This window comes from Callithrix jacchus, chromosome 2 (genome assembly GCF_049354715.1).
Source record: "Callithrix jacchus isolate 240 chromosome 2, calJac240_pri, whole genome shotgun sequence".
NCBI classification, from domain to species: domain Eukaryota; kingdom Metazoa; phylum Chordata; class Mammalia; order Primates; family Cebidae; genus Callithrix; species Callithrix jacchus.
Genome location: NC_133503.1, coordinates 47025557 through 47140624, shown reverse-complemented (window position 1 = coordinate 47140624; position 115068 = coordinate 47025557). Strand labels below are relative to the sequence as shown.

General features: G+C 36.3%; 2 protein-coding genes and 1 long non-coding RNA gene across 17 annotated transcripts; 1 reads left to right on the top strand and 2 right to left on the bottom strand.

Annotated features, from left to right (window-relative positions):
* Window positions 1-249: 249 nt before the first annotated feature.
* On the bottom strand, window positions 250-77909 carry FBXO38 (F-box protein 38). 15 transcript variants are annotated; one of them, XM_035287985.3, is made up of 22 exons: window positions 77793-77909; window positions 46873-47063; window positions 41461-41594; window positions 38456-38619; window positions 38083-38248; window positions 35789-35926; window positions 34260-34397; window positions 31765-31858; window positions 29935-30065; window positions 26291-26461; window positions 24570-24712; window positions 23444-23657; window positions 19295-19414; window positions 17015-17194; window positions 14984-15721; window positions 9376-9476; window positions 9165-9267; window positions 4586-4752; window positions 3017-3162; window positions 2265-2368; window positions 1570-1683; window positions 250-840 (listed from the first exon to the last, which is right to left on the bottom strand). In XM_035287985.3, the coding sequence occupies exons 2-22, from the start codon at window positions 46998-47000 to the stop codon at window positions 662-664; spliced, it is 3573 nt and encodes a 1190-aa protein (XP_035143876.1). In that variant the 5' UTR covers window positions 47001-47063; window positions 77793-77909; the 3' UTR covers window positions 250-661. The 15 variants fall into 15 exon arrangements, with proteins under 15 accessions (XP_035143876.1, XP_035143885.1, XP_035143899.1 ...); XM_035287994.2 differs by having other exon boundaries at window positions 14984-15718; XM_035288008.3 differs by having other exon boundaries at window positions 15110-15718.
* Window positions 58250-74080, top strand: LOC118150449 (uncharacterized). Its single transcript, XR_013532485.1, has 2 exons — window positions 58250-58480; window positions 71932-74080. It is a non-coding gene; the product is annotated as an uncharacterized LOC118150449 (long non-coding RNA).
* Window positions 77910-103658: 25749 nt separating the features above from the next.
* Window positions 103659-108198, bottom strand: SPINK9 (serine peptidase inhibitor Kazal type 9). Its single transcript, XM_002744344.4, has 4 exons — window positions 108095-108198; window positions 107324-107355; window positions 105190-105317; window positions 103659-103844 (listed from the first exon to the last, which is right to left on the bottom strand). The coding sequence occupies exons 1-4, from the start codon at window positions 108147-108149 to the stop codon at window positions 103799-103801; spliced, it is 261 nt and encodes an 86-aa protein (XP_002744390.1). The 5' UTR covers window positions 108150-108198; the 3' UTR covers window positions 103659-103798.
* Between the last annotated feature and the right edge of the window lie 6870 nt (window positions 108199-115068).

Below are 115068 nucleotides of genomic sequence, written 5' to 3'. Positions count from 1 at the left end.
CATTTAAGATAAAGCATATACACAATTGAATGTGGAAATAAATTACTAGAAATGCTTTGGAAACCTTTCCATTTCCCCCTCAAACTCACTTTTTTTTTAAGCTCATAAGTCTTTTTACTTGATTTTAAGAAACATGGCAACTATAATACTAAGAAAGAACTACAGCTTTGTACAGAAACATATAGCCTTGTCTGACTGTAAGGTTTAGTTGGTGTTTTAATAACAACAAAAAAGCACACAAGACACAAACACTCTTCAACAGCTTTACTCAAACAGTTCGCTCGAGGAGAAAAAGGCACAGATTTAAGGGATGACAATGATCATTAAGAATGTAGTAAATGGGGACTCAGTCAAAAACTGACACTTTACGAATTAAGTCAAGAAAAACAAAAATGAAGTCTTTCAAATTATCTCTCTTCATTAAAGTGAATTTTTAAATTATAAACATATGATATAAAGTTGGTACTTTGGGAAGTGTCTTTGTGTATTTCCTTTATGTACAAATCTTTGTACACAATTTCAAAGTCCCTTATATATTTCCTATATAGCAAACTGAGCCAGAACCTCCCAACTGCATGCCTCAAGTCCCTGTGGAGCACTCTGGCAGCTGGATGGCCCTAGCTGCTTTCTGACAAAATAGATGGAAAGGAGGAGGGACCAATTAAATGTAGTCATCTTCAACTGGCTCTCCATTGACATCACAATAGTGGATAAAAATGGCCACTACTCGCTGAAATACACCTTTCTTCATCTGACGCATCTCTGAAATTTCCTCTCCTATTGTTTCCATACAGATGTCTGCAGACAGCTGTCCTTTCCTTCTAGGAGCATAGATAGTGCCTTAGAAATTAGAAATAAAAGGAGAGATATATATGATAATCAGAAATCCTTTAGAAAATCATCGATAAGCTGGTCCATAGATATTCCCATATACTGTACTATAATGTAACTGATATATGAATAGCTCATGGAATGGGTCACCACCAGTTTACTCTTATGTTTGATGCCTAAGACAGCATACACGCTAAAGGCCCAAGGTAAAAAACACTGCACCAAAGGTAAGTCAGTCACATGTACGTGCACTTCATAAAATCCATTTCCTCATAAAGTATTTTTTTTTTAAAAAAGTTTGGTTAGCATTCAAAGTATGCTACCACTTAGAGAAACTATATTCAAAAATTGCTCCCCAAATTTCTACATCTAAATTCTAAGTTACCACGATAAGCAGCTCATTAACTAGCAGGAGAATAATACAATTGGAACAATTTTGAAACAATATAGTTGAACAGTTATTCAATAAATAATAAGATTACAAATATTTAGGTAATACAAAAATCTTGTAGGAAAAACTATCTAAAGGAATCCTTTCTACCAGTCCTTATATATCCTTAATAAGTCCACTGAACATCTATTGTACAAATAAAGAACTGCTTTGGAGTAAATAAAAAATATTTATATGGGAAACCATTTAACACTGCACTGCTCCTAACTCACAAAAATATATTGAGTATGTAACACAGTAGGATATACTTAAACCAGAAACTAGACGTCAGGACAGGTCATAATTACTTTCTTCATCATCTTCAAAGTCGTATCGAGCGAAGCTGTTGGGCTCTGCTGCTCGTAACGACCTCAGCCAAGGGAAATCAGAAATCATGGAATACGGAGCTCCATCCACAACACCTAAAAGAAGACAACAGTAACATTGTTACTAGCGTGGAAGTGCTGACAGAGCCAAATTCTGTAGTATTTTGTAAGCAAAATGTAAAATATAAAATAAAGAGAGTTAGGTGTCCCCAAATCATTCCCAGCCACCAAACTACAGTAATTTGTAATTTTTGTTTACGTTTTATGTTTCATCACTGCTTCTGATTGTCTGAGAAAGAGTAAAGACTCATAGAGGCAAACCAATATTCATCTGGTTCCTGCTTCTTGCAGATATTGAAATCAACTGTATTTTGAAAAACTGTAAGACTCCCATTCATATCTTCCCTAAGGCATGTCCTGTCATCTAGCTAATAGCTATTTAACTGTTTGTTTTTTTAAAAAGTACAATTTTCTACATTTGGGTTACTGTTGCTGTAAGCCCAAATCAGTTTGACTAATTGATGGATAACTCATTGATTTGTGAATAAGACAGGGCCATGTTATGTTTCCCAGGCTGATCTTGAGCTCCTGGGCTCAAGTCATCCTCCCACCTTGGCATAACAGGGGTGAGCTATCACACAGGCTATTTAACTTTCTAAATGTTTGTAAATACTCACCTTCTAAAGTATAGATTTCTCTCCCCCAGGGGTACTTGGGGTACTTCTTTAAGTCTTCTTCACTTCGAGTGGCTTCAGGGAAGAATTCATATTTAATGAGCTCTCTGGAGGCAACAGGAAAAATTAAGTAAAAATTACAAAACTGGAAATAATATTAGAGTGTCGAGTGGGAAGGAAACATCAAAACTGTTTTGGACACAGATTCTACTGAACATCTCAAACAAAACATTAAATATCTAACAGAAGTAGGATATACTCAAACTAGAGAATCCAAGTGTAGACAGGTTAAAACTACTTTCTTCTATCTTCAAAATCATATAAGGGAAAGAAAGTCACTCTCTAAGCATACATCTTCTACACAAAAGGTGCTTAATGCAACATTCACATAATATATACATAAAAGTCACATTTTCTGAAGATGTAAAATAGCAGTCTTAAGATCTTCTTCATTTTGAGCTCTTTTTCATGCCCCAAGGCTAAACAATGTTGCATGTATATGTACATGTACAATCTGTCCTTGTAGTTTTTATCTGAGTTTTAAAGATCACAAATATATATATATATATATATAGGCCTTTTTAGTTTTAAGTCCTTGTTTCCCTCAGTTTTTCACTTATGTTAACTTCAGGAAAAGCTTGTTAGAAAAGCTTAGATGGAATCATTTAAAAGAAAGAAAAATTGGGATTTGCTTCTGGGAGTCCGTGCTATGAGAAATGGCTGAAAAGGCATTTAGGGACCACAGAATTACTTACTGATTGATGTTTGCTATAGTGTCCATCCAACTGCGAATTCGCACCTTATTTCGGACATTGGGAGGGTTACTGAATTCATGAATAATACAGATGTGATAGGGGTAGGGACCACTAAACAGCTTCTGCTCCAAAGTTAGAGTGTCCACCTGTGGAAGATATCATAAAGAGGTGTCTGAACAAACACCTTAGAAATCTCTCTCCTACAGCTTGAACAATCTTTCTATGGACCTTCTAGTTTGGAATCTCTGGCTGATTTGAAAAATCAAATAGTCACATTCAGACCTGAAAACCGTTTGTCATGCTGGGAATAATTTTGCAAACTCTTCTGTCTGGGGAATTAGACAATTTATATCCCATTGTTATATGTAAGTACCTAGTAAACTGGAGAATCCTGATTGAGGTAAATGATCTCAGTCAATGCAGAATCCACTTCTAGGTATGTCCTTTATAGTGTAAATATTGACTGCATTATAGAACTGTGAATGTGTTGTAACATATACCCTATTCAAATGGGACTGCTGCCTAGTATTTAAGACAGAATGCATTTTCTTGTCTTCCAGGAGCCTTTGATAACATTGCTTTCTTCTCATGGAATGTTCCTCCCCATCTCTAGTCATGAAATCCCACTCTGCCATCTCAGTGGCCTATATGTTTATCTCCTTTTTGGGAAGGCACACTCCTTGAGGGAAGAATCACGTGTTGTGTATTTTTTTGCACCTAGCAAATTGTGAGTTTTGAGATACTTGAGAGTATGTTCAAATGGCTCTTTTGAGACCAGGTTTACATACTGATTACAAGGGGCATTTAAAATTTCCTTTAAACCCTCTTTTGGCATTAAGTACAGATAACACTTTATTTTTTTCTCCTTGAGATACAGTCTCGTTCTGTTACCCAGGCTGGAATGCAGTGGCACAATCTTGGCTCACTGCGACCTACACCTCCTGGGTTCAAGTCATTCTGCTACCTAAGCCTCCCGAGTAGCTGGGATTACAGGTGCATGCCACCATGCCCGGCTAATTTTTGTATTTTTAGTAGAGACAGGGTTTCACCATCCTGGCCAGGCTGGTCTCAAACTCCTGACCTCATGATCCATCCACCTTGGCCTCCCAAAGTGCTAAGATTAAGGCATGAGCCACCCTGTCCGGCTCTATATACTCTTAATAAAATGACAATGACAATAATAGTAATTATCATATGATGGCTTATTAGACATTAGCAACTGTTCCAGAATTTCACAGATATTAAATATCACAATAATCCTGGGTATATCATTATTATTCTAATTTTACAAATGAGGAAACTAAGACATAGAAGTCATACAATATACTACGAATTAGAGAGCCAGAATTTTAATCAGGCAGTCTGAACCAGCGTCTGTCCTCTTAACCACAGGTAGCTTTTAAATAAGTATAAAAACCTGTTGAATAACAACTCCCTGTATCATATATAACTTGTAAAAACTTATAAAATATCATCACTGTAGGTTGGGCAAGTGAGTGAATGCCAAATCAAAAAAAAAAAAAAAAAATCACAGTATGTATGTCATTGGAAAAGAGCAGAGCTCATTACCTGCTGCATTGGGCGTAGGTATATGATGCGGTTTCTCTCGGGTGGCATTCTTAGTATCTGGTCTAGTACCTGATCCATGTTCAGTTTCTTGCACTGTGCATAGTCAAATCGATTTACAATTGGTGCATTTTCTACTTTTAAATGTTTTAGTACCCTGCACCTGGTAGCTAAAAAAATGAAAACAGTGGTAAGCTCTATAAATAGTTTATACAAAATATTAAAACAATATATACTCCACATGGAATCATTTTTGGAGGGTTGGCCTAATTTTTGTTAGCACAAAATACTGCAGTAATAAACATCTTTAACATAGGTCAAACAGTATCATGAAGTACAAATGACATTTAACAAAAGAATATGAAAAAGTGGTTCTGTTCAATTCAAAAGAAGGTAGAAGGTACATTAAAGTGACTTTTTCTAAGGATTTACTATCAAGAAAACCAAGTCCCAGAAAATGACTTGCTCTGACAGGAATTGTTTAGGACATATTTGTTTAAAAAAAAAAATGAGTATTGTACAGTTTTATGGTGAACAGTCAGACCTGGAATAATTCACCTATGTTACTTACATTCACTCTTGGGAATGAGCAGAGTTGGATTTTAATTCCTCTTACAAATATAAAAGTAGAAACTTGAAAAGAAAAAAAGACCCAGAAACGTATTTGGATACTTTGGTCTAAAGCTCTTCAGTCCAATATAGTAGCCACTAGCCACCTATAACTATTTAAAAATTTAAGTTATGATAAAATTAACAATTCAATTCCTCATGCTCTAGCCACAGCTGAAGTGTTCAGTAGTCACGTGTGGCTAGTGGTTACCATCATACTGAACAGTGTAGACACAGAACATTAAAGTTCTATTGAAAATGTTGGTCTAAAACATGATTAGTTTTCCTGTTAAACATATAAAACATGAAGTCAGAGAAAAGTTATTTTGATATAATAAACACATTTAACTGCACTAGTATACCAACTTCAAAAAAATATTTACTTCTCTTTTCTAATCTCAAATTTCAACCTGGTCCAATTTTCACTGCATGTTTCAACCAGGACCAATTTGAGAAAGAGGACCAAATGGAAAAGATAAAACCACAAGCTGATTTGTGTGATCTTTCTGACATTTCGTAGAGACATCTCCTGTAACATCTTTGACCCAAATATCATCATTGTCCGGAGCCATCTAGTGTAACTAACTTGATGTTTAAACAATGAGCAAGACTCCTGCTTCTCACGTTCATTTTCTCCGTCTGTGACGTGATGAAGGGGAACTGGTACTGAGGACAGTAACAGAGGAAAGGAGGAGTGGTCTAGATGACAATAAGGATCCAATGGTTCTTAGGTACAAAATCAGACATGGCTAAGGTCAGTTCTAATCTCATTTAACCATCTCATCTGTCGTTAACTTAGCCACTACCTATGGACTAAGCTAAGATGCTCTCCCATGATAAGCTGAGCTAAACAATTTGCTTTAAAGGGAGAGGGCTGGGCCTGAGGCCATGTGATCCATCATTAGGTTACAGAAGGTACTGGAAAAGTAAAAAACAAACAAACAAATAAAAACCAGTCAGATTCTCGGAGAGTTCAGAATAGAGAAAGGAATGGAATGAGATGCCAGTTGGCGGAATCTGAAGATTGAGTTTTACATTCTCAGAGCTCAAAGGGTGGAGATGCTGACAGAATGAAAGTTCTTTCGGTTCTACTGTAAGGCTACCCCTACTGTTATGATCTCTGAGCTTTTGAAGAGCCTGTGTTTTCTATTGTAGAAGGAAACTCCAATAGGAGATAGTGATTTATTAGATGTTTTAGGACCAAAGACCTCATTGGCTGAGATAGAGAAAAGTACTATTTCTTCAGAGTAAACAGTAGTATGTGGGGTCCCCAAGGTCTGAACTCCTATAGAATTCAGAGGAGAGGTAGTACTTGATCTCAGTTTCATCTCTCCTTTCTTGGATTCTCCTTAGTTTATGACAAAATGTTTGGTAAGTATCTTTTAATAAGATTTCTTTGTTTACCACTAATATGGTAGGAGATGTAAAACGAAACAAAAAAAACTTCTTAATATTTTATGCAATATAGGTTGACTAACCTTTATCTGAAATCGCTGGGACTAGAAGTGTTGTGGATTTCATATTTTTCATCAAATTTTGGAATATTTGCATTATATACTTCTTTTAATAAAAAAATCTGAAATCTGAAATGTTGCTCCAATGAACATTTTCTTTGAACATCATGTTAGTGCTCAAAAAGTTCTCAATTTTAAAGCACTTAGGATTTTCAATTTAGAGAAGCTCAGCCTGTACTAACACAATACAAATTAACATTACTAGGCATTTACTAGAGGTCAGACCCTGTACTGTGTGTGTGGGTGTATGCATATATAATGTATATATACATTACATATACATTATTTCTTCATTTTATTGCAGTTTATTATGCTTTGCAGATACTGCACTGTTTACAAAAGGTCTGTGGCAACCATGAATCGAGCGTGTATTGGTGCCATTTTTTAGTAAATATGTGCTCACTATTGGTAAGCATGTGTTCACTTTAAGTCTTTGTGTTACATTTTAATAACTCTTGCAATATTTCAACTTATTCACTATTATTTTCTCCATTATGGTGGTCTGGGATTAATGATGTCTGATGTTACTATTTTAATTGTGGTGTATCACCAACTGCATCAATACAAGTGAACTTAATAAATGTGTGTGTCCTGACTGCTCCCCCAACAGGCTATTCCTGTCTCTCTCCCTTTCCTCAGGTCTCCCTACCCACAAGATATAATGATATTGAAATTAAGCCAATTAATAACTCTACAATGGTCTCTCAGTGTTCAAGTAAAAGGAAGAGTCACATATCTCACTTCAGATAAAAAGACAGCAATGATTAAGCTGGGTGAGGAAGTCATGATGAAAGCTGAGACAGGCCAAAAGCTAGGTCTCTTGCACCAGTTAGCCAAGTTGTGAACACCAAGGAAGAGTTCTTGAAAGAAATTAAAAGTGCTATTCCAGTGAACACACCAATGATAAGAAAGCAAACCAGCCTTACTGCTGATATGGAGAAAGTCTGAGTGGTCTAGAAAGATCAAACCAGCCATAACAATCCCTTAAGCCAAAGCCTAGCACAGGGCAAGGCTCTCAACAAGGCAAGACTCTCCACCAGCAAAAAGACTACAACTCACTAAAGGTTCAGGTGATTGTCAGCATCTAATAAAGTGTTTTTATTTTATTTTTTATTGTTTTTTGAGATAGAGTCTTGCTCTGCTGCCTAGGCTAGAGTGCTGTGGTGTAATCTTGGCTCACTGCAACCTCTGCCTCCTGTGTTCAAGAGATTCTCCTGCCTCAGCCTCCCAAGTAGCTGGGATTACAGGTATGAGCCACCACACCTGGTAATTTTTATATTTTTAGTAGAGGCAGGGTTTCATGATGTTGGCCATGTTGGTTTCAAACTTCTGGTCTCAGGTGATCCGCCTGCCACAACCTCCCAAAGTGCTGGGATTACAGGCGTTGAGTCACTGCGCCTGGCCAATCAAGTGTTTTTAAATTAAGGCATGTACATTTTTAAAAAAATACAATGCTACTTCACATTTAATAACAGACTATAATGTAAACATAATTTTTATATGTGCTGAAAAATAAAAAAAATCATACAATTCGCTTTATTGTGATATTCCTTTTATCATGGTGGTCGAGAACCAAACCTACAGTGTCTCTGAGGCATGCCTGTGTACAGACACATAGACAAACATATCAATCACTGCATTTAACTTTCACAAATGCTTTATGAGTTAAGCATAATTATGCAGTTTACAGATTGAAAAAAATGAAGACAGAAAATTATATAACTTGCCCAAGGCAAGGAAATAAGTCAGATCTTCATAATTTTGCATGGATATCTAAAATATAATTTTGAATAAGAAAGGAAAAAATAATAGATCAATTACAGGATACACTATGTAACTAAAACTTTAAGAAATCACAAAAACTAATACCCTAATGTTTGAGACAGACACGTTTATAAATAAAGACATAAAAGGTACACTGGGAAGATATATATTTAATATACGAGTATGGATGTTGGGAGCAGATAAGATTAACAATGAGACTCGCATGAGACTAAAAAGCAAAAGGGGCTTGGATTAATAATATGCCATGAAGTCAAGATAAAAATAATCATCTCAATCAAATACAGAGCAGCTAGTTATACACTGGAGGCTCAGTTGGCACTTCCCTCTAAAAACATGTCTAAGTCACAGAGCTAGTAAATGACCAAGCCAGCAATGAACTGAAGTCTATCTAACTCTAAAGTCTATACAGGTTGTTATTTATTCTGCTAGATCAGGCAGCAATTATCTTTTGGAGACAGGCTATTTTAAAAGGTGAACCAAGTTTCTATACATGGATGCTCAGAAATACCACGCAGTAATAATTTGAGAGCTAGAACAAAGATGGAACTAAAGATAACCCAATACAATGTTTCCTTTAAGAAAATAAGACAGTAATGTCATTACAGTATTTATGAGTTCTTAATTCTTTTAGCTCATCAATGATGTTCTTGTATAATATGGGCCCAAATACATACCATGAATGAACATCATCTTGGGACAGTCTTTTAGCACTAGATCTGTGATTCCACAATTGGTCATAGTGACTCCAACAAGATTCTTGGATTTTAATACAAGAACCTACAAGGAGAAAAATTAGAAACTATAAAGGTAGAAACTTTAGTTTCTGTGCATTATTTAGGAACTGGGCTAGACTGTGATAAAGGCAAGTGAGGGTTTTTTCTCTACCTGCACATGGTCATCCTCAATCACAGGATCACTGGTACTGGTGGATTTATCTGCTGTCCGCTTCCGTTTCATGGCATGACGTGGCTTTGTTTTGGCAACTTCTAAAAAAGGCAAAAAAAGAAAATCCAAATTTTAGCCTTGCTTTCTTTTCCTCAAGCACATTCAATCACACCCACACACACACACACACATATATATATATATAAACACCATCAAGGCAATTCCCAAATCTACAATTTGCTTCCTAATGGAATACAGTTAGATTGGTATTTCCAATGGACTGTTTCAAAACAGGATCACCCTCCATTACTTCAAACATATCTACATCAAACATAACAACTCTTCTCATACCTAGGTCATCCTAATAATCTAATAAACATTTCTACTTCTAGTCTCTCTAATTCCCACCCTAAATACTACTGATGAATTGAAAGCCTATCTTTCTTACTAAAAAACTTTTAAATTATTGACTGCAACTTAGTGAATGTTTCAATGCTTGACATTTACAGCTATGCATCAGCTCTGCCCATTCTCCACAGCATACCCTGGTCACATCTCCTACTGCCAGTGTCTCTGAAGTCATCAATCATTCTAGCTCCTTCTACCCAGAAGATCTTTTCTGACCTAACTCTTTAAAATACCACCCATCTGTGAAAGGTCCAACTCAAATACTTAGTTCTAACAAAGCACCCTGAATCCCCAGACATCATATACTGTTCTATAGTTCCCTTTATACTTGTTTTGTCTATTTAAATAAAAGGTCATTAAAGGCAACAACACTCTCTTAATTCATCTTTGTTTCAATGTCAGTCACTAGCAAAGAGATAAAATGGATGTTTATTAATTGAACTGCCACTCAACATATTTACAGGATGAATGAATGCATCACAGGTAAAACAGCATAACAAATATTTCCTGAGCACTTACTGTGTGTCAGGCACTGTTCTAAGGGTTTTACTTGTATTAACTCATTTAACCCTTATAATGGCTCTAAGATGGATTTATTGTTCTCCCTGTTTTATATATTAGGAAAGTGAAGCATGGGAAGGTAAAAGAACTTGCCACAGTGTTAAATGGGAACCAGAAGTCAATCTAGCACCAGTCACTAAGCCAGAAAACCTACAATCTTTCATTTGTCAAACCCTGGTTAACAAGGCCCTAACTTATTTACTAGTATTGTTCTGAAGCAATATACTTCGAAATAAGCAAATATTGTCCTTAATTTAAAAACAAATGCTAAATTCATAGCTAAACTTAAGCACATATATATTCTAAAAAAATAAATTATTGTCCTTGTTTATAATACTTTTTTTTTTTTTTTTGAAACGGAGTTTCGCTCTTGTTACCCAGGCTGGAGTGCAATGGCGCGATCTCGGCTCACCGCAACTTCTGCCTCCTGGGTTCAGGTGATTCTCCTGCCTCAGCCTCCCAAGTAGCTGGGATTACAGGCACGCGCCACCATGCCCAGCTAATTTTTTGTATTTTTAGTAGAGACGGGGTTTCACTATGTTGACCAGGATGGTCTCGATCTCTTGACCTCGTGATCTACCCGCCTCGGCCTCCCAGAGTGCTGGGATTACAGGCGTGAGCCACTGTGCCTGGCCCCTGTTTATGATACTTAATCTTACTGTAGCAGAGCATGCATTGAATGAATTAAATACAACTGACTTTTATGAATTAAACCACTACCATACTGCTTTTTTAGATAGTACTGCTAATTATAAACATTCCACTTGGTAATTCTGTAATCTCAAACATGAAAGATCACAAAGAAAGACAAGGAAATGATAACAAATACTGCAAATTCCCAAAGGCTTGGGCTTAGATGGGAACTTTAGAGATTTAGTCTATGTGATTTTTTTACACACCAAAATCCTTTTTCCACCATTTGAAATCTTTAAGGGAGCCCAAGAGCTCTATCCATCAAACGTCCTCCAACGACCCTGAAACTAAGCAAAATTCTGGGGTTCCAAAAAAAAAAAAAAAAGAAACATGAAGACTACTGACCACACAACACGATGTAGGTCTCCTCCCACAGTATCCTGAAGGAACTTCATGCAAAATCAAATAATCTTTACTAACATGGAACCTTCTAAAGACAGCACATTTCACCTGATAGCCAAAATTCACAATCCTTTTAACAACTTCTAATGAGTCCTAGTTCCCTCTTCCAGTACCACAAAAATGAAAATGAAAAAACAAAAAGCAAGTCTGTTTCCACTACTCCCTGACACTGTTCTAATAAGGATCATCTCTTAGCAATCTCCTTTCATGATCAGATTTTCAAATGTCTCACGTTCCTGAATTGTTCTCTCCCCTCCTCCTTAATTTATCAGAGAATGGGGTTCAAAATAAAGTTTCCTGCTCTCCAGGGTACCCAAACTGGTAGTTTACATTTTCTAAGAAAAGTTATAAAATGAACTTTACACATACATGAGCTTGAACTCAAACATTTCTGATACATAAGGAAAAAAGTTTGTGTGTTTGTTATTCTTTAACGCCTCCCTCCTAGTTTAGAGACAATTAATTTTGTTTAGAAACAATTTTTAGAATTTAAAACATCCACTATTATCAACAATAGCTCATATGATGATTTCTATACTTATTATGTTCATAGTTACTAAGCCCCATACCAAGTGTAAGACATGGTGCTAAAGGATAGAAATATACTAGTGAAAAAGCAGAGACTGCCCCTGTCCTCATGGAGCTCATAGTCTACTGGAAAGGCAGACAGTAAAACAATAAATTACAACAGAGTGTGGTTCACATTAATGCTGAAGAAGCTACAGAAAGAGAGAAAGGCAGATCAATGCAGTCTTGGGGTTATTCTTTGACAATCCAATTACTTATTTCTCTAATATTTACTTTATAAATTGTTATAAAGTGAGGATTAAAAGCAACTTACAGGTATTTATTCCCAAAATGTAAATTCACTAAACAATTATATTAGTTTCTAAAGTGGCTTTAATACTCCACAGGGCCATAAATTAAAAACAAAATAACTCAAATGTTACTTTTTTTGAACTGATTTTTAAAAATTTTTAACAATCAAGTTTCTTCCTTTATTAGTTTGGATTTTTCTCTTTAAAAAACATGCTAGACTACAAATAATTTGAGCTGGGCACAGTGGCTCATGCCCGCAATCCTAGCACTTTGGGAGGCCGAGGCGGGTGAATCACCTAAGGTCAGGAGTTCGAGACCAGCCTGGCCAACACGGCGAAACCCCATCTCTACTAAAAATACAAAACTTAGCCAGGTGTGGTGGCAGGTCCCTGTAGTCCCAGCTATTTGGGAAGCCAAGGCAGGAGAATCACTTGAATCCGGGAGGCGGAGGTTGCAGTGAGCTGAGATCGTACCACTGCACTCCAGCCTGGGTGAAAGAGTGAGACTTTGCCCCCTCCCATAAAATAACAATAATAATAATAATAATAATAAAATAATTTGTAAGCCACCCAAATAACTTCTTGTTCTTTCCAAAAGGGATTTTAATATTAAAATCAGTACTTTAATACTCCCCCCAAAAAAACTACTATTGAAAGTAAATAGACATTTTTATAAATAATATATTAACAAATGATTTACCTACTATAACCATGTTATAGACATTATAAGTCTTTACAAGTTGAAAAAAATTACATGATAAACATAATAAAAAGCACTACATGAATAATATTTTCTTTATTTTAAATTCAGAGAATGATTTAACGTAAGAAAACATTCTAGAAATGAAATAAGTCAGAATAAATAGTAAAAGGATAAGCAGAACACAAGGCAAAAAATAACATCAAAACTCCAATGGTTAAAATGAAGGCTATGTATTAAAAACAAAACAACAAAAAGCGGTAAAATTTTGTGAAGAAGACATAAGATAAATAAAACAAGAAACACAACAGTCCCTAAACAGGAAGACTCAGTGCTGTTAAGATAAATTACATTTCAGTTATCAATTGAATGCAATTCCAAATAAAAACCAAGATTTTTTGTGGAACTTGATAAAAATATTACAAAGCACATATATAAAAATAAATGGTAAATGCATGACTAGTCAAGGAAATTTTGAGAAAGAATAACAAAAGGAGACAGAACACTGGAACAGAATAGAATGCCCAGAGGTCGACCTAATATGTCTAAGAATTTAAAATAGATGATAAAAGAGCATTTCAAAATAATAGCATGAGAATGGACGTCCATAACTAATATTGAAATAAGTTGGTGACCATTTGAAATAAAAAAATAAAATTAGTCCCCACAGATTGAAATAAAATTCCAACTGAACTAAGGAACTAAACTGAAATCAATGAATAAAGGAATAAGAAGATGGGGAAGATGGGCACATTTATCTGAACCAAGTGTAGGAAAGGCCTTTCACAGCATAAAAATGAACTTATAAAGGAAAAGATGCAGATCTGACTTTGCAAATATGAAAAACCACACAACAAAAGGTGACACAGTTGGCAGATACTGTTTAATGTGCACAGATTTTCAGTTAGAGATGGTGAAAAAGTTCAGATGGTTGGTGGTGACAGCTGCATCACAAGGTGAATGTCACTGAACTGTACACTGTACACTGAATGGTAAAGTTATATTTTACCACAAATTAAAAAAAAAGATATTATCAAACATTTACAATTTAAGCTGTGAAAAGTATGTTTGCCATATGGCAGAACCACTATTTGCTAAGCATAAAAAAGTCTTCAAATAAAACTCACATATTTCAGTATGAGTTTATGCTAGGTAACTAGCACATAATTAATTAAGGTCTCAAATGTATCTCATGAAAGCTTCCTTTTGTTATGTTTAGCTCAGTATGATTCAATTAGCTCTAAGTCTACAAAAAGCAACGACTGCCTATGTTCTGAGACTGACTTTAAGATTTTAAAATGGAGGGCTACTTGAAGAAAATTAAAATATATTAGTATTTACTGTCAGGTAGTAATGAGTTAATAAAGGTTGGAAAGAGTACTTACAATAAGGTCGGAAATAGAAACGGATTTATGATTATTAAATGTGCTTACACCCACTCCAACCAATTCGTTGGCTACACATTATAAACATTAATGACATTTAATACATATGTTTTGAGTATTTTCACCAAAATAATTCAGCCAAACTATTTACTTACCTGCTTATCTCCTGGCATACCTTACTTGAAGCAAAACTAGAAAAAATTACTTAAGTACTGCAGAGACAGAGTTAGGGGTATACCCAGGAAAATGTACTGAAATGTGTTCCCCTTGCCCCAGCAACTTCAAGTCCTTGCCTTTTGGCTAAGGTTTAAAACTTTCCTAAGTTAACACTTCTCTAAGTGTAATGGTAGCAGAGTTCATCTACTGGGGCTTAGCTGTCAGTCAGTATTATATTTAGGGTAAATAAACATAGTGATATTTTTCTTTAAAGCTGAACTACTTGAGTTTTCCAGGTTGGAAATTTTATGAATTGTTTTACATTCCCACCCACCAAACCATTCCTGAAAATTAGTTCAAAATCTGCATGAACCACAAAACCCCAAAACAGAATTTAATTTGCCAACCTGGCTTTTTGTAAGAAAACTCATGAAACAAGCTCATGCCTTACCCTGCAGTTGCTAATCCTAGGAGCATTGTCATACCTGACTCAGATACCAGCAGTACATGGGACAGTCTGCTCCTGGCCCTGGTTAGGGGCCTCCGAGGGTAGTCTTCATTAGACTGCACGTCACAACTCTCAGGCTGGGAGCTCCCCCTCCTGTCCTCACCTGTAGCCCCAGAGCCACTCCCATTAGTCCTCTCATCATGTGCTGGGCCTGAAGACCCCCCTTGTGGCAGAGTCCTAAAGGAAAAGGCGGATCTCGTACCATCCGGGCCATTCACAACACAGGCTCGGCTGGTTGAAGGACGTTCCTCATCAGAACACCTGCTAGTTCTCCTTTGGGATTCCTGGGGCCTGTGACAGCAGCATCTGGGGCAGACAGAACTCTCTGCATCTCCCTCCTCCAAGGCCTCAGAGTCCTCTGACCCACCGGGGGAGCAGGCACACTGCCTGGACACATCCACTTCTGTAGGGCTAGGCTCGGAAGAGCCGCCGCTGTTCACCGTCCTTACAAAGTCAGGGCTTTGAGAAGCAGTGCTGTGTGAGCTGGAGTTTCCCACTGTGCTGGCGGTGGTGCTGCTGCAGCTGGGATAAACATCCTTGTTTTTTTTCTTTTCAGGAATATCCCTAGCTGCTTTCATATCGGCTTTGATCTGCTCACTGGTGACCTGACAGCCTTTCTCACAGCTGCTTTCCTCGAGGGGAAACTGCTTCGACTGGCCCATCTGATGGGAGTTGTACCTCTTTCGGAGTGGAGTCTTGCCTTTTCCACTTACTGCTTATAGAAAAAGAAGAACAGCCCGAGGAAAAGAAAAGATTTCAGTACAAATTTTGGACAAAACGCAAGAGTAACTTTGGAAAAGGAAATAATGTATACTAAACACTAATTTTCCTAAAGTATAACTGTGATCACATCACTGTGCTGCTAACAAATTCTCTATGGCTCCCTAGTGTCTTGAAGGCTCTCTGTGATCTGATTCCAAACCATCTTTCCATTTTGTCTCCTATATATACATTCTACATTCCAGCTCCAACTTTTCTCTTAATATCCTTGTTTTACTACCTCTGTAAAGAGAGAGAGACCATGACTTACTCATTTCTATCCCTCACAGCACCTAATACAGTACCTGGGGCACAGTAAAACTCAATGAAGATATAAAGGAATAAATAAGGTTTTGTCTGGCCAACAAAGGATTTAGTTGCTAAATTTAGAAACTGCACTGTCTGGGAAAGTTATGTTAGTCAGCTGTTCATATTACTTTTCCTAAATTTCAGTTTCCATAAAAGCTTCTTTCAACCACAGTATAAAGTTATCTGAATTTCTTAAAGGAATAAAAACTGAATAATCAGTCAATGATTAGCAAATTATTCCAAGTCCAAAGAACTAAACTTTCCAGATAACAGTACTACATAAATGTTTCAGGGTCGGTGTTAAATGTATATTGAACATTCAGATATATTAAGGAGTAAGGGTACCCAAGAAAAAATGACTGGATAATTTTTAAAAAATCCATCCCTTGCTAAAAGTGGTAAGCACATGGTTCTGAGAAACAAAAAGGGAAGGAAAGACAAGGAAGAAGTATGAACTTCAAAGTTAAGAGAAGTACAGTTTCTTGGTGAGGCACTACAGAGCGTTGTCGCCTAAATTTAAAGCAATGCAAGGGATTATAAAAAAACACTTTAGGACTCCTCCAACCAACAAACTAGCCACCAATATTCACTAAGCACAACTGGATAGATTATCAACTGGTGAATGGTTGCTTTTCATTGCTCTGGATGACTCAGTAGTTATCTCTTAGATGAGGCACTGTCTTTTTGTTCACTAATCTCTGACATCCTGATGCTACAACTAAAGCCTCCATTGTACTTAAAACCCTTACTTCTTTTCTTCCCTGAGCCCTCATTGTACAACACAAGAGCACCACCCAGATTTCCCTCTTACTTGGACAAGGGCATTTCTTGCTTCAAATATATGTTAACTGTACCCAAGTTATGATATTAATAAAGGCAAAGTGTGTCTGTTCTGATAGTGACTCTCATTAACAGGTCAGAGAAAGACATAATTTCTCACCTGACGATTCCCTGGACTGTACTGACTCTCCAGTTTTTTCTTCACGTTCAGAGTAACGCCGAGTACCGTTCTTAGGAATCCAGACTTCTTGGAGTTCTAGACTATCTTCTTCATCGTCGCTCTCTGAATCATGAACAGTAATTGGGGTTGGTTTTACTACACGCTGAAGACCACTGGGTCCTAAAAAAAAAAAAAGCACAGGCCTAACAGTTACTTTTTGTCCAGGAAAGGTTCTAATGCAAAGTACTGTTGCCTGGAATCAACAGAGATGCTTTGTGGCTCTATGCAGCCTCCCCTGGCACACATTTTAATTGATAATGCACGTGGATAAGATACTGTGAAAGCACCTTAACTCTAAACCATTATGTCAACATTAAGTACGACTAATATGCCAACCAACTTAATGCATTTCTAAAGGCAAATTAAAATAGAATATCATATAGCATCCCCTTGCAGGACCTTCACTATTTCAAAGAGTAGCATAAAATCATCCTAAAAATAATGTAAACAACAGTGATAATAATTTTAAAACTAAGCTACATATTTCTCTTGGCAAACATATGAGCCAAGGCTAAGTAAATCAAGATAAACTCAGAAATATAAGGGACTGGTAAACAAGTCTCTCTATTCTTTAACTGAGTATAGATCTATCTCATTAGATGTAGCAAATACATTTTGAAGGCTAGATGCATGTTACTTTTGGTTGAGTTTGTATATTTATGTAAAAAATGTTTTATCTGTCTGGCAGTGCAGCCTTTAAGCCTTATAACTCAGTACTGTCTGACAAGTGACTAATACTAGCTCCATCAATACATGTATATAAAAATGTTTTATCTGCTTGGCAGTACAGCTTTTAAGCCTAATCTTATAACCCAATACTCCCCGACAAGTGACTAATATTAGCTCCATCGATAAATGTATGCCCCAAGGAACCTAGCCATTTTCCTGTCACACTGTACAATGCCTGACACAGAGTAGGCACTTAATAAATATTTGTTTTTTTTTTTTTGAGATGGAGTTTCACTTTTGTTACCCAGGCTGGCGTGCAATGGCGTGATCTCGGCTCACCACAACCTCCGCCTCCTGGGTTCAGGCAATTCTCCTGCCTCAGCCTCCTGAGTAGCTGGGATTACAGGCACACGCCACCGTGCCCAGCTAATTTTTTGTATTTTTAGTAGAGACGGGGTTTCACCATGTTGACCAGGATGGTCTCAATCTCTTGACCTTGTGATCCACCCGCCTCGGCCTCCCAAAGTGCTGGGATTACAGGCGTGGATAAATATTTGTTAAATGAGTGCATCTGTAACACACTTAAAACAGGGTAGCGTATTTTCAATTCAAAGACAAGGTAGCATTCTAACAGGTAGGAAATGAGAAAACTTGAGTTTTCTCAATTTCAATTATGTCCTTTGATTACTGGCTGAGTGAACACATCATTTAAACTTTTTTTTTTGAGACGAGTCTCGCTCTGTCACCAATGCTGGAGTGCAATGGCACGATCTCGGCTCACCACAACCTCCTCCTCCTAGGTTCAAGCTATTGTCCTGCCTCAGGCTCCGGTGTAGCTGGGATTATAGCTGTGTGCCACCATGCCTGGCTAATTTTTGTATTTTTAGTAGAGAAGGGGTTTCACCATGTTGGTCAGGCTGGTCTCAAACTCCTGACCTCGTTCTGCCCGCCTCGGCCTCCCAAAGTGCTGGGATTTACAGGCGTGAGCCATGGTGCCCGGCCATTATTTAAACTTTTGAAAGAAAATTAATTTCTCCATCTGTAAAATGAAAGGTTATGCGAGTTAATGTTTAAGGGCCTAAGACTCTGTATCCTGTCGTAAGTCAGCCAATGCCAAACAGAGGCTAGGTTTAGGCCTGTTTAACAAACCAGGTCAACTTCTCAACTGCTCCTCCTCTCTAACTGAATTGAGGGGAGGGCAAAAGCAGAATATTTAATCTGGTCATTCATTTTTCCATCAAAAATTTGAGTACTTTCTTTTTCCACACATACATGGACACACACATGCACATGTGGCTATACAGAAAAAGAAAAAGCAGTTTTTGCCACAGTCAAAAACAATAAAGAACAAACTTTAGTTTTATATATATATATATATATATATGCAACAAAGAGAATACCAACAATGTATTACAGTTCTCAGTAATCAATAGCATAAGACACATCATTAGCTGACAGGTCAGAAAACAATCATTATCAGTGTCTCGTGTATTCCATTAGAGTTAGGCCATAGTTTCAGAATGATGAATGTGGGAAGGATCACATGATTACCTGCTTGTTCCTCATCAACATCCACAGGAATAATTGCCTGGCTGTGAGCTGGAGTATTATTTCCACTCTCGGCCACCACCTCTCCATCTTCTTGCACGATGTCTTCCATCTCATTTAATGCTTAAACAAAAATATATCCAAAGTAAAAACCAAGAGATGTATGAAAAACTACAATGGCAGGCAAAACCCGAGGCAGCCCTAAGGATTGAACAGTCCCACTGATTACTAGGCCTGCCCTGAAAGAAGAGCATATACTGCATATGCTGTGCTTGTTACTACAGACATTAAGAAATATCTAATCACTTTACAGGAGAGAAAATCCCGAGAAAGGATCATTTGGAGGAGAAAGCCTATCAAATTCATACAGTTAACAAAGAAACAAGGCAAAATACGATTAAGCCAAAAAGATACCATTCAGATTAATGTCACTGAATTATATGAGAGAGGTCTGAAATTTCATGGGGACGATGGGAATTTCTTTGGTTTTAAACATGCACAATAGCACACCTCCCCCTGAATAACTGACCAGCCCTGGTCTGCAATATTTATATTTCAGTTATTGACAAAATGAGAAATGACCTTGCCTAGAAACCTTTCATGATAAAAGCCAATCAATTTTCTTCTTTCATTCAATTCTGCAACTAACAATTATGAGTTGCAGTTAGTAATTAATGGGTACATAATCTATGGCAGGCTCTATGCTAAATGTTTATAGAAACATTTCCTTATTTCTTCTCATAGCAATCTTGCGAGGGCATGATTACTAGCCTCATTTTTGCATTTGAGGAAATGAAGGCCTAGAGGTTTTAATAGTTTGCTAGGATTTAAACTGGAGTTTCTAGAGCTTACGACACTACAGAAACTATGAGTAGGTGGGAAATTTATAGTCCTTGCTCTCAAAGAGGATGCACACATTCTGGAAGAGATATTAGACACATAGAATAAGGTCAGAATATACCTGCTAAGAGCTATAACAGTTCAAAATTGCAAAGGGAACATAGACAAGGAGCAACGAATTCTCTTACTGGGTGAAGGAAGGGTTCACTGAAATAAGGCGACATTTCGTATACTACCATTCCAGCAAGAATGCTACATTTTTCAGAAGAACAGTAGTTCAGTGACAACAAAAAACAGGTGTCTTTGTTGTGATAGGGTGTGAAAGAAAAATCAAGGCTGAAAAGGTAGGCTGGGCCCCAGATTGTTAAAAGCTTGGAAAGCCCTGCTAAAAAGCTTAGAATTCTTTGCTGTAGGCAGAGGGAAATCACTAGAAGGTTTTTATGCAGGGAATGGCATGAAAAGAAGTACACTCACATATCAATGTGATATGGTTTTGCAAAGCTGCTGAGCAACTGTTTTTAGGTTGCCAGAATAGCCTGTGCAAACATTTAATATGATACCCAAAAGCTCTTTAAACAATTACTTTCATTGCATTCATTTGAATACTTACTGAGCATCTACTACAATTTGTTAGTACTCCTTGGAGCTGAGAAATAGTGGTGATATTCAAGATCCCTAGTTTCATGGCTTACTCTCGTTGGGGGAGGAAAAATTTAAAAAATAAAAATAAAAACATCAGATAGTAATGCCTTATGTAACAAAAAGTGTGATATGACAATGAATAAACTGGTGGCTGCCTAAGATCAGATGTCAAGGAAAGACATCTCTGAAGTTAATATTTAAGCTAAGAACTAAAAGTCAAGAAGGAGACAGCCATGAAAAGATGGACAGAGGGAATTCTAAGAGGCAGCAGTTAGTGCAATGGTAGCCTCAAGCTGTCATGTTCAAACATGATGTAGTGGTGGAAGTAGTAAAAGATGACAGCAGGCCAGATCATACAATACTTGGTGGTCCACTTTAAGAACCTGGATCTTATTCTAAGCAATAGGAAGCTATATTAAGTAGTTTTGAGTAAGGTATCAATATTGCCTGGTTTGTTGTTAAAAGACTGCCCTGGCTGCTGTAAGAACTAATTTTAGCTGGGCAAGAAAACATAAAGGCCAGTTTGAAAGCTATTAAAACATTTAGGTTAGAAAAAAAAAATAAGGTCTGATATAATGGTAGTACAATGGGAAAGGAGAGACGTAGGCATAGTGGAGAGAGATTTTATTAAAAAAAAAAAATCTAACGTGTGTGTATATGTGTAAATAACAAATACAACTAAACATACTACCACCTGGAAGTAATCTGTGGAATCTAATGTTTTCTACTAATCTTCATTTCTCTACAAATGCTACCTTTGCGTCTGGTTTTCTTAGGCTTCCTCTTGTTGAAGCTGTTTAATCCTTAAATCCTGGCAGTTACGTATTGCTTTATGCAATTATGCTTTATACATTATGTATTTAGTCTTTGCTTCTCAGTCTTTAACAGTAAAGAAACTGTATTTGACAACAGTCCCAGGTAACTGCTGAAGTTGAATCCTTTCACAGTAATTACAGGTTCTTATATCAAAATAGCTTATCCTATATCTTGTGTATTGGGTTTTTATGCCAAATCTCTCATCTTCTGAAACCGTATTTATAAATCAAATTAAGATTTAGTTTCCATTTTCCTCTATTAAATCAAATACAGATACAAATTAAATCAAATATATTCTTGAATATCTGTTTGGTCCTTGCTGCACCAATATGTGATTTCACAATGGGAGGCATTCTCACTCTGTACTCAGAAGTCTATGGCAAAATAAGCTTCCAGTGAATCTGTGTGTCAACTCAAACCACAAATGAGTTCATAGGATTTGGGCAGTTCTATATTGCAACTTCAGTAAGTTTCCCACATATTGTCCCTGTTCTCTGAAGCGTAGATCTTTAGGGTGGTAGTGACCTGTACTATGTACCATAGCATTCAGGACAACAAGGCAAAGGGACAATATGTGACCATCTCCCCATCTCTTTTCCTTACTACCTGCTGGCTCTGCACTTTTGTTTTCGCATTTTTGAGGAAGATTGTTGGGGAAAGATTTTACCTAAGTTTGAAATGCTTGTAAGTATGCCATGGAAATAAAGTATAGAGTTAGATATAACCGCATTTACTTCAGAAAGTATAAAAGTCGGGCTGGAAATAAAGATTTGGATTTAATACCGTATAATTGGTACTAAAACCTTGAGCCTGAATAAAAAAGTGCAGAGAAAGATACGGACAAAAGTGGAATAAGGAGGTGGTATAAGCAAAGGAAAATGAGGTAGGAGAAAAATCAGCAAAATGATTTCAGAGATGCCAAGAGAAGAAAGTATCTCAAGAGTACACAAGTCTAGGCAACAAGGTCAAATGCTGCTGAGATGTCAAATTAGATCAAAGTGGAGAAATGATCTCCAGATTCAGTAAGATAATCACTAGTGACTTTGCCTAGAGGAGAGTTCTATAGCGACCAATTGAGATGAGAAAGTGAACACAATGCTGACAGATGATTCTTTTGTCTATACTCAGAGTGCCCTTAAAGGAAATCAGGCCCTGTACATAGTACATCTCATTGTAAAAGCAGGTACATAATATCAAGGCACCCTATTTCTCATTAATTACTGTGTGCAAGAGTAGGCAAATGTGAAACAACAAAAAGATGGATAGAAAAGATTCATTTTCCAGTTCCTAAGGGTCAACTGGGAAACTGGAAAATTTGGTAACAAAACAATCTCACATCATCTTCACTCATCACCAAAGGGAATGGATGGAGCACCATAACACATGAATTGGCATACAGCTATAGCTGTAAAGACCTAATGATTAAAGGTACGTGAAAGGTGCCAATGTCTAGCAAATAATTGGTATTAATCTTTCAGTTCTTCACATACCCAGAAATGGTCTTCATGTTCATCCTCTCCATTGGTCTAGGACACAATAAAAAATACTCCTTTGTCTAATCCTGAAAGTTAAGTCTCAGACCTCAAGAGTTACCACTCTACACTAATTCGCCAAGCATCTGTAATCCTTCCCATTCTGTAAGTATTCTCATATAGTCTGTGGACAAAAACAGTTTTGAAACAAGCAAGAAGATGGAAAAATTTCACCTACCCCCTCACGTTCCTCATCAACTAGCTTTCCTCAATGTGGAAAGTGACAAGTTAAAACAGAGGAAAAAAGGAACAGGATAAAGCCAGAAATACAATCCAAAGTAAAAATCATTTCTATCTGGAGCTCACAAAAGATCTGGGTTACCGTCAGCTGCAAACTGCTGCTCTCCTGGCTGCAGGTCTTGCCGAAAGTCATTCTCCTCATCTGAGTCATCTGGGTGATGATGATTGTTGTCATGGATGTTGGCATTGTTATTCTGGGCATTATTATCATTGTCGTTGTTGGAGTTCTGGTTACTAACAAGAGCTGATGAAACACCAATTCCTGTGCCTGCACTCAAACCAACTCGAGCACAACCCTAAGGTGAAACCAAAACACATAGGTTTATTAATTTGGGTTAATATATATCATTTCATTTTGAAAATCCCTTCATTTCACCTTTATATTAGAACAAGTATTTATATAGTACTTATTTATGAAATGCTTTCACATACACATAGAGAATCTCATTTAAGGCCAGCAACACTTCAAGATAGATACAGTTACTGGCTTGATTTACAGATGAGGAGGCACCCAAGGAGAAGAGATATGCCCAACAGCACATGGCAAATAGTACTGCCGCAATTTGAAACACAGGATTCTGACCTCAAATCCTGAGCTTTTCCCATTATACTGCACTGCTGCAACAGTGGGAATGTAATCATTAATGACTGACAAGAGAGAACATAATTGGTTGAAGGATTAAGTTTTTATTACCTTAAGAGTATAGAGTTATATGTTAAGCAGTTTTAAAATAACATTTTGTAGAACTGGGCAACCTCACATTTCCCATACAACTTAACAGAAAGAGAGCAGCAAAGTAGAACATTCCCCAAATAAATTCTTATTTATACTTTGGGTTCCTAATCAGATTTAATCTACCTACCAAATTTTATCATCTACCAACGAATTATCCCAGGTAATAATTTCTGTCTTAATTTCCTGCCTCATCCTTACCTTACCTTTTGTTTATATAGTAATGGAGGTGACTTCCACTTACTTTTTTTCTTTCCCTTCACAGAACCCTTAATACTCATTTACAAGAATGAGAGGCTATGCGTTATTGAAACCTTTATGTTTCTCTGAGGCAGCAAAAAGTCCAACTACAACACTGTAAAGGCATTATTATTGGAAAAAAAAAATCACAGGCTGTTTTTATTTTCTTTCCTGAAAATAAAATTTATTTTATTTATTATCAAAATAAATAAAATCTCCCTCAAATGTAACTTACCTTGGGTGGTTCACGAAACATCTGATCCAGTGAAATAAACTCTAGGCTGGGTAACAATTCAATAAACTGGCCAAAAGAGTCCAGCTTCAAAGCATGGCACCGCACTAGGTTGATATCAACCAATCGAGTCCATCTTGAGTGGTCTGTTGAAGAAATGACATGACCAGAGAAAAATCTAAGCAGCACTTTCCCCATTACTGATGAATTTTGATACAGGTAACAAAGACTTTCAAATCCTTTTTAAGTAACTTTTCCTTTTTTTCATGACTTCTAAAACCTGATGACTCTATATTATAATGTTTACATACCTAATTCCATTGTGAGAACTAAATGGCCTTGAATCCAAGTCAGCCCTGATTTAAATGTGATCCACTCAACAACCTACATGGCTTTTCAACAATAGGGCACTGAATTAAAAAATTATGGCATATTTACTTAATAGAACATTATGCAGCTATTTCAAAAGAAGGAAGGAGAGCTTAATATGCTTGCTGATATGGAAAACTCTCCAAATTATACTTAGTACAAAAAACAAGCTAAAGGACAGTGTATACACAGTAAGATCCTTTGGTATAATATAAATCATTTTTAAATGCTACACATATATATGCTGCAATATGCATAATTTGTCCAGAAAAATATACAAAAACTGTTGATGATGGTTACCTTGAGAAGAGGAGAGTTTTCATTTTGTACCTTTCTGTACTGTTTGAAATTTATCAAGTGCATGTATTATTTTTATTTTTTTAAGTGTTAACAGGAATTCTGAGTGATGGGATTATAGGCCATTTTTTGTTTTCTTCTTTATACTCTTCTGTATTTAAGAAAACAAACAAACCAAAAACCCAATAAATGTTATTTTTTTTAAAGTCATCTACACCTGCTACATCCTAAAGTTCATATTTCCCAGTAACTTCTTGGTTCAGCAGGGCCAAGGATAGAATTTAATTGCTGCTGGCACATGAGACATGACTATTTTAATGAGTGATCTTAGCAGAGCTCCCAAAGCCCTAAAACAGGCCTGGACAGTAGCTTTGTGAGGAAATACAGATCCCTGTGAAGTGACTCAACAGCAGAGGGGGCTGTTCTGCAGGTGTCAGTACAACTTTCTCAGACTCTCAATTTATTTAACGGTTTGTAAATTTCGGTATTTAAGAAGGGCCTTTTAAGACAACAGATGATGTTACTCTCTCTGAGAGGAAAATAAACTCCCACCGTAAGAAAAAATATGACGTGCAAAAGTCACCCTTCTATATACAGGAGATTAGAGAGGAGGTCTGAAATAGACTAGGATTTCTAGTCAATAGAAATTTTCATCTCAAGTTAATGTCACCTAATTAAAGTTGAACATACATACCTACTTTGTCCTTTCAGATGATGTGCCAGTGTGAAAGACAGTTCTGAGAAAACAACTATAATATCCTAAGTCCTAGGTAATTTATGCACCTAACCTAAAGAAGTACATATAAAGAACAGGGCTCATGAATTCATAACCTGGAGAGTATACATTTCTAGGCAGAGAACTTCAGAAGTTTAAAGAGGCATTGAATATACTTGCAACTTGGTTATCAAAGGTTACCAGAACTTGTATCAACAATCCAAATCCAAATGAAATACCTACATTTTACATTAGGAATGCAATCATATCACATATAGAAAACAAGGACAGTTGCATTATTTCAATATCAATAAACAGAGCTATATTTCTAAGTCTATAGTACCTGAGAGCCAATTGTATGAGTTGTGTAGATGAGGGCAGTTGTAAATTGCCAGGTATTTGATACAAGAAAAAACTTCATTGACTGCTTTCATCCCTATATCAGTGATGATACCGGGATTTTCTACCACATCAGCCAAACCATACTTCACCAGATCCGCATTAGCCATTCTGCCTAAAAAGAGAATTTAATTTTAAAAAAAGCCAAATTCTTGTTAGGGAGTACTATCAATTTTGAATCTTACCATGCAGTGTGTCTCTACCATCAATGTGTATCATCTGTTTATCATCAGGTTCAGATATAATTTTAGGATATGCATTCTGTATATATGGTAGCACTTCTTACACAAAATAAGAAATTATATTAAAAGTCAAAGGCGGTTAGTAAAAAATTATTGCTAATTGTTTAGAAAAGAAAACAGGCAAAAATTCTTAAAGCATAACTGAAGGACATATCATACTGGTTCATATGATGGTGAAGTTTTAGCTTTATCATTTAAAAGGAAAACAAAATCTTAAAAATGCAACTCCCTCACTGTAATAATGATGTTCTTGGAGGCTAGCGTGGATATGTGTAGAGAAGGGCAAACTCTGAGAATTTTTTAAGATTCACTGTTAGAAGCCATGGCACTGGTTAGTAACATCGATCTATACCCTTAAAGTGGACTTCTAACTCAAACACATGCCACCGGGCTTTAGTGCCTACTCTCTGGTTTGGGGATAAGTAAAGGAGGATCCTTTATCCTAGATCATGCCACTAGGAATCACATCTCATTCCTTGCCTCCTATCATTTCTGCCATCTGTCTGCCCCCGCACACTCGAAGATTTTGTTAGTTCACAGATACATCTTTAGTGACTAGAATAGTGCTGGGGATACAAGAGCTCAAAATATGCCTCTCAGAGTCTGCAATCAACCAATACACAGGACAAAGAAAACACTGCTGCCCTGGGGAAGCTTCCCTGAATATCACTAGGATTTACACCTTTAGCTACATGTTTAAAACAATCCATCTTCTCCAAACTTCCAGCTTTACTTTCCATATAGTCTTTCTCCTATCGTTCCTATTTTTGGTATTTCCTGGCATTTCCTACAGATTTCACTTTAATCCATCTCTTACAATTAAGCTGAGCTATTTTCTTTAGCTCCTGCCAAGGACCTTTTCCCTGCCCTTCGGACTTGAGATGAAACCCGACATTTTCCTTAAGATAGGGTAAACCTTGAACTGACCCTGATTCCTGGGCACTATCTGAATAAATGCCTAACATGACAAATCAATGTCTTGCATTTATTTTTTTGAGATGACCACCATGTTTCTGCTCTTGGGGTTTCCTGCTTGCCACAGTCCTTCAAAATCCTGATGACCCTACTTGAGATTCATTTTTGTTTTTCTTTTCAGCCCACAGGTCAGCTAAAAGTAAAAGCTATCATTTATTGAATACTTCCTAAGTGTCAGAGATTGCTGTAAATATATGTATCACTTTTCCCTTGATTCCTCAGAGCTACCCAAGAGAAAAGCAGGATATCACTTTTCTCCATTTAAAAAGTGAGAAGTAACTTGCTTAGGTCTCATGATTTGTAACAGGCCTCAATTCTCTCTCTCTCCCAAGTTCTAGGACTAAAGACTACTTTATACTGCTTCTGAAATTTTCACTGAGTTATATATCTCTGTCACTATCATATGAAGCTTACAGATCATAAATCCACATGAACAAAGAACTTTCTAAAGATTCATCTTTGGGTCATTGTCAGAAGACAAAGGAAACGTTCCCATTTATTTTGCCAGACCTTTTATGATAAGAAAGTGACTCAGGTTTTACCAGAGGCTAGTCCCCACTTCTTGGAGAGATGCTTCAAATCTAAATTACTGAAAAGAGAAAAACCGAGAGAGTGTGATGCAGTGACCTCGCCACTCTTGACATCGTACATACGAAGTACCAGGGACCTATTCTGAAACAGAGAATCCCAGGCCATCTTTGGAGAGATGGAAGATAGTATGCATATGGGAGAAAGGGTTAAACTGTGACAAATAAGAAGAGAATGACAATATAAACGTCAACTAACAGACTATTAAGTATGAAACAGAACACGAAACAAGTTGTGTTGAAAACTATGAGATAAAGGTAGTCAAAGGGGAGGGCCAGCGGGGGGCGGGGAACTGGGGAGGAATAGCCTGGGGAGAAATGCCAAATGTGGGTGAAGGGGAGAAAGGAAGCAAAACACACTGCCATGTGTGTACCTATGCAACTGTCTTGCATGTTCTGCACATGTACCCCAAAACCTAAAATGCAATAAAAAATTAAAAAAAAAAAAAAAAAAAAAAGGTAGTCAAGAAGGTATTTTTATGGTATTGAAAATGTATACTGAGGAGAAAAAAAATTTGATCTCCAAGATCACTCTTGGAAGCAATTCTTCAAGAGACCTAAATGTGGTCATCCTGAAGATACACAATATGTCAAGTTCTGAGCTTTGGGAAAAAACGAAAAACAAAATTATAGAAAACATACACATTTCAAAGCTAATAATTTTAAGTTACTATACAAACATTGCAGAAACATAGAAAATGTTAGAAACTTCATTCAAAATCAGAAAACCTTGATATCATATATATTAATTTTATATAAACTCACTGTACTAGTTAGCATTTTAAAGCTATTTTGGAGAAAAGCTGACTTTTTCCAAAGCTATACAGATTTAAAGTTATTCTTCTGCAAACTATCTAGAAAAGGATGACTTGACTTTTTAATCACCTATATTGAGTACTGTGAACAACAAAAATTAAACAAAAAACCACACAATATTATTGCAATATATATTAGAAATGAAAAAGGCAAACAATCATGTTTTTTTGAGCTATACCATCCTGATAGGAAGAATTAAGCCTTCTTTGTTTTTCTATAATACAAACTAGATCCAAAGAAAAAATGTCATCTGGTATGATAATGAGAGTTCAAGAAAGACTTGTTGCAAATCAGATGGGAAGAAAATGATCTCTTGCATAAATAAAAACATGTTGGTGATGAACATTTTTTTATATCTTATTGATGCCATATGGAAAAATAGTTTGAATAATGAATTGACATGCATTCAAACCCAAAGAAATGAGTTCTCAATTGCAAATGCATAAGAAAATGCTGTGAACAGGCTTTCCAACAGCAATCATCATTAAATGAATACTGACCATTATGTGCTCACACTATCTGGAAAATCCAGAACCCCCAGCGAGTTTATTATGGAAATGAAGAGCATGGGCAGGGAATGGGACCTCATCTGAGAGGTCCATCAAAAGCTTCAAGAAGTGTGGCAGATCAAATTCAACAATGGAACCAAGGATGACATTCTGTGAAAAAAATGAAGCAGAATGGGAAAGAAACTTGGGCAGTAAAGTGGAGACAATATCAAATGTAGATAAGGTTCTTTTCTTGGTGTACTGTTAGTAACTGTATTTTCCATAATATGCTAAAATCAGAGGCAATATAAAAAAAATCAGACATTTCTAATTTAAAAGTTTATTTTTCAAGATGTGAGAGTACCTAAGATTTTAAGTTGTCTTGTGTTCAAAAAAATATGGTGGAACCCAATTCAGATTTCAGTTTGTCAGGTAAATTACCTACAGTAATTCTAGGAATTAAAATGGGATAAATCTTACTCTGCAGCAAAAATTCATCTACATATCCTAGATGAAGAGTTTCAAACTGAGGGAACTCCAACTCTGCCATCTTTAGGGCAGAAAAGACACCATCTTTGGTTAGGGAAGGCTGGATCCGAACTTCATGTAACCTGTGAATAAAGAGATAGAACGTATCAGAGTAAAACAAAAGCCATCAGAATCAAAGATTCCTCCTAATGTAAGTGTATTAGTCCATTTTCATGCTGCTGACAAAGACATACCTGAGACTGGGAAGAAACAGATGTTTTAATGGACTTACAGTTCCACATGAAAGCTGAGGAGGCCTCACAATCATGGTGGAAAGCAAAAAGGAGCAAGTTACATCTTACATGGATGGCAGCAGGCAAATAAAGAAAGGCTGTACTGGGAAACTCCCATTTTTAAAACCAACAGATCTCGTGAGTCTTACTCACTATGACGAGAACAGCACAAGAAACACCATCCCCATGATTTAGTTATCTCCTACTGGGTCCCTCCAACAACACATGGGAATTATGGGAGCCACAAGATGAGATATGGGTGGGGACAGAGAGCCAAATCATATCAGTAAGACTCTGAAAGAAGTTTGTGACTTTAGTGAAGTGTTACATCACTAAAGTGCTTTTTTGTGCATGACACCAGCCATGGGCTTCTTTATTGAGCACCAGATTTTCAGTACAAGTTGCCACAGAAGGAGGGGTTTAGATTTAACCATGCCCATGTGCAAGGGTGCTGGTCCCTATCCAGCGCACATAATCAGAGAAGTGATACAGCCCTGCCGAGGTATATGTATGTGCAGAAATGGACACACAGGCTTCAGGAGCATCAGTAACTGACCATTGGGATCATGGTCTTCTTGGAAGGAAAAAAATTAAGAATGTTTAAGATGTCACCAACCTCCCTCCCATCTCCACCATTAAATAAAACAAAAACAAAAACAGATATTTTCTTCAAAGGAGTATTTACAAAGTTTAAGTGAGTCTTAGGCAGTACATTGAAGCTATGCATTAAATAACCATTAATTACATGGTAAGAATCTTATATCCTTTCAAGAACTTTCCTAAACCTGAAGAGTTAATGTAAGACTGCATCTGGTGGCTAGTATTTGACATCTTGCTTAGGACAGCTGTTAATGTATTTGCATTTTAACAAAGAGTATAGTTTTACAGTAGGTAACAATATCTACTTAAACTTAGAAATACTATTTTATTTACAATTCTAGTCAATATTCCCTTGATGGAAAAAGTTTTATTTCTGAATAAATTTTTAAAATAGTGAATTTAAAGAAAATACTATAAAATAAAAGTGGAGGTCGAACTTTGTTATGTAAGAAATAGCAAATGTGGCATGAAGTGATATAACCACTTGGATAACAAATACAGAGGTGTTACAAGGTCAGATATTGGAAAAGCTGATTTAAAACACTGATTTCTGAATAGTAAATATTATCACCAACTAACTAAAACAGTTCAGAAAATCATCCAGAGATTGAGATTGTAGTCCTGAGAGGACTACAGATACCAGAGCTTCAATGCTAACTTCATTTGGACTCTCAGCCATTTCCAGAAATTCCCTGCTTTTCTCTGATACAAGACCATGCCACTCTGGAGCTTGCTAGTATGCAGCTCCACTGATCACCAGTTATAACATTAAGACTACCATGATGTTATACTTACCTGTTATTTAAACAACTTCTTTGTATTTTAAAGTTGAGCAAGACTTGATGGAACGTACATACATACATACACACATATTCCCCCAATTTTTTGTTAAACAGGAAAAAATACAATACTTCTAAAGTGAAAGACACAATACAAAGAGGAAACATACCTACGGGCAGCAGTAATGATGAGGTAACCAAGATCGACTTCAAGAGCATTTTTGCAAGCTCCTAGAACAATAGTGTGCAAATTTCTAAAACCACCTAAAGAGGAGGAAGAAAAACAACATGTGTTTCTTTTGACCATTGTGCTTTTAGTGAAGTATTTAGATATTATAGATTATGAAGTATTATCTTAGATGATAATTATTCATTTAAAGTAAATCTAAGCTTTGTTTTTGGATTGAAATTAATATCATAAGATGAATTATAAGTCATCTAAAAAGACATGAAAGCAGAACCTCATTTTGAAAAGACATTCTGATGGCATCTGAAAGCTACTCTAAACAATTTAGACTGTTAAGTAAGGATTTTTAGAAAGTCAGACTGATAAAAGAATTGTAAAAAAAGAAATCCTGCCATTTCCGGCCAAATTCTGAATCTCCAAATATCATAAGAAACAAGACCTGCACCACTTTAACTGATTTTTAAATGTTTCTGAAACTTATATTTACTTAAAAAAAAGAACATAAATTACTAATGTATAGCTCAAAGAAATGATTGATTTGTCTGTTTTAAACTTTTATAAATGAAATCACAAAGTATGTACACTTTTGTGTCTGGCTTCATTTACTTAACATTCTGTTTATGAGATTCATCCATATCGCTGTATAGCTGTAGTCTGTTGATTCTTATTCCTGTACAGTATTCTGTTATATGAATATGCCACAATCTATCCATTCTATTGCTGATAGGCATCTTTCCATTTTGGGATGATTAGGAACAGTGCTTCTATGAACAATTGTAAAAGTGTCTTTCGGTGAACATCTGTAAACATTTCTGTTGGGTTTAAAGCCAGGAATGTAACTGTTGCTATGTGTATCACTAACTTTAGCAGATACTACCAAACAGTATTTCAAAGTGGTTGCATGAATTTATATTCTGACGATCAGTGTATAAAAAGCCCTGTTGCTCCACATCCTAGCCAACATTACTGTTTTTATCTTTTTCATATTAGTCATGAGTAGGCATAGTCATTTTAGTGCTTGAATAAACACTGTAATTTCAATTTACATTTCCTTAACGATTAGTGAACTTTATCATTTTTTCATGTTTATTGGCCTCTTATACGAAAGCTTTTCTATTCAAATCTTTTCCCATTTTCTCTACTGAGTTGCCTGCCTTTTTCTTTTTAATCCCAGGAGTCCTTTACATCTTCCCAATATCCGTATCTGTGCTACAAACAACTTCTCCCATTCTGCAGCCTGGCTTTTCACTGTCTTAATCATGCCTTTTGATGGGCAAAATATATATACATATATACACATATATATGTATATGTATATATATATACACATATATACATATAAATTTTAATTTGGTACAGCTTATCAGCCTTTTCTTTATGGTAAATGTCTTTTGGTGTCCTGTTTAAGATGCCTTTGTGTACTCAAGATCAACAAGACATTCTTCTAAGTTGTTTTAAATTTCATTTTTAAAATTGTTAACATTTAAATCTATGATCCATGTAGAATTAATTTTTTGTGAGGTATGCTGACTCCATGAGTAAAATACCAAAGCAGTGTCACCCTTAAAAACCAATTCGAGAAGAAAACTCTCTGTTTCTTTTTTAGGACTTTTATACAAACTCAGCTTTTAACATCTCTCTCCAGGTCTTCTGTCTAATGAATGGACCGCCCCCGCCCCCCTAGCCTTCTTTTTGTTTTTGACTTTTATCTTGTTAACTATTGCCATCAATCAAAATACTGTTGGTCTTAAAGAGGTTGTTTCATCCCCATAATAAAGTACACTTATACTACACTTGACTGACAAAATGTCTAGAAATGTAGTGTTTACTCATCATTTTATTCCAACAGTATTAACTATTATGTCTATTTGTTAACAATGGTACTTGATGACTTTCCATTTTATTTTAGAGAGCAAAAGTTAGATTTTTGGTTTCCAACTATTAATCATCCATCTTGCTAAACCACTAATTTTTTTTCCTGCAATGAGATGATTAACATAGAGCACATTGTTACTTATTATTTATCTATAGTTAAGTACACACAGAATAAAACTATTTTTCCTTCAAATACCATCATAAATCAATATCCAAGTGATATAATAAAAGTATTTTTTTATACTATTAAGTATTAACTGATAGATTTTAACATTACTAATGCCTAAATTTTTGGGGAAGCCTAGGCTGTACTAGTCATAAAACATCACCAAAGAACACTATCCCTGTTAACATTTCTAAGAAAGATTCCAAATATAAGAGGAAGTATTATTAGCTATGTAAAAGTCAAAACAAGCTAGAAAACATGCCTTATCTCTACTATTTTAAGAAAGTTTAATGTGCACAAAAAGAAAATGAATACTAGTTATGCTCCACTGATGAGCATTTTCTCTTTAAAAGACTTGCAAGAGAAGTTAAATAAAAGCTTAATGATGTTTATTAAGTTGATTTTAAAAATATTTAGTAACTAAGGAAAATGAATACCTGATCTCCAACTGTCTTCAACAACATGTTGGATAAGACCTCCAAGGAAAGGAACTCGAACCATTTCTAAGTGTTCCAAGTTTCGGGCAGAGGCTAAGCCTGTCACTAAAGGGACATATTTCAAAGAATTTGTGGGTCCTGGAAAAAAAAAAAATCTTTGATAGAACAATGTAAAATGCCTTAAAATAAATTTTCAAATCAGTGAAAGACATGTATAACTTATAAACTCTATGTCTTAAAATGACAGCCAAACTGGCTCCCTGCAATCTAGTTCTTATTACTATATACTTACTTGGCATAAAGAACTTTCAGTAACACTGAAGAGAGATGTAGTATTCCGTAAATTCTCTAAAGGCTCAATAGTTTTGAACTCAAACTAACTAAAGGAAAAAAAGTAAAGATAAAAATGTGATCCTTCACTCAAGTAAACAGCGCAATCATTTAATCATCTCTCGCTATGACCAGTGTTGCATTAGATACTATAGAAGATAACAAAAGATATGGTCCTGTCCATCAAAAGACCTGCAGTTGACATGGAGGTAGAACATAAATAATTAGAGAGAAATAAAAAGGCGAACTGCATCAAGTATAAAAATATGATCTGCCGTACTCCATGAGAAAGAAGAAAGAGGACAAACGTAAGTTGGAAAAGGCAGAACCTGAAGAATGCATACAAAAAAAGAGAGAGTGCATATGTCAGGATAAGGAAACAACAATATAGCATAAGAGAAGACACTGAGGTGGAAAGCTGTATGGCCATCCAGGAAACAATGAATAATCATATGTGATGATGAAAGAAAGTGTGTCTTGGAAAGGTATGAGAATAAGGCTAACAAGAGGAATCCTGGTTATTAAGACCTTGAAGCAGAGTAGTTCCCACTTAATGCTCTATTGCAGGGGTGTCCACTCTTTTGACTTCGCTGGCCACACTGGAAGAGGAAGAATTACCTTGGGCCACACATAAAATAAACTAACATTAAAGTCAGCAGATGAGCTGGGTGGGGGCGGGGAAGGTCTGTGGATCAATTTCATAATGTTTTAAGAAAGTTTAAGAATTTGTATTGGGTATCATGTGGGACATGGCCAGCAGACCATGGGTTGGACAAGCTTGCTCTAGGGGAACAGGGACACTAAGGTTTCTGTTTAGAAGAATAAAGTCCTAAGTTATGTTTAAGGTAGATTAAATAAGCCAACTATTTACATGCAGAATGATTTGGACACCAGCAACAAACAAAGAAGTCTGAAATCTAATAAAACAATCCTATGAAAAGTAAAAAGTGCCTATAAGAAACACAGAGATATTCTGAGTTGTTTTTGTTTTGTTTTGTTTTTGCTGAGGTCAAACACAAATCATATTTCTAATGTCTTTAAAACAAAAAATACATTTATCTTCACAAGATGAGTAAGATATAAGACATAAATAGTAACAGCATAATATAATTGTATTTACAAATGTAGCTACTGGAGTTTGCTTCAGAATATTATTAGAACAGTTTATGTTTAATTCCACCATAAGTGTGTACAATTACCTGCACAGTTCCTCATGACGAAAGTTCTTAAGCTGATACAAAGGAAGTCTTTAAATGGCTGTGGTTTAGTGAGTCTTACCCACTTCATATAAAGGTGCCTTAGCATTGGGATACAGGGAATTTCAGGAACATTTACCCCTAAAATACAAATATAAAAAAAAAACAAACAAGAAAAATCACAAAAATATACATCTTGCATGTAAGTTCAAGAGTCTATTTTTCATACTAACAGTTTAACCTTCAAGGATTTTTATCAGAACAAATTACACAAAATCTATCAAGTTTGCCTTACTTAAAACAGGCTTATAAAGAACAGTTTATGTAAACTACAAACTGACTTAATTTTTTTAGAAAAGGCCAGTGGGAAGATAGTGTTTAAAAAGTATTTCTATATTTTAGAAATGTAAGTCTTTCACATAATCTTACAATTCTTCTACATTTTTCCCAGAAGAGGTAAAGTGAAAATGGATTACTGAAAGCAAAACTATAAAGATGGACATGGAACACACAAATTTACTATTTGACTACCAATGTCCACTGCCCCCCAGTAGGATAACTAAATTTCTCAGCTCAAAGTCAGATAGATGGATTTAAATATGCAAATAGACAGATGTCTGGAAGACAGCCAGACATGGAGCTTTAAAACTTGTTTTCTACAAATACATGACTCTTAAGGATTTGTAAATATGTCGTAGAAGCCAGCCAGCATGGCTCTGAGAAAAGCAGAAACCTCACAGTCTTTTATTTTAGAATTTCAAATTGGTAAAGGTTTATGCATGGGATCCATGAGTGGCTTCATACTAGGGCCATGATCAGAAGAAGGGAGGTGTAGTATGAGGTGAAGAAATACAGGAAATATATGACAGAAGATGAAAGCCAAGGAAGGGACACAAATTTATAAAAGAAATCCAAGGATCCAGGATGATGGCATTTAACGAACAGTAGCCAGCAAAATCGTTTAATGCAATTTTTAAATTTGATACTATAGAAGCTCTGCTAGCAAGTATAACTAGAGAATTGGAGTACCTGAATGGTCAGTTCTTTAAAGGCTAAATTCTGCCAAATGTTCTTATTGTAACCTTCAAGGATTAACCCTTAACCTGTTCCTCTGAAAACAGCAGTTAAATTTAGCTTGAATTATGCACACACATTGTATAGCAACAAATGGGAAGTAAAATTAAGGATAAGACAAAAAAGCAGAAATGAGGTACAGATTGAGATGTAAGACGCAGAAGTCACAAAGGTAAGTTTAGCATCTATTTTAATACTGTGAAGATGATCGTACTGATTGCACTGATTAGGAAACCCAAGGTAGCAAGGGTGAGACAGATGGAGAGAAGACAGCATACTATAGACCCAATCCACTTTTTGTCCCAAACTCCCTCTATAAACAAAGGACATAACTGCCCATACTCCTAGTAATGTTCATTTTTATTAATTTAGTACACACCTTTGCATCACCATCATACAGTGTTAAACTGTTAAATGATTCCCATAAATTAATGCATTTTAATAAAATTTACCCTGTACTTGTATTTACAATGAACTGTGACAGGCATTGTAGAAAACATAAAGATATGAAAATAAGTCTTTGACGTTAAAAAGTTTATTTTATAAACTTCAGATACTACAGATTTCTTTTACATCTAAAAATCCAGTGTCAAACTAGACATCACTCCCTGATCTTATAAACGAAAGGTTGCTAAAAATCTTCTTCCATAATTGTGTATCTAAGTCTTATTTAAGACCAACTGTTTATCATTCCTGATGCCCTCCCTTTACCACCTGAGTTTCAGAGATTTCCAGTTCTTTGGACCGTCCCAATACCTAGAATAATGCTTAAAACATATATATTCTCTATGTATATATATCTATGTGTATATGTGTGTGTGTGTATATATGTGTATATATACGCATATATATACACACAGAATAAAGGAGTAAACAAATATTAAAGGCTAGACTGTATTAACAGGGATTCCCCCCAAATTCCTTTCAGCAGTCTAAGCCAAAAGTGACAAATTTGAGAAATATTTACACTTTTTACTTAACTTGAAGTTATTTGTATATAATTTCAAAGAATATTCATATGGAGAATGTACACTTGTGAAGCAGTATTTCCCTCACCCCAATGGGTCTTTAATGGGAAATCTAAATTTTTATACAAGTCTTGCAAACATTTATTTTGAAGTTAACAAAGCCATCACTAAAATTCTCGTGACTCCTTTTCGATAAATATTCATGTTACATGGCATTTCAAGGAGTTACAAGTGCCCCAAAAAATATGTACTCACCAACTAAATGTAAAGTTTGAATTTTGGCTCCTATAGGAATTTTCAGTTTATTTTCAGGAGGAATTGGAAAGGCTCCATTACGATTACGAAATTTCCCTAAAATATGAACATGTGGCATATATGTCCAAATGGATTCTACCAACTCCAAATGAGAAGTTTCCACACCCTAGAAAATAATGACAAAGCAAGCATAAGACAGTTTTTTAATTTAGCATCCAAAGCTTTTATTTCTGTACCACAAGATGCTAACTATACAACGGAACTTAAAAGTTTGTGACAGATGAGATTCACATGTGAGTGAACATTTCTATCATTCTTTGGTCTACTATTTCATCAACAGTTGATGCCAAAATGTCCAACCATGTGTACTCACCACTAAGTTTGGGCATGCCTGCAAAGCTTCTAGGACTCCTGGAATGCTAAAAGCCTCATGGCCCCTTACTCTTCGCCTCTCAAGGTACCGAGGGTGAAGGCCATATAGCTGTTCAACATCTGGCATCTTCTTTAATAGTGTTAGAAAACTGGAATCTGTAAAGCCTGAGAAGTTCAGAAGTATTCAGAGACAGGTTCATCTTTCTGTTCATTAACACTTAATAGGCACTTGTGATTTTTACCAAAAGTTAAAAAAGACTTCCTTTTCAAATTTCAATACGGCTGAATAAATACAACAGAAATGTACTGAAATGTACTTTTTTTTAGTAACAGGGAATGTGTCAGAAACTCCACTTACTCTGAGTTAATAGTTTATTGAAGAGGCTTTTATTATTGACTTTTTGGTTCTTTTGCTTTTAAGGCATAGAAGTCTTCAATAAAGAACACACTTTTAACCCAGATAACTTGGACCTATTTGGTGAATGGAGCAGGACCACCCACCTGATCACCACCACCCTCCTCCTCCTCCTCCCACAAGGGTACTCTCTGGTCTGTTAAACCTTCAGGGCTCTGCAGAATACAAAACTAAAAATATAAATAAGATATGATATGATCCTCATCTTCAGGAAACTCACAGTTCTGACTTAATTCCTGAGATTATTCTATCCATTTTCTAATAATTATGCTAATGATACTCTGTCATATGTTTAACTATTACTCCCCTGACATTTTAGACAATTCATTCTTTTGTAAAAGACAGATGCAAGTTAGCTAAGAGGACCAGAGTGATCCAATCTCAGGGGATGCTGAGTTCATAGGAAGTTATCTATCAAGGAGACTATGGTAAGAATTAACAAGATGGGAAAAGAGAGAGGCAGGTTACTTCCACAGCAGGAGCTACTGGTTATATAGGTGGGGAGACAAGTCTCATATAGATGCTATTTTATCTGTTACAAGGGCTTTTTTTATTTTTAATGAAAGCGGTCAGAGAGCCAACTGTCTGCCTATTCATGACAAATAAAAATATTAACTGTCAAGAATAAAAAGCCCAAATGACTAAGTCTTACATACTAAAGTTTTTGGAAGTTATTTTATTTGTGAGTTATTTCATTTAACATGTAAAGTCCAAACATGTTAACTTCAGTATCACAAAAGTGAAGAGTAAGGAGAAGCAAGAGATTACTTGGTCTCTAATTATAACAGTTCTTATTACTCTCTTGTATAGTAACTTTTAATGACTGAATGATTCAATGTGTTAACCATTTTGTTTTTTTCATTACACAACCAAATCAGAAAGGTTATTACCCCATCTACAAGTGTAAAAAATGAAGTTGAAGGAGTTGAACAGTTTCCAAATGGCAGGGCTGGAATCCAAAACCAACTGTAACTTCAGACATGTTTATCCTCTTTTGTCATGTGTGTTGCCTCCCACAAGAGAAATGGGCAAATTTCTACCTTCTTTACAGAGATGGAGTGAGAATCCAAAGAGATCACATATGTAAAACATAAAGTACTATTATATAAAGACTCTGGGTTAAACTCCAGAGAATAGGCCAGGGTAGCATTAGCGAGCAGGTTAGTGTGATGTTATCTTGCTAGACTGCTTATTTCAACTCTCTTTTACATTCATTGCAATGATGGGAAGTCTTGGGCTCACAGATTACTTACCACAGCCTAAACATCAGCGAGATGCAGACAAATTCTTCTCTCATTGGTAAGGGGTAGGACATTAATGCTAAGACTGTATCACATGGGAGCTCTGCCATCCTGCCTTTATATACTGTATTAATCCCACTTCAGAATTCCTGCTGGCCTAACCTTTGCAAAAGCAAATCTAATATAAGGATTAAGACAATCATTTTCACACTGCCCTAATTTTTTTCTTTCCTAATACAAAGGATCATTCTTGAAAAAAGATGAATCCTTTGCCCTTAGAATGGCTTTTATTAAATATTCGAAAACAACTGGTTTGCCTCCCACAAACCTATTGATAAGTTCTAGCCTCAGGTCTTTGTAATGTTCTTCATGAGAAAGTATATACTGATAACTACTATGATCAACTGATAAGAGTTACCAATTGATTTGATGACTATCTTGAAAGGATGGAGCACCCACCTGCACAATTCCAGTACTTCAGCGGTAATACGTTCTGTTCTACAGAACAGAACAAGACAACTATCTTCTCCAGCCCTTCACTTCTATTAAGGCTTTTTTTGGGGGGGTCCCTTCTCAACCTTATCCCATTTTCAAAGTCTCATAATCTGGACATCATAGAAAATGGATAACTTTAAAAGACCGATTCATAATTGCAAAACAGTAGTAATTAAATTGTACTAATTAATGAATTGGTGTTAACTGAAAGGAAGCCTTAACTGCCTTTTATTTTAACTCTTTCCTTTCAGATATGCCTTGCTTAGCTAAAGTCATTAACTTTCTTTTCAGGTGGTCTCTTAAACTGGGAACAATCTGTTGTGGTTAGTAGGCTAACTCTAAGTTCTTCACCTGTAAGGTCAGTCAGTGCCTTATTAGAGAATCTCCAAGACCTACTATAGGCCTTTTAAAGAAATTAAAGTTCTGTGGCCTGCTTTACAAAAATGGCAACTATTGATTTAACTAAAGTTTAGTTGCAGAGGAAATCTATAATGAAAGATGTTACTATTCACCAGAAAACCTGCATCATGGAGTAAAGGACACACTGTCTAATGTGATACACATATACACAGTTAACCAAATGCTCATGTTCTCCAATCACATGTGTGGAACAGGCCGATATAGTTACTTAAACACAGGAAATGAAAAGAGCAGACTACTAAAACAATACAGCCTCAGGTAAAATGCATTTTATAAACTTAAAACCTAACACAAATAATTTAGACAAAATCTTGCCTCCCTACAAGGTGACTTAAATTGTCTTTCTCAAGCCAACAAGTAACTTTTTATGAAACCATTGTTACTACTTTCCAGAAGGACAGACACTACTGTACCTTACAGACTAAAGTCACTTACCACTTGGCATGTATTCCCACCACCGCCCTGCACAGAGATCCACAACTCTCACAACTCGAAGATAAAGGGTCACTGCTTCCTTAAGCTTCCGGGAAAGACATTCCATACACATGATATCCTGTAGAGGGAGGTACCTTTGTGAGAGAAAGAAACTCTTATTTATCAAGTGTTTAAGTATTTCCTCTATCAATAAGCTATTTTTTTCCTTCTTCCAATATCCTACAACTCAAAAGAAATACGATCTTAAGACAGAGATTTTAAGCTAACATGCATAAGGTCACATAGCTTTTCACTAAAAAGTCAGGAAATACTCCAGTATCCAAATAAAGTACCAAGCTCCCACCACAGGTCATTTGATAAAACCTGCCTTTCTTTTGAGTTTCATGGACAAAGAAAATCTAAAAACCAAAAAAACAAAGAAAATAAGAAGAAAATCTCAGTGCTTTTCAAGATGTGATGAGAAAGGAACCTGAGAAAGATCAGAGAATTACTCAATTTTAACATGGGCAATATGATTTCATATCTTTTACAGAATCTACTTCCTGTTGGGACATTTTGCTCTCTCTCAACCCCACCCTCCTGCATCTGCAAGCTCTACTATCTTCTCCATCAACAAATATGTATACTAGTTATATAGTATACAATTTCTTTTCCCAGATTTTTTTTTTTAACCTTTAAGGTCACACACACTGATAAAAGTATTGCATAAATATTAAGACAGCTCATATGAATTACAACTTCCTGTTTCCAATCTTCTTTATTATCTTTTCCCAAAACTTTTGATTAACCCTGACTTTTGTTCTGTTATATATTCTGAAAGGTCTATTTTTCTCTCTTAAGACCCCTTCACACACACCTAGATTAATTAATTTTTTTTTTTAAAGTTAAAGATACCTTTTACTGAACCTGTATTGCCTCACACTCTACTATATTCATTGTTTCATAACAACCTTAAAAGATAACTAGCTGGTTCCTGTTTGCCACAGAGCCCTCTACCAGTCCTTTATCTCCCCATCTCTGACGTGCTGTGTTCTGTACCCCTCTCTGGCTAATGGTTAACCTTGGTCAATGAGAGGCACCAGCTGGAGGCCTTCAGGTGGTAATGCTGCCTTTCTGCTACTGCTAATCCCCTAGCTGAATTCTCCATCAGCCCTTACTTACGCCCTAAACTCCACCTACATCTCTGTAAATAGTCCCTTCATTAGATTATCTTCAAAGTCCAGGTAAGTATATTTTCTGTTATCTGCTGGCACTTCACTGATGTAGTAATACTATTATTACATTCTCAAAATATATATTCTCCACTTTAAATACACAAAATATTGATAGGCCATTATTAAGACCCTTTTTAGAATAAAGCAATATTCCTGTTCTCTCTCCCTTTTTCTTCCTCTTTCTTCCTCTCCTTCACTCCTTTTTCTCTCTTTCTTTTCTTCTTTCCAAAAAAAAAAAAAAAGTACTATAAAGTTACAGTGATCAGACTAATGTCTTTAGGCTAGTGTGGTACTAGCATAAAGACAGGGAGACCAGTGGAATAGAATAGAGAGCTCAGAAATAAGCCCTCACATATATGTTGAACTGGTTTTCAACAAAAAAAAAAAAAAAAAAAAGAAAAAAGAAAAGAGGCAAACTGGCAGAGTTTAAATGGTATGAGACCTTCCAGGGACATCCAACTGGTAAAAGAAGAAGGCCTCAAGGGAGCATGCGTACAATTCCAGAAAACACACTGCACATGTTCACCTCCCACGTGCTAGTAGGCTGCTGTGCATGCAGACAACCCACCCTAAGGGAACAATCAGGGGAGAAGGGACACAGACCCTGGAAGTATGCCAATGTATTACACCCTAAGTCAAAGGTCAAATGGTACACTTGATCTCCCAAGTCGCCCACTTGACCCTCTTCCAAGTGGACTTTCCTTCCTTTCATTCCCGTTCTAAATTAAAAAAGAAAAGAAAAGAAAAGAAAATAGTATATCCAAAGTAGCCAAATGTAGCATGAATATAATTGATGAATTGGTTAATTAATTAAAAGCTCTCATAGAATTTGCAAGTTCACAATTTCCTTTATGCTTAAAGATCTCTTCTTTGGTAATTAGCATGAAATTTTATGATTTTGGAGCAACTGAGTTGCGTATTAGTTAGCTTGGGCTGCCATAACAAAATACCACATGTATAAACAACAGAAATTTATTTCTTCACAGTTCCAAAGTCTGGAAATCTGGAATCATGGTGCCAGCACGGTCAGGTTTTAGTGAGTGCCTTCTTCCTAGCTTGCAGACAATGCCCTTCTTGCTATCTATTTATGGGGTCGTTCTTCAATATGTGCATTTGGAGAGAGGGTTCTCTCTGTCTCTTCCTCCTTTTCTGAGGCCATTGATATTATAGGATTAAAACCCTACCCTTTGGATTGATCTCATCTAACCTTACTTTCCTCCTAAAAGCCTTGTCTTCAAATAAATTCCCATCAAGAATTAGGGCTTCAACATGTGAATTTTGGGGATACACAATTCAGCCCACAGCATATGTAAAAAAAAAAAATACTATTATTATTCCATTTTACAAGTGCTGCAAAAGGTCACATGGCTGGGTAAGAGGGAGAAAGGGTCAGTTTTGTCTGACACTAACTCTTAACGACACTAATTCTAAATGAAAAGTCCACATATCCCTGTTGAATATTTCTCTGATCCATTTTTTCTACCTCTTGTTCTTCTTCTTAACCCCTTTAAAATGACTTAAATAAAGAAAATCCAATCAACTCTTCTACAAAATAAAGCATTACTGCTAGCCATAACTTACTTTAGCTTCTATAACTTAGATAGAAGTAGAAACATGACAACACATTTTATAAACTAAATAACTTTTGCCACCGTAATTTTTTTTCCTAAATATTGTTACCTAACGCATTTGCCTAGGTTAAAATTGAATTTCCTCTGAATGCAAACAGATCAATAATCACAAAATCAAGATTATTTTACGTCATATTTTCCCTAAGAAGTAGTATATTTTTCTTCATAGTTATACAGTCAAAGGACTAGAGTTCAAAAGACAGATCAAATACACCACTTTAGAAAAGACAGCATAGCAGGGACAGCAAGATTAGGTTTCTTTTAAGTAAGGCCACAGTTTTTCTTGTTTTATAAAGACATGCTAAGTAGTTACTCCACCACCATAATGAGTCCTCAAATCAAAATTTTAGAAGACTAAAAATGAAACAAAATTTAGTGTCTTTAGAATATACATATTATCAAGCTCAAGAACTCAGTTCATGGTTCTTTCTACATTCTGTCAAATGCTCTATGTTTTCTTCATTGTAACTAGCATTATATCTTCCTTCTCTACTTGATTCAACGCCTTCCATTTGAATATTCTGTTTGAACTGCAAAATGTTATCTGACCTATTTTCAATTTAGAATATGGTCCAATGGCCAAGTGCGGTGGCTTACGCATGTAATCCAGCACTATGGGAGGCCAAAATGGGAGGATCGCTTGAGGCCAGAAGTTAAGAACAATCTAGGCAAGAAACCAAGATCCCGCCTCTACCAAAAAAAAAAAAAAAAATTAGCCAAGCATGTTGGTGTGTGCCCCTAAGGCAAGAGGATTCTTAAGCTCAGGAGTTCCAAGCTGCAGTGAGCCATGATCATACCCTGCACTCCAGTCAGAGTGAGACTCTGTTTCAAAAAGTATTATATATGGTCCAGTTTTTTTTCCCACAATATATCCTAGCATTATCCAACTTTATCCCTAGAAGCAATTTTACCTATACTTTCTTATAGAATTTTAAAGACTTTATTATTTAATTCATTGATCCATTTTGAATTTAGCTGTAAGATATGAGATAAAAATGAGCTTTTATTTTTTTTCTCCAAATAATTTGCAGACTGAGACAACACTGCTGAATAGTCCACCCAGCTTTTCCTCACTGATGTGACTACAACCTTGTTATAAACTAGATCTCCACATGTATTTGAATTCAACCTATGTTTGTCTTTTACTCAACTGTCTGGCTATCTTCTCCAAAACATACTTTAGAATGTATCTGAACATCTGGTAGGGCAAGACTTTTTTTCTGAAAATTTTTGGTTATTCTGACAGAATTTTTTTCTGCCAGATGAATGTTAGTATCATTTTGTTCTGTTAAAAAAAATATATCATTTTAATTTGGTCTTCTAACCCCAGACAGAACACAACTAGCAAAAACTACAATGTGTCACAGAATAACAAACTGCAGGAAATAAAGACATACAAATTTATATTAGAAAAAAAAATACAGTGCCTAGGGTCTCCTAAAATAACGGTTATTGCTATTTTAAAACTTCATAATCTGCAAATATTCATTTGTAGAAATTCAAAACACTGCTAAGAACTTCATATATGAAAATATTTTCATAGGTTAAAAAACCTAAAAGTCCAGATGCTTAGAGTAGTTCATTGCAAATATAATTACAGAAAATAGAAAAACTGAAAACAATCTAGATGTTAGACAAGGAAAATGGTATCATGTTATTTATACATTCCATAGAATAGTAAGCAGTTAAAAAAAATTATGAAGACCATGTAGCGATATGAAAAAAGGCAGAATAACCATTAACACCAAGTATTTATGCTTTCAGTGTGCTAAGCGCTTTAATGCGCTATCTCACTGAATCCTAATAATATTGCCTTTATGCCTATTATTAGTCTAGAGCTAGCAAATAATGGATCCAGGATTGAAACTCAGGTCTCTAATTTCAGACCAAGTATGTTAGAATTTGTTTACTTGAATTATATAAATCAGGACAATGATTGAAAGGAAGCAGTGGAAACTAGAATGACAGTTTTCCATTAAAAAAAAAAAAAACAGTTACGCAGTTTGGATAAAAATATAATTTTTTAAAAGTCTTTTTGTGTTGTGTCCATCATAAAACAACTTTAATGTATGCACTGCATTTAGTTACGATGGGTATTATTTCACAACACTTTGTTACAATCACTTACATGTATATTTCTCACTGTGGGCTGTAGTCAGAAAAAGTCAGAAACACTGCCTTATATTGTACAGTGTACTGTTATAATGCAGTAACACAGAGAGCACTGTTATAATGCAGTAACAAAAGTCAACAAATCTACGAGTCAATAAAAATTTCAAGAAGCCTAGAAATGTTAACAATCTAGAGAAATGCTGTCCAACAGAACTATCTGTGACAAAAGAAATATTTTCTATCTATACTCTGTTGTCCTATATAGTAACCACTAGCCACATAGACTAATGAGCACTTGAAATGTAGCCAGTGCAACTAACAAACTATATCTTAAATTTCTATTTAATTGAAATGTAAATGTTGCACGTAGTTGGTAGCTACCATATTAGACAGCACTGCTTCAGGGTTTGCTATTATCCATCCCAGGTAGGTAATTCAACCAAACACACTCTTACCTAAAAATATGGCAAAGTACTTCATGTGAAAGTTGATTCATATAGTCCTTTGTTTCATCTGCTGTCATTTCTTCTGGAATTTCATTATTCATAATACATGTTTTCACACTTTTCTTTCGTGGCCCCATTGCTGTGCAGTCTCCAGTATCAAAGAGAAAATCTTCCCTTCTGTTTACTTGAGTTCAAAGCACCTGTAAAGCAAACAGAGAATGAAGTGAGTAAAAAAACACACCACCTATTAAAACCCAGGTTAAGGAATGTTTATTTTAAAACACAAACAGGCAAAGGTATCACAATGGTACACATCACATTCAAATTAATAAAAATATTTGCTCTGTGCAAGCAGCACACAACATCTTTTTCTGAAGATAAATGGAGAATCAACTTCTGAAGAGAATATAAATATGCATTATTTAGAATGAGCAAAAGTCCAGAAATCATGAGTCCTGTGTTTTAATTTGTACTGTTGCTTCTTAGCTTATTCATTCAACTTCTCCAAGCATCAATTTCTTCATATGTAATGTATAATCATTAAATGAGGAATCAAAACCTTTTCTAGGTCCAGGAGCTTGTGATTCTATGACTTCCCCTAACAGAGCAGAAAGTAGAGATTCTTGGGTTCTAATCTTGGATCTGCCCCCAAATTACTTCTATAATCTTGCATCAATCTTTAAAATTCTTCATTCTCCCACCTATAAAGTCAGGAATCAAGAGTACACCAATGTGTCATAGACTCCTTTGTAAATCTGACAGAAACCAGAGAATTTCTCCTAAAAAATAAACATAAGCTTGTTATACAATTTCAGAGAAAGAATGAAGCATCCTTTCTCCCTCTCGATACTGAGAAGGTATTTCACTTTTGTACCACATGTACTTTTTTTTTTTCCTTTTTGAGACAGAGTCTTGCTCTGTTGCCAGGCTGGAGTGCAGAGGCACGACCTTGGCTCACTGCAACCTCCACTTTCTGTGTTCAATTCAAGTGGTTCTCTTGCCTCTCGCTCCCAAGTAGCTGGGATTACAGGCTTGCGCCACCATGCCCAGCTAATTTTTGTATTTTTAGTAGAGACAGGGTTTCACCATGTTGGCCAGGATGGTCTCAATCTCTTGACCTTGTGATCTACCCACCTTGGCCTCCCAAGGTGTTGGGATTACAGGCGTGAGTCACCAAGCCCAGCTCATTTGGTTTTTAAAATAAGCTTTAGAGAAGGAGGAAGGAATAAAGAGAAAAGAGGAGACAGGAAGGAACAGAAAGGGAAAGCAAGGAGAAAATGGGTTCAGTGAGCACCCAGATGGTTGTTTTATTGATCAGCATGCAGAGTTAACACCTTGATTCTCAAACTGTCTAGGAATATTTTAATAATGGTGGTACAGATATAGGAAAGTTTATAGGAAATATTGGTCTCTTTAATATTAATGGCTTTGTAGATGGAGGTGACACAGGATGAAAAGAGGTGCATTCACATTCATTTAAATATGCCTGGGCACATTTATTTTGAATGCTACCTGTGGATCTAGCACTGTAAACAAAGGGCCCAGAGGCAAGTGGAGACAATCAAATAACCAGACAAATGAGTTCGGAATTACACATGGAGATAACTGCTACAAAGAAACTCAACACAGTTCTAAATCCTCATATAACAAGGGACCGTGGGTCACTAAAGGTTCTCCTAAGAAAAAGACAAGTGAGCTGGTAACTGAAGGCAGAGCAGGAATTAATACCACAAAAAGTAGGAAGAAAAGCATACTTGGAGATACACAAGCATGTGCTAGATTCTGCAAAGGGGCTTGACTCTTTTAAGGAACTGAAATAAAGCCAAAGGTATTGGGTAGAGAGGATGATAAAAAGGGAATAAGATAAGGCTGAACTGCTAGTAGGGGTCTTAATCCTCAATGTGATAGGAAACTACTAAAGGGTCTTAGAAATGAGAGAAGAGCAATATACTTCAAGGGCCCAAGCATTCAGGCATCTCAGTAAGAGAAAGACACCAGGTGGGCAGAGGGTGTTAAAGTATATGCAGTTTCTGAGGTTCCTTTGCTTCAGTAGTAAATAGACACACCACTAGACTAAGCAAATCGTCATTATTTTTTGTATCTCTGTGTGTGTGTGTTCTGGTCTCTTCCCTCACTGAAAGGTTATGTGCTATTTACTTCTTGAGGCTGTCAGCATGCTTGCCTCTCATATCCCAAACACACACACACACACACACAAATTTACTTCTTGAGGCTGTCAGCATGCTCGCCTGTCGTACCCCAAACACACACACACACACACACACACACACACACCCTCATTTGTCGTTTCTAACCGGTATGGCCTGGGAAAACAGAGAAATCAATGTGTGTGGACTGGTATCAACAGATAACTAGCAGTGTGAGCCTAAAAAATTCTGCAAAAAAGTAGGTATATGGGCTACACTACACTGAATTTGTGACATGTATCTTAACTTCTCAGAAGCTTACTCCTATGTTGTCCATCACATTTTGTCTAACAGGCCTCCAGAGAAATAAAGTTCATACTCAGAATTGTCCAAGCTAAAAGAAAAGTTATAAACAAACTTGCCTGTTTCTGATTATATCACTGCCCACCTTTTCTTGTTTACTGCCCTTCCTCATCCAAATGAATCTTTCCGTCTTATGATAGCTCCTGAAACCTCTAAGGTTACATTGAACATGTAGTTAACAAATCCAATAGTCTCTTTGAGTGCTCCCCCATCTGACCCATTTGTATGGGACACTGCTGACCACTCCTTTGAAACCCTCCCACCCTTCGGCTCCCAGAGTGATATCCTCTTGATCCTTATCATTCTTCTAGGACCACTGCTCAGTCTCCTTTGCTAATTCACCCTTGATCCCTCTTCTCCTTGGGCAACTATACCCAATTCCAAGGATTTAGCTACTACAAATACACACACACACAGAAAAACAAAAAAAACAAGAACAATTTCAACTCTACCTCTTACCTCTCCTCAACTCTGAGCTTTATTTCCTCTGCCTATCAGAAATTTTCTCCTCAATAACTTGAACATCCTTCAAAAACACTATGTCCAAAATGAACTCCTTCATATCATGAACCCTCCCCCTCCCCAAAACAAAGATACACAGATATATACAAATAAATACACCCATTTTCCCTAATGTGTTTTACGAAATTCCTGAATTAGAAAACTTGAAATCATCCTAACTATATCCTGACTTCTCATTTTCCACAGATACTTGATTGGCTATTCTTATCAATCTTATCTCAACACTGTTCTTACATCCATTCCCATTAGCTTCCAGGACTCAATTAACACTCATGTGCACTACTGAAATGACTTCCTGCATGATACCCACCACTGCATTCTCAGGGTCGAAGACAAGCTTAGCAGACACTATGCCTGCAGTAAGTAATTTACTGAATAAATGCTTACCATGCTATACTTCACACTGAAGCCACAGTTATCTTTTTAAGATAGTCCTCTGGTTGATAAAGTGAAAAAAGCAAAACATAGACTACATCTAAAGTATGATTCTAATAACAACATAATTTTAAAAATTAAAAAGCTTACACCCTAAAAATTTTTTTTAAAATATGATAAAAAAGACTAATATGCTGTGCCGGCACACAACATTTTATGAAAGATGTACAACAAAATATTAAGTGGTAACCTGGCGAGTAGTAACAGAGGTTTATGAAAGCAGAAAAATCTTTTACTTTTCACTTCATATTATTCTCTATCAATTGAAATTTTCAGAATGTTTTTAAGAAGTACCATATACATGGCCAAACAAAACAATCGGCCTACAAGGAATCCTGGTTCAGAGGATAAAATCTTTTCAATCTAATCTCAAACCACCAGATGTTCCAATCTTATCTTCTTCCAGTCCTTACCACTTGCTCTGAATATACTCAGTCTAGCAGACCACTATCTTCTTAGTTTCCCCAAACAAACATTGGTGCTTCATTCCTAATATGGTATTAACTCTGACTAGAAATGTCCTTCTCTTCCCTACTTTGCCTAGAAAACTGCCTGTAAAAATCTAGCTTAAATATTATTAAGTTCTCCCTACTCACTCCTTCAGTTGAGCTCCCTGTGGGACTTAACATCCACTTCCATAGCACTTTTTGTAGTGATTTATTAGTCATGTTTCTGCTAAAAAATCTTGCCTCTAGGTGATAACAAGTCCTTGCTCACAATATATCCTCAAATATTTTAATGTATGAATATCCATCAGTCTTTTCTTTATTCTATATACATCCAGTAGCTTCAAGGCTGCTGCTAAAAACTATTTCATGCTCCCACGAGGCATTTGCTACCACAGCACTCAATGATCTCAGCAACAAGCTTATAGCCCAGGCAATAATGCAATCAGATTTTACTCCAATTACACACATAACAGCTATTCTGTAATATGAAAATGCCTCAACAGGACTATTAACCAGCAAAGACTCATCTACCCACAAATTACCTAGATGCTGAGGCCAATCCTCCAGTTGTTATATTTTACCATATGTTCAGCTTCAAGAATCTTGACAATTCTTCATGAAGATCATGCTCTTGATTCTTCATTCCTTTAGTAAAAATCCTTTTTTAAAATCCCTTCTTCCTTCTTTCTCTTTAAGTTCACACCACCTAATAACTTAACATCTTCCTCTTCTGATTCCACCTTTGATTGTTCCCTAGGATTCTGCAATGTAGCGCTTTTGTGTGAATTAGATTTAGTAGCCCCACAGCACAAACTACACTTAAATTTTAGTCTAAATACCCTGCACCTTAAATATCATTGAGTTTACAAAACTCCACGTATTGAAAATTGAAAAATATTTACTCACAGAAATTGTTATACAATATTATATTGAGGTTAGATCTCCAAGAAGCTAACAAAAACCTTTTTAACCTACAGTATCCTTTAACACTAACAAAAAGCCTAAATTTTAAATTATTAGGACTAACAAAATTTTGGGTAAAACTATTCATATTTCCTATATCACGGCTGAAGACTTAGGTCTTTTAGTTCCTACTTGGCAGGTAGAGTAGTAAGTGATGGCCTGCCCTAAGCCTATTGTGGGGAAGGGACTTGTGGAGATGAACACTGAGGTAACAGAAAAGAACTCTATTATACACAGGAGGTTAACAGGACTTATAACCAGGAGAAATCTACCAGCCCTCTCAGGTCCAAGTAGACGTCTCTGAAAATGTTCAGGAGACAAAAAGCTTCCTCGATCAAGAAATATTTTATTTTCCCCCACCCTTACTCAGTCTTTATAAAGGACAACAAAGTAGCTTGAGTTAAGTTGGCTTCCTCTTCATTTAAGTAAAATACCTAGTGAGGCTATGCTGAGCATTTCATCTCAGGCATTGACGAATAGGGGCCTGGTTTCCCCATATAAGAAAGAGAACATGAAATTCACAGAAAGTTCCAAGAAGTGGTGATAGTATCTCTTTTTAATGTGTACCCTTTCCCTTATTTGCTTTTCTTTTTAGTTTGGAAGAGAAACCAAAGCAAGTGAGGAGAAATTGCCATGACTAGGCCTTCGTGTTTTATTCTCACTCCTACCTCCAAAATACCACCATTTGCCACTAAACACCCTGCCTTCACTTGAGAAACCCAACAAGGTAGAGAAGGTTCAAAGCAGTAGCAGGTTAAAAAATAAAGAGTAAAGGGGGTGGGGGAAGCCCAGTTACTGGCAGTGAAGATGAGTTGGAGGGGGTCTTGCGGGGAGTCATGGAGCACGAGGGACAGGTGAGTGAGTACAGGCACACCTTGTTTTAATTGTGTTTCACTTTATTGTGCTTCAAAGATAATGTGTCTTTTACAAATTGAAGGTCTGTGGCAACACTGCATCAAGCAAGTGTATTGGTGCCCTTTTCCCAGCCGCATGTGCTCACTTCATGTCTGTGTCACATTTTGGTAATTCTCACAATATTTCAAATCTTTTCATTATTATTATATGTCTTATGGTGATCTATGATCAGTGATTTTTGACGTTACTGCTTTAATTGTTTTGGCGGTACCATGAACCATGCTATATGAGATGGCAAATTTGATTGATAAAGATGGTGTCAGGACTGCTCCATTGGCTAGCTGATCTCTTATGTCTGTCTCTCTCCTTGGGGCTCCCTATTTCCTGAGACACAAAGATATTGAAATTAGGCCAATTAAAAATTCTACAGTGGCCTCTAAGAGTTCAAATGAAAGGAAAAGTGGAGCATCACTCACTTTAAATCAAAAGCAAAAGACGATTAACTTTAGTGAGGAAGTCGTATTGAAAACCAAGACAAGGCCGGGCGCAATGGCTCACACCTGTAATCCCAGGACTTTGGGAGGCCGAGGTGGGTGGATCACGAGGTCAAGAGATCGAGACCATCCTGGTCAACATGGTGAAACCCCGTCTCTACTAAAAATACAAAAAATTAGCCGGGCATGGTGGCACGTGCCTGTAATCCCAGCTACTCAGGAGGCTGAGACAGGAGAATTGCCTGAACCCAGGAGGCGGAGGTTGTGGTGAGCCGAGATCGCGCCATTGCACTCCAGCCTGGGTAACAAGAGTGAAACTCCATCTTAAAAAAAAAAAAAAAACCAAGACAGACCAAAAGCTAGGATTCTGGTGCCAAACAGCTAAGTTGTGAACACAAAGAAAAAGTTACTGATAACATTAAGTGTTATTCCAGTGAATAAACAAATAAGAAAGCAAAACAGCTTATTACTGATATAGAGAAAGTCTGAGTTGTATGGACAGAAGTTCAAACCAGCCACATTCCCTAAGCCAGAGCCTAATCCAGAGCAAGGCTCTAAGTCTCTGCAATTCTATGGAGGCTAAGAGACGTGAGGAAGCTTTAGAAAAGTTGAAAGCTAGCAGAGGGTGGTTCATGAGTTTATGAAAAGATGTCTCCGTAATGGAAAAGCACAAGGTGAAGCAGCAAATGTTGATGGAGAAGCTACAGCAAGTTATCCAAAAGATCTACCTTAGACAATGGCTGAAAGTAGCTACAGTAAACAACAGATTTTCAGTATGTACAGCCTTCCGTTGGAGTAATACTCCATATCAGATTTTTATCGCTAGAGAAGTAAATGCCTAGCTTCAAAGGACAGGCTGATTATCTTGTTAGAGAATGCAGCAGGTGACATGAAGTTAAAGCCAGTGCTCACTAAACATTCTGAAAATCCTAGGGCCCTTCAGAATGATGTTAAATCTACTCTGTCTATGCTCTACAAAAGGAGCAACAAAGCCTGGATGACAGCATATCTGTTTACAGCATGGTATACTAAATATTCTAAGCCTTCTATTAAGCCTTCTACTAAGATCTACTGCTCAGAAAATAGTTTTGTTTCAAAATAATGCTGCTCATTGACAATGCACCTAATCGTCCAAGAGGTCCATTAGAGATATACAAGGAGATTAATAGTTTCCATGTCTGCTAACACAATATCCATTCTGCAGCTGACAGATCAAAAACTGTCAAGTCTTATTATTTAATAAATAAATTTCATAAGGCTATAGTTACCATAGACTGTGTGATTCCTCTGATGGATATGAGCAAACTAAATTCAAAATCTTCTGGAAAGGATACATATTCTAGAAGCTGTTAAGAACATCTGCGTTTAATGGGAGGAGGTCTAAATATCAACATTAACAAGAGTTTGGAATCCAATCCTCAGGATGACTCAGGGGTTCAAGACTTCTGTGATTATAGAAAAGCGGGATTAATTAAAAAAAAAAAAAGACATCAGTGGAGGAAGTGACTGCAGATGTGGTGGAAATAGCAAGAGAACTAGAATCGAATGTAGAGCCTGAACACGTGACTGAATTGATACAATCTCATGATAAAACTTGAACAGAAAAAAAGTTGCTTCTTATAGATGAACAAAGAAAGTGGTTTCTTGAGATGAAATCTTCTGGTGAAGATGCTGTGAACATTATTGAAAAAGACAATGAAGATTTTAGAATACTACATAAACTCAGTTGATACGGCAGTGCCAGGGTTTGAGAGGATTGATTCTAATTTTGAAAGAAGTTCTACTGTAAGTAAAATGCTATCATACATCGCATGGTACAACAAAATATTTCCTAAAAGGAAGAGCCAATCAATGAGGCAAACTTCACTGTTGTCCTAAGAAACTGCCAAGCCACTCCAATGTTCAGCAACCACAATTCTTATCAGTCAGCAGCCATTGAGACAGAGACAAGACTTTCCATCAACAAAAATATTATGACTCATTTAAGGCTAAGATTGTTAGCATTTTTTAAAATCAAGTATTTTTAAATTTTGGTATATACATTATTTTAGACATAATGATGTTGCACACTTAATAGATTATACTACATTGTGAAATCTAACTTTTATATACACAGGTAAACCAAAAAAATTTGTGACTTGCTTTACTGCGGTAGTCTGGAACCGAACCTGCAGTATCTCTGAGATATGCCTGCATAAATAACAAGAGAGTGTTACATATAAAGACTGTATTTTGCGGTACCAGGTGTTACTTATAGGCTTAGCAATTTCTAGACACTCAAGACTCTGAACCTTAAAGAAATATCAGAATGACAGAATTACAGAATCTCAGAATGTTAAAAGTTGAAGAGGAGCTGAGAGCCTACCTACCCTCACAGTTCTCAATTTTTTTGTGGGTCACAAACCCATCTGAGAATATGATGAAAGTGGCACATCCGTTTTCCAGACTCATGCAAGCAGAAATACAGACACAACTTCAGGAGGTTCGTAGTCACATACATCGACGCTCATCCAGTGATCTCAAAATATTCAGATGGCCAAACAACCAGAGAGGATAAGGTGACAAATCACTTGCCCAAGATTAAATAGTGTCAAGGTTCAGGCTGGGATACAGGCTTTCCAGGTTATACTAAACATCCTATTATCAAGTCAGTCCTCTCTCACCGTGGTTGTCTCCCTGCATTCCAGAGCAATGCCCCAGTGCTCAGAGAAAGGCTTCAAGATGCTCTGATAGAACTGCCGCTGACCACACCCTACGTCATAAATTAGGGTTTATGGTCCATCTAATTTACGCTCCCATGCAGTGGTCTATGGCCACTTTAGGTATACTACAGTCATTCTGTGGCTGCCTGCTCAGCTGACCTTAGCCACAGGAAGCATTACTTTTGTCTTAGTGTTGCAAGCACATTCTTAAACCAGAGTTGTTTCCAAAAAGTGTTCTTCTCCACCTATGTTGTCAATTCAAAACTCCTTCCCATCCCAAACTCATATTACTTTTCTTTAACCTCATCAAAAATACCCCTCTGTCACTTAAAACTTCCCAGTGTTCTCAATGATCCTATCCGGTTAAGGGCTTTCCTGCCCTTCAGGTTCCTAACACCTTTCTTTAGTTTCTATTGGCTTCAGCTTGCTCATATCAAAGTAATCTTGCAAGTCACTTAATTTGACCTCAAAGACCTTAAGTGACATCATTTAATATCTAGTGTATCTACTGACTAGGATAGCCTCTCCAGCTTAAAGAAATACCACACCGCATCCACCAAACTACTCAGATAAAAACCACACATGAAAAAACCCCACAGGATTATGGTGCTGAATACAAGCCTAGAATGATTCAGTTCAACCCTTTATCTTACAGATAAGAAAAGTGAGGCTTGTGCAAAGTCACAGAGGTAGAATGTAACAGTGGTGAAACAGGAATCCAGGTCTTCAACTCCTTTTAAATTTTATTTTCCTATACTGCCTTATTTTATTTTAGTATACTGCTAATTTTATTGCACTGTAATTTTACTTCACTCTTACTGGAATCTAGTTGTCTCTCTTTCTCCTCTACTAAGCATTAGTATCTGCTTGACTAAATATAGTTTGTACCTCTGGGCACACAGTCATTTAAACAAAGAGGCACACAAAAGTCTACATTATTTACCCATGGCGGACATCAGAATTACTGCATCACACATTTCAAAGAGGGAAAAGAAGGTTTACAAATAATCTAGCATGTTAATTCTCAAAATGAAAGTTAAAAATTACAAGCAGGTTTTTTTCAGTCTATGCCTATGTAATACGTATCTTCCAAACTGGACCTCCTCCCTCCCTGAGAAAATCATGGCTTTATAGAACTATTATGTTATCCTTCACTTCTGCTGGGGGTGGGTGGGGTGGGAAAGAAGATTAAAAACCAGTGACCTAATCCAATGTCTTTCTTTAGCAGATAAAACATCTCAAGTTCAGAGAGAGGAAGGAGCCTAAAATAAACCATCAAGTTAATAGCAACTTTGGAACAAAAATTAAGGTCTCCTGCTTTTCACTTTGTGATTTACACTGCTGGTATAGACGCATAAAACAAAGTTTTCCGGACAGAGCTTCTCATTGAACAGGAACCTTCCTAAGTGCCCAGTTGCCCTTGGCCAGCTTGGTGGCTGTAAAAAAAACACGGTAGACATCTCTTAGTCAAATTCTGGCTGTGCAGAGTGCAGGCAAAACATGCTTTTCAGGTCCGTAAAGACTCCATGAAAGGGGAGTTGAGAATCTGATTTCCATAGCTAGAGCACGGACCTCAAAGACATCCAACACAGATAAGCCATCTGCAGCACTGAAAGCGTAATGGATCTAGACAAGGTCACACGGTATGTCGGTGAAAGGGGCAAAACTAGAATTCGGGGCTCCTGATGCTCAGGCGTGGCAGCCTCTCAAAGATGTGTTCACTGCTTCCTGCTCAGGGATATGCCCCTCAGTACGCTGAACACAGGCCTCCTTCACTTTACTGGCAAACACCGACTTAACATTAAAATCATGAAATTCGTGACGCTCGGAGTGGGAGACAGTCCAAGAAGCTGTCCAGGCCCCCTCACCCATTTCATTGAGGAAAGTGGCGCCCAGAGACGGTTCTTCATGCTGGATTTGAGAGCCAGGTTCAGACAAGGTGGCAAACCCCGCAAGCACGGCCTGGAAGGCCAGGAATCACAAATGCAACCCCTGATCTCTCAGGGAGCTCTAGGCCCAAAGGGGGCCAGAGGCCGAGCTTCAACGTTCGGAAGCTGCAGATTCCCCATCCAACTACCTCAGCCCTGCCACACGCACTCCTGGCTTTGCCACCCTCCTCCCGGTTCCCAGGCCCACTCGGTCGCCGCCTCACCTACTCCGACCCTCCGTCTGTTATTGTGGTTGAGAGGGAGGGACGCTACAGGCACTTCCCGCGGCCCCCACGGTGAGGCACTTCCGCTTCCGCCGCCGGTCGCCCATTTCCGGAGTCTTGTCATCCGGGGCTGAACTCGCAACCCGTGTCCATATTGAGTGTGTAAAGAAGCGTCGAATCGTGGCAGCCATGTTCAGCGTGGCATTTCGGACTTCTGGCGGGGGCGGGGGGGGGGGAGTTTGCTGGTATTTCACGTGACCCTAAAGCGCCATGCCGGAAGCACTGAGTCTGATGCGCCGGAACTAGTCTCCACTGTGTGGTTTGGTCTTGATTTCCATTGGTTCTCTGTGGTCTTGGATAAGCCTCTGGATCTCGCTTTTATCATTTTCGAAGTAAACAGGATCCAATAGAGATTTTCCTAGAATCATTCAACTAAAAATGAAGAAATTTTTTTTTTGAGAGGAAGGACGGGATCGCAGTTAAAGATGTTAATGTTAAATCATTCGTCTGTGATTTCAGGACATTGTCTTTGCACGTAAGTAATAGTATTTTACAGTCCAAAAGGATTTCACATCAATGTCACTAAAAACTCTACACGACTCTGACATGTAGGCACGGATCAACTTAATCGCCTTTTTCGCGGTTTAATGGATAAGGAATTCTCTTCAGAAGGTTTAATTGACTTGCACAATGTCACACAGATGGACTGAAATTCAGATTTTTTACCTTTTAAATTCTGTGTTCTTGCACTTATATACATATAATTAATATGGGCTAAAAATGTCTAGATTTAAATGGAAACAAATACCCCTTAGGAAAGTTAGGGTACATTAAAGCCATGTAAGACAGGATTTGACAAGACGTAAGCATTGTCAAATGCTGCTGGAGAAGAAAAAGCTAAAGAAGGCTGGGGAATCCCCTATTTCTTCTTCTTTTCTTGATTGATACCAGACCTATGGGTTTTTCCCCTCTTTCCCTAGTATGATTCAGCACCTTAGGTTTCACCTTGTCTTAGGCAGTGACGGTTTTAGCTATCCCATTCCATATGTCAAACTATGTATCTGTTTTTTGATTTGGAGCTTTGGGAGGACAAGCAAAAACAAACTCATCATATTCTTGTACTATTCATCCTAATCTCAGCTTTCATATTACATTCTTTCTGTAAGTGAAGACAAAATTAAATGTTCATGCTATTTGCTTCTGTCAGTTTCTTTTGTATTTAAACTTTAATAAAGGAAACAGACTTTTCTGTTTCCTAGATCATTCTAAAGAATAAATAGGAATTAGAAGTTTCTAGTTTAGGGCATGGCATATTTAGAAGGCATGCAGTAAGATTTATTTCGGCACAATTGGCCTGAATTTTTAATTCGATGGCATATCATTTTCATTTTATTAGCATTCCTCTTTTCATAAAAAGCACTGTGGTGGGGCTTGAAGTGAACACTCATGAATAAGAAAGGTGTCCTACCTCAAGTTTAGAAAATTAAAACACACCCATAAATCATTGTAATAAATGTTAGTGATATTTTCTCAGTGCTATGAGTAGTATTTATAAGATATCAAAACTAGTTTTAACATTTCCAGGTAGTGCATGTAATATTTATACCTTCATCTTTAGAATTTATTTGTACCTTAATGATACAGGTTTTCATTAAGAAGGTCGTAAGTTAGTGTTTCTCCTATACAGTGGCATCATCATGGGGTCTCTGAGTGCTGCAGAAAGTTTGCCTTACACTATATGACCTTAAACCACTGTGTTGTTTTAATTTCAATCCCTACTTTTTAATTAAATTCTAAAATATCTCTTCTCAGTCATCCATGGGTTCTAGTATCAGCCTCTCTTCCTTGAAATTCCTTAGGTACAAAAACAACAGATAATCCCTTTGTTGGAATGATGGCTAACATTCAAGAGAAGTTTTAGTCAGGGATAGTGGTTGGAGTTTGTTCAGGACCCGTTCATATGGCTATGGAGCCTGTTGAGTGCACAACTGTAGAAGGTACTATGTATATCAAGGTTAGTCTTACTACCCTTAGACTTGGTGTATATGGCATAACTCTGCTATGAGTTAAAATACAGGATTTTTTTAAGTTAAAAATAAAAAACTATTGTAGCTGTGTTGACTGAGAAATTGTATATTTAGTAGTCAGCAATGCAGGCTTTAGAACCAGAAAGACTTGGCTAAGTGTGAGTTCCTCTGCTTACTGGAAGAGAGACCATGGGCAATCACTTCAGCTCTAAGGCTCAAGTTTGTTAAAATAGACATTATGGTACTTATGTAACAAGTCACTCCAGAATTTAGTAGCCAAAAATTTTATCTGCCATGGTTCTGTAGGTTAACTGGGCTAGGCTGGGCAAGTCCTAGCTTGCAGTCTCTGGCATTTAAAGTCAGATGTCAAACTGAGGCTGTAGTTAATGTCAGGCTCTAATGGATGTTACATTGATGGCAGTTGAAGCTGGCTGATATCTAGATGCTCAACAGGAGCTATTTATCAGTGCCTACACTTTCCCTCTGATTTGGGTTGCTTATAACATGGTGTTTGGGTTTTGACAGGGAGCACTTGGAAGTAAAATGGGAGAAAAGGGAGCTGTTCCAAGCAAAATAGGAGGAAGCTACAAAACTTCATATAATCTAGCTTCTGAAGTCCCAGAAGTGACTTCTGTTGGGTCAAAAAAGCCACTAAGCCAGCCCAGATTCAAGAGAAGAATAAAAGTCCACCTTTTAATTGAAGGGATAGTGAAGAATTTGTGGCCATCTATAATTTACCACACTATCTCATGGTTTTTAAATTTTAGATTTTTGGATGTATGTATATTTTATTAGCACAAGCATCAAAAAGGAAGTCTTATAGTCCCAACAGCCCAATCTTGTGTTTATGCGTGAATAATCTCATACATCATTTTTAAGAAAGATTGTGGTAAAATATATAACATATTTGTCATTTTAACCACTTTAAGCACGCAGTTCAGTGGAATTATGCACATTCACATTGTTGTGCAACCATTCCCACCACCTATCACAACTTTTCTATCTTCCCAAACTGAAACTCATTAAACAGTAATTCCCCATGCTCTCCTCCCCTCAATCCCCTGGCAACCAACCACCATTCTACTTCTTGACTCTATGATTTTGACTATCCTAGGTACTCATATAAGTGGAATCATAACAATATTTGTCATTTTGTATCTGGATTCTTTCACTTAGCATCATATCTTGAAGGTTCATCCATGTTGTAGCATGTATTTAGAATTTAATTCATTTTTAATATCAATACAAATATTGTTTTTGAGTAATATTTCACTGCATATATAGTCCACATTTTATCAATTAATTATGTTATTTATTTGTTGTTTATTTTTGAGATTAAAAACACATAACAAAATTTATCATTTTAATTCTGCATTTCTTTTCATTTTTAGATTTTAGTTAATACATAATAATTTTACATATTCAAGGGATACAGAGTGATATTTCAATACATGTATACAATGTATAATGATCAAAGCAGGCTAATAAGCATATCCATTCACCTTAAACATTTGTCATTTTTTTCATTGCAAACATTCAAAATGCTCTCTTTTAGCTTTTTGAAAATATACAACAAACTATAATTAATTGTATTTATCCTACCATCCACAAATGAATGGATAAAGAAAATGTGGAACATAAATACAAAATATATATATAAAAGAATGAAATCCTGTCATTGGAGGCAACATGGATGAACCTGGAGGACATTATGTTAAGTGAAATAATTCAGGCACAGAAGGATAAACACTGTATGTTTTCACTCATATGTGGGAGCTGAAAGGAATTTTTGAGCCGATCTTACCCATTTTTAAGTGTACAGTTCAGTAGTATCAACTATATGCTCGTTGTTCAACAGATCCCTAGAACTTTTTCATTGTAAAACTGATATTCGATATCCATTGAACAAGAGCTCCCCATTTGCCCCTCCCGTAGTCCTGGGAATCACAGTTCTACTTCCTGTTTCTGAGTTTGACTACATTAAATACCTCATAGAAGTAGCTTCATACACTTTGTCTTTTTGTGACTGATTTATTTAACTTAGTATCAAGTCCTCAAGGTTTTAAAAGACTGAATAATATTCCGTTGCCTGTATATATCACATTACATTATCTATTCATCCATCAATGGGCATTTGGGTTGCTTCCACATTGTTGTTATTGTGAATAATGCTGAAATAAACATGAGAGTGAAAATATCTTATTGAGATCTTGTTTTCATCTTTTTTCATATATACACAGAAGTGGGATTGCTGAATCATAGGATAATTCTATTTTTAATTTTTTGAGGAGCTACCATATGCTTTTCTATACCAGTTACACTGTTTTATATTCTCATAAAAATGTACAAATATTCCAGTTTCTCCACATCCTCACCCTTATTCGTTTCTTGTGAGGTAATGTTTGTAATCCAGATAGAACAGTGCTTGGCAGGCAGCACTCTATAAATGTCAGCTGTTATTATTTGATTGTTCAGAGACCTCTTTTCCTTCCTGCTTCTCAGCTATTTCTAGCTAATTGAAGCTGAATGTGTGGCATATGATATTTCTGAAGTTCACTTTCAAAGTGCCCTATTTTTTCCCAAGTAACATAAGAAAATTATGTGCAAGGCTGTCGTATGTAGGTATATACACAGAGAATTGTAGTTTCAAAACCAACAGAAGGTAGTAGATTAAGAAAAAACAAAAACCCAGAACAAAAAAACCTGTATTGAAGACTTATACTTTTATAAGCATGAACTCTGAGTGAACATTAAGCAATATTAATCATCAAGGACATTGCTGTTCATTTTTAATTTGGGCCATACTGCACAAGATCATGTTTATGTGACAAGAAAGTGAAGAGGGTAAGAGTGAAACAGGAAATTCAACAAGCTTATTTTTTAAAATTACCCTTAAGTGTTATGGTTTGAATGTGTTCCCCAAAATTCATGTGTTGAAAACTGATATGGTTTGGGTCTGTGTCCCTGCCGAAATCTCATATTGAATAGTAATTTTCAGTGTTGGAGGAGGTACATGATGGGAGGTGATTGGATCATGAGGGCAGACTTCCCCCTGCTGTTCTTATGAAAGTGAATGAGTTCTTATGAGATTTGGTTGTTATGTGCTTGCTTCCCTGTAACCTCCTACCATGCTAGTAAGTTGAACCATGCCCTGATTAAACCTCCTGTCAAGTATAGGTGATGGGGGAATGGTTGCAACAAACCATCTTGCCATGAATGTACCTATGCAACAATCTTGCATGATCTGCACATGTACCCCAGAATCTAAAGTACAATAAAAAATAATAAAGCACAAAAAATAAAATAAATTACCCAGTCTGAGATATGTCTTTATAGTAGTGTGCAAATGAACTAATACAGAAACTTAATACTCTATACGTAATACACTAATACGGAACTAATACTCTATGCAACAGTGTTGAGAGGTGGAACTTTTAAAAGATGATTAGATCATGAGAACTCTCCCTCACAAACAGATGAATGCTGTTATCACAGGAGTAGGTTCCTGATAAGGAGTTTGGAGCCTGGCCTTTTCTCTCTTTTGTGCTCTCTCTCTCTCTCTCACCCATCTACCTTCTGCTCTGAGATGACACAACAAAAAGGCTCTCTCCAGATGCAGGTCTCTTAACTTTGGACTTCCCAGACTCCAGAACTGTAAGAAATAAATCTCTGTTCTTGCTCTTCCTGTGTGGAACCTGGGATTCAAGCTGCATGTGGGAAGCACTCCAGCAGGGACTCTGGCCTAGCAAGAGTCACTGTTTTCCCCCTTTCTTCCTTTTCACACAGTAAAACCCTCCTGTTCTCATTCCTCAAACTATCTGCGAGCCTAAATTGTCATGGCCATCGGATGGACAAGGACCCTGTCTTTAACCCTGTCTTTACCTAAACTAAGGAAAAGACCTGTAACATTTTTGGTGCCCAACATGGGGCTCAAGAAGTGTGTCTAATATAAGAGGCTTAGGACACAGTCGTCTAATTAAACATAATATCTTTATAAATTAGCCAGTCTCAGGTATTCTATTATAAAACCACAAAACAGACTAAGATTAATCTGATCATATTTTCTCTGTCACTATTTCTAGTTCATATCTTTTAGTTGGATCAGCAGTGAAATGACAGCAAAGATGTTAGAAAAAAATACATTTAAATGCCAAAAATTCTAAATTTCATCACTTCTTCAGGCAGCCAACATTTATTTAAAGTCTGTTTGAGACTTGGGAATATGTTAGGCACCAGGGCTGCAGAGGTGACTAGGAAACAGTCTCTACTCTCAAGTTAGTGGGGACACATGATCTATAAAGAACACTTCAGCAAAATTTAGGAAATTCTGTCACAGTGGAATGCCAGGATGCCTGAATAGCACAGAGGAGAGGCATAATATAGTGAAATTCATAGAGTAAGATAGTGCAATGCTGTTTGACAGAGACTGGAGGGAAAGGGAAATGGGGAAGTATTAGTCAAAGGGTACAAACTTGGTTATACAAGATTAGAGATCTACAGCATAGTTCCTATAGTTAACAATTCTGTAGAGTGTATTTACAATTTGTTAAGAGGATAGATCTTATGTGTTCTACTCACACATAATGGGAAGACAGGAAGAAACTTTTGGGGGTGCTAATAGGTTTATGGCATAGATTGTGATTATAGTTTCACAGGTGTATATCTTCAAACTTATTAAGATTTATATATTAAATATATGCAATCTTTGTGTGTCAATCATACCTCACTAAAGTGGTATTTTTTAGAGAAAAAAATCTTTCAACATCTTTTTTTTTTGTGCTTAAACTGAGTCTTAAATAATATATATGTAACTTGTTAATCAGACTTCCAAGTACAATATGCATTGGTTTCAGCCTACCTTTTCAATCTATTTACTTTTACACATAGCATATTTTAGCTGGGCATAGGACTCACTTCTTCCCCTCATAAACCTGATGACCCTCCAGCCCTAGGTGAGTAAACAGTTTGCTTCCCTGTAGGCAGAAGGTGGATCAACCTTATTCAGCTATAGCAAAGAAAGAAAAAGAAGATGCTGGTGAGATGGGCCCATCTAGGTAAGTCTAACACTGGAACAGAAACTGATGGTCCTTATGTTCCAAAAGTAACTGGGAGAAAACAGTTGTGCTTCTTATAAGTTGGGTACATTTTGAGTCTCACATAGTTCATTTATTCATTCAGAAAGCATTTTCTGAGTGCTTTCTCTAGGGCCAGACACTATTAAATGCAAAAAACCAATTGTGGTAAGAAGTGGATGTATTTCTATCTGTAGTTTAATTAGGGAATTGGGGGACAGAAATCAAATAACCATACCGATAGACCAATTTTTTTTAAAAAAAACAGATGGTATTGGATACAGGGTTAAGTTTTATCCAATGAAGGAATTAATGAATAAATGGATAAATATAATATACTTGATTTTTCCTTTTAAACATTTCAATGGTTTAATAAACCAAACCTTCCTAAATAATTAAATAAAAGTCATAACTCTATTAAATATACAAATATAGCAAATGACAACTCAAACAGCCAATAATCTTTAGTCTTAATAAAATTCTCATATCTTCAATGTAATATTCTAAGTTTAAGCCAATACTTGATTAAAAATTTAAAATTTCAGTTATGAGACTTATCTATCCAATTCCTTAACATTATAGTTTTTGAAAATATGACAAACATTTTAAATATTAATCATATGCTGTTTCTTAATGCCAAATAATAATGATAATAAGTGTGACTTAATCTTCATTTCTTTGCTAAAATTTGGCCTTTTGGCATAGACATTTAATTGTGTAAGGAAACTATATTTCCCATATCTGGGGACTGCAGTTGCATACTGATTATGGGGTATGTTTGGCTGGGTTTCAGGATTCTCTTATTCCCATTCCCAAACTTTTTTTCTGGATCATGAGCTGTAAGGACATGAGACTGGAGTGGGTGCAGCCATTTTCTTATCTGGTAGATAAAGTTTGTATGGGAGATTATGAACCTAGCATTTAATAAAATCCAGAGACAAGCAGAGGGCAGAGATGGAGACTGAGACTTCTGACAATGCTTGAGTCCATGCATACAGCTGCGCCTGAATTGCGACCCACCCTAGATCCTCCTAATTGCATGAGCCTACACATTTCTTGTTTGGCCTAAGCTGTTTGATTCAGATTTTCATCTCTCTTAACTGAAAGTATCCTGACATATTTCATAGGCTGTAGTAACCATTATCCTCCTTTATTACTCCAAATCTTCAGAGAACATTTGTTACCCTAAATAGCCTTGAAAGAGCTTGAGGAATAAAGAAGATGGCAGGTGTGGCTGGGGAGTCATCTGCACCAAAATGGTGGGGATTGAGGCAGCAGTATCCAAAGATGAAATGAGCTGCCAATGGAGAACTTTGCAAAATTAGGGATACGGAGCAAATAGTTGCCATGAGGACACAAAGGCCCTGGGATCCTCTGCAACTGGGAGATCACCAGACTTCTTGTGGTTTGTGGAATGGGAAGTCAAGTCATGTTTTTAGAGTATAAGATTGTGTGCACCAGAAGGCTAAGATCTCTAGGTGACATTTTCATGCTTTCTACCAAGATAACAAGTGTTTCTGTTCCTGGCAGTATTGAAGCTTATTATAACAAAAACAGGCAAAACAGTTTACTGCAATAAGGACAGCAGTATAACCAGGTATTGAGCTTGGGCCAGGCCTGAGAACAATCTTAGACTCAAAGATAGCATATAGATCTGTTGTTTGCTTGAACTGCATTTATTTCTCCTCTGGCAATAGTTCTTCAGTATTTCTTTGGCAATAGTTCTTCAATTATAAGGTCTTACAGGAGCCAGAGGTAAGTTGGCTTTACCATATGAACTAGAAGAGGATTCTTACCTCTGGCTCCTGTAAGACCTTATAATTCCATCTATTTCAGTGAGAGTTAAGCATGCTTGTAGCTATGACTGGTTAAAGAATAAGCCTTTTATTCCAACTAGTATAATAAGACTCAAACCTTTTGCTAGAAGACTTCTTGGAAAAGTAAAGCTCTCTTCTACTGACGACATTGTAAGTCTAAGCTGCCAGGGTCTACCACTTCGGATGGAGGTGGTGTGGGGTGGGGAAAGCCTGCTATGAATAAAAAACACTAGAGAAAGTTTGGGTGGATCCAAGAGCTGGATAAAGAAATTTGCAGCGGAAGTTTTGGCGACCCCGAATCCAGCTGTAACTAAATTCAGATTCACCTGGACTTGTCAGGCACAGGAGCCATAAAATCTGTCCTTCTCTTCCGCCTATCCCTGACTTTTTTTTTTTTCTTGTAAAATCTGGGGGGCCTGATCATTACTGGAGGTTGTAGATAGTAGGCAGAAAGTGTCATTCTTCTGAAGTTCAGTGTACTACATGTGGTTTGCCCACTAGAGGGTGTAGCTCACTTTGCGTTAGGAGCAAGGGATGTTCAGAGAGGTAATGCTGGGAGGCATTTACTATCAGAAAGACCTGTTGAAACGTTGCAAGGTCTCAGCTACAGGGCTCACATCACTGAAAGGGGCCCTGTTTCAGAAGGACTTGGAGAGTGGTCAGATGACCAAGGCATGATTACAGGCATAGAAAATAGAGCAGCATGAAGGTGCCAGTTGGAAACTTCATCTTAAGATCCATGAAGCTATTTTTATCTTAAAAAGCCATAAAAAAGAATGAGATCCTGACATTTGCAACAACAAGGATGGAATTGGAAGTCATTATGTTAAGTGGAATTCACCAGGCACAGAAAGACAAATTACGCACATTCTCGCTCATTTGTGGGAGCTAAAAATTAAAACCCTTGAACTCATGGAGATAGAGTGGAATGATGTTTACCAGAGGTTGGGAAAAGTAGTAGGGGTGGGGAAGAGGGGGTGATTAATGAGTACAAAAATAGAATTAGATAGCATGTGTAAGCTCTAGTATTGATAGCACAGCAGAGTGATTACAGTTGACAATAATTTGTTGTACATCTAAAAATAACTACCTAATTGGATTGTTTGTAGCACAAAGAAAGGATAAATGCTTGAGGTGATGGGTATTCCATTTACTTTGATGTGATTACTATGCAGTGTAAGCCTGTATCAAAATGTCTAATATACCTCATAAATTTATGTACTCACTATGTACCCACAAAAATTAGAACCTTTTTTAAAAGGTTACGAACAGGAATAGGAAATAGGTTTTGTCTTTCGTGTCAAATTTGATGACAAAGCATACTTGGGTTATTATGTTAAGAAAGATTTTGATCTTTCTTAACTTAAAAAACTGCATATATATGAGTTTTGAAATAATACATTTTTTATTGTCATAAATGAAATACACATTTAATATGTATGATTAGGACATATAGAGAGATATAACAAAGAAAATAAAATTAGATTTTTGAGGCCACATCCAGCTTAGTGGCAGTACTGTTTGATTACTGGTATCCAATGTGGGCATGGGGAGAAACACAAAGGTTGGATGTGATAGATATGTGAGATCTATGGTGAGATGTTTCTCAGTATGAGCACTATCAGCATCCTGGATGGGTTAATTCTTCCCTATGCAGGATCGTCATTATGACAAGTAAAAGTTAAGTAACCACATACTTTAAATATCTCTTATGGGAATAGTACTGCTCTACTAGAAAATTATTAGGTTAAGCCAGTAGTGACTTGAATGATTTAGATTTGCCTGAGGATTGAACTAGAGCTACTTAAATTCTTCAAAATTAAAAATGAGAGTTTATTTTCTTTATGATCCTGAGACCAGACTGAGCTTGCTATCTGTAGGGAATAGGGACTGAGAATGAGGAGTGGAATGAAAAGTTTCCACTGAAGGGAGGAAGATACTTATGGTGACAGGAAGCCGGGTTGAACCTGACAGTAGGTGATTAATATGTCATCCCCGGTTAAGAAAAGGGTAGGGGGAACCTTAGCTGTGGGAAAAGGGGTATCTGTTAAACATCAGAGTCATTTGGAGTGCCCTATTGTTGGGTGTTTCTTTTGCCAGGATGTTGTCTTTATATAACAGTTGTCAGGGAGCTGCCCTCTACTCTGTACCTTTGAATCCACTGAATAAGATCCTCCACCATAAGTTATTTTTGGGACAAGTTAACATATGACTCAATGAATAAATACATACATGAATAAAATATTTCTTACTCCTAATTTAAGAGTTCATGACCATCTATTTTCATATTCTTCATGCCCCTAGGAATTCCTGTGGAGAAGGGAGGAAAGGAGCAACAGGAATGATATTATTGCTGCCTTCAACTTTTGCCTTTGTCACGCTCTCCAGGCAAAGACCACCAGGAACAAGCCTATAGTTGAACAAATTGGGCTTATTACTTATTGCAACTTGTGAGAACACACACACCTGGGAGCCATAAGGCATGTCAATAGGAGGGAATTAGACAGGTCTTATTGGTAAGATTTGAGATTGTTAGGTTAATTTGGGGAAAGGTTTAAGGAAAAGAGGCTTTGCTTTGGTTTGAATGCTCTCAGAAATTGGGAGTAATTCTTTAGAAGGGAAGAGTAGCTTAACGCTAAAGTTGTAACTGGAGAAGAAGCAGCAGTCACATTAGTGTAGATAGGTCAATATTTGGTATTTTATGACGTTGATAATGTTCATGTTTTACCTGTGTTTAGATATGATTATTAACTGGTATTATCTTAGTCTGGATTTCTCATAGTCACAGAGTAGCTTTGTCAGACATAAACATTCTATAAAATCACTTATATCAAATGGGAGAACATGAAGGCCCAGATGTAAGTAGGAGGCCAATCTGTACCAATGCTAAGGCAAGCTTCTGCATGCCATGGGTTGTTTTACTCTTTCTCACATTTTATCATGTTGTTTAGTGATCATTTATTTTATTGCTCCCTCACTGGACTGTAAACTGCATGAGTGCACAAACCTGTTTTGGTGACCACTGAAAACTGAGAGTCTAGCCAAGTTTCCCAATTTCATAAGCACTTAAAGTGTATTTACTGAGTAAATGACTGAATTGTCCAATTAGCTGATTAGACTGTGAGTTGCCCAATGTTAGGGGTTACTCCCTATTCAGCTCTGTATTTCTAGAACCAAACAGTTCTAATGCATGTCATTAAATATATCTTGAGTCAAAGAGGAACTTTCCATAGGATAAGATTTATTGATTTTCCTTAAAAATAAGAATGTAATGAATTATGCTTTATGAATGAGAGATGATGCTTAATTCAAATGATTTCGTTCACTAAAAACAAAGAAAAATCACTTTATATTCAAGATGCAGGCATCTTTCTGCATTTTCTATGGTACTGAATATCGAGAGTAAGATTCAAAGCTCTAAGACAAATTGATATAAATATTTAGAAAACATTAATATGAAATATCATATTTCTTGCCCAGCCGAGTGGCATATTATAATCCCTATATTATATAATAATTTTTTGAAAGGAGAGAGAACAAGCCCAAGAGGTGGAGGTTGCAGTGAGCCAGATTGTACCAGTGAACTCCAGCATCAGTAACAGAGTGAGACCCTGTTAGATAGATAGATAAATGGAGAAAGAATTTGATTTGCAAAGTCCTGGCTTACTATTTGTACCCCATAGCTACAAAGATTTGCCTCTCTCCTCACTATACACTTTCACCCTGGAGACATTTCTGATTTGTAATCGTGGTAAAACATCATTTGAGCTTTCAACAAATACATAAACCTGTATGTTAAAAAATAGAGGGAGAAGAAATCAATGACTTGATAAGGTACCTTGGGGAAAATCTTGTCACTTCTTTGAATCAGAATTACCTTGTTGGTAAAATGACCATAATGATGGATACCTACTGAGATAGACTTTTTTGAGGATCACTTTGGATATGCTCTATGAACTGCAAGAATACTTATTATTGAGACAAAGACCATAATACAAGAAGCATACTCATTTTTGGGGCAAAGACCATACTGATTAAGAACAGGATAAACTCAGGAGTTTAGAAAACAAATGAAAAATATCTGTCTTCTTCAGCAGAAATGTAATAACAATAGCAAGCAAATTACTAAATTTTATGTTAATAGTCAATGAAATTTTGCATGCTTATTTCATGTAAAAGTGACCCATTTAAAAAAATTTAACAATAGCCACATAGGAGGTATTGTGAGGTGATAAGAAATATTATTCATCTACCGTAAATACTTCCTATTTGATATTGGGCAAGACAATCAACTTTGGAGTACTATCTTTTTATATGTAAAAGGGAATAGCTCTCCCCTGCCTACTATGTACTATTGGTTTAGGTCTTATAGGGGGCTTGTTTGGGAAAGTACTTTCTAACTATAACAAGTTATAACCATATATTGTTTGTAGTAGTAGCTTGAAAATAATAATAATATCTTATTTTTTATTTTTATTTTTTTGGCACCTAGCACAGTGTCTGGAACTTACTAGGTGTTCATTAAACATTCTTGGGACAAAAGGATAAATAAAAGAAACTGTTTTGTAAAATCCTAAAATTCTGTCCAAAAACAAAAAAAAAGATTCTGATCACAAGATACTGGGAATTTAAACTTATAGGCTCTGGAAGTCAAATTCCTAGATTTGTTAATTGGTTTTTCTCCCTACAAGCTATTATATCTTGGGTCCCTGAATCCCTCTAAGTGTCAGTTTCATCATCTATAAAATGAAAGGTAATACAATTTCAGCTTTGCAGGATTTTTAAAATACTAAATGAGATAATGTCTATGTAGTGCTAAGGGCAGTGTCTGGTATGTAACAAGCACTAAATTGAAGTCAGGCCTATTTATAGGTTTTCAAAATATCCCTCATTATTTATTCTCTTCCATATTTTATTTGTCTGAGTATATACAATAAATACATTTTGTAGTTAAATTATACTATATTCATCACGATATATATTTTTAAAGTTAATGTTAGGTCATGATTATTTTTTGAAAACTTGATAGGTGATGTCTAGTAAGGTTTTTTTTTTTCTTAAATCATATAGAGCTAAAAAAGGATGAACCTGTAAACAAAAAGTTGGAGAGCTTTGGTGTACTAAAGTGGATCAACCTCTGACTGCCCAAAGATGCAGAAACACAGTACCAGGTAGAACTCAAGCTGGGGCAGCAAACTGCAGCAGACCTGCAGCAGAGGGGTCTGATGGTTAGAAGGAAAACTAATGAACAGAAAAGAATAGCATCAACATCAACAAAAAGGACATCCACGCAAAAACTACACACAAAGGTCACTGACATGAAAGACCAAAGGTAGATAAATCCATGAAGATGAGGAAAAAAATGCAAAATGGCTGAAAATTCCAAAAACCAGACTGCCTCTTTTCCTCCAAAGGATCACAACTCCTTGCCAGTAAGGAAACAAAACTGGACAGGGAATGAGTTTGATGAATTGACAGAAGTAGGCTTCAGAAGGTGGGTAAAACAAACTACTCCTAGCTAAAGGTCCATGTTCCAACCCATCAATATTGTGAACATTGCCATATTGCCCAAAGTAATTTATAGATTCAATGCTATCCCCATCAAGCTACCATTGACTTTCTTCACAGAATTGGAATAAACTACTTTAAATTTCCTATGGAACCACAAAAGAGCCCATATAGCCAAGACACTCCTAAGCAAAAAGACCTAAGCTGGAGGCATCATGCTACCTGACTTTAAATTATACTACGTGGCTACAGTAACCAAAACAGCGTGGTACTGGTTACAAACAGATATATAGACCCATGGAAGAACATGGTATGGGTTACAAACAGATATATAGACCAATGGAAGAACAGAGGCTTCATAAATAATGCCACATATCTACGACCATCTGATCTTAAACAAACCTGACAAAAACAAACAATGGGGAAGGATTCCCTATTTAATAAATGTGTTAGAAAAACTGGCTAGCCATATGCAGAAAACTGAAACTGGACCCCTTCCTTACACCTTACACAAAAATTAACTCAAGATGGATTAAAGACTTAAACATAAGACCTAAACCATTAAACAAACAAAAGAAAAACTCAGAAGAAAACCTAGGCAGTACCACTCAGGACATAGTCATAGGCAAAGACTTCATGATCAAAACACCAAAAGCAATGGCAACAAAAGACAAAATTGACAAATGGGATCTAATTAAACTAAAGAGCCTCTGCACAGCAAAAGAAACTAAAAAACTATCTTCAGAGTAAAGAGGCAACCTACAGAATGGGAGAAAATTTTTGCAATCCATCTGACAAAAGGCTAATATCCAGAATCTACAAGGAGCTTAAACAAATTTATAAGAACAAAACAAACCACCCCATCAAAAAGTGGATGAAGAATATGAACAGACACTTTTCAAAAGAAGACATTTATGCATCTAACAAACATGAAGAAAAGCTCATGATCACTGGTCATTAGAGAAATGCCAATCAAAACCACAGTGAGATATCATCTCATGCCAGTTGGAATGGCAATCATTAAAAAGTCAGGAAACAACATATGCTGGAGAGGATGTGGAAAAATAGGAACACTTTTACATGGTTGGTGGGAGTGTAAATTAGTTAACCAATGTGGAAGACACAGTGTGGCAATTCCTCAAGGATCTAAATCCAAAAATACCATTTGACCCCACAATCCCATTACTGGGTTTATACCCAAAGGATTATAAATCATTCTGCTATAAAGACACATGTATACTTATGTTTATTGCAGCACTATTCACAATAGCAAAGATTGGAACCAACTCAAATGCCCATCAACGATAGACTGGATAAGGAAAGCGTGGCACATATACACCACAGAAGACTATGTAGACATAAAAAACGATGAGTTCATGTCCTATGCAGGGACATGGATGAAGCTGGAAACTATCATTCTCAGCAAACTAACAGAGGAACAGAGAACCAAACACTGCATGTTCTCACTCAGAAGTGGGGGTTGAACAATGAGAACACATGGACACAGAGAGGGGAACATCACACACCAGAGCCTGTTGGGGGTGGGGGACTAGGGGAGGGATAGCATTAGGAGAAATACCTAATGTAGATGATGGGTTGATGGGTGCAGCAAACCGCCATGACCTGTATACCTATGTAACAAACTTGCACTTTCTGCACATGTATCCCAGAACTTAAAGTATAATAATAAAAAAAGAAATATGGTTTCTATATGTAAATAAAGTTATCACTAAAAAAGGAATCTTACCACTCACCAATAAAAAGATAAATAATCTGAGTAAAACGTAAGCAAAGGATTTGAGTAGATATTTCTTCAAATGGCTAATAAGCCTTTGAAAAGATATATGACATTATTATTTACTCCCTGTCCCCCTATTCCCTCAGGCTCAGCCAGTGGAACTGAGATTCCAGTGACTTTTCTTTTTCCTTTTTAGTTTACAGAATCACATTTTGAGGAATTCACAAGTATTTTCCGAAACAGTAAATAGTCGATTACAGTCAGTTACGTTAGATTCTTTATGTTTCATGCTTTCATTTACATATTAACGAAGCATTGCATGCAGGAATTAGGGATAAATAATGTTATTAGAAGTGCATAATGGGCTGATTCTTATGGAGCATATGTTTATGTTGTGTAAACTTCTTTTGATAATGACTGTACTGAAGGACCTAAAACAAAACTTACATGCAAAAACTTTATCCTGAGAATACTGAGTCATTGTTTTATATAAGGAGAAGTCTCAATCAGATTTGCATTTTAGAAAGTCCATCTTCAAGGTTATAGAGATTAGAGCAGGGGTTAGCAAACTTTTCCTGTTAAGAGCCAGGTAGTAAATAAACATTTTATGTAGAGAGTGGATAATGTAAAATGTCTTTTAAACCTCAAATATCAAAACTATATTATCTTAAATTCAGCAACCAGAGCCTTTGGGGTTGCTGGGATTTCTATTTTGTGGGACAGCTGAGGTTATACAGCCCACATCCTTGGTTGTGTAATGCACATCTGCAATTCGTTAGGAAAAAAAACATTCTGAGAAGTGAGCAAAATGACTATAACTACTGTCTGGGAATTACTATAAGCACTATCCAGGTGCCTCTGGAATCATTTTGGTTCATCAAATTCTCCCTTTTAACTGTGGTGTCTGGAAAAGGATGCAATTTATGGTCCCACTTTGGCACTGGGTATACTTTATAAAGTCCTCTGGGGATTAGGATACTGGAATTATAAGAAACTACCAGGTTTATATTTTCCTAAATCTTCCTCTTTTATTTTGCGTTTCTCAATATCACCAGAATTAGAGGACCTTGAATATTAGAATTATTTTTCTATGAATGGGAGGAGGCTTGGAAAGTTTACAATTGTTATATAATGAGGAGATTAGGAATGAGCTACACAGTCTCCTACTCCCGTAGTTCAGATTGTGGTGTATCAATTTCTCTAGTATGTCAGGCTACAGGACTTCACTGGCTCTCATCACAGCAATGTTTCCCAAATTTCAGTAACTTTGTTTATGATTCCTTTCAAATTCATGTGTCATTTTTCTTTACAAATATTGTGCTTTTAATTGGCTCACTTTTTAAATTTGCCTACTGATCTTAGATTTGTCCTAAATGTGAATGTCCATGATATCCTCGGTTTGAAGTTATAAACATCGTTTTTTCTAACAGATTAAAGAACAGCTGCAATTATTGAAGTGAAAGAGATTCATTGGCATATTAACTTAAGTTATTATTAATACTATCAGATGGCATTCAAATCACTCTGGAGAAACACTGTATGTTAGCTCCTCTTTTAATGATTTAGTCTACATGATATAGACTTGGAAAAGCTTTACCAAAGACTAGATGCTTTGCAGAGCTTTTAAGAGATACAAATAACTTTGAAAATTGAATATGTATATGGAAAGAAGAATATTTAATTAGAAGGAATTACATGCACCAAGACACAAAACTGGAATAGCATGAACTCCAAAATAGTTTAAACATTAAAGAAGTTATCCTTTTAGGTAGAAAGAGTCTGGGTTAAGCGGGATGGGCATGGTAAAACATGCAAAAAACTTACCCTGAAAATACTGAGAGTCACTGTTTTAAATAAGGAGAAGTCTCAATTAGATTTGCACTTTAGAAAGTCATTCTCAGGGTTGTAGAAATTAGAGCAGGCATTAGCAAACTTTTCTTGTTAAGAGCCAGGTAGTAAATATTTTATGATTTTTAGGTCATTTGGCCTTTGTTGCAACAACCCAACTCTTCCAGCTTGAAAACGGCCATAGATAATGTACTTAAAAAGTGTGCCTGTGTTCCAAGAAAACTGTATTGTCAAAAACAGGTGGCTATAGTTTGCCAACTCCTGAATCAGACTAAATGCAAGGAGACCCCTCGATGGTATCTAGATGCATTAGATCCATATCACAACAATATAGGCAGGTAACGAGGAGGACTTAACCTAGGCAAAAGTATTGAAGTTAGAAAGAAGAAAGAAAATTCGTTAAAAAACAAAAATTAACAGATTGAATTGTCAGTGGTATCTGGGGAAGGCAGGAGCAGGAAGAGTCCGAGAGATGAGTCCTGATTTTCTGAGTACCTATTTTGACTGAGGTATTTAAATAGAACTGTATGAAGTTGCCATTATGTAGACTGGAAATGATCAGATAGTGGCAATTTTATATGTTCAGCCTAATAGAAATTCTGTAAGGCTAAGATTAGAAAGATTATTCTTATGCAGGAAGTGGCAAAATTACCTTAAAGGGACTATTAGCAAAAATATCTGAAATAAAAATATTTAGAATAGAAGATTAAATAAAACAATTCAGTGTTGAAATGTGAATAGCTAACTAGCCCATTAAGTAAGCACAGATAAATTAGTAACCATGAAAGTCATGAAAAAATAAGTGGCTTCTTTATATACACTGTTTATCCTGCCACGTCTTCTGTTTCCCAAACACTGTTTCCTTCTTCTCCTTAACGTCCTACCTGGAAATTCAACTTTATCCTCTTCCTAGGTTTAATGTTGACCTTAGGCAGTGGGTGTTTAAACTCAAGCGTCATCCTCTGGGGCTCCGTGGTATCGTCCATGCTGAGCTGTTCAAACATCTCTTAGTCTTATTTTAGAGAGAGGTTTCATTCTTCATAATCATCCCAGTTATTTATTGACAGAAATCTTAGATAATCTGCTATTGTTTTCAGATTATTGCACCTTGAATGTACCCCTTTTCTAAAATCAGCCAGCATACAAGGAAGCCTCTTTTGCTTGGGACCTCTGTGTCAAAATCAATTTACCCAAACTATTAACACTGTATTTAACCTTCATATTTTGTGTTTTACTTGAGAGCCTTGACTTCTTTCAGCTACTGCAGCTGAGCTTTCTCCTTGCCTCCTCATTCTACATGTACCATTCAGCTAGCAGATTCAGTCTTACATGGGCTTACCTTATTGGTGCCATTTTGTTGGTGTTAATTAGAAACAGCGGAGTCCTCTCTTGGAATTCGCTAACATCTGGTGGTGCTCTAATAGTAAGCCATGTAAAAAGCTGACACTGCTTTGCATTTCAGTGTACAGGCTAACATAACAAAATACCAGCGTGGGAGATTATGATGGGAAATAATTAGGAAAAAGAGGGAGCAGAGCCAAAATTGGTTATCAATTCAGAAGGCCAAACTATCAGTCAGATATTGAGTACAACTTTCATAGATCATTCCTTAAAATATCTCAGTTCTGAGCTATCTATGGCAGAATTCTTGGAATATTAAAAAAAAAAGGATTAAACCACTGATAGTTACTCTATTTAAGTTGGTGAATTTTTCATCTCTGAGAAAAGTCTCAAAGTTTCAAAGATTACAACCTCTAGAAAGCAGTTGTTGGCTTGTTACTTCCCCTAGACTATCAAATGTGTATTCTTTCCCCAAGATTCTTTAACAAATACTTACATGAAAAATAGCCAGTAGCCAAGATAACCACAAAGAATGTTTTCATCTTTTTTTTCCATAAGGAACAGTGATTCATCCACCTGAGTTTTCTTCATCCAGAGTTTTCTAGCAAAACCCTAAAGGCTGAGTTCTCTTGATGAATCTAAGGCTATGGTTCTATTGTGAGAACCTCAGACCCCATTATGAAGTCACCTGGCAAGTAATCTATTTACATGTGGCACTTAAGGCAAAGTCACCAGTTGTCTTAGTCTGCTCTGTGTTGCTATAATTGAATACCTGAGGTTGAATTTATAAATTTATAAATAAATAGATTTATTTAGCTGACAGTTCTGAAGGCTGGCAAGTTCAAGGGGCATATGCTGCCATCTACACAGCTTCTGCTGAGAGCCTCAGTCTGTGTTCACTCCTGGTGGAAAATGGAAGGAGAGTGAACTTGTGCAAAGAGGTCACATGTTGAGGGAGAGAGCAAGAAAGAGAAGCTGAGAAAGTCAAACTTTTAAGTAACTAGCTTTAGGGAAGTAATCCATCCCCAGGAGATCTAGAACTCATCCACCCCTGAGGGAGGGCATTCGTCTACTTATAAGGTATCCACTCTAATGACCCAAACATCTTCCATTAGGCTTACCTCCCAAAACCACCACAAAGGGGGTCAGTTTAAACATGAATTTTGGTGGGGACAAATCACATCAACACCAAAGTATCAGGTCATCAAAGACCAAGGTTTCCAGGGGGAAATATTTCATCATTAGAAGTCTATAGAACTGTGGTATGACAGCATGATTTAACATTGTTTTGTTTGATGGTTTGATTATTATTCAGTTCCATGGAAGTACATTCTGCTTTTTATTTTGCAAGAAACAAATGTGAAAAAGATTAACTTAGTATGAGTAATTCTGGGGAAGGTTTTCAAAATTTACATGTTTGCCTTCTAATTCTGCTCCAGCAATGTCAAGATTCTTATTTGGTAGATACAGAGTGTGACTCAGAATTTATATATATATATATATATATATATATATAAACACACACACACACACACACAGAGTACAGTGCAGTGTTTCCTCAGTATCTGTAGGCGATTGGTTATAGTACCCTGTAAATAACCAAAATCTGTGGATGCTTAAGTCCTTTATATAAAGCGGCATAGTATTTGCATATGACCTTCACACATCTTCCTGTATATTTTAAATCATCTCTAGATTATAAGATAGGTTTGAACTTCATGGATCCACTTTTATGCAGGGTTTTTTTTTTTTCAATAAATACAATCAGCCCTTTATTTCTACAGACTCCACATCTGCAACCAAACTTCAATTGAAAATATAGTATACAAGGCCTACTTTGTATATGCAGGTTCCACAGGACCGACTACAAAAGTTGAGTTTGAGTGATTTTGGTATATACAGGGGTCCTGGAATCCTGAAGAATAATGAGGGATGACTTTACTTATATCTAATATAATGTAAATGCTGTGTAAATATTTGTCATATTGTATTTTTTACTTTTTAAATTGTTTTGTTATTGTTTTTATGCTTTTTTTAAAGAATATTTGATGCATAATTAGTTGAATCCTGGAATCTGGAGGGCTGCTTTGTGTGTCTGTGTGTGTGTGTGTGTGTGTGTGTGTGTGTGTATTTGAATTGAGTAAGGAGATTCTGATTCACCTCTAATCAAGAAATGATGAATTAGGGAACCACAATTTTACAACAAATGGCTAATTTTCTAGATCTTTTTCTTCCTTATTCCCTAAAGGCATTTGTTCTATCAGAGCAAACTCTTTATCTTTTGTTATCATGTTCATTCCTACCTCCCTAGACATAGCACCTACTATCTTATATTTAACATAAAACACATTAAATAAATAAAAAGAGGCATCCATGGAAAATCAAGGCCATTATGCACAATTTCTGGTATAATACCTGACCTAACAAGGCAAGGACCTGGAGATCTTGTAAAATCAGTGATTCTATTCTGAAGGTTGTATTATGACCAGATGCAGGGGTCATTAGTTCATATTGTTACCAAATCAAAGACATGAAAAAATGAGGTCTAACTCTTAAGGAAGGAAGTCTTAAAAAATGAATGGTGTTCACATTTCCTAGGGATACCAGGTTCCTCTCAGTGCTAGTACAACTGCACCAAACCAATTTGGCTCAACATTTATTTAACAAAGTTGTGAGTTGTTTTTCAGTTGCTATGGATCCCCAGGTTGAAGATCATGTAATCTGAGCATGCCCAGATGTACCAAGGGTGCAACCATGGGCAGAACCTAAGAGCTGGGATTGAGGAGTGGAAATTGAATTAAAAAGTGAACAGTGCGTGGTAGGATCCAGGATCCACCAGATCGTTGCCTCCTGGCATCACCTCGTTGCAACATGTAATCTGATCACCTCTCATTATCCTATGCTTATAAAACTCAACCCGTCTCCCAGTTCAGTAAGACAGATTTAAGCATTTTCCTCCTGTCTCCTTGCCAGTCAACTTGCAATTAACCTTTCTCGGTGTGAACTCCTGGCACTTTGGTGTTGGTCTTTCTGTTGAACAGGGAAATGGACCCAGTTTGGTTCACTAATAGGAGGGTTTGAATGATTAAGATGGAGTATCTTAGAACAGACAATTCCTCTATACAGCAATGGAGCATAAACAAAGATTGAGCCAAAAAGCCTGGGCTTTCATTTTGTAACTGTCAGTACTTAATAGGATGTTAAATTCCGCCTCATTTCAGGGCATGTTTCCTTACCTGTGAAATAAATAGCTATCCTAGAGGATTTTAAGTGTCCTTTTTAAAATTCAAAGGCATAATATCAGACCAGTTAAAAAATATTCTCCAGTTAGACCAAATTTGGGGTAGTTGTGGATAATGATACACTTGGAGTGAAGTGAATAAACAACTTTCTCAAAAACAGAAAGTATCTTTACAGATACTGTCATCTCACAGATGGGTGAGTTTAATTTTCAGCTGGAGAGAATTTTGAAAATTCATTTTTATGACTATTGAGAAGTCACTGAATTGTAGCATCTAAAAAAGGCTATGTACTTCTATTGTCTTGGGAAGGGTACTGACAGTGGTGGAAGGAAGATATTCGCTGAAGACAGAGGCAAAGACAAAGACAAAGGGATAGGAGGCAAGTGCCACTCTCTTGCACTGAGGTGACCGAGGTGGTAAGGTGAAGTCAAAAGAGGTGACCTGGTAATGTCAGCCAAACCCTCATACTAATATTATATTCAAGCAAGAGATTCCATGTTGATTATTAAATTACCTTTTAGCAATTCAAGATGTTAAAATGCATGGTAGAAATGCAGTTGTCCCTCAGTATCCATGGGGAATTGGTTCCAGGATTTCCCACAGGTAACAAAATCACAGATGCCCAAGTCCCTTATATAAAATGGTGTAATATTTGCATATAATCTACACACATATTTCCATATACTTTAAAACATCTCTAGGTTACTTATAACACCTAATACATTGTAAATGCAATGTAAATAGTTATACTATATTGTTTAAGGAATAAAAACAAAGAAAAAATATGTACATGTTTAGTACAGATACAAATCTTTTATTTTTCCAAATATTTTTGCTATGCAATTGGTTGAATCCATGCATGTGGAACCCATGGATATAAAGGGCCAACTGTATTTGCTGACCTATGAGAAGGCTTCATTTGGAAAAGGATTCTTAGAACCAGAAAATAGATATGGGGATACATGACCTCAAATCCTTCAGGAATACCCGCTATGCTGCTAATCTGGATAGCTTCTTCAAATCAACAGCTATCACAAATGTAGATCCACCTTCTTATAGTAACTAATGAAAATGTCTTTCAATGTGTTATAGGGTCCATAGTAATCAGTTTTGTCAAAATACTACCTGTTTTCCTGTATCACCTAATGTTTTGGCAAGCATACTCTAATAACAATTGCAACAGTAACAACATAAATAGCATCATTTACATAATTTGACATTGTTATAGGTTCTGCTTCATTCCATATCTGTTAGTCTTATAGTAGTTTTTGAAAAGTAAGAATCACTGATACCACTTATATATCTATGTAAGAGGGTCTCCTATACCCTGGACCCCCATTTTAAAGGGCCTCCCTCCAGGTCTTCTCCATCCATGCCTCTCTCCAAAGGGCTTGGAGCTTGTAGGTCAAGTACATCTGCCAAGCAGAAACTTTTAATCCTCTTCTTGTTTATATCTTGGAATCCTAAACTTTTGAATTCCTTCCTAAACTTCAGTCTGCTTATGGGCCCTATGCAAACTTTGTCTTTAGGTCATCTCTTTCAAGGCACACTATGTTTCTGATATGCACCTTCTTTACTCCAAATTATGACCTAGGGGTGAGTATTTGCAGTAGTTTGGATGAAGATTGGACATGCAGGCTTTGGTATGCAGGCCCGTGTTCACATTGCTCTTATGAGGCATAACAGAACTGGGGTGGATAGAGGAGACCAGTGGCAGACCAGGAGAGAGACTGATGCTCTGTGCCTAACTTATCTCATGCTGCTGCATTCCCGAGAAACTCTAAGGAGTTTGAGAATCTTAAATTTGAGTCTGAGCTTTCATGTTGCAATGAAGATATATTTGCCAAGATATAAGAATAGAATTTTATTTAAACATGTGTTATCTACACATTTTAAATAGTTTCTAAATAAATTGTAGCTATAGAATACAAGAGCTTCCATTTTAATTCTTGCCTGGAGCCCGACACATGTTAGAAATGGCCTGGGTTTTACTCTCACTCTAAAACTGTGTTAAAAATTTTGAGGTAGATGTCAAATAACTTGCTTATGATCATAAAGTTAGACTAAAAATTTTTAAACTGCTTTATTTTAATATGATTGACCTAAATATCTGTATCTATTTAATTTATAGAACTTAATGTGTTTGAAGATAAGTATACACTTCTGAAACCATCATCATAACAATTAATGTAATAAATTTGTCCAGTATCTCCAAAAGTTTCCTTCTGCCTCCTTTTATTGTTTGCTTTGGTTTTGCTTTTCTGGTAAAAGCTCTTAAAAATCTGTCCTCTTAGCAAAAATTTAAAAATAAAATACAGTATTGTTAACCATAGGCCCTATGTTATAACTTAGATCTTTAAAACTTATTTATTTTGCATAACTGAAACTTTGTACCCTTTGATCAACACCTCCTCATTTCCTTTTCCTTACATTCCCTGTTAACAACAATTATATTTTCTGCCTCTGTAAGTTTGACTGTTTTAGATTCTACGTATAAGTGAGATCATGTGATATTTTGTCTATCTGGTTTATTTTAGTTAGTGTCATGTCCATGAGGTCATTCATGTATTGCAAATGGCAGAATTTCCTACTTTTTTAAAGGCTGAATGATATTTCCTTATATATGTAGTATGTAGCACATTTCAAAAATTCACTCATTTATCAGTGTCTAATAGAACAGAACAGAGAGCCCAGAAATAAACCTACACATGTATAGTCAATTGATCCTTGACAGGATGGCAAGGATACACAATGGGGAAAAGATAATGCCCTTAATAAACAATATAGGGAAAATTAGATATCAACATGCCAAGAATAAAATTGGACCCTTATGTCACACCATGTACACAAGTCAAATTGAAATATATTAAAGGGTTAAATGTAAGACTTAACAATCAACCTCTAAGAAGAAAACATAGGGAAATAGCTTATAGCCATGGGACTAAGCAATGATTGATTAGAAATGATACGAAAAGCACAAATAGCAGAAAGGAAAGCAGACAAGTGGAATTAAATAAAATTAAAAGGCTCCTTCATGGCAAATGAAACAATTAACAAATTTAAAGGCAACCTACATGATAGGAAAAAATATTTGCATGGCGTATATCTGATAAGGAATAAATTCCAAAATATGTAAGAAACTCCTATAACTCTATAGCAAAAAACCAAAGAACCTGTTTAAAGATGGGAAAAATAACCTGAATGGGCATTTTTTTCAAAGAGGAACAACTGGCCAGCAGGTATATGAAAAGGTACTCAACTAATTATCAGAGAAATGCAAATCAAAACCATAACGAGGTATCACCTCACACATGTTAGGGTGGCTATTACCAGTGAGAAAACAGAAAGAAAAGATAAGTGTTAGAAAGGATGTGGAAAAGTTGGAAGCTTTGTATATTGTTAATGTGAATGGAAATTGGGGTGTCTGCTGTATGGAGATTTCTCAAAGAATTAAAAATAAGATTACTCTTTGACCTAACTATCCCACTTCTGGATATGTATTTAAAGAAACTGAAGTCTGTATCTCAGAGTTCTATCTACACTCCCATGCTCATTGCAGTATTATTTGCAATAGCCAAGATAGGAAAACTACCTAGCTTTTATTTTTTATTAGTCCTACCTTACTTTTGGAGACCTCATTTTATTGAAGACCCTGATAACAGATTTTTTGCCTGTGGAGAAATCAAGTAACCAGTTATATTCTTAGTTTTTTTTGGGAAATCACTAATATTTATTATGTTAACCCCATCATAAAGTATTTAGGAACCCATTATGGAAGGAGGAGGGACTGTTTTATCAGGCTGTTGAATACATGACTGGGTTCAGTGATATCCTCTGGTGATATCAGAGTATGTCTTCAATAATAATCTTTAACATTTGTTCAACATGTGTTTATTCAATGTGACTTTTAAGTGTGTTTACATTCTATTTTAGGCCACAGGGGCAGAGGATGATTTAGATGCAATTCCATTTTTCAAGAGGTCCATACTCCAGTGGTGGAATTTTGCTTATCAGCAATTACATTTCAATGTGCAAATAACAGAAAAATATATAACATATATTATAGTAGTAGCATGAAAAATTGAGATAGCAAATATTGCTGGGGAGAGCAAGTCAATAAGTCATCAAAGAAGAGGTTTTGGCTGCAGAATGGGGAAGCCGTCTTCAGTCACATTTACAGGGTAAGGCCTATATCTTCTAAAAGCATTCTCCCAGTATTCCTTGCTAGTGATTGTTTCATCCTCTGATGGCCTGTAATATGTAGAATCTGTTATTTTGTATTTATCCTCTGGATTTAGGTATTATTTATTTGTTTTTGCAAATTACCTGTCTCCCAGATGCAAGTTCTGTAAAGTCAGAAACCTCGTTTTGTTTTCTTTCAATTCCTGAAGAGTAGCCATTGGAAACTTTCAAGTAAGAAATAACACAATGAAAATGCTGTTCAAACTCAGTTATTGTTCATTCAAAAAGTATTTATTGATTGACAAATGTAAGGAATTGTATTTGGGTTATATCTTTGAAGTATGTCATATCTTCACAACTACAAAGAAAACTCAGTAAGGGCAGAAATACTGTAGATACTGTTCATTGTTGTATCTCCAGAGCTCAGCACAATACCATGTATTTAGGAATTCAATAATTTTTGTTTGATGACTAATATGTGAAAGAGTCTTAAGGATGATCAAGGCACCTTATTGATCTCCAAAAATTATGTAGCCAAATAAGGGTATAAGACAAATTTCAGACCTGGTCTTAGTGATCAAAAATTTTAAAAAGTAGTGCAAAGATGAAAAAAAAATTACCCAATGGAATATACGTGACTTGATGTTGATTCCTTTTCTCTACACTTCAGAGCAATCCACTTGGCAGGGTAGGAAGAGTCAGAATCCTAATCCAGGGCAGTTCTCTATGCCATATTTCAAGGGATTTCAGCTGTTGCTGGTAAAAGTACATTTTCTAGTTATCAGAAGTTGAGGCTATGGTCTTCTTATTTATGAAACAATTTCCTTTATTTTTTCAGGTTTTAGTAAAGAATCTACACAAACCAAACAAACTATAGGATTTATTTCCCAGGCCCACGTTAGAAAAAACATATTTTGAGCCCTTGAGATACTGATTCCCATGATTAGCCAAGAGGGAAATTTCTGGCAGAAAGAAGCTATTAGCCATTATTTATGACTAAAGTAAATCCAAAAGATATAATTTCATACCAGAATTTTTAGAAAAAATTTTCTTTAGGTCCATTTTACTTAAAATTCAAATTAAGCAATGCTTAAAATTAAGCATTTTAATTCAAAAGATTTTCGTTTAGGCGCAGTTACTTAAAAAGCATCTTAAGAAATATTTTTTAAGCATTTTACTTAAAAAGCATCCTTTTCCTGAAAAATAATTGCCTCTTGTGCTCAGGATGCACTGTGAGACATTTTAGAACCTCTTTACCTTCCCATTTGCAAACACTTAAATGCATTAATACTCGCTTCATGCAAAGATTGACAAATGACAAATACTAAGCCTGTAAGCATTTTCTTAACATTACACTTCACCGTTATGTCTCAGAAAACTCGTTGCAACTTGTCGATTTTAATGGAAAGGACTGCAGCCCAAGGATATCTTAGTGACTGATGTAATGTATTAAATAAATACATTTTTCAACACAACATATTTAATTAATATCTTTTGTCATTATTTTTTATTTTTATTTTCAAGAATATCAAAATAACTTAGAAGCTTCCTTTTATTCTAGATTATTTGGGTTTTCTCAGGGGGTGAGAGGATCTGAATAAACTGCCAGATATATTTTATGCTTGTTTTTCTTCACAAATAGTATGTCTTGGAAATAATTAAAATGAAGGATATGTACTTCAGATTTGACTGTAATTAGATTCATTTTTTTGATATAGTACTAATGTGTCTTTCGAGATGATCACTTTGTTACACTGTTTTTGTCTGTGTAATAAATCCTTCAAATCCTCCTTTGAGGTTTCTAGCACAGCAAAAGTGTCTTAGGTTTAGCACAACACTTAAACCATTTGCTAATTTTTAACACATTAGAACAGAAAAATCCGAGCTCTTTCTAGTTGTCAGAGCTATTCAGGAATGTGTTGTGCAAACAGAGAAAGTGAGTTTCCTATCACTAGAAGTGTTTAATATGGCCCAGTAGACAACTTGGTGAGCTTCCAGGGGAAAGAATTGAAGTAATAGATTTGATAAGAGGATATTTTATGATCATCTGGCTCATCTTAGTTAACCAGCTTATGCTATGAGAAAAGCAACATAATTTATCTAAAACTCCTGTTCATCAGCAGAATACAATTCCTTAGAGGGAATATATGATACTTTAAATTCTAAAAGAAATCTCTAAAATGAAGTTTACTTTAAAACTTAAGTATAGGAAACAAGTCCTTTATATATTTAACTTTGGAGCAAAAATGTTAATTTTAGGAATAGATTTCGCCTGTAGATTTGTAATCTTTTGTATATTACCACTGTTAGTGACAGCTTCTTCTAATAAAAATATTTTTATATTTTAAAATAATGTATTATTTATTCCAGTGATTTGGCTTTTTCAATTAAATCTGTCAGACTGTAAAGACAAAAAAATCCAGTCTTATCTACCTCCTGTGGGATAAATGAAAGAGGGAACTCTCTGAATTACTAACCTTCTCAAAACTCTTGTTCTTTGTGGATCTAATCACACCTACCTCAATAATTTGTAGTGAGGAATAATAAAAGCAATCAAACATGTTTAAGCTTGGTATGGTGTGTTACAAATAATAAGGACTAAATTTTCGTCATTATATTTAGTTTTGGCTTCAGTTATACACCCAGATGATTTCAAAATTTCCATCAGTATCTTTTACTATCTGAGTACCTACTCTGAAGTTCTAATCAATTGCCAAACAACTCTACTTGAGTATCTTGCAATATATGCAGACTTAAGGTGTCCAAAATTTAACTCATCTTCTTCCTCTCAACTTGCTTCTACCACTTTCTTATTCTTCGTCTACATGTTGTGCCCCTACTGTTTTTTAGGCACTGGGATGGGTTCTGAAATTATATAAGACACCATGCTGGCTAAATACAACCACAGACTCTAGTGGAGACAAGCATGGCAAAATCTCTTGGAAAATGTAAGGCATAATTGCACATTAAGTATGAAGGGTTGGAACACATTAAGGGCAACAAATTCTGCACCTACTTTTATAGAAAACTGAGAAGTAATGACATCACCATGCAAGCAATGGTTCAAACCAAATACTTCAACAAAATTCTAAATATTTAAGTTCTCCTAATCATGCATATAAAAAGTTTGTCAACTCTCTTACAGTTCTATTTCTGAAATTTATCTCCAATCTCCCATGCCCCGCTTTTTTCTCCTGTTGACTAATTTTATTCAGCCCACATTATAATTTCCAAATGTCTCCTAACTTTTCTCCTTTGCGTTCTCTTCATTCTACCCATCCTTCATCCTCCGTAACTCAGCAGAAAGCTGCCCTCTCTTCTCCTTTCTCCTTTTATTTATCAGAATCTCTTCACCTCACAACTATGCAGAGGCAGTATGGCATAGTGGGTTAAAAGTAGAGACGGGGCCGGGCCCGGTGGCTCACGCCTGTAGTCCCAGCACTTTGGGAGGCCTAGGCGGGTGGATCATGAGGTCAAGAGATCGAGACCACCCTGGTCAACATGGGGAAACTCCATCTCTACTAAAAATACAAAAAATTAGCTGGGCATGGTGGCACGTGCCTGTAATCCCAGCTACTCAGGAGGCTGAACCAGGAGAATTGCCTGAACCCAGGAGGTGGAGGTTGCGGTGAGCCGAGATCACGCCATTGCACTGCAGCCTGGGTAACAAGAGTGAAACTCCATCTCAAAAAAAAAAAAAATAGTAGAGACTGTGCTGCTGAATTTTTGGTTTCAGATTTCACCTAAACTTGGGCAGATTGCTTAACCTTTATGTGACCTTTTCTATTGGTAAAATGGGGGAGTAGTACCTATCTCATACCATTGTTTTGAACATTAAATGCGTTTATGTGAAATAAGCACTTAGAATAGTAGCTGGCATGTAAAGAGAATTATATGTATTTTCTGTCATTATTTTTACCCCTTCTGTCTGCAGAGAAGTTTTTCTAAAGCACAGGCCTGCTTAGAAACTCCCTATTGGGGAAAAGATTCCCTGTTTAATAAATGGTGTTGGGAAAACTGGCTAGCTATGTGCAAAAAGCAGAAACTGGACCCCTTCCTGACACCTTACACTAAAATTAACTCCAGATGGATTAAAGACTTAAACGTAAGACCTAACACCATGAAAACCCTAGAAGAAAATCTAGGCAAAACCATTCAGGACATAGGAGTAAGCAAGGACTTCATGACCAAAACACCAAAAGCATTGGCAACAAAAGCCAAAATAGACAAATGGGACCTAATCAAACTCCACAGCTTCTGCACGGGAAAAGAAACAGTCATTAGAGTGAATCAGCAGCCAACAGAATGGGAAAAAATTTTTGTAGTTTACCCATCTGACAAAGGGCTGATATTCAGAATTTACAAAGAACTCAAACAGATTTACAGGAAAAAAACAAACAAGCCCATTCAAAAATGGGCAAAGGATATGAACAGACACTTTACAAAAGAAGACATACATGAGGCCAACAAACATATGAAAAAATGCTCATCATCACTGGTCATTAGAGAGATGCAAATCAAAACCACATTGAGATACCATCTCATGCCAGTTAGAATGGCGATCATTAAAAAATCTGGAGACAACAGATGCTGGAGAGGATGTGGAGAAACAGGAACACTTTTACACTGCTGATGGGAGTGTAAATTAGTTCAACCATTGTGGAAGACAGTGTGGCGATTCCTCAAGGACCTAGAAATAGAAATTCCATTTTACCCAGCAATCCCATTACTGGGTATATATCCAAAGGATAGGATTATAAATCGTTCTACTATAAGGACACATGCACATGAATGTTCATTGCAGCACTGTTTACAATAGCAAACACCTGGAATCAACCCAAATGCCCATCGATGATAGACTGGACAGGAAAATGTGGCACATATACACCATGGAATATTATGCAGCAATCAAAAACAGTGAGTTCGTGTCCTTTGTAGGGACATGGATGAACCTGGAGACCATCATTCTCAGCAAACTGACACAAAAACAGAAAATGAAATACCGCATGTTCTCACTCATAGGTGGGTGTTGAACAATGAGAACACATGGACACAGGGAGGGGAGCACTACACACTGGGGTCTGTTGGGGGGAATAGGAGAGGGACAGTGGGGGGTGGGGAGTTGGGGAGAGATAGCATAAGGAGAAATGCCAGATATAGGTGAAGGGGAGGAAGGCAGCAAATTACACTGCCATGTGTCTACCTATGCAACTATCTTGCATGTTCTTCACATGTACCCCAAAACCTAAAATGCAATAAAAAAAATAATAACAAATAAAAAATAAAAAAAAGAAACTCTGTACTAATGCTATATACAGTGCTGTGGCTACAAGATGGAGACTGAATTGCTAAACACAGTACATTGGTTTTCACTACCCCAAGCTACCTCAGTGCTCTTCATAGTCCTAAGAGAGCTTGAGTCCCACCATGAAACCTGTGCCCACTACCCTTAAACAAATACTTTGCTTTAACGCCAGTCAAGTTCTCACTGCTCCCAAATCAAGATAAAGTACTTTGATCCCTATGATTTGCAGCCTCTCATTTCTTGCTTAGAAAAAAATCCTACTTATTCTTCAAAACTAACTCACTCATCATTTCAGAAACACTCCTCTGTCACTCCTTTTACAGAAAACATGCATCTTCAGAAAACAAAATGGCAATAGCTGACATTTACCCAATACTGGCTAGCTACCAGGAACCCTGAAAACCCTATATGTGGTTTACTACTTAACTCTTGCAATCCTTTGAGGTAAAGACTATAAAATTTCCTAAAGAAAAGGAAACCAAAACAGAGAAAAGTTAAGTACAATTTTTAGGCTCATCTAGCTATTAGTCAATGAACCTATTACTTGATCCCAAGCCTGTGACTTTAAAGTCAATAATCTCGATTTCTGTGCTTATTTTGTACTGTTTTACTTACAAGTCACAGCCTCAAAGACAAGTAAGTGTCTTGCCCACTAATTGAAAGTTTTTATTGCCTTATATGAGATTTGTGTAAAATATATTAATAGTTTTCACAATGAATCAAAATAGAAAGGTTAAATCATGTTCTTCATCCCTTGATGGGTAAGTAAAGACATATATAACCATTTTATAATAATATGAGGTAGTTGCTATAATTTGGGTATTTGTCCCCACCCAAATCTCATGTTGAAAGGTAATTCCTAATCTGGAGGTGAAGCCTAGTGGGATGTGTTTGGATCATGGGGGCAGATCGCTCATGAATGGTTTGGGCCATCTGCTTGGTAGTAAGTGAGCTCTTGCTTTGAGTTCACACAAGATCTCATCATTTACAAGTATGTGGTATCCCAATCCCTTATTTCTGCTTTCACCATGTGGTGTGTCTGCTCCCACTTTGCCTTCCACCATGACTGAAAGTTCCCTGAGTCTTCACCAGAAGCCAAGAAGATGCCAGCACTATTCTTTATGTATAGGCTGTAGAATTATGAGACAATGAAACCTCTTTTGTTTATAAATTACCCAGTCTCAGGTATTTCTTTATAGCAATGCAAGAATGGCCTAACGTAGGAGCCATCCTAGAATTTTTACAATGTGCAAAGGGCTATGCTGACCCTTTGTAAGACTTATGGGATTTAAGCTCCTAGAAATCCAGTGAGGTAGATATTATAATTATCTTCATTTTATAAATGAGGAAATTGAGGTCTAGACAAAGTCACTTGTTCTCGTCACGTGGTGACAAAGCTGGGAATCGACAGAATTTTGCCTGACTCTAAAGCCAGAACATGTATGGCTACTATGTTCTGTTAACTTCATTAAATAATGATTTCAATCTAAAATTCTTTCATTGAAACCAGCTTTGATATTCAAATGGGTAAATACTTAACTACATAACAAAATTATGTGGCATATCAAATATATTTCTAAGTGGCTCTAAATCATATTGAAAAATATATGAAAGGGCTTTTGATTTTTGAGAATTTATCCCTACTTTTAGATTATATAAAAATAGTAATTATATACTACCTGTTGTGGAATGAGCATTTTCTCTGGGGCACATCTTTTCCATCTAGAACAAAATAAAAATCATTTTTTGAAAAAAAATCTGGTTATTGCTTCAGTTATTATTCTGTGCCACTGAAATAGGGTTCTCTTCAAGGCTTTGAATTAAAATAATTATCAGGGTTGATTCACTCAGTAAGGGTGGGAATGCTATGGTTGCTCTTTGAGAGAGGTTGAGGGAAGAATAGAATACAGGAAAAAGGGTATTGTTCTGGGACACTGATCACCATCATGAGGGATGAGTTTAGTAAATAATGCCAGACCATATTTAGTACTCAATAAATATGGAATAGGTAAATGCATGATATATTTTTAAAATATTGTGTCAGTCATAGATGATAAGTTGAATCAATGTTGATTTCTACTCAATTAAGCAAAAATATTCTGTAAACAAACAGGTCTATAATGGGCTGTCGTGTTTTTTGACAAGAGAGTTGTTGCATCAAAGCAGAAATTAGAGAATGATCACCTTCAGGGATCCCACAGGAGAATTTCTTATACAGTAAGAAGTTGGGTTCGATGAGCTTTATGCTCCACTCCGTTCCTGAGACAATATGATTCAGTGACTTCTTGATGGAGAGAGAAAAATGCATAACAAAAACAAAAACAGAACAGACTTGCTCATTGAGATGGAAGCATTCCAGAATTTTTTGGACTCAGGTTCTCCATTCAGAAGATAAATCAAAGTAGTAGGGTCAAGAGAGGCTGTTACTTCTATGATACTAAAAGTTGCTAAAAATGGAGGCAAAAGAAGTAACCTGCTGTTATTTACCTAGCCTATTAAAGGCTTTCATTATGTCCTGGTTAGATGTGTCATCTCTATTAAGAAATGACTGTTTCCCAGATCATGGCTCTAGAACAGGTTTAAAATAATAAATCATTGGAAATAATTCCTATGAAATATTATTACACAATATGACTCAAATTAATACTACTTTACGTTTGAATGGTATATAAATAATTCTTATTGTGTTCACATATAGTATTAGACTCACATATAAGTCTGGGGTGGATATTACCATCATCTCCATTGTATAGAGGAGGAAACTGGCACTTAGAGAAGTTAAATAACTTGCTCAAAATCTCATAAACTAGTGAATTTCTGAAATAAGTCTTAAAATGGATTCTGGGTTCAGAACTCACTTTCGACAATGGCGCCATTCTCATGTGAGTCTTCTGCAATGATCAGTAAGGCTGTCATCACCAGTTGTCTTGTTTTTATACCCAGATCCCTCTTTTGGAACTCTGCCAGGCCAGGCTCTAGACTGGTTATAAAGCAGAGAAATCCATTCACCGATCTTGGTTGACAAGGCTCAACTAGTAACCCATGTTCTTTAACAGAGAATCACTATTTTGAGTGTGGAATTCAGTGGTGCAATCAATGGAGATAGGGAGAGAGCTAACTGAACACCTGCTCTGAATCTATGTGTTCTCTGTTGGAAGTTGCTTATGTAAGTTTCCTTAGAGGGAAGATCACTAGCATTCTTTTTTAATTGTACTTTAGGTTCTGGGGTACATGTGCAGATCATGCATGATTGTTGTATAAGTACATACGTGGCAAAGTGGTTTGCTGCCTTCATCCCCCCATCACCTATATCTGGTATTTCTCCCCTCATTATCCCTCCTCACCCTCCCCAACCACCGCTGTCTCTCCCCTAACCCTCTCCAACTGACTGCAGTATGTGATGCTCCCCTCCCTGTGTTCACGTGTTCCAGTGGTTCAACATCTGCCTATGAGCGATAACATGTGGTGTTTGGTTTTCTGTTCTTGCGTCAGGTTGCTGAGGGTGATGGTTTCCAGATTCATCCATGTCCCTATAAAGGACACAAATGCAACAATTTTTATGGCTGCATAGTATTCCATGGTGTATATGTGCCACATTTTCTTTATCCAGTCTATCGTTGATGGACATTTGGGTTGGTTTCAGTTCTTTGCTATTGGAAACAGTGCCACAATGAACATATGTGTGCATGTGTCTTTATAATAGAACAGTTTATAATTCTTTGGGTATATAAGGAGTAATGGGATTGCTGGGTCAAATGGAATTTCTATTTCTAGGTCCTTGAGGAATGGCCATACTGTCTTCCACAATGGTTGAACTAATTTACACTCCCACCAACAGTGTAAAAGTGTTCCTCTTTCTCCACATTGTCTCCAGCATCTGTTGTCTCCAGATTTTTTAATGATCACCATTCTAACTGGTGTGAATTGATATCTCAATGTGGTTTTGATTTGCATTTCTCTAATGACCAGTGAATGATGAACATTTTTTGATATGTTTGTTGGCCTCATATGTTTGTTGGTCTTTTTTTGTAAAGTGTCTGTTCATATCCTTTGCCCACTTTTGAATGGGTTTGTTTGTTTCTTGTAAATCTGTTTTAGTTCTTTGTAGATTCTGGATATTAGCCCTTTATCAGATGGGTAGATTGCAAAAATTTTTTCCCATTCTGTTGGTTGCTGGTTCACTCTAATGATTGTTTCTTTTGCTGTACAGAAGCCCTGGAGTTTAATTAGATCCCATTTGTCTATTTTGGCTTTTGTTACCATTGCTTTTGGTATTTTAGCCATGAAGTCCTTGCCTATGCCTATGTCCTGAATGGTTTTACCTAGGTTTTCTTCTAGGGTTTTTATGGTGTTAGGTCTTATGTTTAGACTTTAATCCATATGGAGTTAATTTTAGTGTAAGTTGTCAGGAAGGAGTCCAGTTTCTGCTTTTGGCACATTGCTGGCCAGTTCTCTCAATACCATTTATTAAACAGGGAATCCTTTCCCCATTGTTTGTTTTTCTCAGGTTTGTCAAAGATTAGATGATTTTAGATGTATGGTGTTGCTTCTGAGGCCTCTGTTCTGTTCTATTGGTCTATGTGTCTGTTTTGGTACCAGTACCATGCTGCTTTGATTACAGTGGCCTTGTAGTATAGTTTGAAGTCCGGTAGTGTGATGCCTCCAGCTTAGTTCTTTTTGCCTAGGACTGTTTTGGCCAGGCAGGCTCTCATTTGGTTCCATATGAAGTTTGAAGTCGTTTTTCCCAGTTCTGTGAAGAAGGTCATTGGTAGCTTGATGGGGATAGCATAGAATCTATAAATTACTTTGGGTAATATGATCATTTTCACATTGTTGATTTTTCCCAACCATGAGCATGGAATGTTTTTCCATCTGTTTATGTCCCCTCTTATTTCATTGAGAACTGGTTTGTAGTTCTCCTTGAAGAGATTCTTTACATCCTTTGTTAGTTGTATTCCTAGGTATTTTATTCTCTTTGTAGCAATCATGAATAGGAATTCACTTTTAATTTGACTCTCTGTTTGTCTATTATTGGTGTATAGAAATGCGTGTGATTTCTGCACATTGATTTTGTATACTATATTTGGCTAAAGTTGCTTATCAGTTTCAGGAGATTTTGGGCTGAGATGATGGGGTCTTCTAAATATACAGTCATGTGATCTGCAAATAGAGACAATTTGGCTTCCTCTTTTCATAATTGCATACTCTTTATTTCTTTTTCTTGCCTAATTGCTCTGGCTAGAACTTCCAATACTATATTGAATAGGAGTGGTGAGAGAGAGCATCCTTGTCTTGTGACAGATTTCAAAAGGAATGCTTCCAGTTTTTGTCTGTTCAGTATGATATTGGCTGTGGGTTTGTTAAAAATAACTTTCATTATTTTGTGATACATTTTATCGATACCTAGTTTATTGAGGGTTTTTAGCGTAATGGCTGTTGAATTTTGTCAAAGGCCTTCTCTGCATCTGTTGAGATAATCATGTGGTTTTTGTCTTTGATTCTGTTAATGTGATGGATTATGTTTATAGACTTGCATATGTCAAACCAGCCTTGCATCCCCAGGATGAAGCCTACTTGATCATGATGAATAAGCTTTTTGATTTGCTGTTATAATCTGTTTTCCAGTATTTTGTTGAAGATTTTTGTGTCAATTTTCATCATGGATATTGGCCTCAAGTTTTCTTGTTTTGTTGCATCTCTGCCTGGTTTTGGTATTAGGATGATGTTGATCTCATAAAATGAGTTAGGGGGATTCCCTCTTTTTGTGTTGTTTGGAATAGTTTCAGAAGGAATGGTACCAGCTCCTCTTTGTATGTCTGGTAGAATTTGGCTGTAAACCTGTCTGGACCTGGGCTTTTTTTAGTTGATAGGGTATTAATTGCTGCCTCAACTTCGGCCCTTGTTATTGGTCTATCCAGGATTTCAACTTCTTCCTCTCTTAGTCTTGGGAGAGTGCAAGTGTCTAGGAATTTATCCATTTCTTCCATAGTTACTGGTTTGTGAGCAAAGAGTTGTTTGTAGTAATCTCTAATGGTAGTTTGTATTTCTGTGGAATCAGTGGTGATGTCCCCTTTATCATTTTTTATTGCATCTATTTGATTCTTCTCTCTTTTCTATTAGTCTGGCTAGTGGTCTATCTATTTTGTTTATCTTTTCAAAAAACCAGCTCCTGGATTTTTTGATTTTTTGAAGGGTTTTGGTGTCTCTATCTCCTTCAGTTCTGCTCTGATCTTAGTTATTTCCAGTCTTATGCTAGTTTTGAGTTTTTTTTATCTTGTTCCTCTAACTCTTTCAATTTTTATCACTAGCATTCTTAAGCACTAGAGTGAGGATCCATGTATATATCTTAAGAATCAGATGATACAGAAGCTGGACTGTCCCTGATGCTTTGACCATAATTGCCTTATCTCCAAACATGGCTAACTCTAAGAAGCCACATATGTTTTGATGAATCAAGAACCAGAGACTTCCATTTTGTTCAGTCTCAAAGGGTATACTTGGTTAGTGAGCATCAACTGCATTGCCATTTCTAAAGGAAAGGCAATATTTGCTCTTCTCACTAGGCCAAACATTAGGAAAGAACTTAGTTATCAGGAATCAAGATTTTAAAAAAACAATCTTTATTTATGCCCTTTGGCTCTGACTATGCACAATGGCATTTTCAAATAGCCATTCTATGGCTCTATGATAAGCTCACTGGCAGTTCCTCTGGCCTTTTGCATTCACGGGCTGGAAGACACTCTGTGACACCAATGAACATAGCATCTAGGCCTGAAAAGGCTGGGTTACAGAGAACTTACGTTTATATCCCTGTAAATCAATAAAACAGGCAGAATCTTTTCAGATGAGCTGCTATGGGGATAGGAATTATGATGTTTCCTAGGGAACACAGTACAGCAATGTTTAAGAGCTTGAGTTCTGGAGCTAGTAAGTGCCCTCGGCAGTCATAATTCCACCATTTCCTATTAGTGTTGAACACATAATTTGTCTTCAGTGAACCTCATTTCTCATAAGGGAGAAAAAAGAAGACTCATTCATTAACTTACTACTTTTGGTTTTTGGTTTTTTGAACTCCTACTATGTTCATTACCATTTTATGTGTTAGATATACCCTGGTAAATGTTATAAACACTATCTTCAAGAAGTTTACAAACTGGTGATATTAAAAGGTATGTATTCATAAGGTTGTTTGAGGACTTAAATGAGATCATGATGTAAAGCATTTAGTAAGAACCTGATATCATATTTTCTTCAATGAATGCTAGTAAACTCAGGAGACACACAAGAACTACTTTAAACATACCAAAAGTGTTCTCAATTAGACATTTTTTCTCTGTGGCCCCAAGAGCTACATTTAGGACACATGAGGGGGTAAATAATACATGGTCAATTTAACTTGACTTTTTGGTAGTAAAATTCCTCATTAATTATTTCCTCCAGAAATGATGAGCTCCTACTCACTCCAGGGATCCACAAAGTTTCATAAATATCTGTTAGGAATCCCATAGAGGCAATTCCTGCATTGAGTGTGAGTATTGTAGCCATCAGTATTTTGTACTTTTTAACAGTAATACTAATACTTATTCAATATTAATTATGTACAATAAATATTCTTAGTACTTTCATTCATAAAGTTGTTTAATGCTTACCCACATTCTATGAAGTGGGCATATACAGGATACCTATGTACCTGAAGAGGAAGGAAGCTGAGTCCTAGAAATTAAACACTTGCCCAAGTTCATACAGCTAGCCAGTAGTGAAGCTGGGAATCTAACCATAACCCAGTATAAAAAACATATAAAAGAGATGCGTCTCCGAACTGAAGTGTGAGTAGAGAAATCTGGTTTGCTGGGCCTGCTTTTTCTTTATTGAGCTGCTGCAGCACACTTGGGGTTTCCTAATGTTCCTTAAAAAGCCATTTGAGGATCACTGGTCTTCCTCACTGGTTGCTAAATGCCACTACTACTCTTTCAGTAGTTACTTTTAAAAATAAATGTTATGTTTACCGCTTGTGTCAGTTATTTTAGGAGGTTGCTGTTTAGGAAGAAAGAAAAACAGACCAAAAAATGCAAATTTTCTTGCATTTTAACATTAAGCAAAATGGAATCCAATGTTTTGTTTATTATATTATTGCCAATATGTGAATTTTGTACCTTTACATAGATCAGGGCTAAAATAATGACATAGTTTTTTAAAAATTGTGGGTGATTTTTGTCTTGCAATGGACAGAATTTCTATTTTGGTTTTTGCTTTATTTTGCAATAAATAATTATAAAAAATGTAATTGGTCTGTGGTATCCAGAAATCTTTGGATTTCTGAATCACTGGTTCAATATTTGAGGTGTCTTCTTTGACCAAAAGTTTCTTTCAGAAGATGCTCTTGATGCTTTGCTTTGCTCTTCGTGGAAGCTCTCATGGAGAAAGTGGAAATGTTCACCCCAGTTAAGCAATGTAATGCCCTACTCCAGTCTGCATCACTTATCCTGTAAAGTGGGCCCCTATGTGGACTGATTTCCTGGTCAGCTTACTATTATTTCAGTAGAAAAGTAATTCCATGAAGGGAGAAAAGTCCATGTGATCAAAGAGGCCTGAAGATATAGGAGAAGGTATCTTTAAGAAAATACCTTAAATGCAGATATATTGATGCTTTTCACAGTAAATTTTTTCAAATTCATGGCCAATTTATTCCTGAGCACCTACTTCTTGTCTCGTTGTCCTTCTAATTTTTTCTATTTCATCATGTATTATATATACACAAGAACATATATAATAAACATATAGTTTAAATAATAATGATGATGATAATACACATGCTCATATGTCTATCATTCAGTCTAAGAAATAGCACATGTGCTCTATCTTTTAAACTGTTTGTGTGACTTTTCTCTTGCTGCCATTCTTTACTGCTACTCTGGCTACCAGCTCTCCTCTAATTCTATCTCCAGCCTCTTCTCTTCTAGGAAGGGTACTCACGCAACTGCAGATTCTAGAAACATTTCTTCGTTTGTGGAGGTATTCAGTTGATTTTGTTTTCTGGCCTTAGCTAAACAATACTGATTTCTTTTGTAATTTTCAGGCAATGCAGAATTCAGTATAGAGCTCTTTGTGCCCTTAGGATGCTACATATATGGTTGTAAATATACTCAGCCTAGAGTTGGTTTTGATGTTGTCTTCTCCGACAATAGAGTTTGTTTTGATGTTGTAAACCTTGACAGTTTAAAAATTACATATATATATATATATATATATCTGTCAGATGTTGCCTACTATGTGTCAGACAGAAGAGAAATGAATATTTATTTGAGACACAAGAATGAACAAGACCCAATTCCTTGCCCTTAAGGGGCTCAAAGCCAGAAGATATATATAATTTCACTTTTTTCCCTAAAAACCACTGAGGATAAGTTTCTAAATGTCCTTCCAGAAGCCCTAATGGGGTTTTGTGTCTTTTAATTTCATTGTAGTCAAGCCACTCTGCTGACCCCTGTGGCTATTCCTGTGATTATCTGCTCTAACAGGAGGCTCTCAGTGCTGTATCTCAGGATAGGGTCAAGTGGGAGTACGGTTGTGAAAGGGTGGGATTGCAGAAAATACTAGGAAGTGTCAGAACCTAAATTAGAACCACCCATATGCTTAGGGGACAAACTGATTACAACTACAGACTTTTGTTATTATATTTTAAATCTACCACTTATTGTTAGCTAATTACATGCCAGGCACAATATTATGTGCTGTATACATATTAGTTCACACTAATCTGGCAGGAACTGCTGTTGTCTCCACTTGAAAGGCAGGAACCGAAACTCAGAGTAAGCCACTAACACAAGGCTACTTAGAAGTGGCAAACCTAGATTTGACCCCAGGGCTTTCTCTGCCCAAAGCTCCTTAGTTCTTAACCATTACATTCTACAGGCTTCATAAATAATGTTAGTTTGACAGGGAGGACGAGTTACTATCAAAAGGGTGTGGCAGCAAAAAGATGGTAGTTCAAGAAATTTGTGGATGTCAGAGATAAATAAGAAACAACTGGAGCCCAGACAGGCAGCCAAAACAGAAGTAGGTGGCCACTGGGCTGCAATTCTAGAAGTGGTGAAGTGGGGAAGAGAGAAGCAAGGAGTACAACCTAGAGGTGCTGAGTACCAGAGGACAGGCTCCTGGGTGGGTTACAGAGGCAGGGGCTCAGGCTGGGGACACAGCAGTCACCAGGAGTTTCACAGGAAGGCAGAATAAGATTCAGAAACTGGTCACAAGGGTAGGAAGAAACCCAAAGACAGACTTACTCTTTGATTAGTCATGCAGGGCTTGGCTGGGTGGGGCCTCAGTTGTTTTAACCTCCACACCTATTTGTGAGTATTAAATGCCTCATGTTCTAGAAAGGAGCACTTTGAGTCTGGCAACTGGGAGTGATGCACCAGTTTCCTGAACTCTCCAGAAGCATCTTGCAGAACTCGAGTAGTCCTTTTCCTATTTTTCAGCAGGTGCTCTTAAAAAGCTTAATTTTATATTGACTACTGTGCTTGGATTTAGAGTTCTTTTCAAAATAAATTCTGAAATATTTTCAGAATGTGTCCATGTGGATATGTTTTGTTAAGGAACGTATTTATAACCCCAGATTCCATTTCCTTGATCTGCACCCTTATTGTTAATCAACATTCCAAAGTCAATACTCTGACAGACATGAGTTACCTGTTTTACAAGGACTGGTTTATTGGGTATTGTAATGCGTGCTTTGCTTAAATGTAAGGAAGAGCTAATTAAAAAAGAAACAAAGTGAGATTTCTTAGAGTTTGTGTAGGCTTCAGTTCTAGCAACCGGTTTTGGTAATTATTTAATTGTTTTCATTTTATTTTATTTGTATATCTTTAAAATTTTACAGTAATTTTTTTCATGTTACAAATGGCGAGGATTTTACAAGGTGGTTTTGCAAGAGATGAGAGGAATGTAATAAGGAATCTTGGGCTGTGGGCTGTGCAAGGTAATTGTCATTTTGATGACTCCCCCGCAATCTCTAGAAAAGCATTTATTGCTCTCTATTATTTATGTTTGTGGATTCTTTGTAGGGAACTTGAAGAAGCAGAGTTTGGGTTGATGCAGAATGCAAATAGATGTACATTCTAATGTTGGAGGTGGATTGGGAGTGAAGACACCTGACTTCAGAGTTATCTGGGAAAAGATGACATGGTTTCCTTGCTTTCCTTGCTTATTTGTTGACAGAAGGCCAATTCAATTCATTTTAATTTAACTTAGTTAAATTATAAGGTATTAATTGAACACCTATGGCATGCCAATTGCAAGTCCACAATATGCCAGTGGGAACAGATGGTTACAGAACTAAAGTTAAAATAATATAAAGTGTGCTAATTTAGGAGGACCAAATGTATAGGAGATGCTTTTTAAAGATGATAACATTAAGGCTGAAAGATGATGTAGAAATTGGCGAGATGGAAAAGTGGGAAAGAGAATTGTAGAAAGAGGGATGAGCACATTCAAAAATTTCAGAGTGCATGGGAGGTTCTGAAAGTGCTGACCAGTCTGGGGCAAGGTGAGGAATGGAGAGACATAAGTTCAGAGAGTGAGGTGGCCGATATTGATGGGGCTGTAAGCAGTGAGACTCGCTGAATCAGTATTATCAGGGGAATGGATGATGAGTTCTATGTTTTAGAAATATCACTCTGAAGGTTGTTAGAAAATGGATTGTGGGAAGTGGATGGTAGAGCAGAAAACAAGGAAGAGTGGTTGGAAAACATGAATTGGCTAACTCTTTATGCTGTTTTTCTACATTGCAGTCTTCTGTGTTCACTCTGCTTGAAATGATGCTTTTCTTTCCTTTTTTTTTTTTGTTTTTTTGAGGCAGAATCTCACATTGTCACCCAGGCTGGAGTGCAGGGCTGCAGTCTTGGCTCATTGCAGCCTTGACAGCCAGCCTCAACCTCCCAGGTCAGGTGAATTTCCCAGGCTCAATTGATCCTTCGCCCTCATCCACCCAAGTAGCTGAAACTACAGGCACACACTACCACACCAACTAACATTTTTCTATTCTTTTGTAAAGATGGCCTTTCACCATGTTGCCTAGGCTAGTCTTCATTTTCTAGGCTCCAGCGATCCTCCTGCCTTGGCCTCCCAAAGTGCTGCGATTACCAGCATGAGCCACCATGCCTGGCTGCTTCTCATTTCTCAACCCCATGGCCAACCTCCCCCAACTCCATCTCACTACTCCTGTCCACCCATCCTCTAGGTTTCTGCTTACAAGTTACCTTCTCAGGGAAGTCTTTCCTGATTACCCAGTCTGAGTCTAGTTTTTTCAAATATGTATATTTAAGATTGATGTGCTGTTAATATGATTCTTTCTCTCTAGACTTAAAGCTCCATGAAGAAAAGACTAATGTTTATATTTGTTTGCTCTTTTATTTATTTCTAACAGCATCTAGCAAAGAGTGAATATTTAATAAATATTTGGTGAAAAGATGAATGAATAAATTCTACATTAGTATTTTTAATTTTTTAAAGGCTTTCTTTGAAGAATGCTTTTTTTTTCTTCCCCAAATTCCAATCAACAAATTCAAGGAGAGTGTTTTTAAGTAATGTTAGTGATGGTCTTGCCTCATTCTGAAAGTTAAAAAAAAAAAAAAGTAAAGAAAAAAAGAAACAACAACAAACACCATTCTGCCTGAATTTCCACCTGAATTCTTTGGAGGTTAACACTGGTCATTCTGATAGACAGTCCTGCTCCCTAAATCTCTGATGAATTTGCAAGACCAGAACATAGTTCAAAAAGGGCTTGCCTATATTTTCTCTTTCTCCTTCTTTATGGATAACATATAGGTAGGTTTTCATATATTAAATGCATGCATAACTGTTATAATCTAATGAAAATGTTGCTTAATTTGAATTCAATTTACTGAGCATATTTGTATTTCAGTTTTATGCAAGATGCTGTACAAAGCATAGAAAATTCCTTCTCAGAATATAAGCTCCAAGAGGGCAAGACGATGTCTACTCTGCTTAACATCATATTCCCCAATGCAGAACACTGACACCGACAAAGTAGGCCTTAATAGATATTTGTGATTGAGTATATGCAAAAATCGTTAGAAAAGATTTCCAAGACATATTCTCTGTCCTTTAAGAAACTTATGATATAATAATAGGATAAGGTAATTTTCAAGTTTCAGACCTGAGATCAAACATTACGGAAAGAAAAATATCAGAGATGTCAACTAATCAGTGAGAAGTTGCACAACTTTACCAACTATTTTTTTACCTGCCACATCTTACAAATATATTCTCTGGTAGGGAACAATTGGAGCACTCAGTCCCAATCCAGAGCAACTCTCACTGTCTAAACCCAACAGGCATCTAGCAGAGCAGTGTTTTCTGATTCTTATGCCTGAAGGGTCCCTCTTTTTTGTTCATATTTCAGGAATATTCAAGAGTAATGGACATGGGTTGTTTTCCTAGCCTGTGTAAGAAGAATGCATCAGCTTCAGGGCCTTTAATTTTCTAGTTCCTATTACTAGTCTTAATTGGCCTTTTTTTCTCCCTGAAATGGTCTATTAGACAGCACCCAAAAGTAAAGAAGAAATCTAGAATATTCAACTCAGTTCCCCCAGAAAAAGAGTCAGGTGCACATTTATTTCCTTTATATCTGCTTTATTCTACAAAGAAATCTACATATGGTGATGAGTAGGCAATGTGGCATAGATAATATAAGAACAGAAATGTGTCTCTTGTGAATAGATGCATTAAAAGATATTTTGGACTCACAAGATAGATTTAACATCTTCCAAAATGTACAAATTTAAGTTTGCCGTCACTTTTCCTGTGGAGAGAATATAGTAACAAATGAGAAATGCTGAGCCCAGAGGCACTTCATTAGCATCCAGACTTCACTAATGAATCCTAAAAATGTATTCAAGTTTTCCCTCTTATTGGTGTTTTTAAAGGAGTGACTGCAATTCAGAAATATTTTTGAAACTGATGCTGATTACATAAGGATGATGCTCAAATACATCAGAATCTATTTTTATCCCTGAAAAAATTTTATTTTTTTAATTTAAAGGAAAGACACACTTAGAAGTCTCTTTTCATAAAATTGTTATTTTTCTTTTATTAAAAAAAAAACTGGGGGCCGGGCGCGGTGGCTCAAGCCTGTAATCCCAGCAGTTTGGGAGGCCGAGACGGGTGGATCACGAGGTCAAGAGATCGAGACCATCCTGGTCAACATGGTGAAACCCCGTCTCTACTAAAAATACAAAAAATGAGCTGGGCATGGTGGCGCGTGCCTGTAATCCCAGCTACTCAGGAGGCTGAGGCAGGAGAATTGCCTGAACCCAGGAGGCGGAGGTTGCGGTGAGCCAAGATCGCGCCATTGCACTCCAGCTTGGGTAACAAAAGTGAGACTCTGTCTCAAAAAAAAAAAAAAAAAAAAAAAGAACTGGAATAATATGTCATGTATGTATGATGTTAGATGCTTGTTTTCATTTCATCTATAATTTTGAAAATACTTACAACACATATGTTTTTATACATTCCAGTATATCATTCATTACTTCATAATTTTTGAGCTAATGTTAATATGTCTTGGAGATGATTAGTTTATAATCTTTAAACTACTTTTGGCTATTTGATTTTTTAAATGTAATTTTTAGTACAGCAACACCATATATACTTTGAAATAGAAGTTCTTCAGATTTTTGAGGTATTATCCCCTTTTGTACCAGGCATTGGGGGCTCTAACACATCCAAACTTAGTTGCTAAAGCTGAACAAAAACATGGCTCATTCTACCAGATGTGGATAGGATGCTTAGGAGGGATGACATTCCTTGTCTGTGGAAACAATTCAGATGGACTGTTTTATCCATCTGGTAAAGTTTTCTGTAGAGGAAGTTTAAGCAATAGATTATCAAGTGGAGGTTGAGCCAGATGACCATATATTTCCTTTCAACTTGGAGATTTTAGAATTCTCGGATTCACTCTTACTTCCAGAATATATAGGGATATAATGATATCAGGCCCTCCCAAATTCTACCAACTGGAAGGTTCTGCTTGTTAGAGACGATATGATATGATTCACATATTTCTTAGGCCATATGTCACACATTCTAATTTGTCTTAATATATAATTTTACTTTAAATATGAAAAAGAAAACATTTTAATACTTACTTAACTTGAGAACAGAAGAAGCAATCATTATTATAAGTTTTGCCATCAGATCCGCAAATTGGATCATACATCTGATAACAAAATCTCTCTTCTCCTAGTGGTGACTTTTTATAATGACTGCAGTCAACCTGAAAAAAAAAAATATTAAAAACCATTAAATCTTTCAACCAAATCTTTACTATCAGGATTTAGTATTTTCCAAGCAAGCTCAGAGGGCTCTCAATGCATTTGTTTTTTATTATAATTGTTGGTTCTCATCTAACCCCTTTGAGACATTTTATGTCAGTTATAAAATCATGACTGATAAACATCTTTACCATAGCTGGTTCCCAAATCATAGCTTAATTTAAAATATTTTTTTTCCCTCACTATACTGGTTGATGTGTCAGTTCTTAAAATACATGGCATGTTCTCAGATGCAACCATTCTAATGGGAGCACTCGGAAGTGTGATATATTTTCTATAGGAATTATCTTATTATTTCTCTCTTTCACTGAAAAAGCTCAATATGAATGCAAGTGTGAAATATCGGGATAACCATTTTAATGATTATTGACAAACTTTTACTACTAATTATTGGTAACAATTTACTTTGTTATATACTTTACCAGCACATAGACAAATGTATCTTAACATTGTAGTCGGGAACCAGTGTTCTAAATTCCTAGAGTAAAGCCTATGGAAGTAGGTAGGCAATTCCCAAGAAAAGTTTTTCTTATTTTTTTAAAAAATCTATGAGCATATAGAAGAGCATATACAGTAAAGTCAAACACATTTGAATACAAATCCTGACTATGTGACCCTGGAAAAATTATTTAGCCTCTATAACCTTTAGTGTCTTTGCCTGTAAAATAAAGATAATAACTACATTGTAAGTTGGAAGAAAAAAATATGTTAAAAGAAAAGATGTGTATACAGTGCTTAGCACTACATTACATGGAAAATACTGAATAAATAATAGGCAGCACTTTTTATCTTTTAGTTTCTCTTTCAGGTCTACAAAAACTCAAGCTTTATTCAAAAGACTCTTCATCTCTAGCTCATTTTGTCTGAGAGGTCTAGGCATGATATTTTACTAATTGTTGAATATCTCTACTTGCATAGCTTGGCATATACTCAAAGTTCAATCCCTTTTTCCCTCCAGATAGGCTCTATTAATTACTTAATTAATTCATCAGCTTCCATACAACTCCTAAGTTTTCGGACTAAGTTGAAGGAGAGTGCAGCTGATTCAAAGACTGGTATGCATGACATAATGGCAGGAGGACCTCAGAGGCTAGTGCAGCAAAATAGAAATAGCAGTGCCCCATGGTAAGCATATACCGGTGTGATTCACTTCCTCTTCTTGCCTGCTCAGATCCCAGGGAGCCAGACTTTATGTGATACTCACAATGTGATGGGAAACTACCAAGCTCATAACATTCAGTTATCCTTTACATTCTCTCACAGTTACTAAATCATGAAGGATGGCTTGAACTCAGGCTCATCTGACTCCAAAATTTATATCCTTAACCCTATTATTTTCTTTAATAGGTAAAACAAAAGACTCAGACATAAAAAATTTCCCACACCCCAGGATCAACAGTTAATAAGCAACAGACTTAGAGTGGAACTCAAATTGAGTACTGGCTAAAGATTTTTACGACCACACCTAGATTTTCTCAACAATACTTATTATTCTAACCTGAGTCATGAGTGGAAGGCTAAAGTCTTCATTTTCTAAGTTAGAAAACAAAGATATTTGTGACCTATTTAAAAATTATAAGAATCATGATTTGTACTTATTGAGATTCACTGTGTACCAAGCACCATGCTAAGCTCTTTTCAAATATTATGACTTCAAGCCTTGGAATAATGTTATAAGTGTGTTGCCCATGGCCACATGATCAAAAAGGTGGAATTAAACACCAGGCCTTTCTAACTCTGATGCTAGTGTCTTCCCACCATGTTCTACTCTCTCCATTTTAGAAAGACATGCCTACAATTTATGAAATAAAATTAGTTTTGATATACAAAAAGCAAATATTCAAACATAGAGAAATTTAATTACTATGTAGCATCTAATATTTCCTTTCTGATATTGACTCTAAAATTACATAAAAGTAGGACTTTTTATCAAGATGGATATACTGACCATCTGTTTCGTCTGTTTGGCACATTCTATACCTGGAAGAAAATCAAAGACAAGACAATGTTAAACTCTGGAAAAACCTAATCTTATTAGAAAAATAATCTTTGACTTATGCTTTAGTTTCCAACCTTCATAAAAATCCAAGTCTCTCTTCAGAGCTGTGTATCAGCATTGTATCAAAAGTTGAAGCTTTTCACACAGATCTTTAAAAATTTTTTTTTCTTCTTTGGAGTGGGAGTGGAATGTAGTCAAAGAGATGGAAAAGATGCCAAGATGATTGAAAAGTTTGTCTTAATTTTTTCTACTTCATCATCAGAGCTCAGTAGAGGCAGAAGAAATAAGTTAGTTGTATTTAGGGAGATGTGCTGTTGTGTACAGGTATAGATGATAGATGTTTGATCAGTGGAGGCTAATTTTCACTCAATAATAGAAGAATAGCTCATACTACCAAACAATTGATTGATTTTTTTTAAGAAGAAATGAGTTCCCCCTAAATGATGATATCAAGTCAAAGCAGATTCTGCATGATCATCTCCCTAAGAAATTGTGCAAAGTATTATCATGAATGCATTTGACTTTAGCTGACTGTTAGCATCCACTCTACCCCTGAGATGATTGTAATTTAGTGATTTGTTGGTTGACACAAAAGATACATTTCAAAAGATGCCCCTTATTATTTATATGATGAATTGCATGTATCCCAGGATTATATAGGCAGAAGACTACGTGAGCTATTAGTACAAGGGCAGGGGCAGTATTATGAGAGATACTCACTGAACGTGGTTGCAAGTGTCAGAGCCAATAGTAGGGCAATGGCTGTTGCTCTCATAGTGCTGAAGCGGCCAAGGCAGTCAGATGCAAGGAAAAGAAGGGACCTGTCCAGCTCACTTGGATCTTGCCTTATATATTTTCAAGAGTCCCTGCCTCAATTGTGAAATAGCTATTTCTAAGCAGCACAACTCCAAAAAAGAGGTCAGAAACGTTTACAAGCCATGGGAATTATTTTCTTGTGAAAGACAGGTAATTGCACATGCAATTTTAATAGCTAGTCCCCAAACTCAGGCTGATGGATCAAGAATGAGATGGTTACTTTGCTGTGAATTACAATTACGTACATAATCAGTGGCATCTTTCATTTCATACAATAGCTTGCAATAGACAAACCATCAATCATTTGGCCATGGTTTAATAAGTTTAATTGTACCTTTATTAAACCATGCATCATTTGAATTCTTTGATAAAGGCTACAAAATCAACGATTTTGGAATGTGCTAATTTTCAGATAGAGTGACTATGAGAAAACTCTGGAAGAAGCTCTTGCAGTTTTTGTAGGTAGAATTGGAGGACACTGTTAATACTACTAATGGAAGTATTAGTATCTAAGGCTGAGAGGCTGAAATGCACATTTATATCCTTTCAAATGTAAAGAGATAGCTGGAACTTGTTCTGGATGATCTGGAGACATGATCATCATATTGTCTCTGAGAGCTGAAACTCTGTGTATCTTGCAGCCCTGGATTAATTGTCAGCTACACTATTCTCTATGTTACTTTGTGCAAGCTATTTATCCACTATAAGCCTTAGTTTTTTAAACCTTCATTTCATCATCTCATAAGTATTAATGGGCATTTACTCTGTTTTAGAGATGGTATTATATCTTGAATATGCCAGAATCCATGAAAAACTGTGACTGTCCTCACATAGCTTGAGAAAGATTTATTTATTTTATTTTTTTGGAGACAGAGTCTTGCTCTATTGCCTAGGCTGTATGCAGTGGCATGATCTCAGCCTCCCGGGTTCAAGGGATTCTCCTGACTCAGCCTCCAGAGTAGCTGGGATTACAGGAGCATGCCATTATGCCTGGCTAATTTTTGCATTTTTAGTACAGACCAGGTATCACCATGTTGGCCAAGCTGATCTTGAACTCCTGACCTCAAGTGATCTGCCTGCCTTGGCCTCTCAAAGTGCTAAGATTACAGGCGTGAGCCTCCATGCCTGGCCGAAAGACTCACTTCTTGACCAAATTTTATTTAAGTTCTTCTGAACTGTTTTCTTGACTGTGCCTTGGCATTGGCCCCCAACTTGTATGTAGTAAAGAACTTACTAAATTTAGTTTTAGTAAAGAATCCTGCTAAATCATAATCATCCCCCCACTCTTGATATCTGATCAATCTTAATATCTGATAAAGTTCCTTGTCCTTCACCTCTGATACATAATTTCTTAGCAAGAATCTTATTAGGTCCATTTATCAAGAATCCTCCTACCCTTAATGTCTTCTCTTAGTTTCCTGTCCACTGACACCCCTCATTCTTATTCTCAGCTATAAATCCTCACTTGTCCCTGTTGGGTCCAGAGATGAGCCCAGTCTCTCTTTCCTTTTATAATAATCCTATTGTATTAGTCTTAAAATATCTTCCTGGCCGGGTGCGGGGGCTCACACCTATAATCCCAGCACTTTGGAAGGCCGAGGCGGGTGGATCACAAGGTCAAGAGATCGAGATCATCCTGGTCAACAAGGCGAAACCCTGTCTCTACTAAAAATACAAAAAATTAGCTGGGCATGGTGGTGCACGCCTGTAGTCCCAGCTACTCGGGAGGCTAAGGTGGGAGAATTGCTTGAACTCAGAAGGCGGAGGTTGCGGTGAGCCGAGATCATGCCATTGCACTCCAGTCTGGGTAACAACAGCAAAACTCTGTCTCAAAAAAAAAAAAAAGAAATCTTCCTTACTGTTTAAACAAGTGTCAGAAAAGCTTTTGTTCAATAAGTTTTGAGAATAAAGTAATAATGACACCATCATCAAAAGCTTACTGCAAATATTAAATTTTATTGCCTATGTAAAGCACGTATCCAGGATCTAGCTCATAGTAAGATCTCAGTTAATGTTACTAATATTAGTAGTACTTGATGACAAAGATCACAACAATGAAGATAATTATGGTAACAGTTATCTGGAGGGGAAAGAAGGCTCAGAAAGTGCCTTGGGATTATTTTAGAATAAGCAAATGAAGTATCTTTGTGGCCTTACTAGAAATAATAGATACTGGCATGATAGAAAAAGGGAGTTTGTGATGGTCAGAGAAATTGAGTAATGATTGGAGGTAATGGATCAACTCATCATTTTAAGTGTCCCATTTGGAGGTCAGGTGGAATGCCTGTTAGGAACCCTGCAAAGGCAATTCATTTACTGAATGTGAGGATAGCCTTCATGACCTTCCTCCATATTTTCAACCTTTTTCTCTTTACAGCAAAACACTTTCTCTAATGATAACAGCAATAACAATAAGCATACTTACTGAGCATGTATTATGCCTTAGGTACTGTGGTAACTGGTGTAAGAATACTAGCTCATTTAAATTTTAAAACAAGTCAATGAGACAAGTATTACTACTATCAGTAATTTAAAAATGTATGAAATGAGGTACAGAGAAATAAGTATTTCAATGTCATAAGAGTAAGTAGTAGTCAGGGAAGGGTAGGACTAGACTTCCGAGGCAGAGCTTGAACACTGATTAGGAACTAGCTAAAACAGGTCCAGAGCAGAAGCACTTCTCCATAAGACATGCCCCACAGTATGCCATGTCACTTTACCATTGCCATGGCAACACCCAGACATTACCACCTCTTTCCCTGGCAATGACCTGACAACCCAGTAGTTACCACCCTCATCTTAGAAATTGCTGCATAAGCTGGCCCCTAATTTGCATATAATTAAAAGTGGGTATAAATATGAGTCTAGAATTGCCTCTGAGCTGCTACTCTGGGCACACTGCCTATGGGTTAGCCCTGTTCAACTCAGCAAGGAGCAGTAGCTGTGCTATTGCACTGCCACTTCAGTAAATATCGCTGTGTAATTTTAATTTCTTTGGATATATACCCAGAAGTGGGATTGCTGGATAACGTAGTAATTTAATTTTTAGTTTCTAAGGAAGATTTATTGTCATCTTCCAAATGACAATGCTAATTCACAATCTCGTCAAGAGTGTACGTATTCCCTTTTCTTAACGTTCTCATCAACACTTGTTATCTTTCATCTTTTTGATGCTAGCCAATCTAACAGGTGCAAAATGATATGTTATTGTGGTTTTAATTTGCATTTCTCTAATAATTAGAGATGTTGAACATTTTTTCATGTATCTGTTGACCATTTGTATGTCTTCTTTCAAAGAATGTTTATTCAGGTCCTTTGCCCATTTTAAATAGTTTTTTTTGTTATTTAATTGTTTGAGTTCATTGTATATTTTGGATATATGGTGAATTGATTTTTGACAAGGGCGTTAAGGCAATTCTTTGGAGAATAATTTCAAAAATTCAGGCTGGAAAAACTGGATACCCACATGCAAAATAACGTGAGATATCACATATAAAGAGTAACTGAAAATGTGCTGGGCACAGTGGCTCATGCCTATAGTCCTAGCTACTTGGGAAGCTGAGGCAGGAGAATCATTTGAACGCTGGAGGTGGAAGTTGCAGTGAGCTGAGATGACACCACTGTACTCCAGCCTGGTGACAGAGTGAGACTCTGTCTCAAAAAAAACAAAAACAAAAACAAAACTAACTGAGAATGGATCAGAGACTTACCTGTAAAATCTAAAATGAAAGAACTTTTAGAAAAAAACCCGAAGTGTAAATCTTAGTAACCTTTGAATAGGCAATGATTTCTTAAATATGACACTTAAAGGACAAGAACAAAAGATATAATAGGTAAATTGGACATCATGAAAATGGAAAGATTTTGTACCTCAAAGGACAACTCACAATATGAGAGAAAATATTTGGAAATCATGTATCTGATGAGACATTGGTATCTAGAATATGTATAAAAATCTACAGCTCAACAATAAAAAGGCAGTCTGATTAAAAATGAGCAAAGGATTTGAATAGACATTTCTTCAAAGAAACACAAAAGGTCAAAAAGCAATGAAAAGACCCTTAACACCATTAGTTATTAGAGACATGAAAATCAAAATCAATTACCACCTCCCATCAATTAGGATGGTTAAGATTAAAAAAAAAAGGTGAGGTATTGGTGAATACGTAGAGAAATTGGAACCATTATACACTGCTGGTATAAATGTAAATGAAAATGTAAAATGGAGAAGCTGCTTTGAAAAATAGTGTGGTAGCTCCTCAAAAAGTTAAACATAGCATTACTAGCAATTCCACTCTTAGGTATTTATTTAAGATTATTGAAAACATGTCCATACAAAACTTGTACGTGAACATACATAGCAGCTAATTATAAAACCCCAAATTGGAAACAACCTAACTATACATCAATTTATGAATGATTGAATGTCATATATCCATGCAATGGAGTGGAATATTTTTCAGCTATATAAAGGAATGAAGTACTGATACATGCCACATGGATTAATCTTGAAAACTTTATGTTAAGTTAAAGAAGCCAGACACAAAGGCACATATTGTATAATTCTGTTTATATATAATGTCAAAAACAGCAAATCCACAGACAGAAATTAAATTAGTGGTTATTGGGAAGATGGTTGGGGGGGCAGGTGGATAGGAGTGACTGATAATGGCATAGTTTCGATTTGCTGTGATGAAATGTCCTGGAATTAGATAGTGGTGAAGATTGCTTAATTTTGTTAACAGACCAGAAAACTGAAATATACACTTTAAAAACAGGAATTTTGAATCTCTCTCTCTCTTTCTTTGAGGGTGCAGAAAAGCCATGAATTTCATGCTTTGTGAATTATTTCTCAATAATAATAAGATCCATTCAGGATCATGCATTGTCATGTTCTTCAGCCTTCTTCAAGGCATAACATTGAAACAGCCCTTTCTTGGATTTGAAAGTTTATGGACCAGTGATTTTGTAGAATGTTTCTGAATTTGAGTTTGTCTAATATCTCATAATGATTATATTTAGGTTATGCATTTTTGTCAGAGAAATCCAAGCATTATTCTCTGTTCTGTGTATTGTATCTTTTCAGACAGTGTATATGATGTTGATTTGCCTATCATTAAAGATGTTAACTTTGTTCACTTGAGCATGGGCAGTGTCCGAAAGATTTTTCTACTATAAAGTTACTCTTTTTCTTACATAATCAATACAAATTTTATGAGGAGATTCTTTGTGATTACGTAAATATATCATTTTATATTGCAAACGCATGCTATTTAGTTCAATGGGCCATGTTTTAATGGGACAAATTATATAAACAAATGTGTTTAATCTTTGTATGTTCCAAATTATACATTCTCCTTTTCTCTTTCTAATATCAATTTCTAATGAATAGAAATGTTATTTTCAAGCACAGGGAAAAAAAACTTGAAAATTTACTGGTTATATGTCTTTAATATGCCAAGCATGTTACAAAGAAGGTGATATATATTTTAGGCCTTAGTAAATATTGGAGAAGGATGGTCATTCAGATCATAATTGTTCCTTTAAATTTTTATAGGACATTAAAGTTTACAAAGTATGTTTTCATGCATTATCTCATCTGACCATCACAATATACACGTCTAATTGGGGTGATTATTCTCTTTATAAGAAAATAAATACTTTAAATACACATTAAATTACCTTCCCAGGGCCACATATTCCATAAATGTTCAGGTTGGGTTAAACCCACAAGTCTTCTAGGTTTATTGTGTTCTCCTGAGCTGCTTAGTAGGGTTTTATAATGAAAACAATGATGAGAAGGATAATAAAGACCATAAAGATGCAATTGCTGATGATCGCACAGAGAAACAAATCTGAATGAAATCATTTCTTCTCCAATACCTAAACTTCAAAAGTAAAACTTTTAAAACAAACTTACTCCACATTTATATTTATGGCAAGTTAGCAGCTTCTCATGTGGAAAAGATTTACTTTTCCTAAGAAGAAAGAAGAAAAGAAAGTTAATACGTATGTCATTGTAAGAAATACATATAAATTTCATTGACAATAAGTAGTCTATGAAGAAAAATCAGTCTTATCATCAACATCACACTTCAGTGTAGAAATTAATTTGAACCAATTCTGTTTTTAGATTGTTGCCATCATAATTTTTAGTAATATACATCTATTGCCTTATGAGCTAGAATTATTTATTGACTCCCATCTATGGAGGACAAAAGTATTAATTTACATTTTCTTTTCATTCTTCCCAATTTTTGATGGGTATATCACAACTTTAAAAGATTATGCTTGTTACCTTTATAACCGAAAGTATGTATTTTAGTCACTATTTCTATATCATCATCTTTAGACAGTATCTCATAGTCTTATAAGTACCTCATCTGTCTCCATACACTTCCCTCAATCAGCATTTAGGTCTAGCGATTTTTCACCTCTATTTTTACTTTTATATTTCATACATTAAAAATATGCATGTTCTGTTCTGTATTCCATAATTGTATCTTCTATATTTTGCTTATAGGTGGGTTTTAAAATTTGAAAAGCAATAACTACTTTTAAATATCATTTATAAATATTAAAAGGATTCTGGGAATGTATTCATTGTAGAACAAATCTAGACTTCAGTTTCAGAAAGATTGGGGATATTTTTAAGGTCATGAGTTTTGATAAATTCTGGAAGAAAAGGGTCAGCATTATCAGCAGCCTAATGTCTGCTTTGGTTGTCATATAGATTGCTGAACTAAGCCCACCCAGGTTTCTAATGAAGCTGGATGTTTCCTTAGCTTTCTTATGTAAGTTTGCAGAGCAAACATTATTTAGCTCCTGAGCCAGTAGACCCATCTGCCACTTACAGTCCTTCAACTGGGCTATGAAAG

What these genes read in the sequence shown, in the direction of transcription:
- SPINK9 (XM_002744344.4), bottom strand. Translation starts at nt 108,149, where the DNA reads ATGAGAGCAACAGCCATTGCCCTACTATTGGCTCTGACACTTGCAACC. An exon ending in GACACTTGCAACCACGTTCA is followed by an intron (nt 107,356 to 108,094) that starts GTGAGTATCTCT and finishes ATTTTCTTCCAG; the next exon opens with GTATAGAATGTGCCAAACAG. An exon ending in CCAAACAGACGAAACAGATG is followed by an intron (nt 105,318 to 107,323) that starts GTCAGTATATCC and finishes TTTTTTTTTCAG; the next exon opens with GTTGACTGCAGTCATTATAA.
- FBXO38 (XM_035287985.3), bottom strand. Translation starts at nt 47,000, where the DNA reads ATGGGGCCACGAAAGAAAAGTGTGAAAACATGTATTATGAATAATGAA. An exon ending in ATCATTACTGCTGCCCGTAG is followed by an intron (nt 30,066 to 31,764) that starts GTATGTTTCCTC and finishes CTTTATTCACAG; the next exon opens with GTTACATGAAGTTCGGATCC. An exon ending in TGTTTCGTGAACCACCCAAG is followed by an intron (nt 23,658 to 24,569) that starts GTAAGTTACATT and finishes GTTTCACCTTAG; the next exon opens with GGTTGTGCTCGAGTTGGTTT.